The following is a 113,400-nucleotide window of genomic DNA, read 5'->3' as shown; positions in this document are numbered from 1 at the left end:
AAAGGGTTGACATGTAGTGATCTCATGTTGCATATGACCTTTGGGGTCAGCATCAGATTTACACGTTCACATACTGTATTTTATTGTTCCTTTATTTAAGTTCAGTACAGATTAACCCTTAGATACATAAGTGGGTCCAAAAAGTCACAGGGAGGTTGTTTTCAAGTAATATTTTTGTAATGAAATTATTATTTAACATTCCAGGTATTCCTCAAAAAACATGTTATTGACATCTTGCCATTTAATTTTTTAACCTACCTTTTATAGATTTTTTAAAAATTTTTAGTTTTTGTATTAATACCCCAAGATTCCATGGATGTGTCAGAAATGTTCCGCAAATGGCTCACTCACTCACTCACTCACTTATTCTAGTGCTGTTTTATACTAAATATTATATATTATATACTATATACTATATATACTTTGCTTTTCAAATTTTCAAAATCTATATATATAAAAAAAACATTTTAACATTCCTAAAAATGCTAAAAATAAATAAATAAAAAAATGAAAATATTTAAAACAAGAAATCATTCTTTTGTGGAGTAAAATATAATACAAATGATTATATTTAACATGACAAAATGACAGAAGTGGCATAAAAACACACTGATTTTAACAGGGGAAATGCATTTTTGACCCATTTATGGAAGAGTAGAGGGTTCAGTCACTTGTGCATCTAATGTAAATGGACTGCACTTATGTAGCACATTTTCTACACCAGGGGTGTCAAACTCATTTTAGTTCAGGGGCCACATACAGCCCAAAATGTCCTGAAGTGGGCCGGATCATTAAAATAATAACATAAGAATATATAAATAATATCAATTCCAAAATTTGTATGTCTAACTTCTATGTTTTAGAGTGGAAAAAAGTAAAATTATTTTATCAAAATGTTTACATCTACAAACTATCCTTTAAAAAAATGTGGAAAAACATGAATCATGAACAAAATGAAATTTATTAAGAAAAAAAAGTGCAATTTTAACAATTTATGCCTTTATTTGGCCTCAGCTTCTCATTTTCACATGTTCATTACAACGTACAGATCACAGTGGATCTACAAATACACAAAACATTTAATAACAGGCAGAATATTGGTACAATTACACTTAATTCTCTTAAGACATTTCAGATTGTTCATATTTGTTCAGGTTTTTCACATTTTTTGTAAAAGGCTAGTCTGTAAATATGAAATTTTTTTGTGTAATTTTACTTTTTTTTTTTTTTACAATAAAAAAAGAGAAAAACTTGTGGTTTTCATTATTTATAGTTTATTATGATAGTATTTTACTGGTCTGACCCACTGTAGATTGAACTGACCTATAATTATTTTAACATCCTTGATTATGAATTTCTTCAGTGTAAGTTTTTTATTTCACTAATTCATCCCAGGGGCCAGATTGGACCCTTTGGCAGGCCGGTTTTGGCCTCCGAGCCACATGTTTGACACCCCTGTTCTACACCTTCATAGTGCCCAAAGCACTTTACAAAGCCTCACATTCACCCATTCACGCACACACTCATACACCAGTGGGCGGCTACTGCTACTGCTGGGTTCAGTGTCTTGCCCAAGGACACTTCGACATGTAGACAGTCGGAGCCAGGATTCAACAACCCGCTCTACCACCTGAAACACAGCCGCTCCATAAGGATGGGGTTAAAGAACAAATTTTATTTACAAAATACAAGCCTGTAGCCCTTATTGTGATGCTCATATAAAAGGTCATATGGGTTGATTTACAAGTTATTTCAGCTAAGATTTGCTTAGAGGTCTTATTTATGTCTTTGTGCATAAGAAATCAATATAAGTGAATCCCCAAAAGAACTTTGTGTTGGTAAATGCAACTTATGCAAATTTACAGGATTTCAGTTCTGTTGCAACATGTTGATGCTCATATGAACTATGTTTTCAGGTCAAAAATGTCCAATTTCATCACAATTAATGCTATATTTTCATGTCGCAAATGGACAAGTTATATTTTAACTGAATTTACCTGAAAAACAAATATTTTATTCTTTTAGATTCCCCAATTTTTCATACAAGATTATGTACTACACATCACGTTTTATTTTTACAGGTTGCAATATGGAGTATGGTGCTGATCCATCCTGCTTATGTTACGGCAATACATACATTAAGAATGTCACACGTTACTTTTTAAATCAACAGTTTTCTAATAATAAGCATTTTTATAAAGAAATAATTCTATATTGTTATTTACTCTTTAGTATGATGATAAACTATACAATAAATAATTATGATCCTAGTTTTTTCACAGGGATCATTTGTGGAAACGGTGACATGGCTGCCGAGCATCAGTATGATGGGATCCGTAACAACCATGTCACATCCGTCCACTGACACATTTAGTGTTTTTGTGTCAGCTGAGATTGTTTTAGATCCACAATACTAACATTTATGAATAAGAGGAGAATTAGCAATAGTAAGTATATAAGTTTATTACTAATAAAGTACTGGTACTGACCAGAGCATCATGGGTAATGTCACGTCCGTCCACCAGCAAAAGTTTTCACATACACGTGCTATTCAAAATCCACTATTTCTGAAAATAGAGCTTCCACTGTCAAATAATATCAGTAGTCTGTGCACAAATGGATTAGCATTATTTCAACACAGTTCCATGCATTTCTTACAACTTTTTTTCTGACAAAAACGGCCACTCATTTGACCCCGTAAGTAAATTTTACCCGACTTGGTGTTTAATCTAACATGGAAGCAATTTATGTGATATGATGTTACCACAAAACTAACATAATAATCAAAGCAAAATCAAAGTAATTCCAAGTCTATGATAGTTCTTATAATAAAGTGAATTATATGATCTGAGATGTATTACCTGGGTTTAAATTTTGTTGCAGATCGGGGCAAATAATATCAGTAGTCTGTGCACAAATGTATTAGCATTATTTCAACACAGTTCTATGCATTTCTTACAACTTTTTTTTTTTTTGACAAAAATGGCCACTCATTTGACCCCCTAAGTAAATTTTAGCCGATTTAAGAATTCCATAAACTAGTCAATGAGTCACAAGCACACTTAACAGCATACTCTTTTCATACTGATAAACTCAATTCTTTACGCTGCTCACTTCTTTGTCTGAGTATCACATTTCTAATTTTGTCTATGGCCTGATTTCTCTAACCATTGTTTAATATTACTTGACTGGCAGACGGTCGTGTCGGTTTCATAATTTGACACCCTTTATTTGCTTGTGCACAGACATCCTAGACACAGACACTGGTCCAGGAGGTGAGCCCTGGTGGCTTCCACTGCAGAAAGCAACTGCCATCATCCCTGGAAAACACACACACGCACACACACACACACACACACATACAAACACGCACACACACACAGAGGCATCAGAGCCGTTGCATAACCAAACTTATTCAGCAGCTAGTATTAGAAGTCTTACATGCAAAGGGTATCGAGAAAACGGAAAAAGAGAAGAACTACCCTGCTAAGTTTGCACAGAGGTGGGGCTGAAGATAATCAGATAATGGAAGAACAGCTGAGCAGGCGTTCTCATCACCAGAGTGTGTAAGATGAGTAGTATGAGCATGATAGTCTTTCTGACGTGCTACATGAAATGAGAAGTAAAACAAATGAAGTTTAGTGTTTGCATTGTAGTCATTCAGTGGGATTATTTAGATCTGAAAAGGACAATCGTGGAGAACTTAAAATGATGAGATGAAGGACATTCAGTTGTCGTTCTGCTCAAAGTAAAACAGAAAATACAATTAAACCATAAAGACTCAAACAGCCACTGGCGACCAAGATGTCAAACCTGTCGATCCACTAATCCTATTGATACACGTAAATAATTGGTGTAAAATACAGTTTGTCATCTTTTCATGGTCATCAGATATGACCTATTTGGACGTTCAGAGGCTCTGTAGTTACCGTGGAAACACCGTCATCTTCAACAACATTGATTCACCAGTAAAACCCATGGAGTTGGATCAATGACAGTGGATGGACACACTGGGTTTATTTTCAGTTGATGTATTTTACTGGAAAAAGTCGCTTTTTCCTCAGTTTTCTCTGTTTTGATACAATAACCTTTGAATTTACTCTGAGCTTTTATGAACATCTACACGATCAGTGAATTACATATAGGAAAATACATGATTTAAACTCAGAATAAAGAGGATAATATTACAACAAATGGTGATAAACAACTTAAAGAAGTGTATGACTTTCATCACAATTTTTTTTCCAATTTGTAAAACCCCAGTGATATCCTAATTATCACTAATCCATCATAAGCACAGTCCACTTGTTTACATAACAAAGGTTTTGTTTTGTTTGTTAGCTAGAATACACACTTTGTCTTTTAATTCTACTTTCTTTTTAATCTGACTTATTTTTAGCTATTTACAATCTGTATTTATTTATTGTTGATGTGGTATGACTGTTTCTGTGGAGCGGTGACTGTTAGCAGTTAATGTAAACAAGCAGACTGTTTGTGATGAAGTCATTTTTGAAGATGTTCATTGAGAGGGAAGTGATTCAGGTACGTAAGCATGTAAAGACTAATGGATTAGTAATAATTACACTAGGGTTTAACATTAAAAAAAAAAAAAATTGTGATAAAAGTCATACGCTTCTTTAAGAAAGGTTAAATAAAGAAAAATTCATTTGGGAACCGACAAAAAAGTTGCACTGGATCTTTATGGGTTAAATAAGTAATTTTTTGACTTTGTTTTGTTTTATTTTGTTTCTTTGCATTTCCAAAATAAATAAATAATTCCATCACGCATCAGGTGGTATCAAATGATTGTATATTATGAACTACCCAGAAAGAAAGTCACACTGAGATGAAGTGTAGGGCTTCTGAAGGATTTAATATACACTGTATTACATACAGATTTTACATTTTATTCATGAAATGGTAAAGTGATGATATAAATGATCACATTAACATTATTTTTCATTGTGAACAGACATACAGGGGTTGGACAAAATAATGGAAACACCTTCACTTCAAGATGATAATGCCCCAATCCATACAGCTAGAATTGTTGAAGAATGGCATGAGGAACATTCTAATGAAGTTGAGCATCTCGTATGGCCGGCACAGTCCCCAGACCTCAACATTATTGAGCATTTATGGTCAGTTTTAGAGATTCAAGTAAGACGTGGATTTCCACCGCCATCGTCTCTAAAAGAGTTGGAGGGTATTCTAACTGAAGAATGGCTTAAAATTCCTTTGGAAACAATTCACAAGTTGTATGAATCAATACCTCGGAGAATTGAGGCTGTAATTGCCGCAAAAGGCGGACCTACACCATATTAAATTATATTTTGTTGATTTTTTAAGGTGTTTCCATTATTTTGTCCAACCCCTGTATCAAGTAGTGTTAAGACAATAATGGTTATTATGTATATATAAAAAAAACTTGGTTAAACATTTTAAAACCATTTTACATGAAATAAACTGTAAAAAAAAAATAAGAGTACAAACTCTCTGGAGTGCATCCGTCTGCCAAGGCCCCAATCTCACACTGTCAGAAAAAGGAATCTGTACTAAAATTTAAAGGGTTTGTCCTTGACCTACACATTTCTCTAAGTTTATTTAAGAAGTGCATGATCCTGCCGACAGACACACAGCTGAATAATGGGCAAGCTATTTATTTGTGGAAATAACATTGCTATAAAAAGCTACTTAAAAAACCCTGAAAAATCAACCCAAAACACTCCAGTTTTGTTGTAAAATGATCATGAACGACATCCGTTCAGCAGCTTTTGCAGACGCTGCTCCGTGGAAAGTGTAGGCACATTTGTCGATTAAAAAACTGAATGATGTTAAAACTCTGTTGATATGGGCTGTTTTTTCCAAGTAGAAGAGTATGCTATTTACAAAATGATGAAAGAGGACCAAGGTTAACAGAAATAATGTTACCATCAATCTGAAATGTGATTTTTCCAAAGACCAAGGCTATTCATTTTCTATTATTAATTTTGGACAGAGAATTTAGGTTAGTTATGAATATCTAGTGTATGCAGACATTGCCTAATAATATATCCCAATGATTTTAACAAACAGCTTTTATCTACAGCACAAGTAATATCACTATTGTCATAGGTTTTTGTTACTTTGCACCATTGCTATTTTATGTCATCACCACTGGTCCATGTACGACAGCAGTATCATGTTGAATCATATCAAACACAACAGCCTGGATTTGCATTTCAAATACCTTTGAAATCTATAGAAGAACAGTGGTGAAGAAGACCTGCCTCTGTGTAAACCCAACACCAAACCTACACATCACAGTGCTGGTGCTGTTCCTTTAAATCCGTCCTCTTCTTGTGCTTTCATTTGCCAAAGTGCCAAGTGCCAAAACCACGCTTAATGCTCTAACTCTCCTTAATCTGATGGTGCTCGTGAACTTCTGAGCTCTGCATTTAGGCACGTGGCTTCTGCTGTTTATTTGCTGGACTCTTTGAGCAGCCCAAGTTTCCTGAGTGCCTCTTTTCGATCCGCTCCCATCCCTGGAACCACCATCACTGTATATCCCACTGAGTTGGAGGGTTTAGGGGGAACGGGCTGAGCTGTAGTCGCCGCTTTCCCAGGCTTTTCTGTTGTCATGACATGCTGCGGTTCAGAGCAGGATCCACCATTTCTGTGGCTGTCCACTGTAGCAGAGTGCTCCAGAACAGCTGTCTTTAGTCTGTTCATGTGTGCAGGATGGGAGGCAGCCTGTTGGTCATGCCTGGAGTAGTGGTGGAAGCTGGCGCTGCTCTGCAGAGTCCTCGTCTTGGGCTCCGTGGACACTTGAGAATGACAAAAAGACGGACTCCTTGATGGATTAACATTAAATGGAGCTTTGACATGTTTCTTAGCCACTGGGTCTGAAGAGGTGTGTGATTTAGGGGGTGACCGCTGGACTTCTGCCTCTTTGACGAGGCCCAGCTTCTGCAAAGCTTCCTGTCGAACGACCTCGGACTCTGTTACACGCCTCACGCTGAATGAACAATCTGAATTTATGCCCGCTCCATTTTGTGTTTTAACAGATATATTTGCAGGAATCCTTTTGGGTTTGGGGGGCACTGCTGGAGGACCTGTCTTGGGCTTGAAAGCCTCTGAATGGAATCTGTCAGACCTTGACAGATTTCCAAGGTTTGGTTGAGTTTCCTCCGTTATGGCTGGAGGGTGCCGATCTATAGTATGATCAACTGTGGGACATAAAGGGGTCTTCTTTGTGGATGCACTCCTCCGAAGATGAACAAGTGCATCATAGGACAGAGGTCCTCTGGGCCCCTCAGCTGGTCTAACTGACTGGTCCCTTGGTTTGGTAGGAGGAGGTATCACAACATCAACCTCTAAAGGTGCTTGGGGAACACCAGGTTTCTGGTTTTGCTGGAAACAAGCTTTGGTACCCGAGGGGGTTAACTTTTGTTTGGAGCTGTGTGGAGGGAGGTCAGATTTAGCTGGGACTGCAGAACACAGGGAGGTGCTTGCTACAACAAAAGGTGTAGGAACCAGGTAGCTGTGCCCAAGTTTTGTGTTTATATTTTTCTTTGGAGGTTCTGTAGGGGCATCTTTCGGTGAGCCTGAAAGACACACACCCAAATGGTTTCATTATTGATACAGTCAGTGTCTGTATTTTACTGACTCACTGCTGTACAGTTAATTCTGCATCTGTTCCTAAAGATTAACTCACTGTTGAGTGTGCTTCTGCTCATGGAGGCTGACAGGTCGGCCACTTTGTCTGCTACGCTGCCAGAGCTGGGCAGTTGGTCAGGTTCATCATTGGACAGTCCACTGTCCTCTTCAGTCTCTAAAGACTCAATAGTCTCCTCCAAAAACATGAGACAAGCCTTCTCTTCAGCAGAAAGGTGCTCCAGACTGTCATCACTCTGTAATACACAAGCAGACCTTTGGATGAAAACTACATTTAAGGGTTTCATTTCATCCTACACCTGACTGAGAGCACACATTAGTTAAGATATTTCATAACACTTTTAAAATGACACAAAACTATTAAACTCCACTGTTTTATCTGGCTCAATTCTTCTGCTCTAAAGTACAACATCTTAAACTTCTTTAATGAATTAAATAGTGAAACTTTCCCATTTGAGAGGGTAATGCCAATACTTACAAAGCCAGAATTGGCACTGACAACACTGTCGCAGCTTCCAGCGCTGTCCATGCCAGTCATTGTGTCCAGTCCAGTGCCACCTGGCCAGGTATCGCTTTTGGGCATCTTAGTGCCCTACTTATGCTGGGATAGCAGATTGTTGTGTCTTACTCTGCAAGAAAAAGGATAAATATATGGTGGTGGGGTTTAAATTTGTCATAACAATCCTCTATAATAGATAACTATAGATAACTATAGATAGATAACTTTCAAACCCAACGTCATTTAAGGACAAAATGGGTAGAGTTTCTCATTTTAATCACATTGTCAGTCCTTGTGTTTTTTGTTATTTTATTTTAACTGCAGTCATATTTTTAGATGGTTCAATAAACAGGGAGCATTTAGTTTTCATCTGCCTCTGTACATACAGTATTAAAACCACACTTTTCATTGTTGTTTGCACAGAAAACGTAGTGGTACTAGCTCACAACAGTTTTTTGTTACCTTATAATAATTAGCAATATGTTACTGCCACACACCAGTAATCCATTTACAAATAACTGATACACAACAAGTATGCATGAGAAACACTTTTGTGTGGCCCAACATATCTAAAAACTAAAGCAATTCAGATTTTGACAAGGAGAAAAGGGTAAACTGGCAGATATTCTTGAGCACCACAGGGCTTCAACAGCTGAGGCTGATCTGTGTTCACGATTAGCTCTGGATTAAACATAAACAGTGTTAAACAGACAGAGCACAAAGTTACATCAGCGTGGTGCGGAAGTTAAAATTTGATATGAGCTGAAGCAGTGACTAGGCCTCTGCTGAGTGAGTTAATTCCCCATAATAAATATACAAAAACTGAATTATAACTAAATCTAAATCATGAAAGACCAGACAGAAAGAGGAGGTTGGGGTGTTTGAGGAAGCGAGGTAGAATGAGTAAGATCAGAGTGTAATATGACAAGATGTAAAAGTCACAAAACTGCAGCTTGTTCATTAACAAATGCATGACATCACTGCTTTGCCTGAACTAATATTAAAATTCACCACACATAGCCTTTCCCTACGTTTCTATTTTTTCCTCATATATGTCTAAATATCCTCTCAGCATACAGCACAACCTCCTCTTTCATACCCTGTTCCTGTGTTCAGCTTCCTGATGACTAGTTGTAGTTGCAGTCAAGCTAGTAGTGAATGACAGGGTATCACTGCCGAGTGTGTTTCTGACAGATATCTAACTAGTCCTCTTACTGCATGTGACTCGGATTACAGCCCACATGCCACTCCTAATCTGCCTGAACCAGATCAGTTTCACTAGGGAGTGAATGGCAGCATATATGATCTCCTGAAATATATGGTTGGATATTCGATATCCAGTTTGACCATGCTGTTTTACGTTAGTAGTACTATGAAACTCAAATAATTTTTATGCAGTGGATAACAGCATGAGTTAAGAAAATGTCAGTCAGGATTAGGTACTGGTTATTTCCTAGGGATGCTGAAGGTTTTGGACCCTGACGGTGTCTTCCTCTTGTACATTTACTTCACATAAGTTTTAAGATCTATGCTGTAAAAACAAATAAGATGCTTACATTATGCATTACATTACATACATTTAATTTTCTCACTGCAGGTGTATAAATGTTGAAAAATGAGCTGAAACTGTAGTACAATAGAACCCCTGTCTGATCCTAGTGGAAAGAAATTTACTCTGGGATAAGTTTCAACACCTGAGAGGGATGGGCTGCAATACAGGCCAAGGGTAGCAGAAAAGCTCTCGTGTGCACTGGTCATGCTTTTCCATGTAATTTCATCCTTGTAAAAATTTAAAGCCAATATTCCTAGACCAGTTTGTGAATGTCTTGCTGTTCATCTCTCTGGTTGCAGGCGGGTCAGGGTACGAACCCAAACAGTGGAAATGCAGATAACGTTTATTACTTCTAAACATGGCACAATATCTGATGATCGTATGCAAATACAGCAAAAGAAGCTGTTTGAAAAGTCACTGCAGAGCCTACATTAGTCATTTACATATTGATACAGAGTACGTGAAGAGTATGTATCCAAACCTCTGGTATCATCTGTGGCAATCACCCCTAAAGTTCAGTGAGAGTACATCTGTATCTATGATATTAAATAATAAAATGATCCGCCTATTGATACACCTATCAGCACGGTAGCAATACTGATGGAAACCAGCATGAAGGTGTTGAATTTGAATGAGGGCAATAACTTCAAGTGCCCTTTGAGATTCAATGGAACAATGCTCTCTGTTCCAGTATTACGGGTTCAGTTGTGTTTTGACTGCGGCAATAAAACCAAGATTTTATTATCATTAACCCATAAAGGAGTTATGCAACTGGGTCAAATCGTCACTATTCATTTTTCAGCTTTATTTTAACCTTCACCACGTGGCCTTCAACTTTCTTAGTTCAAGTTCATTGTGTGCTAATAGAAAAACTGGACCTGATACTGTCTGTAAAATATAGAAACCGTGCTAAGCTTGCACATGTCTGCAAATAACAAGTTATAGGCTACAAAGGTTGGGTAAATATTACACAGATGCCACTTTATTTTTGCTATTCAATAAGAGTCATTAATTACAGACTCAACGCTAATGGAAAAACAAGCTAGCAGCCAATAAACAAACAAAACATTAGCAAAATACAAACATTCATACAAATGAATTAAAATCCCGTCAAAACACGCGTGAAACTAAACCCTTCTAATACTCGCTGTACAGGTGTGAATAAGTGGATATGAAGTAGATTTGACCATAAAATGTCATAGTTTGTAAGTAGACGGTGGACTACATACCGGTTTTAATCCTGGTCCTCCTCTCGTGCACCTTCTGCTCCTCGAGCTCCTATGAAAGTCGCGACTCGCGCTCAGCTGCACTGTCCAGGATACCTGCACGAGGACTTTGTGCCTAAGCTCTCAGCCAATCAGAGCGTGGTATTGTCCTTAGGACGCGCGAGCCCTTAGGGTCGTTTCAGTAAGTCATGCAGTATTACGATTACCTAATGCAGTATAACATTAGATGGATTATAATAATAATAATAATAATAATAATAATAATAATAATAATAATAATAATAATAATAATAATCGATTCTCTGATGTGGAAGAAATATGTAACTTTTGTCATTCTTACTCTGAAACTACTCTACACTTATTCTTTTTATGTAAACATTCTTCTAATTTCTGGTCCAAAATTGAGAAATATATCATATCTAAAAGTAATAATAAGATAACTATAACATCCCAAAATGTAATTACATATTTTACACATGATATTCACAATTTAGAATTTGTTGTAAATTTGTTCATCTTATTTGGAAAATTTCATATATATATATATATATATATATATATATATATATATATATATATATATATATATATATATATATATATATATATATAAAACAAATATACTAAAACACACCCAAATTTTTAAATCTTCCTATTGGAATTTGAAAATTATATTAAATCTTTAGAATTGATCTATTAAAAAAAAAAAAAAAAAAAAAAAAAAGCTCTAACACCTTGGCTATTTATAAACAATTCTTTAATACTGACTGAACTCTCTGTTGCATTTATTTATTTGTATTTGTCAGATTTGTTATTTTTATTTATTCCCTTTTTATACTATTATTTGTATATTTTACTTTGTATCTTTAAATCTATGCATTATTTTCTTAAACTTATATGTTCAAAAGCTTTTTCCCTTTTGACATCTTGTTGTTTGCTCAATTTTTGTACTGTATACTCAATGTTTTCAATAAAATTAAATAATAATAATAATAATAATAATAATAATAATAATAATAATAATAATAATAATATAATAATGATAATAGATAAAGCACACAATTATGTCTTTATTAAATTGTCAAATTATAGTTAATTACTTGCATTCCTAATCAGAAAAATGTGTTTTATAGGTTGAATATTATCCTGGATTAATTTCAGAGCAAATTACAAACAGAAACATAGAGAAAACTAAAGAGTTGCACTAAAGTACTTCATGATGATGGATGGTACAAATAAGGGAAAAGTGGTTAAATAAATTTGTTTAGTACTGTAAAAAGACTAGTTTACATAAATCTCAGCAGTAAAACTACTTAACTTATCTTAGATGCTTTGAAATGTGACCAAATGAAAGATGGCCTTTATCACACTTTAAGTGTTAAGTACAGAGGTATAACAAATCAGTTATAAACAAATCATGCTGAAGCAGTTTTATCTTTACAAAGTCTTATCATTACATAAGAAAAATAATAAGCTTATCAATTATATTAATACTTTCCCTTGACGAGTGGACTTGAACTCTATAAAAGTACAATGGTTTGCTCATTTTTTAATCTTTAACATGGACGTGTTAGTAGTGACAGCAAGTCAAACACTAAGAGAGCAACTCTTAGATCCTATTAAGTAACAGTAGATGCTCCTTAAAATAACATGTAGGTAGTGTAATCCTTTGACAATACCAAGGGATCAGACGGTAGTGTAGTCTCAGGTTTACTTCAGGGGTCAGGAATTGTTCATCGGAGTTTGTTTTCTTATGTTAAAGAGATGATGGTGATTGTGTAAAGGAATAACATGTTCAAATATTTGTCACATTTAACATGTACCACTGTCAAGTGTCTTGAACATGCCTTTAAATCTATAACTTCTATTTTGGTTTGTATTTTATCACAAAAAAAATGTAGATAAGCGAAAGTATTTATCATCCCTCTCTTTTCATAAACTGCTGGTTGTAAACAAAAGTACAAGGTAAGTGCTATAATAACTGGACATAAAACATGTGTCATCGCTAACAAGATGAGGGGTAAGATGAAATAAATATGGACAGAATGAGTCAAAGACAATAACACTGGCTATAACTTTTAATTGTGACACGACACTGAAAAAATCAAGTAAATCCAGTTAATCTGTAGTGCTTTGTGTGCAACATTCATTGTTATTGTCCTTGAAGAGTCATGAGAACTTGGTTAATACAAAATACAACAAAGCCATTTCACTTTAATGTAAGCTGAAATAATCCATAATCACTGTTGAAATAAACTACCTAAAGAACCAGATGAGGAAAAGTTAGAGTAAAAAAAAAAAAAAATTCACATTCAAACTCTTAAAAAAAAAACAAAAAAAAAAAAAAAAAAAAAAAACAAAAAAAAAAAAAAAAACAACATTGTAATTTGACTTTCTATTAACCCCGGCACTATCACACAATCCCCAGTCAGCTTTTGGCAACAACTCAGTAACACTGCAGACCTGTCAAATAGAATTATGAATTCTGCACGTGGTGAGGCAACAATGTACTGAGCTTAAAAAATAATAATAACTCCATAAATATAACCAGCCTCCAATTAAACACATTTGAGCTGAGGTTGAACATAAATAGGTTCATGCTGCATCCTTGCAAGAGATTTTAAAGTAATAAGCAAAGAGATGTGTGTGTTTAGCTAAAATATGAGAACATGCTCCTGTTGTTTAAAACATACAATACAAACAACATGCAATACATAATAAACCAGAATGGAAAACTAGGCACTTTTCTCATAGTGACTAGTTTTACTCTTCTGAAAATGTGACATGAAAAATTAAGAGTGAGAATGTTAATATTGATATCCAACGCAATACATATTGACTGTACTTGACCAGTAATGCATCAGTGATTTCTCTTATACAGCATATCTTGCACTCATTTGTTTTAGGTTTAACCACTCTCACATACAGTGCTTACGTTGTTACACTTCAAGTGTTTCCTCAGTAGAAAACAAAATGACCTGTCGTACCTATGAAGAAAAAAAAAAAGCTACAGATTATGTAAAATGATTTCAGCACCATTGATTTTAAAAAGTTTGTCTTATTTTAAACCAGCGCATTGATAAACTATGTTGTGAGAAACAAAAGGAAGTCTCACATAAATAATTAAGCTGTTAATGGATCACAATTTGCATGATGAGATTGTATGTAAAAATGTATAACTTCAATCTTCACAATTTCAACAGCCAGGAAATTCAGACAGATGTCTCAAGTATCACACTGATGATCCCAGTTTGGTTTGCCTCAACTTAAACTAACTATGCAGAGCAATTATGAAGTCAAAACTTAACCACTTGATCGAATTTTCTAAAATACTGTCAGTCAAAAATAAAAAAACATGCTACATAACTAACATCATTAATAACAGTCAAACTTGTGCTGACATTAAGACAACAGTGAAGAGGATCATATCATAGCTCAAACAATTCATTTTTAACAAATGTCCAATTTTTAAAAAACATACGAAAAATATTTGAAAAAGTTATTCAAATTGGCGCTTTTTTACCCACACTGATATATTTTTGTCACTATTTGTTTTGTTTGAGTGAAGTGCAACCCAACAGTGACAATCTTAACGGATTAAAACAAACCTTAAGAACTGCTTTGATATATATGATCCAATTAAGCAGTGTTTAAACCATCTAACAGACTAAAATGATGGTCAGATGACATCAGAGTACTGCAGAAGTGCTTCTGAAACTGAGATTAGTTTTAAAGTAATACTGAACAAGTTAGAGGCTGAACACCATGCCTGCAGATTCTCCATAGATGTCACTGGACAATGTGAGGTAGAGGATCACACAAGCAGACACACAGACAGAGTTGCCACATGTGGGACACAGGGTTAGTGGTGGTTGTATTTGGGAGAAAAGACAACTTAAGTTTCACACTTCACCAAAATTGGTGTGGCCCGTCTCCTTGGCATGCTCACGAGCTTCCTTTTGTCCCACCAGGCCTGTCTGACACACCATGCAGCGCAATGCAAAGCGGTTAACGTCTGTGAACTGCCGTTTGCGTCGAGCCTCGTCTGCCAACTCGAGGGCTTGAGCAAGGATTACATCTTCTGCAGTAGAGAAGATAGTTTGGGGTGGGGCGTCAGAGCCGGGCATTTCTTTCTGCAGGGGGTCGTAGTGGATGCCGTCGTAGATGAGTAGCACGCGTTTGTGGTACCCAGCATCCTCCCCAAATCGATCCACTCGCACTGTCTGAGTGTCCACCACACAGATCTCACACTGATAAAACTTGGACAGGATTGACACCTCAATGGCTCCTCCCCATGTGTCATCGCGTCTTATCCAAGAGCAGTACTCATCATTGGTCTTTCCCAGCACTGCCTCAGAGTACGCGGCAGGGTCACTTGACACGATCTGGGCAATGAGGCCTCGCATCTCAGAGGCACAACCAGGGTCGTATACACCCCCTTCAACCACATAATAGACACTGGTGAAGAGGCAGGAGTTATCAGCTGGAACCACTCGACGTGTCAGTACAGGTGAGACTTCAAGGCGCGGCACTTTATTCACAGTGGAATGATCCTGAGGTTTTGGCTTGTTCTTTTCTTCCTCCACAATGAGTGTGTCACCTATAGAGGATGACAAACCAGAGACACAGCAACAAGTTAAGTCTGATCCGACTTCAATGAAGAAAAAACATACTGGGTGTCATTTGCCAATTACTATTTTATTTTTTTGATTTAGTTTAATCCAAGTATGAAAATAACATAAATAAGACATGTATAAAGTCTTTTGCCATATTCATATGCCATAGTGGACGGGATCTGAGAGACAGTGTTCAGATTTCTTTGGTGTTTTTTCTTTGGTGTATAAAATTGCATATACTTTAGAGCAATTTGGAGTGAGAGACAGCTTCAGTGAATCATTGTTTTTTGACATCAAAGGGGAAAAAATATATTGACATTGTAAGTCAAGAGGTTTCTTATAAATGTGTACTCATTTCCCATCATTAAGCTCTTGATTTCATTAGGGATGATGATAGAGCACTGAGATGTTCTTAGAAATTAAACAGCAACTTGTCCTTCCAGAAGCACTGTCCCACTGACTGTTTTCATGTGAACTTGTTTGTCAATAGGACAACAAAAAGTGTTGTAATTTATAGTAAAATTAAATTAATTAACTGAAGAGTTTAAGAGCTGTAAATTTAGTCCTGAGTGAGATATCTGTTGTTTGATGACATACCTGATTTAATGGGGTAATCCTTGAGGTGAGCATCTCCATTTCGAAGATCAAGGCTAGATGGAGGGTATCCAACCATAATTTTCTGCACATCACAGGGGATACCAGTCAGCTCCTCCACCTTGCTCTTCAGCTCTTGCACACAGGACTGGTGAGTCAAGCCTTGCATTATGTGGCTCCCATTTTTGGTCTTACAGCGTAGCCGCAACATCCTGCCTAGAAAATTATGCCGAAATTAAATCAAAACTTAATATGTAATTTTTGTAAGTGATGGTAAATTTAAAATGTCATTTAATAATAAAATCAATGGCAGCACTGACTCTGAAGTCAACTTCACTGTGTGATATTGAGTAATACCAAGAGGTGATGTTGAAAACACAATACCACTGACTATGCATGATGGTGGAGTTGATAAAAAGCAAAAAGAAGTTGGACTCTTTTTTTAAAAAAACAAAAAAACAAAACATTGTTCGTTCTACTTCACAGAAAACTGTAAAGACTTGAATGTGGTAAATTTAAGTAAAATGTTAAATAAACATAGATACGTAATATCTAAATGTCTGCTGAAATGTAGCAATGATTTTCAAGTTTCTTTGGTCTTTTTATTTTCCATTATGTCATGATCAATTCTAAATCTCCAAGGTAAATATACTGAGAATAAATAAAAATAAATATGTCTGAGGCAGATATCTGTAACCCCATGCAAGAAAATCAAACTGTGTACCAGACTTTCATTCATAACGTTGTCTGGAAACTACTGATAGAAAGAATGATCTTTTGTTTGTAGTATGAAAAGACTACAAGAATCAATCCAGTTGTTATTTACAGCCTACCTACTGTTGTACTAAAGATACCTCATCCATTTCTAATTGGCATTATTGAACTGGTTGCTCAGTGTTAGCTAACTTAAGATAGCCTGAAACTTAGTGGTGATGACATAAGTACACACGGTATAGTACTGATTAATCACTGAAATCTCGAATATTCCCGTCGTGATGGTACCAACACCAATACCAGAGGAGACAGACATAACAATTAGACTGCTGATGCACAGCAGTACAAACACCTGACGGCGACAATTCTTTGTTTTATCTCCTTTGTTCTGACATTTACCGCTGAGGAGTTAACATTAGCTAACAACTGCCTTTCGGACAGCAGGCTTAGCTTGTCTTAGTCTTTACTAAGTAAGGAAACATTACAGTATTAGCGTTATCTGTGTCACTTAATTAGATAAGTATTAGAGGTTGTTGACACGTATCTGATAAATGTATGAAACAAACCTATCTGCTGTGGCTAACTGGCAAATGATCCTTGCTTTGCTAACGCTACAGTGTATATCATTTGCTAACAGTAGCAGGCTAACAAAACAATTAACTTGGCAAAAACTGAACGGTTGAACCCTGCGGCAGGCGATCGTTTTCACATTTCAGTGTATTTCCAAATGTACACATAACAGTTTACGTTAAATGACAAGAAGCTGAGCTATTTTTGTTTTCCTACCTGCCGTTGACTGCAGCCCTGCCTCAAACAATAAACATCCAGTGAGAGACTTGTGTGTAAAACGTCACTGTACGTTTTGACTTACGTCATGACGTAACGTCTGAGACCTTAGCCGTAAATTTTCTAGCAGAAAACTACTAGTGTGTGCAGACAAGGGGACAAGGACAAGGGCAGGAGGAAGTATTCTACGGAAGAGGATTAGGGCCACAGAAAAAAACAAAACAAAACAAAACAAAAAACAAAACAAAACAAAACAAAAAACAAACAAACAAACAAACAAAAAACTATCTATCTATCTATCTATCTATCTATCTATCTATCTATCTATCTATCTATCTATCTATCTATCTATCTATCTATCTATCTATCTATCTATCTATCTATCTATCTATCTATCTATCTATCTATCTATATGTATATATATAAAATTAAAAAAGGTCCAAACATTTTTTTAAAAATTGTTATTCTGAGAAAAAAAAAAGTCAGAATTATGAGATTAATCATGCATGAATTACGCGAACCTTTGCAAATATTTTTTTTCTTGACTGTTTTTATTCCTCCTTACATATGAAAAACAAAAAATGTGAACAATTTTTTTTTCATGGAGTTACAAAAATGTCCATGCATTTACTTTTTGAAGTAAAGAAACGTGTGTTTAAAACCCAATATCAGAAAGTACGGAACAGGATTAGGGCCACTGGGAAAAAATACAATAAACTAAGGTCCAGTATGTATTTCTTCTTCTTATTATTATTATTATAAGAAAAAAAAAGTCAGAATTCTGAGATCAATGTCAGAATTCTCAGAATAAAGACAGAATTTGGAGAAAAAAGTTAGAATTCTGAGATTAACGTCAAAATTCTGAGTTTAAAGTCAGAATTCTAAGATCAATGTCAGAATTCTGAGTTTAAAGTCAGAATTCTGAGTTTAAAGTTTAAAGAATTCTGAGGAAAAAAAGTAAGAATTCTGAGTTTAAAGTCAGAATTCTGGGTTTAAAGTCCAGTGGCCCTCATCCTGTTCCGTAAGAAAATAATATGAAAACAATGAAGTAAAAACATTTTTAATGCTGCAAATCTGATGTTTTCTCACATTTTAACATATTCTAGTCCTAGTTATTACTCACGCCATGGAAATAAGATGCAAAAAAACCCCTTTGTGTCTAACAAATAACAGGTGATTTACACTCAAACATGTTAGTGCAAATCAGGTTTATGAAGAACAGCAAAGTGACGGTAATGGTCTGAATATCAGTGAATGGGATGGTGCATAAACAGCCACTGTGTTGGCTGATATGGAACTAAACCAACAAAACCCATGAATATACAAGAGAACAGCTGGAGAAGAACTGTCCACTGTTAACCACTATGCATGAAAGGGTTAAAGTCAGAATTATGGAGAAAAAACAAACAAACAAACAAACAAACAAACAAACAAACAGAAGAATTCTGAGATATGTTTAGAATTCTGAGGAAAAAAGTCAAAATTCTGAGAAAAAAGTCAAAATTCTGAGATTTTTTCTGACATTCAAGTAGAGTGTCACTTTTGCTTTGTCATGCAGGAAGAGTACAGCAGACTGACAAAATAATGGATTTAGGTGACTTTTTACGCATCCGAGGGGTTCCAGAGGAAACCATTCAGTTGTGCAAAAGGAAACAGATATCAGTGTTTTTTCTTCAAATTTACGTACACAAGTTTCAAAACATAACATTTACTCACCTTTTGCTCATCTAATAGTGAAATAGCTTCCTCCAGAACCCCTCACATGCATGAAAAGTCAACTAAACTCATCATTATGTCAGTCTGCTGTACTTCTCCTGCGTGCCATAAAGCGAAAGTGATAATCTCACTGAATGTCAGAAAAAAATATTCGAAATTCTGAGAAAAAAAAAAAAATGGAATTCTGACTTTTTTCTCAGAATAATGATTTTTTAAGAAGTATTGGACCTTACTTTTTCTGTTTTTTTCCCCAGTGGCCCTAATCCTCTTCTGTAGTATTCAAATCTTTTACTATTGAAAAATACTAACACTACACAGTGATATAATAGAAATAGTCTAAATCAGGGGTGCCAAACTCATTTTAGTTCAGGGGCCACATCCAGCCTAATATGAAATAAAGAGGGCTGGACCAGTAAAGTAATATAAACAATAGGATAAGAACTTTTGAGTGAAAAAAGCAAATTCCGTAAAATAAATAATACACTTAAATATGCTTAAATATCCTATAATACACGCAAAAATACACTTAATTATGCTCAAAAATCCTACAATACATGCAAAAATACACTTACATATGCTTAAATATCCTACAATACACACAAAAATACACTTAAAATTCCGTAATTAAAATGTTTACATCTACGAATTGTACGTGAACATGAACAAATATGAACAACCTGAAAATTCTTTAGTAAAATAAGTGCAATGTTAACAATATTATGCCTTAGTTTATCATTTATATGCATGAATCACAACTTAGAGGTCCCAGTGGACCTACAAATACACCAAACATTAAATAACAAGGAGAATATTATTAAAATTCCATATACTTCTGTTAAGACATTTCAGATATTCACATTTTTTTTTTGTAAAAGACTAGTCTGTAAATGTGAACATTTTTGTGTAATTTTACATTTTTTAGACTAAATCAAAGAGACAAATTTGCAGTTTTCATTATTTATAGTTTATTATGTTAGTATTTTACTGTTCTGATCCACTTTAGAATTAATTGACCTAAAATTATTTTAACATCCTTGATTGTTAATATTTTCAGTGTAATTTTTGTATTTCACAAATTCATCCCATGGGCCAGATTGAACCCTTTGGCGGGCCGGATTTGGCCCCCGGGCTGCACGTTTGACACCCCTGGTCCAAATACTCTGAAAGTTCTGCATAATCAAGTAAAAAAGTTCTATAAACAAAATTATGTGTGAAAAAAGTAGTCATTATGTGGTAAAATTATCTGTTTTACTGTTACTATATTTTCAGATTCATATAACTGTGACATTAGTAGGTATGCTGCACTTTACTGCCAAATTAATTGTAACAAGAATTCATTTGAACTGCTTTACTGCCTCATGTAAAGTGATGCATCAACAATGAAACACTTCTGTTCATTCAGGTCTTTAATAATAGTTGGAACATTCTAACATTAAATAATAGACAATGAATGCAACAACATAAGATTTAAAACAAAGATCTGTCTTCATCTGAACTATTCACACACATTGCAATCGTTCATGTGAAAAGAAGAAAAGTCATTTTAATTGTCTGCTAAAAGGCACCATGGGCTGCTTTAACAGGACTACTTCATCTTCTTCAGACATTACTTCATCATACAGGAAACCTCTATCTATTATTTAAACTTGAGTCTGAAATGACAGGTTTAAGTTGACTGTCTGGAGAAAAGACACATTTGCATGAAATGATTAATACAAATGTTTGGCCAGTATCACGATATGAACAAACATATTAAAAAATAGCTTCACCATGTAACATTACTTTTTCACAATTTTTATACTCAATGTAGATCAAAAGATGAATATTGATATGATTTAAACAGTGCAAGTTTACTAAGAAATGGGTCTGGAAAGCAGGTTGTGATGAAAAGTGGGTAATCTCTTGTTTATGTAGTAAAACTGGTAAAAAAATACGTGTGCTTCTGAGCTGCATAGTAAGTGGAAGTAATTTAATATAGATTCTTCATTCCTTCAATCCTTTTATATTCCTTCAAATGTTAACCCTTTCAGTACCAGAAAAACAAAACAAGGGCTGAAGAGGATAAATGATAAGCCTCACAACTATAAACTGAATGTATGTAGATTAAAGTAGATGCAAGGATTTGTAATACAAAAATATTTGTACAGTCTTAGGTATAATATGTCATTCAGAAATCTTGATTTCTATTCTGATAATGCATAACTTGTGCATATTACATTCCACTGAACAGAAGGACCTACTTCTATCAGGATAGCTGAAGTTCAGTAAGGCATTGTAGGATTTACTATGAGGACTAGTTTTCAGTTCTGAAATGCAAGACACACATGCAAGAAGTGTTTGTGAAACTAATGATAAGGCTTCCAGTCCAAGCCTCAGCATGCAGTCCAAAGACAGAGAGAAAAACAGAATGAAATAGTTGACCTTGTGACCACACTGACTCATTTTCAAGAGACGCATTTCTTCATCTTATTCCTGCATTTATCTGAACACTGTTTTACATTAACGTCGTTTAACCCTCCAGTATCCCGCCCAGCAAGGCCCTTACTAAGCACCAAGTGTACCTTTTTGGCACACTTGTGGAATATTGTCAAAAAAATTTTCATACAGTTTATTTTTAATTCTTTTACACTTTTTTCTATTTCATCAACTTGAGCCGTAAATAAAAATACAAAATACTCAATAAATGTCACATTTTTTAATTCTTTAAATGCCGTGTTTGTAATGTAAACAAACTATTTTTTTGGATGCAAAAACAAAAAAAAAAAACCAAAAAAAATTTTTTCAATATACTACATAAAAAGTGGAATGCATATTATTTGATTTTTGCAGCCTGGCATATGTCAATGATTAACTCCAACATTGGTTAATTTGCATTATTATTTTTGCCACTAGGTCAAATGTTCAAAAATACTAGCATCTATGTCCTTGATTTATTTATTTATTTTTTGTAAAAATGTGATTTGTGAACCTTTGAAGGACTCAAAAAACAAAACAAAAAAATAAAAAAACCCCAAAAAACTAGCATCTGTCACCAAGTGTGCCAAAAATGCACACCTATAAATCAAACTATTAAATATTATATATTGATTTATTTTTCTGCTCTAATTTGATTTTATTTTTGTAAATCAAGGTCAGCCCTAATCATACAGATCAAATGGAAGAAATAGTGCGTTTTAGGCACAATTGGGAGATAGATGCTAGTCTTGTAATTTTCTTTTGTTTACAATGTGCACATTTTAGTGGGTGGCCAGAATTTTAAAGATCATGCAAAAACGAGCAACTTTTGAATTCTAACCTTATTTAAATTGTGAAAAATAATATGAAGTTTTTTAACAGGAAGTGCAAAATGTGCCTAAAAGGCGCAGCTGGATACCAGAGGGTTAAAAAATGTGGGTAAAAACAAGATATTTATTCTTTGATTGATGAGTGGAGTTATAGACGTCTATAGGAGCTTTTGCTCCTATAGCGGCTCGAAGAAACAGGCTTTCATCTTCACTCAGAAGCGGACACAGCCACTAGTTTCTTCTGGGCTGTCAAAGTCGATTCCTTCGCACAGGGACTCCTTGAAGAAAAAGAAAATGTCACTGACATTCACAAATTAATGCCTAACAGATGCAAATCCTATCTGAGGATATTAATATGTTTCCAGGAGGCCCAGGAGTCTTAAGTCCTTACTTGAAAATTCAGGTCATCATGTGAACTGTGGTAATACAACCAGATAATGCAAGACTGTTTTTTTTTTACCATAACCTCAAAAAGTGTTTAATTATTAATCACAGTCTGATAATATGTATGACTGGTTCCAAATAGTTAGTACAGTTTGTTTTATGGAGCAACATATCTGTTTATGACATCAGTGGAGTTTCATAAGTTAATATAAGTACAGTACCTAATCACTTACAACACAGGTGTCAAACATGCGGCCTGGGGGCCAAAACTGGCCCACCAAAGGTTCCAATCCGGCCCGTGGGATGAATTTACAAAGTGCAAATTAGGGCATCAAACTCAAAAATAATATCATAATAACCTATAAATAATGACAACACCATTTTTTTCTCTTTGACTTAGTGCAAAAAACACTAAATTATGAAAATGTTTCCATTAACAAACTATCTTTTAACAATAAAATGGGAATAAACTGAACAAATATGAACAACCTGAAATGTCTAAAGAAAATTAAGTGCAATTTTAACAATTTTCTGCCTGTTACTAAAAAAATTGTGCCTTTGTAGATCGGATCTGTAATGCATGTGTATAAATGATAAGTTGAGGCACAATATTGATAAAATTGTACATATTTTTCTTAACTAATTTAATTTTTTTCAGGTTATTCACATCCTTTTTGTTTGGATAGTCTGTAAATGTAAATATTGACATAATTGAATGTCATTTTTTGCACTAAAACAATTTGGGGTTGTCATTATTTATTGCCTATCATGCTATTATTTTACTGGTCCGGCCCACTTCAGATTAAATAGGGCTGAATGTGGCCTCCGGAAGAAAATGAGTTTGACACCCCTGACTTACAGTATGTTTTTTAATTAAATTTGTTGTTTCTCTGTGTGTAGTAAACGCTATAAACACCAATAAATAAAGTGTTGTACTGATGTGACTGATTTTATTGCTTCACCTTTTTATTAGGCTACCAGAGAATTTGATAAGGCTGCTCACATGAATGAAGGCCGATGGCAGTTTTCACTCTAATTTCAAAGTGCAAAGGTATTGAACGTTTGGAAAAACTCAAAGACAGAAAACCATAAACATACACAAACTGTGATAACATATTGACATGGGTTATGATGACATGAACTGAATAATGGGAAAGAAAATGAAGGGTTGGCCACAAAATACTCACAGACAACTGCTTCCTATCCGAGGCTGTAAGACAGGTTTGGAGAGAAGTGGACAAAGAGAGAAATAGATAGATAGAAACATGGAGCTGAAGCAAGGCCAACAAATACACAACACATACAAATATGAATATGCATTTTCAAATATGTAATAATAAATAATAATAATAATTGAATGTTTGTGTGTTAAAAACCACTTATATAATGTGCACTAGGTTCGCAGATTTCAACAATATGTATTTAATCAGTGGTTCCCGACCTTTTTTGACTGTGTACCCCTTTACTGATCTGCTTTATTCTGCTCACGTGGACTATGAACTAGGGATACAAATTATCAATTAATCCATCAATCATTAGTTGGTTGACCTTATCAATTGATTAACGATTAATTGGTAAGCAGCGATTTTCCTGAGAACCTGAATTTCTCTTTTGACAGGGTCTATAACACAGGTGTCAAACATGCGGCCCAGGGGCCAAATTCGGCCCGCCAAAGGGTCCTTGGGATGAATTTGTGAAATGCAAAATTACGCTAAGACATTAGTAATCCTTTTAGTTCAGGTTCCACATTCAGACCAATTCAATCTCAAGTGGGCAGGACCAGTAAAATACTATCATAACATATAAATAATGACAACTCCAAATTTTTGTCTTTGTAAATGTAAATATTTTCATGTATTTACACTAAAACAAAGTATAATTTCAAAAAAGATGTGAATAACCTGAACAAATATGAACAACCTGAAATGTCTTAAGAGAAGTAAGTACAATTTTAACAAGATTCTGCTTGTTATTAAATGTTTTGTGTGTTTGTAGATCCACTGTGATCTGTAAGTTATAATGTATATATGCAAACGATAAACTGAGGTATCATATTGTTAAAATTACACCTATTTTTTCAGTTTGTTCATGTTATTCACATCTTTTAAAAGGATAGTTTGTAGATGTGAACCTTTTCATATTGTAAATTTACTTTTTTCACTCTAAAACAGAGAAAAGTTTGGAGTTGATATTATTTATATATTATTATGTTATTATTTTACTGGTTCGGCCCACTGCAGATCAAATGTAGCTGAATGTGGCCTCTGAACTAACATGAGTTTGACACCCCTGGTCTATAAGAATAAAAGCTAAATATTGTTTTGTTTCATTAAAAAACCATGTCATATTCCATAATGATTGATTTATTGTACCATTGGGGATACAGTACAGGCAATGACATTTATTTAGGAAAATTAAATAAGCTCTACAGTGAAATTAAACAAAATAAATGGATCTGAAGAGGGGCATAGTTTGAATTCTTGTTTGTTCAGTATTAGTCAGCCTTGTAAATCCAAGATGGACTGACTGTACATATCCTGACCAAGGAAAATAAAATTCTCACTTTGTGCAATAATCTACACCTGGCTTTTCTGCCTCCGTCCATAATAATATACATTATATATAGACTAGAGTTGCAACCGATTAATCGATTAGGTGCTTGAAGCCAATGCAAAAATTCCCGATTCGATTAATCGACTCGAATTGATTGAAGGGAGATATTCTATTGCAGTTTTCCTGAATTGAAGCTTCTTTGTGCGTCACAATAAGCGTCCGTGTAAAACACAACAGTGGAACCAATGTTTAACAGCAGAGAAATGAAGGAAACAAAGCTTTGATTCAGGAGAATTGTGGTTGAATGATTTTTTTGGATCACTTTGTGTCGATTAATCGGTTGCAGCTCTAATATAGACTGAATGTTAGAGCCCGACCGATATGGGATTTTTGGGGCCGATGCCGATACCGATATTGGGGGCTAAAAAAAGCCGATATCCGATGTATCGGCCGATATCCGATATTGGCTGATAACCGATATTTTGGCCGATATATGAAATGAGAACACTGATCTACACAGGATATAATAATCATATATTAGATAATTGTGGACAGGTGGATTAACAGTTGCATAAATCTTTGTTTATCTCACAAATATAATTTACACAACTTTCAAATGCAAACTATGCAATCACAAAAATAATTAGAGCAAAAAATATTACTTACCAAACAATTATGTTTTCACTCGCAAATTTTGATGTGTCTGCCTCACGGCACTACAACTTCTTATGTGGACTAAGGACTAAACTGAGCATGTGCAGAGTGAATTAGGTGAGTCCTAAGTTGTTCCTGATTGGAGCAATAGCAAGAGTTACAACTGACCCTAGTCTCCCCTACACTATTAACACCCAGGCCTGCTGGCAGAATGAAACTGTGAGGTAGACAGGAAGTGCACGGACATGGGTGTGTGTGGGGGAGTGAATACTTCATAAGAAGGGGGGGGGGGGCGGCGGTTAGCGGTCCATCCTTGTCAGAGCGCGCGGTAGCGGTCTGTGATTTTCGCCGGGGGGGGGCAGTCCATCCTTGTCAGAGCGTGCAAGTGGGGGGGGGGGGGGGGGGTAATAGCGTCATTGTCCGAGCAGGAGTGAAAGTGAAACTAACTCGCTTTAAAGTTCCTCTTATTCTCCGGGCAGCACACACACACACAGGAGCAGCGAGTGACAGAATCTCCGCGCAGCAAAAAGAAAGTTAATACAGAGAACCCTCACAGTTCGCGGTCTCAGCAATCGCGGTCTCAGTACATCGCGGATTTTTCAAAAATATTCCCACTCGTACTCCTGCTCGGTCATCTCCTCCTCCTACAGCCTGTACGCCTCCGCCAGCCTCTCAGAGGAGAGGAGACGATCCGTCTCCTCTGCCCATGTTAATAGCTGACGAGGAGGCGTCCTCAGGAGAGCAGTAAAGCTCTCCCTCAGCACCTGTGCAGGTATCACATTCCATACTTCACACCTGCACAGGCAATCCATCATCTTCATTACCATCGATCATCAAGAATCATCGTCATCATCGTCATCATCGTCATCATCAAGATCTTCGTCAGCCACGCACAGAGGAGAGATCGTCAAAGTGAGTGTACATTCCGTAGATTTTGCGTACGTGTGTAGATGTACATGTATTGTGTGGTACTCCACATCGCGGTTTTTCACCATTCGCCGGGGGGTCACAGCCCCCCTTAACCGCGAAGTGTGAGGGTTCACTGTATATCGGCTACATTTTGGCCGATGTTGATTCATTGGTGATACGCTATAATCGGCCCGATTAATCGGCCGGTCGATTAATCGGTCGGGCTCTACTAAATGTTGTCTAAAATTAATGTTTATTTGCAACATAGTATTGCAAACTATTACATGATCAAAAACAAATTAATTTTAGCAAACAAACAAAAAATAAAGTCTCAGTTTTGAATGTCTGGGGTCGCCAGAAATTTGTGATGTTAAAATGGGGTCACGAGCCAAAAAAGGTTGGGAACCACTGCCCTAGTTACAGCAAAGCATCCTCTGGGATACACATACACCGGTTGCAAATTATTGGATGAAATTGATATTCTGATATCTCGGATGTTTGGGTGTCTTTACAGTGCCTAAAATGTGAACTCATATAGAGCTTTCCTCAGCAGTGAGAAGGCATGCTGCATATTCAAGCTGGACACAGCCTCGAGGTGAAGCAGAGGACATGCAAAACAAACATGTACGTGTGAAAACAGACAGCCGCAACCTCAAAAAAGGTGGAAGCAACAATCCCTCCAAAAACCAAAACATGCCCTGAGAGAGAGAGAGAGTGACAGAGAGATGGATTCCATGTAGATAATATTCAACACAGACACTTCAATCATCGAGAGGATCCAAAACTGAGGCGAGTGAATGCCAAACACAGGGGGACAACTGGGGTGGGAGGTGACGGATTACAGTTGATTATGACTGATTCAGAGGGGGAGCCTGCAACTCTGTCACTAACTTGGCTTTGCCGTCCCTCTGGCATCAGAGCCGACGGGGTGGGGGCGAGCGGCAGCCAGGGCTGGTTGCCAGCGCTGTAGAGCCTGGGACGCTTGACCTGGTCGTGACTGGACAAGGGAGTGTAACTATTCCGCCGCAGTATGAGAGCAGACTCCTTCGGGATTTTACCCTGGTAGGAAATGAAATACCGCAAGTGTTAAGGAAAAAAAGATCCCCCAGCAACAAACAACAACACCCGGGACACCAAACCAGACACAGCCAAGAAAACCAGCGCTCTCCTCTTCCACATTGATCCACAGCAACAATTACAAGTACAAGACCTGAAGCCTTTTTAAGTCACAACCTCGTTATTTCACAGCACAACACAAAGCATTAATGTCCAGCAACAGTACAACCCTCATGACAGGACAGACAAACTAGCACCAGCTTCCATCAACACAGAAAAAACCTTATACACTATAGATGCAATGTGCTATATTTTGTGAGGAGATACAGTTTCAAGTTATTGATTAGTTTGAGTGAATATCAAATGAAGCTAATTGTGCTGTGATGCTCAAACCGTGTATTATTAATAGCATTTATCCTCTATCATCCTCCTGTGACCCAGCAATACATTTTAGGCCTCTGTAGGGGACAAGACTTTCACAGCTTTTCTTTAAAAAAACAAAACAAAACAAAAAAAACGCTGTCCACTGCAAAGGACATTCCATAGAAAACAAACCTAAAAAATTTAACTGAACAAACTGTTGGATCATGTGTGGAAGTAAATCTGTCTCATCAGATTTTGAATTATAGAAGCTATTGAATTTCTAGCACTGAGTTTTTTTGCACTGAAATTAAGTATCTGAATTTTTTTTGCACTGACATTAAGTACCTGAAATTTTTTTTGCACTGAAATTAAGTATCGGAATTTTTTTTTGCACTGAAATTAAGTATCTGAAATTTCTTTTTTTTGCACTGAAATTAAGTATCTGAATTTTTTTGCACTGAAATTAAGTATCAGAATTTTTTTTGCACTGAAATTAAGTATCGGAATTTTTTTTGCACTGAAATTAAGTATCTGAATTTTTTTTTGCATTGAAATTAAGTATCTGAATTTTTTAGCTCTGAAATTAAGTATCTGAATTATTTTTGCACTGAAATTAAGTATCTGAATTTTTTTTGCACTGAAATTAAGTATCTGAATTTTTTTTGCACTGAGATTAAGTATCTGAATTTTTTTTGCACTGAAATTAAGTATCTGAATTTTTTTTGCACTGAAATTAAGTATCTGAATTTTTTTTGCACTGAGATTAAGTACCTGGATTTTTTAAATTTTTTTTTGTACTGAAATTAAGTATCTGATTTTTTTTGCACGGAAATTAAGCATCTGAATTTTTTTTGCACTGAAATTAAGTATCTGGATTTTTTTTGCACTGAAATTAAGTATGTGAATTTTTTTTTTTTGCACTGAAATTAAGTATCTGAATTTTTTCATTGAAATTAAGTATCTGAAAATTTTTTTTGCACTGAAATTAAGTACCTGAATTTTATTTTTGCACTGAAATTAAGTATCTGAATTTTTTTGTTTTTGCACTGAAATTAAGTATCTGAATTTTTTTTGCACAGAAATTAAGTATCTGAATTTTTTTTATTTTATTTTTTATTTTATTTTTTAAATTTTTTAAATTTTACTATGTTCATAAATTTAGAATTAAAAAAATTCAGATGCAAAAAATTGAAAAGCAAAAAATTCAGATGCAAAAAATTCAGATCACACATCCGCGCTGACCGTCTTCCTGCATCAGCGTCACATGACCAACTAAATGTAACTCGACTGGCTGGCTATCGGTTCGACTTGAGATAGAATCGATTGCTTATCCTTGGTGTTCCAGATGTGTAATCTGAATTTTTTGCGTCTGAATTTTTTTAAATTCTAAATTTATGAACAGTTGAATTCAGACACAAAAAAATTCAGATACCTAATTTCAGTGCAACACAACTCAGTGCAAGAAATTCAGTGGCTTTTATAATTCAAAATCTGATGAGACAGATTTACTTGCATAATCATGATGTTTCCAATCAATGCAATTATTTAATGTAAAAAAGACAAAACTTTTACTCACTGGGTCTCAGGAGGTTATCATACTAAACAGAAAATTACCTATTTTCTAATTTATGGTTAGCTATATTCACATGTGGTGCTAAATTTTCCTTGTACAATGACAATGTGGTTATTTACATATTTATTATTATTATTTTAATATTGCAATTGATATCACTATTTATACTGGGCTGCTTGATCTAAGCTTATTTTAGTTTATCTGCAAGCCCATGGGCTGAGAAGCTCTTGTATATCTGGTGCAACCATACACGGCACAATGTGTCCTAGAACCTTTTTTGGGTTTTCTAACATCCATTGTTGTACCGAAGATTTTGGGAGCTCTTCCAGCATCCGTGGTCTGATCTGGCAATAAATGTGCTAACGGGAAATACGATGCAAAAACAAACAAACATGGCGGCTTCCGGGGTTCAGCTAGAAAAACTGGTCTATATACACAGTTTTGGGAAGGTTACTTTAAAATCTAATTAAAAATGCCATAAGGAATGTCACTATTTAAATTACCTCAAAGTTACGGTGGCCGACAAGGGCCAAACATATTGCAACGGCCCGACGCGTCTCAGTTAAGAGAAAACAGCTACAAGTACAGAAACTATGCAAATACACAAACTCAGACACAAGTCTATACGACGCTTCTGTCTCGTCCTTCGAAGAGAGCGGACGTGTTTTTCTGAGCTCTGCTATCTGCTGCTTTTTTTCCTGCCTCCCCCACTCTGCTTGGCAGTGGCGATTTCTCATAGACTGCAAGGGAAGCCCGGCTTCCCCTAAAATTACGAAAATTAAATGGTTAAATATGTACGGTTGTGTTGACATTTTATTGACTACAAATGCGTTAGAACACGTTCAACTCAAAGATGAGTTTGTTCAGAATCAGCTTTATCACAAACCAATGGACTCGATGTTGTTCACTTCTCCTCCATTCCCGTTGCGCTGTTTTCTCCTCCATCTCTGCTCAGTGCATTTGTCCGTAGACTGTGTCCGTCTCTGGGCTTCAATGGGACTGAGTGGAACAGTTTTTTTCATTGCATCAAAACTGGACGGTAATTGGATAAATGCCACGATGCTGTCCCGCCCCCAGACGCCGGGCGTCTCTGGGGGTGAATGGAGCTGTGGGCGGAGCTCGGCTGGGCTGGATGCCAGAATCCCACGTGCTGATTGGAGGATCGGTCGAAAGGCTGAATCCCGTTTGATTGACAGCTAGTTTCAGATCTGCTCCTTCACTGACACAGTTCAGTTTAATACCGCCGCACACTCTGCTGTGAAATCAAGAGAGAAACCACTACGAAATTACTCGTTCATTTCTTGCACTGTAAATAAAACACACTCATTGGACTTCCTTGTTTCAATTTAACATAATTTCAGTGTTTTCTTGTTTCAGTTACATAATTTAATCATTTCTTGTTCGAGTTTACTATCATTTTGTAGATAGTTAAATCAATCAAACTGTCGGCTAGGTTGGAGTGAAAGGAGCGTCTCTAGTTTAAAAAGGCTGAAGTCTTACACCCACAACACACTGGGCCAAGGCAATCTAAGCAGCCTAGGTCTGCTGGACATTGAGAGGACACTGGTCCAGTCACTGGGAAAGATGCCTACTTGGTACAATAAGGTCACTGAGCATTTTCTTAATTCTTTTTTTTTTTTTTTTATGTAAACTGACAATGAGCTTCCCCTGTCTGAAAGACGAGCAGCCGCCACTGCTGCTTGGCCTTGCAGTGTCTTGTCTGACTCACTTAACTTTTGAATCCTCTGCTTGTTGAGCTCTTAAACAGCAAATATGGAATTGATCAGCTGGTCACTCAGCGCAATTGACACGATTTTTTCATCAAGGAGGGATAGTCCTGGGGAGCCCGCCTGCCCTGATGGAACAGTTGCAGCCGGATACGCCCGGGATGCTTGGGACAAGTGGAGGGTGGTCTGTCTGTCTGCCCTGTCGGTGGAGGACATCAAGGATATTTACCTATTTGGATTTATGATAGTGGGACACCTTCTGATTGGTCTTGGAATGGCCCTGATCTATCGCAAAATCAGCAAGACAGCAGCATGCAAAGAGACCCCGCTGCTGTCGGTGGAAATTGAGAAGCACTTCGGAGCAGTGAGTGATAATGTGAAGGAATTACAACGGGCGGTGATGCAGTCGGGGGAGAGTGTGCGAGACCTGGCTGAACAGGCTGCGGACTTGCATAAGAAGTTGGATTACATCACAGGTCAGTCTGCAGAGTAATTGAGAGCAACCATGGAGGGGCTCCGTCAATCTGCTGGACTAAAAGAAAAGATCGAGGGATTGTGCAGGGACCTTACTGGTCGAAGCTGCTAAGGAATGCTGAGGCCAGGAATAACAAAATTAAGTTATACTAAATTAATGCAGTAATCAAGTTTCCCCCAAGGCCTAAATTGAGAGCTGAGGAAGCAGCAGATTCTTCTTAAATCTTCTTCCCCTGCAGTCAAAACATCTTCTATGGCCAGGACAACAGTAGGGCTGGACTGATAAGAACTGATAAGAACTGATAAGAACTGAACTGAACTGAAAGGACAGAGTAACCCACTGAAGTCTCTTTATCTTCGCACACACATTCCACAATTATTACACAGTTCAAGCATATTCCCTACCCCCATTGTTTTTCACGTCTGCTGTCTGCCTAATGTTCACGCTGTCCCTCAATTCCCTTCAAATACATGAAAAAATTCCAGCATGTGTCCATGTGTACTGTGTGAAAACTGTATGATGTCTTATATTTGTGCTTTGCGTTATCTTCTGTTCTTCACTGCAATTTTCGAAGAAAGGGTTTTGTGGTAGCGCTCCAGTTGTACTCTGTACTGGGAGCAGTGGCCCGATGTCCCTAATCATCAAACTCAATTTCGTTTGATGTACTCTGTACTGTCAAATGACAATAAAGGTAATTCTGATTCTGATAAAAAGAGGAACGTGGTGCAAATGCAAGAAACAAAAACACATGCATAATCATCAAGTGCTCTGCAAATAGAGAAACAATGCAAAGCACAAAACAATTCAAACCAAGAAAACATCTGCAAACGAAAAACGCTGCATAACCAGTCAGTACAACGGAAGTGCTCCGAACCTGTAGGGGGCGCTGTCAGCAGAACAGCTTAATGCAGAGACACACAGGATGGAGAGAGAGACGGAGAACAGCTGACTGACAGGGTTTCAAACTACAGTGGGAACAAATTGAAGTTATGGAGTAGCGGTAATGTGACTTTTATTTCATTCTATTTAACATTAGTCTGTTGTCTATAAATGCTGCCCCCTGCAGGTTTGGAGCTCTTCCGCTGTAGTGACTGGTTATGCAGTGTTTTTCGTTTGCAGATGTTTACTTGGTTTGAATCGTTTCTTTATTTGCAGAGCATTTTATGATTATGCATTTGTTTTTGTTTCTTGCAGCACATTTTTTCATTTGCACCATGGTTCCTCGTTTTGTACCTCATTTACACTTGTGTTTGAGTTTGTGAATTTGCATTGTTTCAGTACTTGCAGCTGTTTTCTCTAACTGAGACGCACTGGGCCGTTGAAATGTGTTTGGCCCTTGTCGGCCACCGTACAAAGTTTTATAAGTTCATCCATTTGATTACGGAGTAAATGATTTAGAAACTGGTAATAAAACTGAAAAATCCTGAAAATACAGCATGGTAAACATCACAACAGTCCTCAAAATTCTTCAATATACCTCGAAGAACTTTCTTAGCTTCCAAACCTTGTCCTAAGGGGTTTGTTAACCTTTACGGTCCTGAAATCCGCTGAAAGACAGCATTGATGGTGAAACAATCCAAAACAACAGAAGCAATCTTATATTCTACACATTAGCAGGAATATATTCAGAATTCAGATATAATCCCTTTGTGATCACCACCATTTTACATTACATTTCCCAGTCACTGTAATGGATTTACTTTGTAACTTTCATTGCATAACACCATTATTCCCCACTTATAACATAAGTGCTGGAAATGATTAGCTCAGCCAAGCAAGATAGTGTGATTAGCCATGCCCTGCATTAAGGCAAAACATCTCATAACCATTTACTTAACACTCAGCTGGTTACAGCTCAGGCCAGGCTTAATAATCAGGGTTAAAGGTAAAAAGGCACATAACAAAATGGGGATATTAGGAAAGGATTCATGAAAGCAAAGCATCACATACAGGGAATGAAGAGTGATTGCGTTGCATTTGCACTGAACTAGCAGACACGACAAACAGGAGCCCACAGGACTTTGGATTAGACAGTGATTAGCTCCGAATAATTACAACATAAGTGAACAAACAAAGAAGAATCATTTTGTGTATCTAATCACATTTTAGACTTTGATTCAAATGTGCTTCTCTAGTGGATTCAGAGGGACTTACAAGAGGCCGGTCACGATGTGTGTTCACTGCCTCCACATTAAGATAAAACATTTCCACTTTGCAACCTAGAAGACAAAAAAAATAGGACATGATTGCATAATATGTGCATCCTACGACCTGTGGTGGAAACTTCAGTTGTTGGCCTGATCACAATCAAGGGTACCAGAAAGGGTGCACATATAGATAAAAAATACTAATGCTCTATCAAAAAATCAGACAGGCCCTTTTATTTGTCTGATATTTCTCTTTTAAAGTCCAAAATATTTTTGAATTATGGTGTCTACAAAAAATTTCGCAGGCTTGCCCCTGTCAAATCAGAAATTATTGGGTGTACGGACACTACAGCCTAATAGCCTCCATATTTAACCCTTTCATGTATGAATTATAAGAACCTTAGTCAATATTTTTTTCTTGAGTGTTTTTATTCCTCTTTAGGCATGAAAAAAGCAATGCAATTGAAATTTTTTTTTTATGAACCTATTTTTCATGGAGTTACAAAAATGTCCACTCAGCTGGAGACCATGCATTTAATTTTTGAAGCAAAGAAACTTGCATTTTAAACTCATCATCAGAAAGTGTGAAATACTGTGTAAAAACTATGAAATAAAAACATTTTTAATAAGCGCTAATCATATGTTTTCTCACATTTTTTTCATACTCTAATACTAGTTATTACTCATTTCGTGAAGATAATATCCTCCTGAGACCCAGGAAATTGACAATTTTAGCTTGTTTTACATTAAAAAATTGTCTTGATTGGAAACTGCATAATGCAACAGTTTTTTCAGATACATTTTAAAAATAATTTTTATTTATTGATATTTTATATGGAAAGTCCTTTGCAATGGACAGTATTTTTTTAAGTTAAACTGTCAAACTTTTGTCCCCTACAGAGGACAAAATGCATTGCTGGGTCTCAGGAGGATATGCAAAAAAAAAAAAAAAAGTTTTTGTTTCAGAAAACTGTTAATTACAGTCTAATAACAATTAGCAATTGATTTACACTAAAACATATTACTGCAGATAAGGTTTATCAAGAACAGCAAAGTTACAATAATTGTATGAATTGCAGTGTTTGGGATGATGCATAAGCTCCACTGTGTTGGCTGATATGGAACTAAAACAACAAACCCCATGAATAAACAATAGTAGAAGAACTGTCCATTGTTGTGACCACTATGCATGAAAGGGTTAATGCCTACAAAGATATACAAATGTTTCAGCACTCAGGATAATCATGCATTGTTTATTGCATAGATGTAGTGTCCAAAGCATGCGTGCTGAAAAATTCCAAATATTAACAGAAACAAAAAAATTAGACCCACATTTTTTGATATGGTGTACGGACACTACTTGGTGTACGGACTCTACAAGATAGGAATGGAAATCTGGCTTATCACATGGTCGCATCTCTGTCAGATCTGTAACTAAGTCTTCCTGGTACAGGAGTAAATAAACATTTGTGAACAAGTTATAAAAATATATATGTATAAGGCACATACGCCATATTATTAATGGAAGTATATTGGTGTTCGGACACTACATGAATTTTGGTGAACAACGCACCATTGAAAACATGCGGTTCGACGTAAACATCCGTTTGCCACATTGTTACCAAATTTTTTGCAGCCAGGGAGCAGACCAAAATCTGTCCAGTTGTGCATATTTAGTCATAATAATACTTAAATAACAGGTTCCCATTCTATTATCACAATTAAAGGGCTGTAAAAGAAGGGTTTTCAGAACAAAATGGTTGATCGTCTTAATACTGAAAATAAGAATTGATAACACTGGTCAACAACAAATTTATTGTTTAAGTTTTTTGAGCTGATTTAGGATCATTTTGGTGTGCTGAATCCAAAAGTCAGATTAATTTTGCTCAATCAGGTCAGCTTTCTGAACTATGCTACATATTGGCTTTTTAACATTTTTGCTTACATTTATGGGCATTTTCACATCATATGATACAAAATTCTTTCATATTTCTTGCAATAAACGAGTTCTGAAGATTTTACTTTTCCCAATTTATGATAAATGTTTTTTTTAATATTACAGGTGAATGAAATGGCTTTGACTAGAAGATCTTACAAAAATAAGCCTGACGTATTCTACTACATCTGCAGTGAATACACCATTGTACCTAACAGGAATCCTGTTAGAAAATGAATTTTTTTCTCTTAAAACCTATTTTGGGTGAGAACTATATAAAAAATCAACTGATAAAGTCACAAAAATGTAATCAATTTTGTGAGAAGATCAAATTTTTCAAAATCAAATTAGCAAAAAACCCTGACCTGATTGAGAAAAACAGATGTCATTTTTGGATTTAGCGGTGCAAAATGGTCCTAATTCAGCTGAAAAAACCTAGACAACTTGCAAAAAACATTTTTTGTAACCCAGTGTAATCAAACAGCTGTTCAACAAAAATGATCAATAAATGAAAAGCAATGTGAGGTGTGTATTTTGTAATAAAAAAGACACAGGAGTTGAGTAGTAATTATTTATTGTGTTACAAAACATTATGTGCACTAATTTTGCTCTCTTATAACATAAAATTGGTCACATGTTTTCACATTCATTGGGTTGCCATTTTATCAATTTTTATCCTATTTTCTTCAAATTTGGAAGATTGCAAGATCTAGTAATAAGATGGCCAAAGAAACATTTTGGGAATGGTTTTGGGGGTATCTTTTTGCAATATTGATTAATAACTGATGCAAATATACTTGTGCACCTTGATTGTGATCAGGCCGTTATGTGTGCGGTCCTACCATATGCAACAGGAGTGAGCTTGAGCACTGTGTGGAGCGGACATTTCATGTACGGCAGATCTTCTGCAGGAGGAATGAAAACAGAATCCAATACATCATAATCTGTTTGTGTGATCAGCATGTTCACTGTGTGTTTACATTCGTGTTCATCTGACCTGCACTCTTGTCCAGGAAGTAGGCGAGTAGACAACGCATCACGGCCTGGTGACAGATGACCAACACGTTACCCTGTCGCTCAAGCTCCATGATGACCGGCTCCAACCGCTGAACAAGATCCTGGTAGGACTAAAGAGCCAGAGGAGACAAAGGGGTGAACTGATCCAACTAATATCAAACCGAAACACCATGGGAAGGATGCTTCTAGGACCCAAAAAAAGAGTTAGTTTGAGGTGCTCTTTGGAAAACAGGATAATAAAGTAGATGGGTGCTTCTATGAAACTGGTCCTAAAAACAGGACATGGGGCTAAAAATTTAAACCAGATGTAGACTAATGTTATGAAGCAAGTTTGGAAGCACTTTGGGTCTATTTTAAAAAATAATTACTAACTGAGATAAAAGAGAAACAATTTTTCAGATAAAACACATTTTTATATAATTTTACATTATATTTAATACATAAATTTGTATATAACATGGTCAAAAGGACACGAAAATTACGTGCCGCTATTTTTTTTTTAAATACCTCTTTATTCGCTCACAGGTACATTTTGGGAATTAAACTAATAATGCAAGGCAGAGTGTCTCACAAAAATGGCCACTGTTGCAAAATCATTTGCAATTTATATGCGTATAACTGGGCAGGTTCTGTATGTAACGCAAGTGGACATGATGGGCCACACACAAAACCTGGAATGAGGCTGAGATTTGTGAAACACCTGCATGTCTGGATTAGAAAAACCGCTAGGATCATCAAATTTAACACAGTGTCTTTATTTATAGTGCTATATAAGACCATTTCAAGCAACATTTTCACGATAAAATGCACTGACACCTTGGTACTTTTTCATGTCCCAATTTTGGTCCTATTTTTGGACCCAATATTTTATTAAAAATTCATGAATTTTGGGATGGCTCAGAGCAAGAGGATAATTTTTTTTTGCATTTATCTGAGGTTATCATTTGGTACATCCTGGGGGGAAAACTGTCTAAATTTCTGCTTTATTATTGGGTCTAAAAAGCTGGAAAAGTGCCAGGTACTAAAATATACCCAGTTTCATAGAAGCACCCAAATGACAAACAGGACGAAAACTCCAAGGCACTCTCTTTAAGCATTAAAATGCCTTTATTCTCATGGTATGGTCATATATATATAGACCTTAAAAAACACTTCAACGAGTTTCGGCTTCAAGCCTTCGTCAGGAAGTCAAATAAAAGTTGACTTCCTGATGAAGGCTTGAAGCCGAAATGCGTTGAAGTGTTTTTTAAGGTCTATATATGCATACATTTTAATGCTCAACCCTTTCATGCATGGTGTCCATATTTGTGGACACATAGTTTAAGCTCACTTTGCAGAGGGTTATAAGGCAGTCTTCTCCAAACCACATGGGGGCAGTCTCTATAGATTCTATGCAATACAATGAAAAAAGTCTCATCTTAGTTTTAGAATTTTGACTGCTCTGTGATCTCATAAAGTTAACCTCCTAAGACCCAGCTATGGGTTTTCTGTCCCATGTTTGTGGACAAGAGTTTCACAGCTTTATAAAAAAAAAAAAAAAAACTAAAAACAAAAACCTGTCTACTGCAAAGGACATTCCATAAAAATAATAATAAAAAAAAAAGCATCTAAAAAAATGTTGCATCATGATGTTTCCAAAATGGACAATTATTTAAAGAAAAAAAGCCAAAACCTGTACTTTCCTGGGTCTCAGGAAGCCAAATATCTTCTGAATAAAAGCATATTTTTAAAAGAAAATTCAAAATGCATTTCAACTGTAGCCTAATTTTGAGTAATAAAATCAATCTAAAAAAAAATCTAGATACCTTTTTTCATAATTCATGCATGAAAGGGTTAAAGAGAGTGCCGTGGAGTTTTCTTCCTGTTCGTCATCTAATATCAAACTGACTTGGCAGATTTCAGTTCGTGAACATTAATAGAATAGAATAGAATAGATCTTTATTGTCACTGTCACAGGAACAATGAAAATCAGTTTAGCAGCTCAGTTCAATTTAGCAGCAAAACACTCAGTGCAAAAGGGACCGTATAAGAAAAATTAAATAAAATAAAACATATCACAGAGTATTAAAGAAGTCGGACTGTGCAAAGGCGTCACAATAAAATATTAATATAGATGTGCTACTAAAGAAAAGCTAGAACTCCTGAGATGAACAAAATATACAGAAAAAATATATAAACGCTAACTCTATACTACAGATGAGAGGTATGTAAAACTAATAGGATATATACAGATAGTAGTTAGGTGCATGTGTTGTGGCTATAAGCATTAAATATTTGTGATGGGGGCAGTCGGATGGCTCACCTCTCCTCCTGGGTAGCGATAGTGGTACTTGTCCTGGTCCCTCAAAGCGAACTCCTCTGGGAATGTCTTCTGGATCATCTCATAGGTCATCTCTTCACACACACCCTAGAAAATGAAAACACAAATATTAAAAAAAAAAAAAAAGAAGAAAATGAAAACACACCATTTGTCAAACACCAGGTTAGTTTTTCCCCCACAAAGTTCCTGAACGTCTCGGGTTTACATGACACTAACATGTACTTAGAGTGAAAACATGTTGTTACATCACAGCTCAGGCTTAAACCTAAAATATTCTCTCTTTTCTTCAAGTCTTCACAAATAAAACCTGCTCCAATAAAGGTTTCTCCCCTGAAACACAAATCAAAGTTTTCAGACTCACCCAGACTCTTTCTGCTAACAGTACATCTGTTACATCCTTATACAGGATGGTAAAAACAAAAGGGAAACACATTTTCAATCACACATCAAACACATTTTGTCCTCCTCTGGTCTACACAGAGTGGGTGAAAAGTAACTAGGGCATTAGAAATTGCTTATAGAATTTTTGGTATCACTGAAGTCATGGCAAAAACATTTTTTAAACAGACAACACTAATGGGGATTTCTTATTTCCTTCTTGTCTTATTTCTTATTTTTTCATTGTCTTATTTCCTTATTTCTTATTTCCTTAATGTCTTATTTCCTTATTATCTTATTTCTTATTTTCGTATTGTCTTATTTCTTATTTTCTTACTGTCTTATTTTCTTATTTCCTTATTTTCTTATTGTCATATTTCTTATTTCCTTATTGTCTTATTTCGTATTTTATTATTGTCTTATTTCTTATTTTATTATTGTCTTGCTTCTTATTTCCTGATCGTCTTATGTCTTATTTCCTTATTGTCTTATTTTTTTATCTCCTTATTGTTTTATTTCTTATTTCCTTATTGTCTTATTTCTTATTTCCTTATTGTTTTATTTCTTATTTCCTTATTGTCTTATTTCTTATTTCCTTATTGTTTTATTTCTTATTTCCTTATTGTCTTATTTCCTTATTGTTTTATTTCTTATTTCCTTATTGTCTTACTTCTTATTTCCTTATCGTCTTATTTCTTATTTCCTTATTGTCTTATTTTTTATCTCCTTATTGTTTTATTTCTTATTTCCTTATTGTGTTATTTCTTATTTCCTTATTGTGTTATTTCTTATTTCCTTATTGTTTTATTTCTTTTTTCCTTATTGTTTTATTTTTTATTTCCTTATTGTCTTATTTCCTCATTTCTTAAAAGGTAGCTCCTTCCATCCCTGGCTGTTTGAGGAAACTGGTTGACGCCACTGGTGCTTACACTGAAATATGAAGATTTACTTTCATTTTCCCATGTAATAAAGAACATGCATCATTAGTTTCAGTACATTTGTAATAGGAATATGGATTTTATTACCACTTTTTAATGCTTAGTCACTTTTCCCCCACCCTGTATAACTGATGGTAATATGCCTGAATGCAACTGTGCACAAGGGAATTACTTTATACACTGTACTTACTCTTTATGAGGAATCATGTTCATAATGTTGTCCTTATCCTACACAGAAGAAATCCTTCTGCTCCTGTCCTCATTACATTTCATTTTGAGTCTGAGTCTATTTTAAAACTGAAGCGTTTGACATTTATGTCAGGTGTTCTGTGGTTCCCATCCCTTATCTCAACTAAAAAAAATACAAGTTCAAGGATAAAGATCATTCCCTGGATATAGCAGAAACAGTAATAAAATGATTAAGCATTGACTTTATAGTTTCTATTCAACACTTAAAAACAGAGATGTTGTTGATGTTTTTGTGGTGACATCTGAATATTTTTTTCTCTAGGATTTAACCTGTCCTAAGCAATTTATCAAATTTATTATAATATTATCCTCTGCATTTTGCATTTTCAGTGAAAATCTGGTATTTTCCTGTATTTAATTTATTGGCAATGTAAATATTCGTACAAGTTTAGAGTAAATTAAAAAATTATATAAAAACAGAGAAAACCTGAAGAAAAAGTGAACTTCTTTTTTTTTTTTTTTTTTTTTCAAAATATGTCATTAACTGAGCACATCAACATTCATTTACAACCTCTGTCATTTATCAACATCTGCTAAGAAATGGATATTTTATTTTTTATTTGAGTATTATTGTTATGAAACAGATAATTTATTTTAGTTTTCGATATGTGTATTATTGTCATGAAATGGACAGAGTTTATTTTTGTTTTTAATATCTGTATTATTACTGCTACGAAAGGGACAGACTTTATTTTGATGTGAAATGCATTTGCAAAATGGACAGAGTCTATCCTTGGTATATATAGCATGTTTGTGTTTTGTGCTTCGTCAGAATTTAATCTGATATGTGGAGGATTTTTGAGGTACTTATGGGATCTGACATAGGCATTTAGAATAGGTAGAAGGATGGGGTAAGGGGGCGGGAGATTATAAGTTAAACTTCATCCCATTCCTTTTCAAATATTTTCCTTTCTTTTTATATAAATCTTTTTGCAGTTTGGTTTTAATGTTATATTCGAAATAAACAAACGTGGGTTGTACTGTTGAATCAACGCTGCAGAAGATGACAGTGTTTCCATGTTCACTGCAGAGCCTCTGAACATCCAAATGTAAAAACGATGAAAAGATAATTTTATCTGAATTATTAAAATATATTGATAAGATTATTGGTACATACAGTAGGTTATTTAACATTTTAGATCAGTAGATGCTTTTGTCTCCTGAGGCTGTTTAGGTCAGTTAACATTAACATCCTTTATTGTATACTGTAGGTGGCTCCTGTTTTCTAAGTGGTTAAAAAAATTGCTTTTACAAGTCAGTTAAAACACGCTTAACTGTAAACTACAAAAATGCTTTTAGTGCAGTTTTCCCATACACACATTATTTTTATTTTTAATTTCTAATTTTTTTCCCCTGTTTGGCGTGCTATATATACTTGTGTACTCTCTAATAATATTAACTAGAAGCACTCGGAGAGCGCAGACCTTCGCCAAGGCTGATCAGTGGCCCCCCCCGTGGGCCCCCCCACCCCCGATCACCACCAAAATGTAATCATTTCTTCCTTATCCCATTTCCAACAAACCCTGAAAATTTCATCCAAATCTGTCCATAACTTTTTGAATTATGTCGCACACTAACGATCAGTGCCCCCCCCCCCCCCCCCCCCCCGTGGGCCCCCCCACCCCCGATCACCACCAAAATGTAATCATTTCTTCCTTATCCCATTTCCAACAAACCCTGAAAATTTCATCCAAATCTGTCCATAACTTTTTGAATTATGTCGCACACTAACGATCAGTGCCCCCCCCCCGTGGGCCCCCCCAACCCCCGATCACCACCAAAATGTAATCATTTCTTCCTTATCCCATTTCCAACAAACCCTGAAAATTTCATCCAAATCTGTCCTTAACTTTTTGAGTTATGTTGCACACTAACGGACAGACAAACAAACAAACCCTGGCAAAAACATAACCTCCATAACACCACATGTCCATGTCTTGAATGTAGGATGCAATTGTGAATAAGTAGATTTGTCGACTATCAGGCTAAAAAATTTTTTCTTTGCTTTTATTATTTTATTTCATTACCTCCGCCAAGGTTATGTTTTTGCCGGCGTTGATCTGTCTGTCTGTCTGTCTGTGTGCAAGATAAGTCAAAAAGTTATGGATGGATTTGGATGAAAATTTCAGGAAATGTTGATACTGGCACAAGGAACAAATGATTACATTTTGGTGGTGATTGGGGGAGGGGGGGCACTGATCTGCCTTGGTGGAGGTCTGCGCTCTACGAGTGCTTTTCTGGTTTTTATTTAATTTAAATTACCTCTGCCAAGGAGGTTATGTTTTCATCAGGGATTGTCTGTTTGTTTGTCTGTTAGCAAGAAAACTCAAAAAGTTGTGGACAGATTTTGATGAAATTTTCAGGAAATGTTGATACTGGCACAAGGAATAAATTATAAAATTTTGGTGGTGATCAGGTGTGTGTGTGTGTGTGTGTGTGTGTGTGTGGGGGGGGGGGGCTGATCTGCCTTGGCGGATGAGTACTTTGCTATTTTTTATTACTATCATCAAACATGTCATGTAGCACCAGGGTGGGAAGAATGGGACATGCTTAATACCTCTGAAATTGAAAATTCAAATGTTCAATGTAACTTAAATCTGCACCAAAAATGATAAATATGTAAAAAAAAAAAAAAAAAAAAAAAAGTCAGCTCATCTAGGCGTTGGAGAGTGTTACTGACAGCATCGATCTCGTTGAGTATCTTCCACTGTTCATAAGGAACACCGAGCTCCTCCGCTGTCTGGATGGTCCTCCTCAGCTGACTCGTCCACACCTTCAGATCTGACAGGTTGTGCTCCTCGATGAAATCCCGCAGGGCGTGGGAGAACTGGGATGTGACAGAGATAGACTTTCATCATATTTCATTGTATTCCTGCATCATTCTGGGTTATCCTTAGTGGAAGGAGAATAAAATGAAGGGATTACGAGTGTAAATGTCATGACTGCTGTGTTCATGAAGAGCCCTTTCACTGCTGAGAGAAAGGCTTCTACCATAATTACATTTTAAAGACTCTGGATCTGCACTTCATGAAATGTGGATTAAGAAAGTGATTGTACCTGTTTTCCTCTGGGAGAAAGTTCTGAGTCTCCTCCGATCCTGCCCTCCATATTGTGGCTGCTCTCTCCGTGCCGACACAAGTAGATGGAGTGAGAGTGCACGTGGATGTTCATGAGGTAGTAGACGATCTTACTCTGGATGTAGTCCTGCACCCGGTTGACCAAAAAGCGCCGGCCCACATTCATCACTTTGATAAAAGAGAGGTCCCTGCAGGTGGCAACGAGTTTAGTTTAGCTTAGTTTAGTTTAGTTTAGTTAATTACCTCCGCCAAGGAGGTTATGTTTTTGCCAGGGTTTGTTTGTTTGTTTGTTTGTTTGTTTGTTTGTTTGTTACCTCCGCCAAGGAACAGTGGAGGTTATGTTTTCATCGGGGTTTGTTTGTTTGTTTGTTGGTTAGTTAGCAAGATAACTCAAAAAGTTCTGGATGGATTTTCATGAAATTTTTCAGGAAATGTTGATCCTGGCACAAGGAACAAATGATTAAATTTTGGTGTTGATGGGGGGGGCAGATCTGCCTTGGTGGAGGTCTGCTCTCTCCGAGTGCTTTTCTAGTTTGTCTTTTTGTTTGTTTGTTAGCAAGATAACTCAAAAAGTTATGGACGGATTTTCATGAAATTTTCTGGAAATGTTGATACTGGCACAAGGAAGACATGATTAAATTTTGGTGGTGATTGGGGGGGGGCAGATCTGCCTTGGCGGAGATCTGTGCTCTCCGAGTGGTTTTCTAGTTTCACGTATGCAACAAAACAAAGTAATCATAATCCTACTCAGTCCCTATAAATGAAACAGATTATAACAAAACAAAACAAACTAGAAAAGCACTCAGAGAGCGCAGATCTCTGCCAAGGCAGATCTGCCCGCCGCCCCCATCACCACCAAAATTTAATCATTTGTTCCTCGTGCCAGTATCAACATTTCCTGAAAAATTTCATGAAAATCCATCCATAACTTTTTGAGTTATCTTGCTAACAAACAAACAAACAAGCAAGCAAACAAACAAACAAACAAACAAACCCTGGCAAAAACTCCTTCTTGGCGGAGGTAACAAAAAACAAAAACGTATACGTATACATGAAAACAAAATATGACTTCATTTGCATATTCAAAAAGGGGTGGGAGGAATTATAACTTATTGAATCCCACCCCCTCTCCACACAACACTCTATTGTTTAGATTCCTATCAGCATAATGCAGTGGTTCCCAACCTGTTTTGGCTCGTTACCCCATTTTAACATCACAAATTTCTGGCGACCCCAGACATGTAATAATATGCTCTACTATGTTGCAAAATAAACGTTAATTTTAGATGACATTTCATCTATATAATGTATATTATTATGGACGGAGGCAGAAAAGCCAGGTGTAGATTACTGTACAAAGCAAGAATTTTATTTTCCTTGGTCAGGATATGTACAGTCTTGGATTTACAAGGCTGACAATTAATACTGAACAAACAAGAACTCAAACTATGAATTATGAAAGAGCTGCAGCATCTGAAACTGACCACAATGAACATTTGACATATAAACAGAACCACAGTGCTGCAGTTTCAGCTTCACAGTTTGTCATGTCTGTTATGTATTGGGATTGTGTCTGTCAGCTCACCACACATTTTTTATTAGTAATTTTTTTTTTTTTGATCAATTACTAGAAATTTCAGGTGACCACATTGGAATTCCAGGTGACCCCAGGTGGGATCCCGACCCCAAGGCTGAAAATCTCTAGCATAATGTATGAAAAATCCCTTGGATCAGTTAACCTCACTTATCATCTTCACATACGACAAGGTTGAAACTTTGAGTATCATTATTGTGACATTATTGTGAAAAAAATATTGTGGAATGCATACCTTTCATGCAGTGTCTTGTGTTGAATTTATTGGAAAAATTGTGTAGTTTCAGAATATAACATCAAAAAATGTGTATCACTTGTCCTTGTGTGACTTTTTGCATGATGTTTGCTGAAAAGAGGGCAAAAATGACCGTTTTTCAGTGACAAATAATTTGAAAACCCATATTAATCCTGCTGCTGCTTGCAAATTTTCATTGAACTTGCTTACCTTTAACCTCAGAAGAAGAGCTTATGGTATGCCCTTTCGAATGAGTATCAGTTTCAGTGATTTCAGTTCAAAGTCAATGACGTCATATCAGCCAGTTCCTCAGAAGACGTCCTGTGACAATTTTGTTTGGATTTTTTGGCTTCTAGGTAAGAATTTAACTTGTAATTCTTTATGTAGAGTTGATATTATCATAAATCTGTATGTATTATACACCATTCTCTTTCTTTTTCTGTTGTGAATAAAGCATTACCCAACAATTAAGCATATTCTAATATTAGATAAGTCAAATCCTTACTTTTACTAACCCTACCCCCATCAGTTTTTAGTTTGTGAAAAAAATACATACCATTGTCTGAAAAAAAAAAAAAAAAAACTTGCATTCACTCCATTTTCAATATCTAGCTTCCAAAATTTAATCAGTTATGCCCACCTACATGGGCTACAATTAATTTATATTATTTAGGCCCATTCACTTTCCTAAAGTGAGATCAAGTTTTTTTTTTTACAAACAAATTTTCATATTCGTTTTTGAAACTGCCCACCGATTTGTTAGATTTTGACTTGCCCTGTCAATGATGAAGCCAATTAAACCAGAGATTTTACATAAATTATTTCAGATTCAGATTCCTGAGAAAAATTGACCCTAAACTGATATATTTTCAGTTCATAACCAAGAACTTGAATTTTTGCCCTTAATGTCACTAACATGCAACTCAAACCTTGAACCTTGTCATACATACATACACATGCATACATACACACCTCTACTGACATACCAGAAAAGTAAAAAATAAATAAATATAATAATAATACAAATAAATAAATAAATACATCCATACAAACAAACAAATAAAAACAAAAAACCAACCCAGTAGCTATGTGTTCATCCTCAAATACCTTCTTCAGTTTTATACTGTGTATACAGGGTGGGGAAGCAAAATTTACAATATTTTGAGGCAGGGATTCAAAGACAGTGTATGACCAATTAGTTTATTGAAAGTCATGAGAATTTATTTGCCACAGGAAAATGTACATAATAGAAAATGTTTTTATTCTATGTGTCCTCCTTCTTTCTCAATAACTGCCTTCACACGCTTCCTGAAACTTGCGCAAGTGTTCCTCAAATATTGGGGTGACAACTTCTCCCATTCTTCTTTAATAGTATCTTCCAGACTTTCTCGTAATAGTTTTTCTCATAGTCATTCTCTTCTTTCCATTATAAACAGTCTTTATGGACACTCCAACTATTTTTGAAATCTCCTTTGGTGTGACGAGTGCATTCAGCAAATCACACACTCTTCGACGTTTGCTTTCCTGATTACTCATATGGGCAAAAGTTTCTGAAAAGGTATGGATAATAGTGTTAGGTATGATTATGACATCAATATATGTTTGGTTTCAAAACAATTGACGTAGTGCCTGCTGAGAAAAACAACTAAATGTTCATTGTAAATTTTGCTTCCCCACCCTGTAGACTGTCCCTTTACACCTCTTTTTCAATTGGCTGATATCTGGACATTCTTTGAGTCCCACCTTCGACCTGTTCCATAATTTTATTCCACAAATTGAAACACAAAAACTTCTCCTTGTCATTCTCACTTTTAATGTTTAGAAATTATGTTGTCCTCTTAACTCATAACCCCCCTCCCTTTCTATGAACAGTTTTTGAATATGAATGAGTGAGGTGCACCTGAATGACTGTAGGCTGACTCCACCTAGTGTTTAGTTTATGAACTGCAGCTATAATCCCACAGAATGTGATGGAGTTGAGGCCAGTTCGTCAAAAGTAATCTAAGCGGATTACAGCCACTGGAGTTGGATCAAATCTTAAAAAGTAACTCCTCAAAAGAAATACAAAGAATTCTACGAGTGGATTACATCACAGTCAAAGCTTTTGGCAGGATTGGGTTAAATGCAATAAATAAAAAAAAAGGATTACTTTAATAACAGCAGCTGGGTAGATTTGAGGAAGAAAATATAATAAAAAGTGTTCACTTGTCCTCATAAAATAATCCCTTAAACAGCTGTCATTATGAAACTAAAACAACACATTAACTGTTATTTACCATTGTGTGTACGTGTCTATAGCATTTAGTTTGTGAATATTGATTTTATGGTTTGTTTGTATAGTCGCGGAAAAAATTATTAGACCACCCTTGTTTTCTTAATTTTTTCATTCATTTTAATGCCTGGTACAACTAAAGGTATATTTGGTTTTTGTTTAAAGTGTTTTTATTACATATTAAGTCATCCAGAAAAGCATAATGCAGTTATCGTTTTTTTTTTTTTTTTTTAATATACTCAAACCCATGAACATTCCCACCCTGTTGCACCATAAAAAAGATCATAATTAACAATAATAAATAAATAAATAAATAATAAGGAACACAGATACTAGTCACAGACTTGTATTAATAAGACTTCTCTGGAATAAGTGAGGGATCTACCTCTTTTATGTGATTCAGAACAGGTTGCCAGGTACTGAAAAACTTTTTGGCACACCCTCTTATAGAATATCTAATTTTTTCCAATGTTAAATGATGTAAAAAAAAAAATCCAGAAACCAAGATTTAAATGTTGGAGGTTGTTTAAGTAGTATTAGTCTATGAGCTAGAAGAGTGGCGAAGGCAATCAGATTTTTAAATTTTTGATTAAAATGAAAAGAATGTGATGCGATGCCAAATATTAAATGTACCTTTGTTTGGAAAAATATAATGATAACAACAAAAATAGCTCATAAGAATTTAATTTCAGAGCTGATATCTATCCATTTTCCATGTTTTCTTGATAATAACCAAAATCACAGCAGTTCTCACATCAATAGCTATAGCATTGTACTGACAAAAACAGTGCTTTTAGACATTCCATGTTTTCTTTTCTGTCTGTTTTAGTCACATGATACACACAGGAGTTAGCACTTGATTGCATAACCATTGTTTTTGATTTAATTATTATTAATTTTCATTTATTGTTATTATTATTATTATTATTATTATTATTATTATTATTATTATTATTATTATTATTAATTTATTATTATTAATCTATTATGAATTTACTATTTTGATTTAGTTATATAGGTATGAGAAGCTCTAGATCTGAATAAAAACGGTGATAAATGGGTGCTTCTATGAAACTGGGTACATTTGGTACCTGGCACTTTTCCAGTTTTTTAGACCCAATAATAAAAGAGAAATTTAGACATATTTCCCTCCAGGATGTACCTAATGATGACCTCAGATAAATGCAAAAAAATTATATTGTTGCTCTGAGCCATCCCAAAATTAACACATTTTTAATAAAATATTGGGGCCAAAAATAGGACCAAAATTGGGACATGAAATACTACTTAGGTGTCAATGCGTTTGATCTGAAAACTTGGTTTGAAATGGTCTTATATAGTGATATAAATAAAGACACTGTGCTTAATTTGATGATCCTAGTGGTTTTTCTAATCCAGACATGTGGGTTTTTCATGAATCTCAGTGTCATTCCAGGTTTTGTATGTAACCCATCGTGTCCACTTGCGTTACATACAGAACCTGCCCAGTTAAACCCATATAAATCACAATTGATTTTGCAACAGTGGTCATTTTTATGAAACACTCTTCCTTGTATAATTAGTTTGATTCTAAAAATGTACCTGTGAGAGAATAAAGATATATTAAAAAAAAAGTAGCATGTCATTTTCGTGTCCTTTTGACCATGTTACATGCAGATTTTTGTATTAAATATGATGTAAAATAATATAAAAATGTCTTATCTGAAAAATAGTTCCTCTTTTATCTCATTAAGTATTTATTTTTTAAAATAGACCCAAAGTGCTTCCAAACTTGCTTCATAACATCAGGCTACATGTGGTTTGAATTTTTAGCCCATGTCCCGTTTTTAGGTCCAGTTTCATAGAAGCACCCAAATACGAGTCTGTTTAAAGAGAGAAACAGTAAAATTTGTTCAGCTCTTACTTGTCGTAGTCATCAGGGTCTAGCGGCTGGTAAGTGACCTTGTAGCACTCAATTCGTTTGAGGAAGTCATCCATCACTCTCTCTCTGTGCCTTTCGGGGTAATCTGGACTCGACACTTTCACTTCCTGTTACAGGTATTCAACACATCCAGACAATGTGAGCCAGCAGAGTTCTTACATAACACCAAACACAACCTGAATATTAATGGCTTATGGGTTTGACCTAGACCTGGAGTCACAGACAAACTTTAATGTCTCCTGTGTGACGTAAGATCATACCAGAATATTAGCAGCGATGACCTCTGGGTCGTCACACACTGACTCCACAAAGAACACCTGTTAGACAGAGGGCAACTGGGTTAGAGGATTTACACACAGACTCAAGTATTTTTCCAACGATAAATAAAATATGTCCCACCAAAATTAACACTGAAGCTACAGCTACACTGCAAAAAAATCAAAATGTTACCAAGCGTATTTTTCTGATTTCTAGTCAAAATATGTAATCACACTTAGAATAAGAAATAATCACCTAAAGAGTAACTTTTATGTGAGATATAAGAATTTATTTTTAGACAATAGATCTGGAAAATCTTATTTCAAAAAATCTTACACAGATCATTTTCACTCGTTCCATTGGCAGATTTTTTGCTTAATTCATGCAAAACTTAAATCAAGTTAAACTAAAGAAACCAAAAAGTAACTGAATATAAAAGCTGCGTTACTCTGGTGTCATTAAACAGTTATGTTACTTTTTAAGTGTAACTAGTAATTTTAACAGTAAACTTTCTACACTGGAAAAAAAAAATCAAAATCTTACCAAGCCTATTTTTCTCATTTCTAGTCAAAATATGTAATCACACTTAGAATAAGAAATAATCACTTAAAGAGTAACTTTTATGTGAGATATAAGAACTTATTTTTAGACAATAGATCTGGAAAATCTTATTTCAAGAAATCTTACCAAGATAATTTTCACTCATTCCACTGGCAGATTTTTTGCTTAATTCATGCAAAACTTAATTCAAGTTAAACTAAAGAAACCAAAAAGTAACTGAATATAAAAGCTGCGTTACTCTGGTGTCATTAAACAGTTATGTTACTTTTTAAGTGTAACTAGTAATTTTAACAGTAAACGTTCTACACTGGAAAAAAATCAAAATCTTACCAAGTGTATTTTTCTCATTTCTAGTCAAAATATCTCATCACACTTAAAATAAGACATAATCACCTAAAGAGTAACTTTTCAGTACGATATAAGAACTGATTTTTAGACAACAGATCTGGAAAATCTTATTTCAAGAAATCTTATCAAGATATTTTGTTTGTTTATAGATAATGTTATATTGATAAATATGCTGTAATTATTGAAGAAAATTGTTGAATTGTTGAGTGTGTTTGCATGACTGTATTGCCATGATCATATTGTTGTGTATAATTCAATTACTGCATTATGTATTTGTTGTATTTGAATGCTAAAATTAGGAAAAATGTATTGTTTGATTGTTTATTTAGTTATTGATAAAGGTGTAAAAACACTTGAGTGGTAGGATTAAATAAGTCCATACTTCCTCCTACTCCTTTTCGACCGTGCAAAATTCAGACTTGCACATACTTGAAGATAGATTCTGTTCATTTAAATGTTATTTTGTTTTTGTCTTAATTTGCTTCATTTTGTTTCTCTGCATATTCTAAATAACTAAATAAATAAATACATTTCACTTGTCCCATTGGCAGATTTTTTTTGCTTAATTCAAGATTTTTTTGCTTAATTTAAGCAAAACATCTGCAAATGGAACAAGTGAAAATTATCTTGGTAAGATTTCTTGAAATAAGATTTTCAAGATCTATTGTCTAAAAATAAGTTCTTATATCGCACATAAAAGTTACTCTTTAGGTGATTATGTCTTATTTTAAGTGTGATTACATATTTTGACTAGAAATGAGAAAAATACACTTGGTAAGCTTTAGATTTTTTGCAGTGTAATGATCATTACATCACTGATTATTTTCTATTCTATGTGTATTATAAATGTCTGAGCCTGCGAAAATGAAAATTACATTAAAGGACATAATAAAAACATATTCTAAATAGAACAGAATAGTGTAGATCTTTATTGTCGCTGTCACAGGAACAATGAAAATCAGTTTAGCAGCTCTGTTCTGTTTAGCAGTAAAATACTATATAAAAATATCACACAGATACTGAAAAATGTAGACATGTACAAAAAGCTACAGAATAAAATATTAAATATACATATGCCACTAAAGTACTACTAAAACTACTGAAATGTACAAAAGCTAACTTTATACTACAAATGACAAATATGTACAACAAATAAGGATATATACAGCCAATATATGATATATACAAAATAATATAGTATATTGTAGTATAGTAAATACAACTATAAAATACAGGGGTTGGACAAAATAATGGAAACACCTTCACCTCAAGATGATAATGCCCCAATCCATACAGCTAGAATTGTTAAAGAATGGTATGAGGAACATTCTAATGAAGCTGAGCATCTCGTATGGCCGGCACAGTCCCCAGACCTCAACATTATTGAGCATTTATGGTCAGTTTTAGAGATTCAAGTAAGACGTCGATTTCCACCGCTATCGTCTCTAAAAGAGTTGGAGGGTATTCTAACTGAAGAATGGCTTAAAATTCCTTTGGAAACAATTCACAAGTTGTATGAATCAATACCTCGGAGAACTGAGGCTGTAATTGCCGCAAAAGGCGGACCTACACCATATTAAATTATATTTTGTTGATGTTTTAAGGTGTTTCCATTATTTTGTCCAACCCCTGTATACTGTTTCATACCTTAAAAGCATTTTCTTTCACAAAGGCTTGAATAAGGTCTCGTCGTTCTCTTGTTGTGTTTGTTGCATCAAAAACCTCACAAAGCACACACAAAGGAGCAAAATATTTACATTTATGCATTTGGCAGACGCTTTTTTCCAAAGCGACTTAAAGGGGAAAACCAAAATAAAAATAAATAAATAAAATAAAATAAAATACAAGAATAGATTAAAGACATAAAGCAGCTGTACAGTTAAAAACAGTGTCATACAGATGATTAAAAAACAAAAAGTATGGAGTGATAATGTTGGGAACTGAGAATAGTTTAAGATAAACTTATGATGACAGAATTACAGAATTAGAGAATAGATGAGGGTACTCACTGCAATTTGGCCCCCCTCCACTGTCAGGTATGACTTTACGTCCTGCAGAGCCACCAGAGCACACTGCCTGAAAGAGACGGAGCACAAGTGACAACAATGAGCGAGGCCACATGTATGTGTCTGAAATAACACTGGTAAATGTGAAATGTAAAGAATGTGGACCATGTCAAATACGAGCGGTGTTGAACTGATTTCTGAGGCTTTTTTCAGTTTGATTTTGCATATTTGAAACCAGCATCTGTGAAGTCTGGATGAACTTAACAGTGCTGCATATTAGCTTCACATGTTTATAGCTGTACTTTTTATTGTCTTGTATTTCTTTCTTTCTTTTTTTATTTTATTTTTTTTAAGAAAACGAGTTGAATCATCTTGCTGTTAAAAGATTAGTTAAAAAAATAAACTGATATTGTTCATTAGTGTGTTATCCTCCAGAAACCCAGGAAAGTAAATGTTTTGGCTTTTTTTTTTTTACATTAGATAATTGTCTTTATTGGAAAAAGCATAATACAACAGTTTTTCAGGTACAATTTTTATTTTTATTTTATTTTTATGGAATATCCTTTGCAGTGGACAGAATTTTTTTTTTTTTCTAAGTAAAGCTGTGAAACTCTTGTCCCCTACAGAGGACAAAAATGTGTTGCTGGGTCTCAGGAGGTTATAACAACAACAACAACAACAACAACAACAACATAATAATAATAATAATAATATTAATAATAATAATAATAATAATATTTTCTTCATTGTATTGTAAAACATCAATATGTTTCTTTACCTATCTTTGATTACTCGTGATCTTATTCTAGTTGCATTTCTACTTCTCTAAAATGATCCTTACTACTGCGTTTGTGTCACTTAAGTAAATTATATTTATAGAGCACTTTTCACGACAGGGAGTCACAAAGTGATTTACAGAGCAAATACGATTAAAAATACAATTTAAAAATGCAATTAAAATACAGTTAACCCTCCAGTATCCGGGTGCGCCTTTTAGGCACCCTTTGCACTTCGTTTTAAAAAACTTCATATTATTTTTCACAATTTAAATAAGGTTAGAATTCAAAAGTTGTTCATTTTTGCATGATCTTTAAAATTCTGGCCATCAACTAAAATGTGCACATTGTAAACAAAAGAAAATTACAAGACTAGCATCTGTCTCCCAAGTGTGCCTAAAATGCACTATTTCTTCCATTTGATATGTATGATTAGGGCTGACCTTGATTTACAAAACTAAAATCAAATTAGAGCAGAAAAATAAATCAATATATAATATTTACAAATTTTTATTTATGGGTGTGCATTTTACGCACACTTGGTGACAGATGTTAGTATTTTTGAACATTTGACCTATCGTTAAAAATGATAAATCAAATTAACCAATGTTGGAATTAATCATTGACATATGCCAGGCTGCAAAACTCAAATAATATGTAATCCACTTTTTATGTAGTATATTGAAAAAATAATAATTTTTTATGTTTTTTGCATCCAAAAAATGGTTTGTTTACATTACAAACACGGCATTTAAAGGGTTAAAAAATGTGACAATTATTGAGTATTTGGTATTTTTATTTATGGCTCAAGTTAATGAAATAGAAAAAAGTGTAAAAGAATTAAAAACAAACTGTATGAACATTTTTTTGACATTATTCCACAAGTGTGCCAAAAAGACACACTTGGTGCTTAGTAAGGGCCTTGCTGGACGGGATACTGGAGGGTTCAAATACAATTAAACTGCGATAAATACATTAAGTGCAATCAGTGTAGCGGCCCTAAATCAGTTGGATTTAATATGCCTGCTTGAACAGGAGTGTCTTAAGATGTTTTTTAAAAGTCTCAACAGCATCCATGGACCGTAGGTACAGAGGGAGATCATTCCAGATACCATATTTTTCGTGCACCTTTTCAAGTTCATTCTTATTATATGCATACTTTTTTTGCACTACTGTTAACTCCACAGGTCACTTTCACTATTGTACTTTACAGTATTAGAGCTGCTGTATGTTTTAATATACACTGATATTGACCTATTAACAAAACAAAACAAAACAAAATAAAATGCAACAAAATTTTGTTTCTGTGTACACTTGTTCTATACTGAATGACAATAAAGCCTCTCAAAGTCTATATGTAGTGTATATTTAGAGGTACAAGAAATTTAAAGCTGATTTTTATTTGTAACATTGTTCACTATGGAATATGTCCATGTCACACCTTAACAAAAATTGAAGAAGCTAAATTTTCCCCTGAATATATTTATATATTTTTTATTAGACCTTAATTTAATCAGATAGAATTCCATTGAGATCAAAATCTCTTTTACAAGCGTGGCCTGGCCAAGAGGTCAGCAGCACACGCCATGAAAGAAAACAGGTTTTACAGACAGCTACAAAACAAACAGAAATAATATTGTGATAACAGAGAAGTTAGACAGTTTTTTAAAGTGCAGAGGGTGCGTTCAGAAATTCTACGATATATAGAAACCTTTTCAAACGCACATAGAGAAGTTGGATGTCACCCATATTGATGTTTAGTAGACCGACCCTTTATTAGAGAAAATTTAGGACTCATAGGGATCACTTTTGCTCTATTTGCATGTATAATTGAAAAATGTATCTCCCTTCTCTTTTACAATGTATACAATACACGTGGTTGTATGCAGAATGCTAAATGTTACAGTGATTTTTTTTTTTTTTTTTTACATTTTTTTAACCCTTTCATGCATTAATTGTGAGAACCTTAGTCAAGATTGTTTTCTTCAGTGTTTTTTTTCCTCCTTAGGCATGAAAAAAACAATGCGATCCAATTTTTTTTTCTGTGGAGTTGCAAAAATATCCATGCATTTATTTTTTGAAGTAAAGAAACATATGTTTAAAACCCCATATCAGAGAGGGATATGAAAACAATGAAATAAAAACATGTTTAATGCTGCTAATCTGATGTCTTCTCACATTTTAACATATTCTAATGCTATTAATTTCTCACTTCATCGAGATAATGTGCAAAAAACCCCTTCTTGTCTAACAAATAACAATTGATTTACACTCAAACATGTTAGTGCAGATCAAGTTCATCAAGGACAGCAAAATTACAGTAATTGTATGAATGTCAGGATATGAGATGATGCGTAAGTGTCCACTGTGTTGGCTGATATGAAACTAAAACAACTAAACCCATTAATATACAAGAGAACAGCTGGAGAAGAACTGTCCACTGGAGTGACTTGTGCATGAAAGGGTTAAAAATTAAATAAATTTTATTTTACTTTAATTTTTTATTTATTTATTTTTTGTTAGGGGTGGGGCTCTGTTGGAACATGGGTGGGAAGCGTTCTTGTTTGTATTAATTCATGTCTGTAACACAATGTCTGTAGAGTCTCTGCATAAATAACAATAAAAAAGACTTTGTGTAAAAAAAAAAAAAGTGCAATTGATAAAGTGCACAAATTTAGTTGAGGTCACAGCAATTTAAAACCTGCAAAACTCAACATAAAAATCTGTGGTTAAAATAATGTCATGGTTAATTCTGTCTATCCACACCCCTATGAATGTGTAATATGCTGTGACTGTGTTTGTGTGAGCTGCACTCCTGTCCCTGAAGTAAACCAGTCGACATCTCATCAGTCTGGTGAAGGATGCTGCCCTGTCTCTCCAACTCAATCAAAACAGGCTTCAACATCTGAGCCCGTTTCCATCTCATCTCTTTGGTAAAATATCACATAGCGCCAAATGTAATTTTTCCTACTGAGATAACCAGCTGCTCCTTCAGAAAAGGAAAAGGCTCTTTGATATATTTCGATTACACTGAACAGCTATTCCAGGTCGCAGAGCGGTGCAGCACACTCTGCTATAAAAGTAACAGCTGCGGCGTGTTTAATATCTGGGTCAGGTTTCAGTACTGGGACGCTGTCATGAGCCTATCACGATTTCATGACATTCATTCACTACAAACCTCGTTTCAATTACTACCACTGGGTCAGACCGTGGAGCTCGGATTTTCACTAAATCTGAAGGAGTAACAATAAGGATATGGCGTTGGCTCTTATGTGTGGATATGTGTATTAACCCTCAGATATTCCATCCACCAAGACCCTTACTAAGCACCCAGTGTGCCTTTTTGGCACACTTGTGGAATAATGTCAAAAAATTTTTCATACAGTTTGTTTTTAATTCTTTTACACTTTTTTCTATTTCATCAACTTGAGCCGCAAATAAAAAATACCAAATACTCAATAGTTGTCACATTTTTTAACCCTTTAAATGCCGTGTTTGTAATGTAAACAAACCATTTTTTGGATGCAAAAAACACAAAAACTTTTTTTTTTTTTCAATACACTACATAAAATGCGGATCACATATTATTTGATTTTTGCAGCCTGGCATATGTCAGTGATTAACTCCAACATTGGTTAATTTGCATTATTATTTTTGGCGTTAGGTCAAATGTTCAAAAATACTAGCATCTGTCACCAAGTGTGCGTAAAATGCACACCTATAAATCAAACTATTCAATATTATATACTGATTTTTTTTTCTGCTCTAATTTGATTTTATTTTTGTACATCAAGGTCAGCCCTAATCATACATATCAAATAATCATTCCTTTTAGATTGTTTTAACCCTTTAAACGGTCTCTTTTCATCATGATGTCACTAAATTTTTTGATGCAAAAAACACAAAATATGTTTTTTTTTTTTTCAAAATGCTACATAAAAATTGGATTACATGTTATTTGATTTTTGCAGCCTGGCATATGTCAATGATTAACAGCAACATTAACAACGTTACTAAATTAATTTAGACCCTCACCTCTCAAATGAAGCCAAGATATCAGAGAAAGCATGATTTATGCCTTAATGGCTTTCAGATCAAAAACAGTGGTTATAATGGAAGAAATAGTGCGTTTTAGGCACACTTGGGAGACAGATGCTAGTCTTGTAATTTTCTTTTGTTTACAATGTGCAAATTTCACTTGGTGGCCAGAATTTTAAAGATCATGCACAAATGAATAACTTTTGAATTCTAACCTTTTTTAAATTGATAAAACTAATATGAAGTTTTTTAACACAAAGTGCAAAGTGTGCCTAAAAAGCGCACCTGGATACCAGAGGGTTAAGTACAGGTCAGTGCTTAAGGTGTGTTTAAGGTGGTGTAAACACTGCGCAGACCTGAGCTGAATATCAATTGTTGGCCAAAAAAACAGCTTAGTCACTGATGCAGCAGAGGAGGTTGCAAAATACCAAACAGACCCACATCGACCAGCAGTAATATGATACTCAGAGAGCGGGGATGCTCAGCTTCCCTTATTATTAGTTAAACTGTTCCTATAAATACATCATGAGCTTAGAACTTACTTCCTTATTTTCATGGCTTCCTCATTGTCGTGACGAAAGAAGTCATAGGATTTATAAGACCTTACAGCCTCTCTGCGGTACACGCCCAAGTTAAACACTGCAAAATCAACAAATCGGATTAAGAATCTAATATGACTGTGCAGTAGGCAGCTGCCCAGTCAACAATAAACAGCAATAAAATACATTACATGTCAGCTCTTTCTAAACAGTGGCCACCATACACTGAATTATATAGAATATATGATATGACAGGTGGGGGTTGGTTATTTAACCCTATAACACCAGACGTATCATATTTGATACATGAGTTTTGAACCCCTCTTCATGATCAGTGTGATATTTTCTTTCTTGAAAAACCTGATGTATACAATTAGATACATGCAACACATGGATAATCCACCAGGGGGGAGGAATTTGTTCACCAGAGGCCTTTCCAGTGACACTACAACACAGGTGTCAAACATGCGGCCCAGGGGCCAAATCTGGCCTGCCAAAGGTTCCATTTCAGGCCCGCAGGATGAAAGTGCAAAAATTAACACAATAATGACAACTACAAATTTTCTTTGTGAAAAATCATGTGGAAAAAATTGAATTGCACTGTGAAAATATTTACATTTACAAAACTATTTTTTCACAATAAAATGCAAATAAATACATAAATAAAAACAAAGATGAACAATCCGAAATGTGCAATTTTAACAATATTCCGCCTGTTACTAAATGTTTTGTGCATTTATGGATCCACTGTGATCTGTAATTGTGTTAATAAAAGATGTAATATTGTAGAAATTGTTCAAATTTTTAGTTCCAAACTTCAAAATTTTAACAATATTCTGCCTGTTACCAAATGTTTATGTAGCATTGTGTGTAATGTACATGTATAAATAATAAGTCCAGGCATAACATTGTTCAAATTGCACTAATTTTTCAAATGAAATCGCTGTTTTTTCAGGTTATTCACATCTTTTTTGTCAAATGTAAATATTTTCATAATTTAATTTTTTTTTTTTTTTGTACTAAAACCAAAAGAAAAACTTGGATTTGTCATTATTTATAGGTTATTAAGTCATTATTTTACTGGTCTGGCTCGCTTGAGATCAAATTGGGCTGAATATGACCCCTGAACCAAACTCAGTTTTGACACCCCTGCACTACAAGACTGTCATTAATGAGGAAGAAGGAAGAACTTTGCCAATTTTGAGAAGAAATTACCAATTTGTTAGACATGTTTGTGTTATATTATGTTTTTGTTTGTTCAAAAATAATAATATTTGAGCATTGAGACCCAACGTATCAAATATGACACAAAATTGAAAATCATACAGGGAAATTGACATTTGGAAAAAAAAAAATGTTTTGGGTTGTTCAGAAGGACCAATAAAGGCTCCAGTTTCAAAGAACTGGAATTTCTGTCAGTGATTTAATGGTTCAGGCTTTACAGGGTTAATAAAACCCCTGAAAAAATCCGAAACATGGAAATCATACATTTTAACATCTGACTGATTAATTTTATATTCTAAGCATTTTGCAATTGGAGGTGGACCAACATGAAGCAAATACAACAAACTACAGAAATCTTAGGTTGGGTTGAATTCTTCAGTGATGCATTTACATACAACTAGCTATTCATCCTGGACGGCAGTTACTGCAGTTCTTTACATAATAAAGACAAACTGAAAAACATATGGGGCTTCGTACCTTTGGTTGGGACTCCTATCCAGTTGAGGTAACGTGTGAGCTTCTTTGACATGTAGGTCTTCCCTCTTGCCGGCAGGCCGATCATCACAATCATTGTTGGAGAGTTTGTCATGTAGGACGCCCACGCTACACATTAAACAGACATTCACTGTCATTCACATACTGAACAGCCTCAGACTGTTAGATTAATATCTGTCTGCCTCTCAAATGTGAATTACCTGGATTAGAAAACTAAGAACAACATGTGTAAAGAAAAGTACAGTGAAGGTGCCTTTGGTGTCCGCCCCAGCAGAATCTAACTGTCACTATGAACACAATGCAAAATAAGGAAACTCTGGGGTTTTATTATAAATGGGCAAACACTTACACATATATCAGTACAGATTTAAACCTCTTGAAATGTGATTTTATTATTTTATACAATTTTCTTCAAGGGATTGTACTTGATTTGTGCATGTCCTTCACACTGCCCTTCTGTGAAAATTATTTTGTGTCTTTATTATGCAAGCAAAGGGAAAAAAGGCAAACAAAAAATACAGTTTAGAAAAAAAAAAAAAAAAGACTTGAAAACAAAAATGAAGGTTTCAAAATTTTTAAGCTTAAAAAAATCGATTGCGTTCTCATTTTCTTTCATTTCAAATCTGAAACTTCTGCCTGCAGGGCAAAATTTTTGTCATTTTAAAAGTTTTTCATTTGCAAAAGATTTAGAGGTGCAAAACCTTTGTACTTGCAAACAAAACTTTTAAAATGACAAAAAATTTTGGCCTGCAAGCAGAAGTTTCAGATTTGAAATGAAAGAATTTGAGAACACAATCGATTATGTTAAGCTTAAAATTTTTGAAACCTTCATTTTTGTTTTCAAATCTTGAATTTTATAGACATAATAAAGACAAAATAATCTTCATACCCTTCTAACTGAATTGAACTGAGTTTGATAAGTGTTAATGATAAGTGTAAATGAAAAAAATGTAAATACTTTTTATATTTTGTCATTACACTAGAGTTTTTTGAGAAAACAAGTCATGTTGATAATTTCTATCTTATTTTCATAATAATATTTAACATTCTGCACGTGCCCTTGAAAGTGCTGTGCACCCCATCACTTTGGAAAAATCAACCTTTTCATAATCTGGTTGATGACATCATCATCATTTTGAGCGTCTTCATTAGAGGTGGAAACATAGTCTATGAGAGCATTTAGTATTTACATTTACATTTAAAAATTTTCATCAATTTGTGTTTGTACTTAGATGTGGTTGAGCTTAGCATGTTCACCCTGTCACCACAAAATATTGTTCGACATAAAATTTTTCAGAAATTAGAAATATATTTGTTGAACATGACACAGTCCTCTTCAAAGATGACCTACTTTGGCAACTCAAGGTCCAACATGTGGTCATTAAATGCTAACTTTAGCCAAAACTGTCCACCCTGTCACTTATTTTTACATGTATTTGTTGGTGACAGGGTGGACATATGTTTCATATTTTGTTGTCTGTTTGTACTTTGTCTGCTTGCAAAAAAATTATTAAAAATATGTTTTTTGTGACAGCATGCTAGATTTCAAAAAATATATCCAAGGCACACTGTAGGATTTGAGTAAAAATAAAATGCCTTTATTAATTCATGGCAGTCTTTAAAACACAGCCAACGCGCTGCGACCTCTGGTCTTCATCAGGGCTTTTTTCACTAGTGAGTTGCACACCTTCATACAATCACTTTAATGACCTGAAGGAGGAAGGTGTGAGGAGGAAAAAAAAACCAAAAGATGCATACAGACATACATATACATACGCACACACATACACATATATACACACACACACACAAAATATACATATATATATATAATAATAATAAAAAAAGAAGAATTAAAAAGAAGAATAAAAAGAAAAAAATGAAAAAGGAGAAAAAATATATATAATAAAATAAAAATAAAATAAATAAAAATAAATTATTTTATTTTATATATATTTTTGTATTTTTTTTCTCTTTTTAATTTTTAAAAAAAAATTTTATTCTTTGTTTTTTTTTAAATTATATATATATATATATATGTGTGTGTGTGTGTGTGTGTGTGTGTGTGTATATGTGTGTGTGTGTGTATATATATATATGTGTATGTATGTGCGTATGTATACAGGGTGGGGAAGCAAAATGTACAATATTTTGAGGCAGGGATTGAAAGACAGTGTATGACCAATTAGTTTATTGAAAGTCATGAGAATTTATTTGCCACAAGAAAATGTACATAATAGAAAATGTTTTTATTCTATGTGTCCTCCTTCTTTCTCAATAACTGCCTTCACACGCTTCCTGAAACTTGCGCAAGTGTTCCTCAAATATTCGGGCGACAACTTCTCCCATTCTTCTTTAATAGTATCTTCCGGACTTTCTCGTAATAGTTTTGCTCATAGTCATTCTTTTCTTTCCATTATAAACAGTCTTTATGGACACTCCAACTATTTTTGAAATCTCCTTTGGTGTGACGAGTGCATTCAGCAAATCACACACTCTTTGACGTTTGCTTTCCTGATTACTCATATGGGCAAAAGTTTCTGAAAAGGTATGGATAATAGTGTTAGGTATGATTATGACATCAATATATGTTTGGTTTCAAAACAATTGACGTAGTACCTGCTGAGAAAAAAACAACTAAATGTTCATTGTAAATTTTGCTTCCCCACCCTGTATGTATGTCTGTATGCATGGTTTTTTTTTTGTTTTTTTTTCCTCCTCACACCTCCCTCCTTCAGGTCATTAAAGTGATTGTATGAAGGTGTGCAACTCACTAGTGAAAAAAGCCCTGATGATGAAGACCACAGATCACAACACGTTGGCTGTATTTTAAAGACTGCCATGAATTAATAAAGGCATTTTATTTTTACACAAATCCTACAGTGTGCCTTGGATATATTTTTTGAAATCTAGCATGCTAATGCGGATTTTTTTGACTCTAAATAACCAGACACACCACAAGTTTCCAAAGAACACCTGTGGATAATTACCAAGAAGAAGACCCAGCAGCACTTCCACTTTGTTGGATTAATGTTTTTTGTGACATTTTGAAGTCTGAAAGGCACTTTATAAGTAAGTAAGTAAGTAAGTAAATTTTATTTATAGAGCACTTTTCACAGACAGAGTCACAAAGTGCTTTATCAATTCAAATCAGAATCAAATTAAGTTTACAGAGACCCAACAGAATCCTTCAGGAGGAAACACTTGTGATTGGTGACAGTGGCGAGGAAAAACTTCCCTTTAACAGCAGAAACCTGGAGCAGACCCAGACTCCTGAAGGATGGCTGTCTGCCTTGACCAGTTGGGGTTAAAGAGAGCGAGAGAGAGTAAAGGAGGAGAAAAGAGAGAGCGATAGAGATATAGAGAGACTGGGGGAGGGGGGGTCACATGGAGTACTTTATGATGAATACATAGTGTAGTCAGTCTGTGGTGGTCCTGGGTCAGATGGGAGACTAAAAAGCCTTTTTGAACAGGAGGGTTTTGAGGTGTTTCTTAAAGCTCTCTACAGAGTCCATGGACCGTAGGTGTAGAGGCAGGTCATTCCATAGACGTGGTGCCACAGCTTTAAAAGACCTGTCACCGCGTGTGCTAAAACAGGTGCGTGGAACCATCAGCAGGTGCTGTCCTGAAGACCTCAGGCTACGAGTCGAGCTGTAGGGCTGGATCAGGGAAGCAATGTATGCAGGGGCCTGGCCATGTAGGGCCCGGAAAGTTAGCACAAGAATTTTGAAATGTGCTATAGTGATCCTGACCCTAATACTTATTGTACAATCTAAGTGGCAAATCAAGGCTGTGTAAAAAAACAACACAAAATACAGAATCTAAAGTAAATGTTATACCCATCTTTGCACAATTCATATAATATAATAACCAGGTCTTGTGGATGGAATAATTATCTTTGCAATACAAATCTAATCTGTGGACTGGGATCTAGAGAGACACCCTGGGAGAGAAAAGCAATTTTGTGATGGACAGTAGAGGAGCCAAAGGTGTCAGGCCGTGTATTTTTATATCACTGATTAAAATGTCCATCATTTTTGTCCTATGACCGTCCCAGGGATTCCTTTCTCCTGAGATAGGCTGTCTTTTTTAGATTGTGGAATAAATTAATGAGATGCATTGTCACAGGCAAGTGACTTAGGAACAATTTGTCACATTAGTCCAGACTCTAATGTTACATGTGCACCTGCAGACTGTCCGAGCGGCTGGTGAAATCTAATATATGGGAGCTTTTACTTACAGCACTTCTTTTCATTCATTCTCAGGTCTGTTTTCTTGGTTTCTGCTGAGTTTGCAGAGCCGGTGTCTCTCTGGTTATTTGACATGTTTGGAGTGTTGTTTGAGCTCAGTTCAGAAGCAGTAGTTTCTCACAGGGACATGGTCCAAGTTGGTCTGAAACAGAGAAAGTGAGCACATGATTTATGTTTTTGCTCAACCCTTTCATGCATGAATTGTGAGAACCTTAAGCAAGATTTTTTTCCCTCACTGTAAAAAAAATCCTGTTGTTTTTACAGGAAAAAAACTGGCAGCTGTGGTTGCCAGAACAATACCGTAAAAAACACATCCAACTGTAAACACTTTTATGGAGTAACATGTAGATTTAACATTTTAAACATGTAGATTTAACTGGTAAATAGACTGCACTTATTTAGCGAATTTTATCCACCCTCATGGTGCCCAAAGCGCTTTCCAAAGTCACCAGGCCATGGACATATGGAAAGTTGGAGCCAGGATTCGAACTACCAACCCTTTGGTTATTGGACGAGCTGCTCTACCAACTCTACCGACCCATTCATTTACAAATTTAAAATGTTACAGTATAAATGTTTCCTTTTTTTTTTTTAATAACTTTTTCATTTAAAATAAATAAATAAATAAATAAGCAAATAGGCCATTATTTCAACGTTACGGTCTTGCAACTTAAACAGCACCACATCGTATTTCAATTTACAGTTTCATTTTCTAAAAATAGAAATACATAATTTCTACATACAAATCTGGTTTTGTTCACATACTCTTCCGGTAAAAACTACAGCTCTATTTGATTTAATCCTTAACATAAAAATCTTTTCAAATAAACAACTTTGCATTGTATTGTCACTTACAGTTTTTTTATGTGGCAATTTTACAACTTTTTGGTGTTAATTCTACAGTCATTTTTTTTACAGTGCTGAGCTGTTTTATTCCTCTTTAGGCATGAAAAAAAACAATGCAATTATTATTTTTTTTTATGAAGCTATATTTCTTGGACTTGCAAAAATGTACGCAAAGCTGGACACCATGACATAACACTGCCAAGTAGATTGGCAATAGAGCACGAGTAAAAAAAATAATGTTGCCGTAACTTGATAAAATAAGTTTGAGCAGTATCTTTTTTAGTTCTCTTAAGTAATATTTTTGAAGTCCTCATTACTTGACACAGCAAGTTGAGTCAACCAATTGCAAGTTGTATCAGTTATGTACTCCATGTTGAGCCAACTTGATTCACAGTTGTAAGAACTCGATAAAATAAATTCAACCAACATCTCTTAAAGTTATCTCAAATAATATTTTCAAATTCAACTTACTTGATACAGGAAGTTGAGTCAACAGACTGCATGTTGCATCAACTTGTGTTTTAAAGTGGAATAAACTTGACACTACAAGTTGACTGAAATTAACTCAGTCACAGCAACAAGATGACTTCATGTAGTTAAGTTCAGTCAACTTGTCTTTTTTTTTTTTTTTTTTTTTTTTTTTTTTTACAGTGCATGAGTTTAATTTTTGATGCAAAGAAACATGTATTTACTGATATACTGTGTAAAAACTATGAAATACCAACATTTTAATGCTGCTAATCTGATGTTTTCTCACATTTTAAAATACTCTAATACTAGTCATTACTCACCTCATGGAGATAATATGCAAAAAACAAAACAAAACAAAAAAAACCTTTCTGTTGTTAACCCTCCAGTATCTCATCCAGCAAGGCCCTTACTAAGCACCAAGTGTGTCTTTTTTTGCACACTTGTGGAATAATGTCAAAAAAAAATTTCATACAGTTTGTTTTTAATTCATTTACAATTTTTTCTATTTCATCAACTTTAGCCATAAATAAAAATACCAAATACTCAATAATTTCTACATTTTTTAACCCTTTAAATCCCGTGGTTGTAATGTAAACAAACCTTCTTTTTTTTTGGATGCAAAAAACAAAAAAAAAAACAAAACAAAAATTTCAATATACTACATAAAAATCGGATCACATATTATTTGATTTTTTTCATCCTGGCATATGTTAATGATTAACTCCAACTGTCCACTGTAGTGACCACTATGCAAGAAAGGGTTAAAGGCAGAACAGAATATTACAAACAAAGCTACACTGTAAAAAACAAACAAACAAACAAACAAACAAAAACGGTATTATTGCGAAAAAATACTGTTAAATAACAGAAAACAACCATCTCATAAAAATACGGTAATTTTCCGTAATTAAAATACAGTTTTTTGCCCTAACTTTACAAAAGATTTTGGATTTTATTTTATTTTTTTTACTTTTTAATATTTAATAAAGAATATTTACATGTATTAACACAATCATATATATATATATATATATATATATATATATATATATATATATATATATATATATATATATATATATATATGTGTGTGTGTGTACATATAATTTTCAATGAAACTAAGTTGTACAATCCACTGATAAAAACTGTATTTGGACAGTTTATCAGTGCTTATACATGTTATACATTCACAAAAATACATTTATTCAACATTTTTGTTGTGAAACCTCCTGTAATAACACAAGATATTTGTCAATGAACAAACAAGTCTTGTTAAACTGACAGAACAAATACTTCTTTAACAGTTAATTGTCAGTAAATTTATCTTGTTTTATTATTATTATTATTTTCTTTTATTTTATTTTTTTACAGTATTAAACTTTAAATTAACAGTTTAATCTCATAAATAGAAAAGAAATATTTGTGAAATTATGATACATTTGTAAATGTATTTTAACTGTATCTTTCTGTGAAAAAAGAAAAAAAATTCTTTCAAAAAATTGAAATTTTTTGGTTATTCACAGTTACAGTTTTTTCTTGTTGTTTTACATTTGACATGTAAAATCACAGTCTATTTTTGTTATTTCATGGATATTTTCCTGTATCTTAAAAATATAGGAAAAATCTGCAAAATAAACAGTAAAAATTCTGTTAAATTACAGATTTTTTTTTTTTTTTTAATACAGTGTATGTCTTTTCTGAAAATGCGTTATAGATATGGCATTGTATCCTTTGCAACATTGAGACTGCATTATTAGTGGAGCAAAGAAGAAAGGATGAGGTAAAAAGGCGCTGCCACATCATCTGTCCACTGGAGAAAAAAAACGCAGCGTGAGCTTTACGCAGCGTATTTTCACAGCATATGATTATGAGCGTCGGTTTTCCCTCTCCAACTGGGGTGACTGGGTTCATGCGGCACTAAAATCTGAGACGGAGATTTGTAACATCATCCTCTGCAAGCACACACACGACTTACATCATTTACATGGGGTTTTTATTACCTGGTCGCTGAGCCCTGAACGCGTCCTGTGCGCACCTGGGGTCCGGTGCAGGTACGGGGATGAGCCGGACAGTGTGCGTCCGCCGCCGCGTCCACCGGAGCCAGTCTGCCCGGCCTGTCCTTGGTGCTGGAGTGCCTCGGCCGGCTGGTGTCCTTCCAAACTGGAGGTGTGCCGCTACGTCATGTTCTCTCCTTTTACCGTAATGTTGATAATAGAACTGCGGCAGTGAACGTCGACGCACGGCAGAAACAGAGAATGTCATGGAAACAGAAGTGAAAGAGTCTGAGAGCAACAGAGAACTCATACAAGGACATAAACCCCCTTTAAACCGTGGATAATAATGTTCAAAAACTACAAATTAGGACTCAGGATTTGTTCCTTTTTTTATACCACTAATGAGATTCAGTGACTGTTACCATGGCAACAGAGGTCTTACTTCTAAGTTAGGATTGGGGTGGTGGAGATCTAATATAAGTGATATAAAATCAAATCTATGCCCCACCTATACTGTGCAGGAAAAGGCTTTAGATCTGGACTCTTATGCAGAACTAATAAATATAAAATTCTAAAAGTCCTTATTAACCCTTTCATGCATGAATTATGCAGTGGCGGCACCAAGGGGGGGCATGGGGGGGGGGCAAATGCCCCCTAGTCACAACCTTTGCCCCCCCAGTTGCCCCCCCACCCAGATTTGGGCAAATCTTTGGGAAAATTCGGGCAACAAAGAAATATGAAAAATCTGTCAATGAAAGTGTACATAACACATTTTGATCCACTTATAATCCAAGCAGGCAGACATGCTGAGGTGGTTTCTGATGAATAATATAGTTCTAGGTTCATAATGATACGTGTGCCTTCAGTTCTGGAATGGATGAACACCTCTGCTTGTACTGCATTCATCTTTCTTCTCCATAAGAAATGTAAAGCAAACAATTAGCACGAGTAGCATAAGGACTAGTTTTTTATGTTTTGAACCCAACTATTAATTACAAATAGTTTTGTTAACTGTTCAGGTCTGTTTTATCACTCAATTTAAATTTCTGCTAGAAGATTATAGCGGTCGGTATGAAAGTGTACCTGAGCCTACAGATGTTGTCAGTGATTATATACATACGTTTTGTTTGAGTAGTTGGTTAGGCTATTAGTTTTATTTTGTTTTCAACATTTATTCACTTGCATACATTGGCATTGCTGTTTGTTTGCTGCATGTTTTTCTGATGTGTTTAGAGAAATATGTGAAAGTAGATTGTACCTATTAAATAATCAGAACAGAAAGTCTGAGTTGTTCATGCTGTAGTTTTTAACAAATACCTTGAATACATTAAGTATTACCTGATTTTACCTAAAATTGCCCTCTATATAAAGTGTAACGGATAGGCTATACATTATATATATATAGCAGCCGCTAAAGTGCAAAGCTTTATGGGGCGACATGGTGGTGCAGTGGTTAGCACTCGTGTGTCGTGGGTTCGATTCCAACACCAGTCGACGGGGGGTGGGACCTTTCTGTGTGGAGTTTGCATGTTCTCCCCATGTCTGCGTAGGTTCTCTCCGGGTACTCCGGCTTCCTCCCACCATCCAAACACATGCACTAATAGGTTAATCAGTTAATCTAAATTGCCCATAGGTGTGAATGTGAGAGTGATTGTTTGTCTCTATATGTTCAGCCCTGCGAAGAACTGGCGACTTGTCCAGGGTGTACCCCGCCTTTGCCCCTATGTAGCTGGGATAGGCTCCAAGCGACCCCCGTGACCCTAGTGAGGATAAAGCGGGTTCAGAAAATGAATGAATAAAGCGCAAAGCATTAATTTCGTGCTATGTGCAAAATTTTTTTGTCCACCCCACCAACATTTTCTTTGCCCTCCAGTTGCCCCCCCACTTTTAAAATCCTGGTGCCGTCACTGGAATTATGAGAATCTTAGTCGAGATTTTTTTTCCTGAGTGTTTTTATTCCTCTTTAGGCATGAACAAACAATGCAATTGAATTTTTTTAATAACCCTGTTTTTTTATGAATTACCCAAAAAATTGCATTTGAACATTTTTTTTCTTTAAGTAAATTTTTTTTTTTTTTTTTTTTTTTAACCCTTTCATGCATAGCGGTCACTACAGTGGACAGCTGATATCTTGTATATTCATAGATTTTGTTGTTTTAGTTCCATATCAGTGAACACAGTGGACACTCACTGCAAAAATCTAAATCTGACCAAGTGTTATTTGTCTCATTTCTAGTCCAAATATCTTATCACACTTAAAATAAGACAGAATCACCTAAAGAGGAACTGTACACTGCGATAGAAGAACTGATTTATAGACGATAGATCTGCAAAATCTGATTTACACTAATTTGAACAAGATCATTTTCACTTGTTCCAATGGCAGATTTTTTTTGCTTGAATTCAACAAAAAATGTTGTCCCACCCACCCCATCCATAATGTCACTCTTCCTCTGAGTGTCATGAAAACCAGTGTATTTCTTCAGACAGAGCACAGTCAGAGGCCTAACAAAACAGAAGCCAGCATTTATAGATGAAAAACCTTTTATTCACCTCTATCAAACATCCTCTTTAAGCATAACTATACTGCCTTTGCATAGTTATTTATTTCACAATGGTCCTCAATACAAAAGACAGATAGTGGTCAAAGTGTCATATTTTTTAAAGTACCATTCAGGTTTAAGCACTTAAAACAGAACCCCAAATAAATAAAGCCCACTTGCAATCAGAAACTTTCCTCCTTAAATAATACAAAAGGTTGAAATCAGAGGGAAACCCAGGGATAACTGATTTAATACAGCTGGCACCTATTTTGATTTACTGGTTTATGATACAAAAGAGCACAGGTGTCAAACATGCGGCCCGGGGGCCAAAACCGGCCCGCCAAAGGGTCCAGTCCGGCCCTTGGGATGAATTTGTGAAATGCAAAAATTACACTAAACTATTAACAATCCTTTTAGTTCAGGTTCCACATTCAGACCAATTCAATCTCCAGTGGGCGGGACCAGTAAAATACAATCATAATAACATATAAATAATGACAACTGCAAATGTCTCTCTTTGTAAATGTAAATATTTTCATGTATTTACACTAAAACAAAGTATAATTTCGCAAAAAATGTGAATAACCTGAACAACCTGAAATTTCTTAAGAGAAATAAGTGTATTTTTAACAATATTCTTCCTGTTATTAAATATTTTGTGTGTTTGCAAGTTATAATGTACATGTGTAAATGATAAACTGAGGCAGAAAACTGTTAAAATTACACTTATTTTTTCAGTTTGTTCATGTTATTCACATCTTTTGAAAGGATAGTTTGTAGATGGAAACCTTTTCATAATGTAAATGTACTCTTTTCGCTCTAAAACATAGAGAAAAGTTTGGAGTTGATATTATTTATATATTATTATGTTATTATTTTACTGGCTCGGCCCACTTCAGATTAAATTTAGGTGAATGTGGCCCCTGAACTCAAATGAGTTTGACACCCCTGCAATAGAGCATTTTTAACACTTCCTTGTACTATAGCTGATGAAAACAATCATCAGTGAATTTGACTAGAATGATTTATCATCTGTCTCGAAAATATTTACATTCCACTTTGTGTTCGCACATCTGTACAATACACATTTAGAGAAGGGGGGATGGGGGGGGTGTCACAGAGACCTGGAATGCCCCCAGACCTTAACCTACTGCTATGTTTAGCCGTATACCGAGGAACATTCAAGGGTCAGAGTTAGGCACTGGGTTAGTGCCACGGCTGATGGAAACTGCACCAGCTGAGCAGCTCAGTAATGGTGTGTGAGTGACGGTCGGAGCATCCCAGACTCGTGACTGATCGAGTTCCAACAGGAGTTTCAGTTGAAAGGCACAGACAATGAATATACTGTCAGTAGGTTTGCACACTTTTGTAGATGAGACGTTCTGCAGCAGACTGAGGGAGTTTCTTCTCTCCAGTGTCCGACTGTTAGTGGTTTGACGTTTTCACATTAAGGCTTGATTTTCCAAAGCTGGGAATTAAGAAGAAAAGAAGATTACAGTGGAAAATAGAAATAAATTAAGTTTGTTTTACAAGATTCACAGACACACTTTTAGAAAGATTATTGTGATGATTAGGTCAGTGTCGCACTGAAAAAAATCTAAATCAAGATTGATCTGCTCATTGACTACCGGGCAATATTCAAGAAATGTTTTGTGAAAGAGAGGGAGGCTATGATTTATAGGGAAAATTAAATTTAAAGATTCATAAAGTACGCACTACATTAAAACGTTTCTGTATCACCATTTGTGGAGTAAAACTGTGGAACAAATTGTGTGTGGAGATAAAACAAATATCAAACATAATTCAGTTTAAAAAAAGATATAAAGAATTGATTCTTGAGAGGTACAGTATTTAATAATGACAATGAGGCTTGTTTGTTTATGAATGATAAATACTGACTGATAAATCTGCTGGAATTATTGAAGAGAATGTTTGATTTGTTGAGTCTGTTTGCATGACTGTACTGACATGAACATACTGTTGTGGATAATTCAGTTACTGCATTATGGATTGTTGTGGTTCGATGCTAAAATTAGGGAAATAGTATAGGCTGATTGTTGTATAAAGTTAATGATAAAGGTGTAAAAGCACTGAGGGGTAGGATTAAATAAGTTTGTACTTCTTCCTACTCCTTTTCGACCGTGCAAAATTTAGACTTGTATGTGCTTGAAGATAGATTCTGTCCATTTAAATGTTATTTTTTTTTTGTCTTCATTTGCTTTGTTTTGTCTTATTTTCTTTGCATGTTCAAAATGAAAAAAATAAAATAAAATAAAATAAAATAAAATAAAATTGATGATTGAATGAATAAATTAGTTTGGTATTCAATAAATGTTTCACTCACTGACATGTATAAGATGAAACAAGCAAATGTTCTTTGTTTTTGCCCCCAAAAAACCCATGTTTAATTGAATCTATTATCGAAATAGGTCACCTAATTGCTTAATTGTTGCGGCTTTAGTGGTAAAATAAGTATGTTTTTGGCTGATTTACATATTTTCTGTTTTAACCCATAAAAACCCAAAGCTACTTTTGTGGTAATTTGCAAATACATTTTTCTCTATAATTACCCTTTCTTAAGTGATTTATCACCATTTATTGCAATGTTATCCTCTTTTTTTTGCATTTGTACAGTAAAAATCTGGCATTTTTCTATATTTAATTCACTGATCATGTAGATGTTCATAAAATCTCAGAATAAATTCAAACATTATTATATCACACTGCAAAAATCAAAATCTTACCAAGTGTATTTTTCTCATTTCTAGTCAAAACATCTCATCACACTTACCAAGATAATTTTCACTTGTTCCATTGGCAGATTTTTTAGCTTAATTCAAGATTTTTTTGCTTAATTCAAGCAAAAAAAAAAAAAATCGACCAATGGAACAAGTGAAAATTATCTTGGTAAGATTTCTTGCAATAAGATTTTCAAGATCTAGGTCCAATCCCAATTCACCCCTTAGCCCCTCCCCTTTAACCCTACACCTTGGCTCTTGAACTTGACACTAGGGATGTAACGATTACCGGTATAACGATAAACCGTGGTAAAATTCCCGACGGATAGTATTACCGTTTAAATTCTAATTATCATGATAACCGTGTTTGATTACTTGATCACTTTGAAAGAGAGAGAGAGAGAGAGAGAGAGGGAGAGAGAGAGAGAGGAGAGAGGAGGAGAGAGAGAGAGAGAGAGAGAGAGAGAGAGAGAGAGAGAGAGAGAGAGAGAGAGAGAGAGAGAGAGAGAGAGAGGAGAGAGAGAGAGAGAGAGAGAGAGAGAGAGAGAGAGACCCTAAAACAACTCAAACTTGATACGGAAAATGGTCAAACAATGGCTATAAGGTGCCATCTTTAGTGCACATTTGTATGTTTGAGGTTTACATGTTAATATTTGAATGTTTCTGTCAATAGAAAGTACATTGTGCCTGTTATTTGATTTTTTTAGTTTTTTTTTTTCAAAATACAACTTGGTTAAATTATTTCAGTGTGTGTATTAGTACTTTCTGAACATTTTGAGCACATTTCAGCAATACCTTGATAATAATGATGACCGTGATAATTTGGGTCACAATAACCATGATATGAAATTTTCATATCGTTACATCCCTACTTGACACTACCCATTGAAACGGAGCTGCAAGAGGTGGGGGTTGAAACATTCTCCTATGAAATGAGACAACCCTTCGCGACCTGTTACGTCATCAGCAGTCACACTGGTCTACAAGGAAAATGCTTCCAGAATAAAAGTAATGAAAGTTTACCACATGAGAGTCACTGATAAAGAAAAATCAAGTAAAAAATGCCGGTTGGCTAAACTTTCCAAGATACAGCCTTGGGTCAAAATGTGAAATTCAAGAATTGAGAGAATGGGTTTGACTCAAAAGGAATATTTGTCTCAGAGCTACAAGATCTACTTCAAAACACTGCCTGCACATTAGAATACATTCACTTTACAGGTTCTATTTAGTGGAAGATTTCTAAAACTATTATATAGATGTACATAAACCAATATATACAGTCTCCTCTCGTTATACCGCCAACTTCCGTTCACGGCCAAATTGGCGGTATAACGAAAATGGCGTTACAACGGGTTGCGTCCATAATGTGCATGTCTTTACTATATGATGTCTATGCTGCCTCCGTTAACCCGTTCTAATTGCGTTTCTAAATAAATCTTGATTCTGTTATGTTGTAAGGGATCATTTAAAGTGGGGAAACATTTTAAGCATTACTATACCGTGTCGGGAAATGACACCCCATTATCTCGAGGCTTTGGCTTAATCCCACGTCCTCTTCCCGACATCCTGACCTACTGAGTGTTCTGCGATAAATGAACGGTGGCCGTTCCGTAGACCTACTCGTAGCTTGTCACGATCAGCGTCTGGCGCGTTTGTTTCAGTGCATTGTTAAAATTTATGTGTACTCGATGGCAATCACGCTGGCGGTATAACGGTCGGGAAATCAATGGTATAAGTGTTGTTTGTGCATGGAACTGGGCTGGCGGATGGCGATAGGCGGAAATGGCGGTATAACGGCGGGCGGTTTAACGAGAGTAGACTGTATGTGTAATAACACTTAATCATATACCTTGAAAACATCAGCAAACCGGCACTTTTGTCATTAATTTTTCAATTAATCTTATTAAAATACGTAACATTCAGCACATTTAATCTCTGAAGCACATAATTTCTAAAAAATTGTAGACCAGTGTCATCAATGCCGCTATTAAGAGATGCGAAAACTTTGTTTCTGAAAGTATTCCCCATGCTGTCAGTAACTGTAACCATCTCTGTTCCATGGGCTTTGGTCATCTTTTTGCGTCTACCAACTATAAACCGCAAAAATGCGATCTATAACACATTGAAGTGGCATTAAACGGTCGCTCAAATGATTAATATCTTTACGAAGAAAATACGTACATTTGTGTGTTTCTTTCATCACTTTTTGGCTGTGTTTACCTCCATCTTGCCAATGATTCAAACAGAATTTTTGGAAATTTCTCCCACCCCTCTGTTTATAGTGTGGTCCTGGAAAATTTCCGTTTCGAGGGCTATACATCCCTCCACCTTCGCCCTTCCCCTCTGTCTGATTGAGAATCGGAACAACACTACCCCTTCACGTATACGCACAAAACGAAGGGGTAGGGGTAAGGGGTGAATTGGGATTCAGCCCTATTGTCTAAAAATAAGTTCTTATATCTCACTGAAAAGTTACTCTTTAGGTGATTATGTCTTATTTTAAGTGTGATGAGATATTTTGACTGGAAATGAGAAAAATACACTTGGTAAGATTTTGATTTTTTCCAGTGTAGAAAGTTTACTGTTAAAATTACTAGTTACACTTAAAGAGTAATATAACTGTTTAATGACACCAGAGTAACACAACTTTTATAGTCGATTACTTTTTGGTTTCTTTAGTTTGACAAATGTTTTTTTTAAGTGGGAAATAAAGCCTAAATGTCTAAAAATATACTTGTGTAAAGTAATGATAGTGGTCTTGATCTGATTTCAGAAGGAAATATTCTTGGATTTTTAGCAGTGCAAAGCATTCTAATGAAGTGCGTTGAATTGATTTGAATCCCTCCTGCTCACTGATGCCCTGCCTAGTCAGTCTTAACTTAACTTTTGAGTGTTAACTGTCAATATTTTTTAAAACTTTTTAAAAATTGGAAAACATACAAAAACTGAGAGAAAGGCACCTGTAAAGAACACATGTGAAATTTGAAAAGAACTGGGTGAATAGTGTCTGAGAAATTAGTTGGGCAAATTTTCTAAGTTGAAATTTTCAAAAATTTGTAATTAAAAAATCGAAAAATTGAAATTCAGCCATCATCTCTACTAGTGGAAAAGAACACGTCTAAAACTGCAAAAGAATTGGATGATTAGTGTCTTAGAAATGGGATGGACAAAAATCTGTGACAGATGGAAGGATGGGTGAAATTCCAGGTATATCTACATGGCGGGGGTGTAATTAACAATTTCAACAGTGATACTTGGAATAGGAGCCAGTGCTTGATACACACAACAAAGTACTTATCACTTCGCCTCTCATTCTTTGTATGAACGGTGCCAGTTTGTCTGGAGAACTGAAGCAATTTTCACAAGATCCCAGCTATCAGTATGAGCACCCAACACTTCAACACCCACAGATATTGTTAAATCTCAAAGTTTAAATATCTCATTTCACTTGCAATAACCGCACCACACCCGTCTATTCAACCTGCTAGACACACCCAACAGCCTGTACAGTATGGCCTTTGTCTCACAAAAGCGTTTCTTCCTTGTGTATATAACAGACAGATTCACTCCATGTTAAAAAACAGAACTCTCTAACACAGTGTTTTTCAACCTTGGGGTCGGGACCCCACGTGGGGTCACCTGGAATTCAAATGGGGTCGCCTGAAATTTCTAGTAGATGATTAAAAAAAAAAAAATTAATAAAAAATATATGGTGAATTGAGAGAGACAATCACAATATACAAAAGACAAACTGTGAGTCTGAAACTGAAGCACTGTGGTTCTGTTTATCTGTCAAATGTTCATTGTGGTCAGTTTCAGATGCTGCAGCTCTTTCATAATTCATAGTTTGAGTTCTTGTTTGTTCAGTATTAATTGTCAGCCTTGTAAATCCAAGCTGGACTGACTGTACATATCCTGACCAAGGAAAATCAAATTATCACTTTGTACTGTAATCTACACCTGGCTTTTCTGCCTCCGTCCACAATAATATAGATTATATAGACTAAATGTCATCTAAAATCAACATTTATTTGCAACATAGTATGGCAAACTATTACATAATCAAAAACAAATTAATTTTAACAAAAAAATGTCTGTTTTGAATGTCTGGGGTTCTCATTTCTTAAAAACCATCATTTTGACTGAGAACATAAAGACCTTGGGGTCAGGACCCTATGTGGGGTCGCCTGAAATTTCTAGTAATTGATAAAAATAAAAATAAACTTACTAATAAAAAATATATGGTGAGTTGAGAGAGCCAATCATAATACATAAAAAGACGTGACAAACTCTGAAGCTGAAACTGAAGCGCCGTGGTACTGTTTATCTTTCAAATGTTCATTGTGGTCGGTTTCAGATGCTGCAGCTCTTTCATAATTCATAGTTTGAGTTCTTGTTTGTTCAGTATTAATTGTCAGCCTTGTAAATCCAAGCTGGACTGACTGTACATATCCTGACCAAGGAAAATCAAATTCTCCCTTTGTTCAGTAATCTACACCTGGCTTTTCTGCCTCCGTCCACAATAATATACATTATATAGACTAAATGTCCTCTGAAATTAACCTGTATTTAAAACATATTATACTAAACTATTACATGATCAAAAAAATTTAATTTTAGCAAAAAAAAAAAAAAAAAATCTCCATTTTGAATGTATGGGGTCGCCAGAAATTTATGATGTTAAAAAGAGGTCATGAGCCAAAATAGGTTGGGAACCACTGCTCTAACATCTTTTATTTATGGTACAATATTTGTTATATCCTCCTGAGATCCAGCAATGCATTTTTGTCCTCTGTAATGGACAAGAGTTTCACAGCTTTACTAAAAAAAAACAGTCCACTGAAAAGGACACTGTATATAAAAAAAAAAAAAGATTAAAAAAATGTATCTCAGTTGGTTTAGTTTTATTTCGAGCACATACAATCATAAGATAATAAAGAACCATACCATGGTCAAACAAAAATTTTCAGAGCTCGAAAAGGAGTGGGAAGAAGTAAAATTTATAGACTCCACCCCCTTTTTACAAACCAATAATTAAATTAATTCCACTTCCTTTGCTTTGTTAACACACTTTTTCTGTATATTTTTACAATAACACAAAACATCCACACAAACCATTCACATACACTTTTTTAGTCACCTCACACACTATCAAATTTGCATAATCAACTGTTTTTAATATAAACTGTAATATTTATATGCACTTTAAATATTTATTTAATTTGTTATTATACTGGATTTATACATCCTTTTAAATGCACAAATTGAAGAAGACATTTTTAAGTGTATCATGCTGTTTTCAATTATGGGGATTATTTAATGTAAAATGTGGAAACTGTTTACTTACTGGGTGTCGGGAGGATATCACTGAATATTAGAGGCAGCATTGATTTTTTTTGTAGTTTCAGTTATTTCATCTGTGTTTCATTCATTCAATAATTTGCTGCAGATAGTGAGATGACTTGATGTATTTTGTTATCTCATGTCATGGAAGATAAAACACACCTTTAACCACTTCTAATTGCTTTTATTAAAGCACCATGTTCTGTGAAATTAATGCCTCCATCTTCAGATTACTTTTATTTATTTATTTATTTTACAACTATTTGAATAAAGTCCTGATCCACATATCTGGGTGCTTCTAGGAAACTGGTCCCTAAAAACTGGGCATGGGGCTAAAAATTCAAACCAGATGTAGACTAATGTTATGAAGCAAGTTTGGAAGCAATTTGGATCTATTTTAAAAATAAATATTTACTGAGATAAAAGAGAAGCTATTTTTTCAGACAAAACACATTTTTCTATTATTTTACATTATATCTAATATAGAAATCCGCATGTAACATGCTCAAAAAGGACACGAAAATTAAGCGTGACTATTTTTTCGAATATCTTTTTTATTCTCGCACAGGTACATTTCGAGAATCGAACTAATTATGCAAGGTAGAGTGTTTCACAAAAATGATCACTGTTGCAAAATCATTAACGATTTATATGTGTTTAACTGGGCAGGTTCTGTATGTAACACAAGTGGACATGATGGGTTACATACAAAACCTGGAATGAGACTGAGATTCATGAAAAACCCACATGTCTGAATAAGAAAAACCACTAGGATCAACAAATTTAACACAGTGTCTTTATTTATAGCGGTATATAAGAACTTTTCAAGCCATGTTTTCAAGATAAAATGCACCGACACCTAGGTAGTTTTTCATGTCCCAATTTTGGTCCTATTTTTGGCCCCAATATTTTATTAAAAATTAATTAATTTTGGGAAGACTCAGAGCAAGAGCATCACTTTTTTATTTGCATTTATCTGAGGTCATCATTAGGTACATCCTGGGGGGAAATATGTCTAAATTTCTCTTTTATTATTAGGTCTAAAAAACTGGAAAAGTGCCAGGTACCAAAATGTACCCAGTTTCATAGAAGCACCCATCTATGTCAGTCCTCCAGTGCAGTTCAGACAGAAACACTTAAACCCTGTACTCACTCTGATGTTGAAGCCCAGCAGGTCGCTGACCACAGCAGACACAGCGGACAGGATGACCACTCGGGTGATGTTGTAGATCAGAGGGTTCACAGTCAGACCCAGCAGTCTGAACGGAGTATCCAGCTCCTGATGGAGGAAAAACAGAATACACTGGTGTTTGAGCTGACACGAAGAAACATCGCAGTTTTTTTGAAACTGCAGGTTTTGTACTTGAACTGCTTGATGAAATGAACTCTCCTTTGAACCATTATCCAGTAAAGTGATGAATCAGAGACCCTAAAAGCCACTATTTACAACTCAGTGAAAAGACAGACACTTTTTCTCCATTTTACCAAAGTTTTCACAGCGCACTGAATCTACAGGTCTAACACCACCCAATGGAAACTCTATGGATCAATTGATATTTTGACACTTAAAACATTTGAAACACAGTGGCTAGAGATCATAAGAGAAGTCTACACCATGGAGAAACTAAACTATTGGCTTAGAATGAGAGACAGTGTCTTTGTGACTAAGTGGGAGAAATGGACTCAGTATGACACAGTGAATGGTGCTTAAGGGTTGACAGACTCGACTGTATGTACCTTATTTTGATGATAGATATCGGTAACCATGACTATTATTTCTTCTGTTTCTGTTTCTTTACTTAACACATCTGTTTTATTTCTCTAACTCTACAATGGAATACGTAGTTTGAATATGTATCTCTTTGTTAAAAAGTGAAAAATCTCAATAAAAATGTGAGTATCAAAAAAACCCAAACATTTGAAACATTTGATATTGGGTCAAAACACAGTAATGTCCCACCAGAGAGCGAATTTTAATTGATTGCCATTCCAATATTTATTTCAATATAACGTAGCTCCTTGTTTTGGTCCAACTAAAGCAAAAATGAATTTAAAAGTAAAAATAGGACCAATAGCCCTGTAACTTACCAGCCAAATGAAAAGCTTTGGGAAATGTATCCAGATGCCATTTATTATCACCCAGTTATGTGTATTTATTCTATTACAGAAATATCCCATGTTTTGGTCATATCAGATCTGTAAAAAATTCAAATTCCAACTTGATATCATTGATACTTACTGATTTATTGTATCGATCCACTTCCTATCTGTTATAATGGGGAAATTTTTCAAAGTCGCACCAAATCCAGAATCAGATCCGGATCAAAATAATTGCAATACCTTGTGTTGACATCATCATAAAGAAGCTGTATACCAAGTTTGAAGTCAATCAGAACTGGAGTTTGGGAGAAAAAGACGACTGAAATTTTTTCCCCATAAGAGCCCATGTTAAATTTTGCATAAGTTCCCGGATCCAGAAGAAGATCCTGATCAGCATGTGGCCATTATGTTTTGGTCATCTCCCCATCAGGGCTGGACTGTAGAAATTTCTACTCGATATCATTTATATTTTTACTTAGTTATTGCAGCGATCCATTTCCTATCTCTTATAATGGGGAAATTTTTCAAAGTCGCACCAAATCCAGAATCAGATCCGGATCCAAATAATTTCACTAACTTTTGTTGACATCATCATCAAGAAGCTGTATGCCAAGTTTGAAATCAATCGGCATTGTAGTTTTGGAGAAGACGACGATTGACATTTTTGTAATGGACAACAGACGACGACAGACGCCACTTGATGACAATAGCTTACAGCCTGTCGGCCGGTAAGCTAAAGATGTGGGTCATTTAGCAACACTAATCTGTCAAATTGTCTCTAAAATGTCCCATCAGACAGATTTTGAATACCGTGTTTTGACCCCATTTAAAACTATATCCTGACTTCTAAGTTCATTTTTCATACACCTGACACCTGTTTGACACCCGAGCACAAATTGCAATTAGGTTTTAAAGCCCAGCCGTTGACACATACATTATGATTCTGACCATGAATACAGGGTTCCTACGCATTTGAAATGTCAAAATTCCATACTTTTTCCAGATTCTAATTTCAAGATGTCTCTTGGCAAAAAAAAATTCCAACCAGTCTTAATATTTGGGATTTATGAGGCAGTCGTCAGATAATTTCCATCTACCCATTATGAGTTCTACCAACACTCACACAAGGCATGTTGAATAGGTCGCCCACGAACAGTGTGTGGACATCACCTGTCCGTCAAAGCAGCACTGAAACTTGACGACACCTGGGCGGGACTTAAAATGGGTTGGAGGAGGATAAGAGCAGAAGGCGGGGCATTCAACTTGTCAATCTGCCCAGATGTTTTCTGGGACGCGTAGCTGACTGTATGTGCTCTCACACAAATATTTTAACTGCATTAGCGAGGGCCTTAAAAAAAACAGATCGATCCATTTCTTTTTTTTAGATATTCATAATTTTATATACTACCACTGCTGCACTTTATACTCTGCTGTTGTCACTTTATCATGGCTATACCCACTTCACTTAACAAAGTTTACAATAATGCACAGTGCACTTTACGACTGCTGCTACCGCTAGTGTTGGTCTTAGGTGCTTACTTTTATTTATTTAGTTAGGCTACTCATTTACATTTAGAGTTGTTAGTTTGCTTAGTTTTTTAGATTTGCTTATGTATATTTATTTAGACTCCTTTTTAGATTTTTTTTAGACTTGTTGCAGTTTGTTAGATATGCTTAGTTATATTTATATAGGCTCCTTATTTAAAGTTAAATTGTTACAGTTCTTTTGCTTAGATTGTATCTGGTTGGCGAAGGGGTACCTGCAAAGTAAGAATTTCATTGTACGATGTAACTGTAAATATATTCTATTATTCTATTCTATGTTATAGAAAACAGAACAGTGGTAACAGTCTCAGAAACATGAACATTTTTCCATATATTTGTTTCCATTTTTCAAACTTTTCCAGACCTGTAAATTTATACAATCAAATTCCATACTTTTCCATACTTGCGTAGGAACCCTGTGAATAGTATTTACTGTAGCACAGGGGTGTCAAACTCATTTTGGTTCAGGAGCCATATTTAGCCCAATTTGATCTCAAGCGGGCCAGAGCAGTAAAATAATGACTTAATAACCTATAAATAATGACAAATCCTAGTTTTTCATTTTGTTTTAGTATAAAAAAACCCAATTAAATTATGAAAATATTTACATTTTATAAAAAAAGATGTGAATAACCTGAAAAAACAGAAATTTCATTTGAAAAATTAGTGCAATTTAAACAACATTATGCCTCGACTTATTATTTATACATGTACATTACACACAGTGTTACATAAACATTTGGTAACAGGCAGAATATTGTTAAAATTTTGGAGTTTGGAACTAAAATTTGAACAATTTCTACAATATTCCATCTCTTATTATTAACACAACTACAGATCACAGTGGATCCATAAATGCACAAAACATTTAGTAACAGGCAGAATATTGTTAAAATTGCACATTTGGTGTTGTTCATCTTTGTTTTTATTTATGTATTTATTTGTATTTTATTGTGAAAAAATAGTTTTGTAAATGTAAATATTTTCACTGTGTAATGTTATTTTTTTCACTTAAATTTTTTCCACATAATTTTTCCCAAAGAAAATTTGTCGTTATTATTTTTGGGTTATTGTGTTGTTATTTTTACTGGAGATCACATTGGTCTGTATGTGGAACCTGAACCCAAATGATTTGGACAACCTTGACTGTTCAGGCTAATTTTTGCACTTTCATCCTGGGGGCCGGAATGGAACCTGTGGTGGGCCAGGTTTGTGTTTCACACCTGTGCTGGAGCACATAAAACCCAATAAACACTAAAGCCTGGATCATGTTGCAGATGTAGAAGCAGCTCTGTGCACAGTTTAGTCACATGCGATACTACTGCTTTGCTTTTGATGACATTATGTTCACACTGCTCTCAAACACAGCAGGAAACATACAGTCTGGACTGGCCACCTTGAAGAACACTTGTATTTGTTTTTAATATACTTAATATTCTAACACCACCCAATGGAAACTGTATGGATCAGTTAAAACATTTTCACTTGTCTTCAGTTTGTTCCTGGCCCAAAAATGATTGTAAACCCATTAAATGTCTGCTTCATCTGATTTAAATGACTAAAACTGATCATGTGCACTGAGACAATGTTATATTCATTATTCATACCTAAAGTTGCTACTTACCTTCATTAGTTTGGTAGCCAATTTCAAAACATTATTAACAATATTTAGTTCTTCTTTCTTGTTTGGTTTTTTCTCCATCTTTAGATACAAATTGATCTGAAACCAAGAACATTGAATGACAAAATCAGGCTGTTGTAATTAAAGAGAGTGACAACAATATGAATAAATGAGCTGGTGTTGTATTATCACAGCTGTGCTCATAGAAACAGCACATGTGGCTGTTTTATGGCCTCAGGCTCTTACCTGCTCAGTGAGCAGTACTGAGGAGTTGCTGTATTTGCAGTTGGTCTCTGAGCCCAGCGTGGCCAGCCTTAACAGGAAGAGGACAAGCGATGAGCCCCACAGCATCAGCTCCCAGTTTGTCACAGAGTCCAGGAATGTCTTGTGGCTGTGCAGAAGCTGAGGAAGAGCATAAACACCGGTGTTTACACTGGCAGCTTCCAGGACTTTGTTGGTTTGTTGTTGTAAAAATGAAGCGTGGGAAAAAAGAACAGAACAGAACAGAGGATACAAAACAGATTGTTTTTGTTCTGTCTTTATATACTCAGTGCCAATGAAAACGCAACACTTGAATGTGTTTTATTGTTCCTGAGCTGCATCAATATGTTTAAGTTTCACCTGTATAAGATAATCCCAGACAATTTCTTAACAACCTGAGACGGGTTGAGCTATTGTCACGCTTGAATGAACTTGTCTGCATTCATAAGACTTGTTTTTCTCATTGCTCAGCAATGAACTGCTCAACTTAAGGAATTGTGGTCAGTTAAGGAGTGGTCATGTTCTGTATATAAAGGCAAGCTGAAAAGCACCAAAATCATTTGCAATAACTCAGCGATGCCTAGACTGACACGTGACCAAAGATGCCATGCTGTGGGGCTCCCGGAGGCCGGAATCTCTGCTCGGCAGGTGGCGCGCCGTTTTGGATGCAATGTGTCCATCATAGTCAGGATGCAACAGAGGCATGACGAAACTGGCTCAACTGCAGACAGACCTCGCCCTGGACGAGCACGTGTGACCACGCCACAGCATGATCGCTACATTGAGCTGCAGCACCTCCGGGACCGCTTTGTGACTTTTGGTTTTGGGGGTTCTTGAGTTTCTTTCTTTATCCTTATTTTTTGTCAACAAATTTGGATGTGATTTTTTATTTTTACTGTATAGAAATGGTCTATGATTAATTCCAAAGAGCTTATGGAATAAAAATCCTCATCGATTTAAAAAAATATAAGAATCTTCAAGTGTTGCATTTTCATTGGCACTGAGTACATCAATCAATCAAATTTTATTTATATAGCGTCAAATCATAACAAAAGTTATCTCATATGATCTGAAGCCCATAAGGTCACTAATTCTAGTTCATGGAGAGACTTCAGATGGAAAAATGTCTCAAGATTTTTCAGGACCCCGGAGTTAATTTCAAAAATGAACCCTGTGAACCCCAATACCTGTTGGTGACATTGTGGGGTGCATATTCTGGACGTGTCCTAAGATCAGACCTTTCTGGGATGATATATTTGCCGCTGTGAACACAGTTTTCAACCAAACATTTTCCAAAGAATTAAAGTTTTGTTATTTTAGGTGTAATCCCAGAAAGTTTAGAGGGAAATAATCGAAAATACCTTTTGCGAATTTTACTAGCGGCAGATAGTAAATGCATCACTATCAAGTGGTTGACACCTGAACCTCCCACAGATAACATTTGGATTGAGAAAGTGAGGGAAATCTATCAGATGGAGCAAATTACTTATGGACTTAGAGTTCGGGAAGAGATATTTACGAAGAGATGGAGTCTCGTTATTCACCTTTTAATGCAATAAGCATTCAGAAGTGGTCTTGTATATACTTTTTTGTGTCTTTACAGTGTCATTCATGTTTCATTTGTGACGAATTGTAGTCAGTATCTACTGCAGATATCCATTTATTTTTCATATATGCCATATGGGGATGTTTGGTTAGATATGTTTAAGTACGTAAAATGTCTTGTGTATTTGTATGAGCAAAACTAAATAAAAATTAGGTTAAAAAAAAGTTATCTCAAGACACTTTACATTTAGAGCTGGTTGAAACCAGACTCTCAAGCCAATTTACAGAAACCCAACAGAATTCTCCAGGAGCAAACACTTGGAAATGTAGAAATCTTTTATTTGGTGAATGTAAAATTAAAATTTCTTTAATTTACAGATAACATGACACGTATCGTGTAAATGACGCGTACTAAAATATTAAATTCCATATCTCACAGTTCTATCAGCTCATATTTTGACGTGTTCAGATGCTCTGTGTACACGCTGCCGTCAGCCTTTTATTTCGTGCCTGTGCCTGACTCACACTGTTTACACAACTTTATTGCATTAATGTCCTTAGATTAGATGAGATGTGTTCCATCAGATATGACTGACCTGGGCACAGATGATGAATGAAATGGAAAGTGCTAAAAGGAAGATAGTGGAGACAATGACGTCAACGGAGCGCTGTGGCCCTCGTCTCTGCAATGAAAAGGCAAATCACTGGCACGGCACTAGAAGAAGATAATACAGTTTCATGGCTGCTGTCTACTACTGAAACAAGAATACACAGACGTTACAGGATAAAGTGAAAGCAGACGAAAACATACCCTGAGAAAAGAGCGTAATGACAACCACATCTTAATGTTCTGCACTTTCTTCAGCCTGAAATGAGGAATCTCTGACTTCTTTGCTTTACGAGCTGAGGTGAGATGGCTGAAGTACTTGGCAAACAAGAGCCTCTGTGGAGAAAACATGATGAAAAACACAAAACCAAAACAAAGCACAAGATGAGTGGAAAGTATGTCACATGAGCACATCACACCTCAAGCTTGAACCACTTCCCATTTCCATCCAATAATTGCATACCTATATTATTGTGATAAAAAAGGTTCATGTCAGTTGCAAGGTTATAATAGTTTTGGATTTTTACCTCTGCCAGTAGGTATTGTGATCGCTTTGCTTTGTGTGCGTGCATGCATGTTTGTTTGTTTGTTAGCAAGATAACTCAAAAAGTTATGGACAGATTTTCATGAAATTTTCAGAAAATGTTGATACTGGCACAAGGAAGAAATGATTCCATTTTGGTGGTGATCGGGGGGGAGGGACTGATCTACCTTGGCGGAGGTCTGCGCTCTCCGAGTGCTTTTCTTGTTCATTATAGTTTAGTTTTATTTAGTTCTGACTTTTTTTTCTCTAATTCAGTTAGTTCTAATTCCTTTGTAGAGCAGGTTTGCTAGTTTTTATTAGTTTTAATTTTTTTCTAAATGCTTAGTTTTAGTTTAGTTTTAGTTTCGTCATATCTTTTATCTTCTTCGCCGTCGTATTCAAATAAATCCCATACAGGACTCTGCTGCTTTCTCCCAACTTTAGTCTCCATGTTTCCAGGTAGAGTGGGTATGAGAAGACGACTGTAAATGACAAATGACGACAAGTAACGGACCGTGAAGTGTTGTATGGTGCCAGCAGCTAAAATTGCTCGAGCGAAATAAATCAATTTCGTATCAATCCAACATTGACAAAGATGAAAACTAAGGGAATTTTAGCAGTAATTTTTATACGTTTTAGTTAGTTTTGTAAGCACACAATACAGTTTCAGTTTGTTATGGTTTTTTTGTTTTAATCATAGTTTTTATTTATATCAGTTAACGAAAATGTTTTTTCAATTCTAGTCTTCGTCATTTCGTTAGTTTTCGTTAACGATAATAACCTTGGTCAGTTGTTATCAGGGTAAATGTCAAATCAATATTTCTTTTAAACTGTGCTTTAAGCTGATATTTCTTTTTGAGTGAGAGTTGAAGAAATTTATGATTTTAAATGATTATTTATGGTCAGAACATGACAAATACTTCAGGTAGATCATTTAAAATAGTTATATTGATTAAAAAAGTGTAAACACTGAATAAAATTAAGTGTATACAAACTGTGCAGGACACAGTGTTTATAAAAACAGCTTTATTCCTGTCACCGTCACTGAGCTCAAAAAGAAATAGTGACATTGCACTTTATTAACTTATTTTAGTGATTTATTCTATTTCTTTGCTCAATTTATTATTATTGTGACTTCAAATTTTTAAATTTTATGTTCTTGTCCTGGTTTTTATCCCAGACTGTTTTTATCTTCTCTGGGTTCTTATTGTGTTTTATTGCATCTTGTTTTTATTTATTTGATCTTATTTATTTATTTTATTCTTTTACTTATCCATGCTGCTATACTAATGAATGGTGGAACACTGAGCACTTTTTGTCCTGTCTGGAAGCTCGATCAAGTACCTGCCTAACAGGTTCAATGTACGTCTTGCTGTACTGCCAAAAGCAATCACCTTGTCCGTAAAACAAATCTACCCACGGGTACAAATAAAGTAACCTTGAACCTAATTTTGTACGCATTTTATAAGTGTAGATGATAATGTAACCAAAATTAGCCCCAAAAGAGAAAATAAAAATGTTTATTGCAGTGATATTAACCCTTTCATGCATAGTAGTCACTACAGTGGACAGCTATTCTACAGTTGTTCTCTTGTATATTTATGGATTTTGTTGTTTTACTTGCATATCAACCTACACAGTGGACACGTATGCACCATCCCATAATACACTGCAATTCATACCATTACTGTAGCTTTCCTGTTCTTGATAAATCTGATCTGCAGTGACATATTTGAGCATATATCAACTGCTAATTATTATTGGACTGCAATTAATATTTTTTGAAAAGAAAAAGATATTGTTTTTTTGCACATTATCTGAGTGTGTAGTAACTAATATTATAGTATGTTAAAATGTGAGAAAGTGATCAGATTAGCAGCATTAAAAATGCTTTATTTCATAGTTTTCACACAGTTTGTTGCTTCAAAAATGAAATGCATGGTGTCCAGCTAAGTGGACATTTTTGTAACTTCTTGAAAAATAGGTTCATAAAAAAAATAAATCACACTGTTTTTTGTTTTTTTTTGTGCTTTTTTTTGCCTAAAGAGGAATAAAAACACTCAGAAAAAAAAATCTTGATTAAGGTTCTCATAATTCATGCATGAAAGGGTTAAATTATATTATGATATTTGTCATTATGGTTTTGTGGTCCAGCCAATTGTTAGCATAACAATAAAACCCCTGAATTTAATCCTCTGTTAGTATGCAGACATACAACATCGGCAGACTGCCACTAGGGGGCAGACCAACTCACAATGACTGAATAATTGAGATGAAGACAGTAAGAAGGGAGTGTATTCAGCTGAGAGCTCTGTCGTGCACAGGAAAAAACCTCTCATATAGTTTATGATTAAAGTAATCAAAGATTTATTACTGTATGAGAACAAAGGTCCCTTCACATTTTATATTTACAACTATATCAATGATTTCTTTTGTTTTACTTTTTACACTATTACACAGTGTATTTACATTTAAAAAAAATATTCTTGTCCATCTGCATATTTTTGCACATAGATTTTATAACCTGTGTATATATATCGTTCTGTTTTTACTCTTGCATGCCTTTTGTTTTTGCACCATGCGGAGTAGTACCCCAATTTCACTGCACCGTGTACTTATTATGCTCATGCAATGACAATAAAGATTTATCTTATCTCATCTTATATAATGATTTCTTGGTTCATTTTTCATACACCTGACACCTGAGCACAAATAGCAAATGCTTATTTTGCAAATACAGGGTTTCAAAGCCCAGCTGTTAACACATACAGTATAATTCTGACTGTGAATAGTATTTACTGTAGCACATAAAACCCAATGAACACCAAAACCTGGATAATGTTACAGATGTAGAGGCAGCTCTGGGCACAGTGTGTTCAGTCACATGCAATACTACTGCTTCGCTTTTGATGATATTATGTTCACTCTGCTCTCAAACACAGCAGTAAACACACTGTCTGGACTGGCCACCTTGAACAACACTTGTATTTACTACCTCTGCCAAGGAGGTTATGTTTTTGCCGGTGTTGGTTTGTCTGTCTGTCTGTCCGTGTGCAAGATAACTCAAAAAGTTACAGACGGATATGGATGAAAATTTCAGGAAATGTTCATACTGGCACAAGGAACAAATGATTAAATTTTGGTGGTGATCGGGGGGCGGTTTGCACACTGATCTGCCTTGGCGGAGGTCTGCGCTCTCCAAGTGCTTTTCTAGTTTTTAATATTCTGGATTTTATATTTTAGCAAACAAAAAAAGAGGCACAAGCATATTCTCATTTCTTTTTTTCCATACTTTCCTAGATTTGGAAATCACCAAAATCAAGTCTGGTAGAGTTTCATACTGTCTTCCACATACAGTTATTGTAGATCATTCATTTATCAAGACAGCGGTAGGTGTGTTAGAAAATATCGGTTCTGCAATATATCGTGATATTTCATTTCACAATACTGTATCGATATTTTTAGGTATTTATTCAAATGCAGATATGGTGGAGGTACATTTTTGTTTTTTGTTTTTCTGTATTGTTTATATCTTATTTATTATTATTTAACACTGCTTTATTAACTAATGGTCATTTGGAGGATCCTAAAAGCCCCTAATGTGTGAGAGTGGCAGATGTTAGTTCAGTGGTTCCCAACCCTTTTTTTTTTTTTACTCGTGACCCCACTTTAATATCATAAATTTCTGGCGACCCCAGACATTCAAAACAGAGACTTTTTTTGTTGTTGCTACAACCAGTTTTTTTTGATCATGTAATAGTTTGCTATACTATGTTGCAAATAAACGTTAATTTTTGATGACATTTAGTCTATATAATGTATATTATTATGGACAGAGGCAGTAAATCCAGGTGTAGATTACTGCACAAAGTGAGAATTTTATTTTCCTTGATCAGGATATGTACAGTCAGTCCAGCTTGCATTTACAAGGCTGACAATTAATACTGAACAAACAATAATGAATTATGAAAGAGCTGCAGCATCTGAAACCGACCACAATGCACATTTGACAGATAAACAGAACCACAGTGCTTCAGTTTCGGCCTCACAGTTTGTCATGTCTTTTATGGACTGGGATTGTCTCTGTCAACTCACCATATATTTTTCATTCGTAGGTTTATTTTGGGTTTTCTTTAGCAATTACTAGAAATTTCAGGTGACCTCATTTGAATGCCAGGTGACCCCACATGGGGTCCCGACCCCAAGGCTGAAAAACACTGTGTTAGTTCCTTTGGAAACTAAGAGAATTAGAAAAAAATTGTGATATAGCATTAGAGTCTGTTCTGATCAAATAAAAATGTGTTTAGTATTTGTACATATTTGTGGTGTAATTCAATTCTTCCAGGAAATATTCTTTAAAAAAAAAGGAACAAAAAATTGCCTCTTTAACAGTATCATGATATATTGTGATATATCGTATCGTGATCTTAGTATTGTGATTTGTATCGTATCGCCTGATTCTTGCCAATACACACCCATAGACAGGGGTAGTTGTTTGTTTACCTGCTTTACTAGTTTCAGCTTCTTCCTGTAGCCTTCGTCAACTGCCTATAACCTCCTGAGACCCAAGACAGTGAAAGTTTTGGCTTTTTTACTTTAAATATTTGCCCTGATTGGAAACAGCATGATACAACAATTTTTTTCAAATACATTTTTTATTATTTATTTATTTTTATGGAATTTCCTTTTCAGTAGACAGTTTTTTTTTTGTTTTTTTTTTTTTAGTAAAGGTGTGAATCTCTTGTCCCCTACAGAGGACAAAAATACATTGCTGGGTCTCAGGAGGATAAGACATGTCACAGCAACATAATGTGACACTTCTGATGAAAGCCACAGGAAGTTGCTGAAATTAGTAAAGCAGGTAAACAAACAACTAGCCCCGTCTTGATAAATGAATAATCTACAATAATCACCAAAATCAAAAAATTCATGGGAAGGAATACTTCTCGGATCAAAAAAAGAGTTTGTTCGAGGTGCTCTTTGGAAAAAGGGATTCAAAAAGTAGACATCAACTGAAAGAAAAATCCAAAGCACTCTCTTTAAACATTAAAATGCCTTTATTGACATGGCACAGTCATGTAGACTGAATGAAGAGTTGGACTTTTCTGTTTTTCTGTAATGTATTACTTGTTTCTTGTTTTAAAGACTTTACACTGTTTTGATCTTAATTTAACAGGGATATGTAAATTTTGCACTGCTTTTATCCATGTATATTTGTAAATATTTCTATTTGACCTGCAGTGACACCATCTGCTGGCCGTTTACATATGAACACCCTCTGTAGGCCATTACCTTCATGTCCAGTGAGCAAGTCCCTATTGGTCGATCCTACTATATAGGAACCTACAGTTTTCCAGGCTCCTGTTTGACTTCCTGATGAAGGCTTGAAGCCGGAACGTGTTGAAGTGTTTTGAGGGTCTAGATATGACCATGCCATGTCAATAAAGGCATTTTAACCCTTTCATGTACGAATTATGAGAAACTTAATCAAGATTTTTTCCTGAGTGTTTTTATTCCTCTTTAGGCATGAAAAAAACAAGGTGATTGAAAATTTTCAAACGAAAAAAGATTAATAAATAAAATAAATAAATAAAAAATAATATATTAAAAAAATAAAGTTTAAAAAAATAACAAAAAAAAAAACATAATACTAATAATAATGATGATGATGATAATAATAATAATGATGATGATGATAATAATAACAACAACAACAACAACAACAACAACAACAATAATAATAATAATAATAATGAAGAAAATGTTCTTATGAACTTTTTTTTCATGACGTTGCAAAAATGTCCACTTGGACGCCATGTGTTTGATTTTTGAAGCAAAGAAACATGTATTTACTGATAAATTGTGTGAAAACTGGGGGGAAGGGGCTGGTAGTTCAGGGGAGATCTACTCAATGTTACCAATTCATGTCAGAAAAGATATGTAGTGTCTTAAAACTTTAATAAAGATATGTGTAAAAAAAAAAAAAAAAATCCCTGAATATACAAGAGAACAGCTGTAGAATAGCTGTCCACTGTAGTGACCACTATACATGAAAGGGTTAATGTTTAAAGAGAGTGCCTTGCGTTTTTCTTTCAGTCGATAATCACCAAAATCAAATTCCATACTTTGATATACACAGTTGAACGTACGACTCGGGTAGCACTCACCTGTTTATACGTCCTCTCAGCCACACACATCATGAAAAAGAACAGTCCTGTGAGGCAGATTCTTTGCACGGTTGTGATGAAGAAAAATGTGTAGGCCTTGGGATCAGGAGGACCCACTGCTATTTCTACGATCTCCGACATGGACAGGGAGCTGAGGCTCGACATGTGCAGATGCTGCGCCAGACGAAAGGCAAAGGGAAGCAATGCCAAGGTGGCGGTCACAAACCCACCGAACATGAGGTAACCCATACCCTGCTCCACCTGCTTCACCTGTCAGAAAAGACGAACAGCGCACATCTAGTTATTCTGCTGATAACAGACGCACTCTACTGCTCAGATACGTTGATGGTTATATCATCACAAACCACTTATCTACAAGTGGCAGTGAATGACACTTAAATATTCTCTGGAGAGCAAGAACATGACTTCCATTAATGCTATATTCATAAAAACATTCACATACATACAAGACAAGTTAAGGCATGAAAAAGCAAGATACAGTAGATAGAGAAAAACATAGACTGAGGTTATATATGTCAGGGTAGAGACTGCGATCTGGTAGGATCGGCGATTCTACCAGTAGAGACTCCGATCGTAGTCTCTACCAGTAGAAACTCCGATCAGAGTCTCTGACCCTAACCCTAACCCTAACCCGATCGGAGTTTCTAGTGGCAGGATCAGAGTTTCTACCAGTAGAGACTCTGATCGGAGTTTCTACTGGTAGAGACTACGATCGGAGTCTCAACTGGTAGAATTGCCGATCCTACCAGATCGCAGTCTCTACCCTGATATATACATGTAAAAAATCACTTACAACATAGAATACATGCAAATGGAGCTTTGATGGTTTTGTTGAAATTGTGACAAAACACCAAAGCAGAACCATTACAAGAAAAATAGAACCAATGTCCCTGGATCTCACCGACGTGTCCTATCAACAATCAATAACAAGCTGAATTTGTGAGGTTGTCAGGTTCTGGCGCTATGTTCGAAGCCTGTGGTCTGCATGCTGGAGATTAATCTCCCAATAGAAGTGGGTGGTACTTTTACCTGAGGATAACTCAACCAATAAAATGAAAGTCCATATATGACCTCCTATCAGTGCTTAAAAGTAACTATATTGATATCTCTAAATTGCAAAAATCTAAATCTTACCAAGTGTATTTTTCTCATTTCTAGTCAAAAAATCTCATCACACTTAAAATAAGAAATAATCACCTAAAGAGTAAATTTTCAGTGAGATATAAGAACTTATTTTTAGACAACAGATCTGGAAAATCTTATTTCAAGAAATCTTATCAACATAATTTTCACTTGTTCTTTTGGCAGATTTTTTTTTTTGCTTAATTCAAGATTTTTTTGCTTATTTCAAGTAAAAAAAAAACCTGCTGATGGAACAAGTGAAAATGGTCTTGGTAATATTTCTTAATTCAAGATTTTCAAGATCATTTGTCTAAAAAAAAGCTGTTATATCTCACTGAAAAAGTTACTCTTTAGGTGATTATGTCTTATTTTAAGTAAGTCTTAAGTAAAGACTAGAAATGAGAAAAATACACTTGGTAAGATTTAGATTTTTTCCATTTCCACATTATAAACCATTAAAATATGGCCAATTATAAATAAAGGCAAAGTTTTAATATTTCAAAAATTTGTCAAAAATCCAAAAATCTGAATTTCTCAACACAGTTAACAAACTTTGTAGACACTGTCCAAAGGAAGCGACTTATAAAATTTGAAATGAATCCAGCCTGTAGTTTCAGAGAAGAAGTTTGAAGAAATTGCTAACGAAGATGACCATATAGACGGATACAGTGCCTTCACAATAGCTCATGGTCTATCAGCTGGTGAGCTAAAAGCCAACAAGCCGACTCCTTCAACTTTGTCAGTTTGGGTCGCAGTTCCTATGATTACAACGTTTCCTACAGCGCTGCAGAGTCATAACCGAGTAGTGGATGGGGCTGGCTAAGGGAAGATTAACATCTAGATCAAAAATTACATTTAAAATTACCTTTTCAAGACTTATATATTTTGAAAGTACATTACTTCTAGTGTCCAGCACAAGTTCTATTTTTTTTAGAAAAAAATGTTTTAAAAATATTTAGATTGCATTCTATTCAGCATAAATTTATGTTTGCATTCTTTGTCCATCATTGCAATTCAAGCCTAACTTTGATCCTCTTCTGCTGAACGTATATTACACTGATAATAAGTTGTAAGGTCCATTTAAAAACCTTTTGCTACTCTTTACAAATATTTAATGAACTGAGATAAATATATGTTAAAATGTATTAAATTAGTTTATTAAGGTAGTTGATTTTGAAGATATCATATATGCAATGTAATACTAATAAATATGATGAATAAACAATTGAAACTTAATTATTAAACGTAATTATTCTCCTTTGTTCATCCGTTACCGAAACACTTATCAAAACTTGCTATTTTATGCCTTTATACAGTCACGGAAAAAATTATTAGACCACCAAAAGTCATCAAAAACAATTCTTATGCAATCAAGTACTAACTCCTGTGTGTATCATGTGACATGGAATGTCTAAAAGCTCTGTATTTGGCAGTACAATGCCATAGCTATTGATATAAGAACTGAAGTGAATTTGGTTATTATCAAGAAAACATGGAAAATGGCTAGATATCAGCTCTGAAATTAAACTCTTATGAACTATTTTTGTTGTTATCATTACATTTGTCCAAATAAATGTACCTTTAGTTGTACCAGGCATTAAGATGAACAAGAAATTGAATAAAACAAGGGTGGTCTAATAATTTTTTCCGTGACTGTACATGGAAAAAATACAAACTGTTTACTGTTTTGCAAAACAGACTCCCTAGAGGATTGACAGTAAAGATTTTGACAGTTTTATGAAAATTGGAACCGCACTTTAAGACAGGTTTTATAAAATGGTCAAAAACAGATGTTAATTTTCTGTCCATCCGTTACCGAGGGGTTTTAACTATTTTTAAGCCAGAAAATTTGGTTAAGACATTTTTTTTCAATCACACATCTAAAAGTGCTCATTATTCCCTGCAAAATGACGACTCATTCATCTTTCTACCATAAATAGTTGTGAAATGGCAAACAAAAATGTAGTAAGGCTGTCCATCCGTTAGCGCTTGGCCAGCCTCGGATACACTCAACTACTGTTACAGACTCACAGGCCTGTGTGTGGACTGAAATATTTGTGTTTTCTCTGCTCTGGTCTGTTTCTGCTGAGGCAGTTTTTAACAAAATAAAGGACCAACTGCGTACCCGTGTGAGGATGATCCCACTTATCTCCAGTACTGACATGTCCGCTTTCTTACACTCGCCCTGCTCCCATATGATGGCGCTGACACGGTCCTTAGATGGGTGACACGCCTGCAGCCAAGACAGCTGGTTCTGTAAGGAAAACAATAAATACAACCTGCTGAGTCGGAGGTTTCTGTTGTGTGAAAATGCAGTGTGTTCTGCAAGACACTGAGTTCAACAAGTGTTATTTCCTAATAAGTCTGACCACTCATGAGGTTTAACATTACTATATACAATGGTAGACAAAAGTTTTTGGACACCCCATGCATTAGTAATATACTGCATTATGAATCACTGTTAAGTCATTGAACTCTGCCAAATACTGTTCCATTCTCATGACTCACATGCTCCCTTCTGCACATGCCCTGTTCTGTCAAAACTGGATGTTTCAGCACATAATGAAACACATCCAGGGTGTGACAGGCTGAAACTGTCAAGAATTTATTCATTTTTTATTGTTAACAATAAACTAGTGCCGTTAAACGATTAAAAATCTTAATCAGATTAATCACAGTGTTCCTGTGGATGAATTTTGATTAGTCTCAATTAAATATCATTAATTTTTAATCTTTATTAATCGCGTTTCATTTTGCATGAGGAAAGACACTCAAGGAAGAAGGGAATATATATGCACTTATTTGTTGCACTTGTTTCTTTTCATATCCAGCTAATTCTGTAAAACCCTGTGATGCAACCTCGTTGTGATATAGGGCTCTACAAATAAAACTGAATTGAACTCAATATGTTTATTAAACACCTTCATCGGTTTCAACAAAACAAACTGAAACATAACAACTTGAAACAACTGTTTCGTCTTGGGGTTTTTTGTCCTCATCTTTCCATCCAGAGGGTCAACGTGCTGTTTAGCATCTTCCATCTTTATGGGTTGGTTCTGCTGCCTGTGACTAATGGATCAACTGCCCATTTGCTCATACTCTACTTGCACAAAGTGACCCAAATACATTCTGCTGCAGATGGGTTAATTGCGTTAAAATTTTTAATCAGATTAATCATGATGATGGATTAATCTGCGTTAATGCGTTAATTTTGACAGCCCTACAATAAACAAAAAATTCATTTGCATCTGTGTGTGTCTGATGCAGCCTCACCTTTTGAAACACAAAACAGATTATTCTGCAAATATTTCATCATAATATTTGAGACTGTGTAAAATTTTCAGGGTGTCCTAAAACTTTTTTTCCACTACTGTATTAGCTATATAAATGCCAAGTGGGTTCTTAGTAGTGGGTGTTTGACATCATTAATTCAGTATCTGAATAAATATGTAGTTGCTTTTCATTGGGCCATTTATCATCCACAGATAAAACCTCAGTATATATGTATTTTTTTCTTACTCCAGTGATTCCGTGCCTCAGACTGTCATCATCGCTGCTCAGATTGGTCGATTGCTGAAGGCCCATGTTAGCGCTGTACCTCCCATTCCCCTCGCTGTCACTGCTACCAGTGGAGGCGGAGTCAGGTCCTTGAAGAAGCTCCTCCCACATCGTATCGTCAGTGTCTGAGGCAGGACGGGGGCCTACGCTCGGCCTGAGGCGCTCCACCTCACGAGGTTTCACCTTGATAGCAGCCCCACTTCCTTCCTGCTCAAATGATAAAAATGAAGAGTTTTCTACTATGAAATATTCATCTACTATGAAACATTCATAGGCAAAATGTTGTTTTTTTTAAACTGGATGCATATTTTCATGTCACACACCAACATTAAACTTCAGTTTCAGTTACCTGAGGTCTCAGCGTGGGTTTGGAGTAAGACGGTACATTTCTGTTCCTGAGTGAAGACAGTGATGCAGATGTCGGTCGAGTTGCTGTAGTGTGTCTCTCATGATGAGGTAGTGGATGATTTACTTCCAGTGGCTGTACCCCCTCCTCTTCCTCACTAGAGAATTCATCGGAGGCTCCAAACCCTGACTTTATTGTGCTCTGGGAAACCAAAATCAACACACACCGTACACGTTTAGTAATGTTCAAAACATTTGTATTATCTAGTTTCAAAATGTCATGGGAATTTAAGCCTGAAGAAGCCATTTAACATTGTGAGAGTAGATATTTTTCTGGTGGACAGACACATTTCTGTTCATAAAAGTCTAGACTCCGGGGGCCAAAACCAGCCCACCAAAGGATCCAATCTGGCCGAAATTTATGAAATGCAAAAATTACACAAATAATGGGATATGAGATTCAATGTGCTGTGATGTTCTGTATTTGTGTAACTTGTCTGACGGAAATGTAATAGGAAACGACATATACTTAGTTAAGATACTTTTGGTGGCTTGCAAAAAAGCTATTACAAGAAACTGGGGAAGGACAGAAGCACCAACACAAGACCAATGGATTGAAATTATTGATGGAATATATACAATGGAATGGGTGACTCATAAACTGCGACAACAGGAAGCTCAAATGGACAAAAAGTGGAATAAATGGACCATCTACAGAGCGAAGAATGATGGAAAGACTATAGGGCTGTATTGAGGAATGTGTGATGCGACCAAGCAATGCTGTTTTTTTGTTTTGTTTTGTTTTGTCAAAAATGTGTGAAGAATTTCAAAAAAAATGTAAGTGACCAAAAAAAAAAAGAAATGCAAAAATTACACTGAAGATATTAACAATCAAGGATGTTAAAATCATTTTAATTCAGGGGCCAGATACAGACCAATATGATCCCAAGTGGGTCAGACCAGTAATATACTATCATAATAACCAATAAATAACAAAAACTCCAACTTTGTTTTAGTGTAAAAAAGCTAAATAATATGAAAATGTGTACATTCACAAACTATCCTTTCACAAAAAATATGAATAACCTGAACAAACATGAACAACCTAAAATGTCTAAAGAGAAATAAGTGCAATTTTAACAATTTTAATAAATTCTGCCTGTTGCTAAATGTTTTCTGTCTTTGTAGCTTCGCTGTGATCTGCAAGTTGTAATGCAAATGCGGAAATGATAAACTGAGGCAGAATATTATTTTAAAAAAATTGCACGTACTGATGAAAGCACTGGGAGGGAGAACAAGTTATTGCACATTTTTATTTCAATCGAATGTGCAATAACTTGTTCTAACTCCAAGTACTTTCATTATTATTATTTTTCTGATACAGTACTCTATTTTACAAGTGTGTATCTGTATCTGTCTGTGCAATAACTGTTTTTATGTTTTAGCTGTGTTTACGTTTTGTTTCTGTTTTTGTTTATGTCTTTTTTAACTCCGTGACTCAGGGAAATGCACAAGAATTCCAATATACCTATACTGCAATGTATCTGTGCAAATGACAAATAAAGTGTATTTGTATTTTTCTTAAGAAATTTCAGGTTGTTCATGTTATTCCCATTTTTTAAAAAAGGATAGTTTGTACATATAAACATTTTCATAATTCGGTTTTACTTTTTCACTCTAAAACATGAAGAAAAGTTTGGAGTTGACATTATTTATTGGTTATTACATTATTATTTTACTGGTCTGGTACACTTCAGCTCATATTGGGCTGAACGTGACCCCTGAACTCAAATGAGTTTGACACCCCTGGTGTAAAATAAACCACAAAAGTGGGTACATCTAACTGTCTAACAGTAACAAAATAAGAGACCACATGACAATATTATAAAATTATATAGCCTGATCTTGCATCCCTGCTTGTATAAGGATGTATGAGGAGATAAATTTGTATGACAACCAATAACTTTTTATGTTGTTTCCATCATGTTTCATCTTTTATGACACATCTGTAATGTTGAATCTTTTACACATAGTTTAAAATCACAAATAACTATATGGATTCTTCAAATTTAATCTAAAACCAACAATCAGACCACACAAATTTTAAGGAAATAATAATTAGACAATCATTGATGATGTCCACTTACATGATTATTTTTTTGTGCATTAACATTTTTGCCCATATCATAAAGCACTAGTAGCCAACAGACAAACACTGCTTAACTTGACTGAATGTTTAATAAAGGAAACTATTTTTTTTTACATATGATTATGCAATGTTTAATCCTCTAACCACAGTAACAACCAGGCTGGTTAATGCTGTGCTACATTTAACGGTATTAGAATGACTAGACCAGTGGTTCCACACTTTGCTGGCTCATGACCCCATTTTAACATCATAAATTTCTGGTGACCTCAGACATTCAAAACAGAGAAATTTTTTTGCTAAAATTAATTTATTTTTGATCATGTAATAGTTTGCTATACTGTGTTGCAAATAAATGTTAATTTTAGATGATATTTAGACTATATGATGTATATTATTATGGACGAAGGCAGAAAAGCCAGGTGTAGATTACTGCACAAAGTGAGAATTTTCTTTTCCTTGGTCAGGATATGTACAGTCAGTCCAGCTTGGATTTACAAGGCTGACAATTAATACTGAACAAACAAGAACTCAAACTACGAATTATGAAAGAGCTGCAGAATCTGAAACCGACCACAATGAACATTTGACAGATAAACAGAACCACAGTGCTTCAGTTTCAGCTTCACAGTTTGTCATGTCTTTTATGAATTGGGAATGTCTCTGTCTGTCTCACCCTTAAGTAGCTGGGATAGGCTCCAAGCAACCCCCGTGACCTTAGTGAGGATAAAGCGGGTTCAGATAATGAATGAATGAACTCGCCATATATTTTTTATTAGTAAGTTGTTTTTTCATTTTTTTTGTTCTTATCAATTACTAGAAATTTCAGGTGACCCCATTTGAATTCCAGGTGACCCCACATGGGGTCCCGACCCCAAGGTTGAAAAACACTGGACCAGACAGATCAATCATCAGTGTAACTTTAGGGTTTTCAGCGGCACTCTGTTGCTTGAATGAATGAGTGTAATATTGTTAAATCCGTCCAGCTGTTTAACTGTATCATATATGTACCCTCTTCTCCTCAGTTCTGTACGGTCCCTGGTTTTCTTCATACTGCCAGGGGCTCTGGTGTTCTTCATCCCCACTGTCATTCTTCTCCTCACATTTTTTCAGTCCTCTGCCTTTCCTTGGCCTGAAGGAAACGGAATAGAAACAACACTCAAAGAATGCAGATAAAGCATACACAGTAATACCAACTCAAACCACAGCAAAAATTCTTCTGAGACTGTGTAGGGTGATAAAGGAACAGGTTGATGAGAGGTCTTTGGGTGAATCTGTGTGTGTAATGTGGGAATTTATGCATTGTGCCAAGAGCAGTGTGTGTCAGTACAAACAAATGAGTGCACAATGCCTAACAATGAGAAAAGCACCTCCTTCTGCGTGCAGGGCTGGTGGTGCTGCTGGCAGCTGGACTGCCCGAGGGCCACCGGCTGGACTCAGTCGACACAATTTGGCAATGCACTGTACCCAGCAGCAGCATCAGACACATGGGTCCAAACACCTCGCTGGCACTCGCTCCAGGGACGTCCAAGTACAGCACCACCGCTGCCACTGAGGGGAGCAAAACATTTGGCAACAGCAAACAAAACGGTCTCTCAGGGAAGACATTACAACAGAATTTATGCTTTCTAATGAGGTCTGTCTCTGTTGCTAAGGTGAGAAGGGAAACCCATTCACTGTTCAACACAGCAAAGTGTAAACTGGGAAAAACAGAGGCTCAGTTTAGATATAGGCTATAAAAATGATTTAAAGCTGTGTTATATGGAATGCACTGCTGGCCATAAAGGTGGAGTCATTTTGTTTTCAGACACATTGCTCTTTTCGTTCTTATTTATACACATCACCAGTAACCACCATTGACCTGGTATAAAGATTATAGTTACACTTTATCTTTGTATGCATGTATGTGTACTTGTACGTACGTATGTATGTGTATATGGATGAATGAGTGTGTGTGTGTGTGTGTGAATAGATATACAAATATAAAAGAGTAATGTAAAAGGAAGAGGGACATATATTAGAGCTGCAACCGATTAATCGACTCAAAGTGATCCAAAAAAATCATTCAACCACAATTCTCCAGAATCAAAGCTTTGTTTGCTTCGTTTCTCTGCTGTTAAACATTGGTTCCACTGTTGTGTTTCACACGGACGTTTATTGTGACGCACAAAGAAGCTTCAATTCAGGAAAACTGCAATAGAATATCTCCCTTCAATTAATCGAATCAGGAATTTTTGCATTGGCTTTAAGCACCTAATTGATTAATCGGTTGCAGCTCTAACATAAACATTATTAATGATATTTTAGGGAGAGGGGGAGGGATTAAATAAGTTGCACTTCTTCCCATCCCTTTTCAGGCATGTAAATAGAGCTACTGTACTGTTCTTCTGCCTAAGATTGTTATGATTGTTGATATTTGTATTATTATGCATGTTTTGCTTGTTCACATATATGTTAAATTTCATTGTATGTTCAGAATAAATCACTAAATCCTGAAATCTGTCAGGAATAAATCACATTGCCACAATTATTTCATGAGAAGAGATAAGAATATTTAATTCCAACTAACTGTATTCACTTACATATCCCTTTTGTCAAAAAAGATGTGTTCTGTATGTAAATAGAATTTTGTCAAAGGCATCACATTACCTTCATAAATGTTAGTGTTTAATATTATCCTTTGCATTTCAATGATCCCACTCTACTTCACAGGATCATTAAACTCCATGTTTTGATTGAGATAAATTAGGAATTTCATACTGGATGTTTAAGTAATTTTAAATACACCGGAGGCTTATTACAAGAAAACCTGAACACTATTTGAAATCTTTGAGACAATTATGTAATTCAAGTACAATTTAGTTATTTACAGATCATTTGATTCATAAGTTGATTCAAAGTCCTGTTCTATTTTAGATCAGTCTAAAAGGATATACAGCAGTTGTAGATCTGGTAGATGTCAAGGCCTTTTATACAGCCTTCAGTCAGACAGCACACAGATACTTATTCTATTTTGTAAGTTACTTTTGTAACCATCATAGACTACACGTGTTATTTCTTTTGGCCTGGCTCCATGTACCCTCCATTTGGAAGGATCTTAAAAGGAAACACAAGATTGCTAGAAGCATCACACAAATACATGAGAGGAAATAACTCTTCTTCTTTACTTCCTCTCCAAGTGACATTTTATAATCAACACAACACAGGAAGAAAAAGAGGAAAAATGATAAAATAAAATATCTGTTTGTAACTAATGATCAAAATGCAATCTAGGTCACCTTATGTTACAATAAAATATGGCGAGTTTCATTTATTGGAGAAAGACAGAGGGAATGAAATATAAATTAAAAATGGTGAGCTAACCTTGCATAAAGTAGAGCATGAAGATACATGAAGAGATGGACTTGGAGGTCACCTGGATCCACCACTGGAAGAAGAAGGGGAACAGCAGCACTCTGACTAAACCTTTACGGGTCAGAGCTGTCCAGGGACTCTCTGGTTTGGCTTTGCTGAAGGTTGATCCTGCAAACAGGAATGTAATTATCATTTTTCATTCAATCACTGAACACACTACAACTATTAACAATTAACAAGCATCTGCTACTGTTAACTGTCAAGCAATTAAAACAAAGTGGAAAAAATACATAGTTTAACAGAAATGAGTACAACACAGCATACAAATAAAGGCAGAAAATACCATAGCAGACTAAGACCAGGGCTTATGTAACTTGTGAGTGAATTAAACTGTCATAATAGTACATTAGCTACTTGGGGTGTGTATTGGCAAGAATTTGGCGACATGATACAAATCACAATACTAGGATCACGATACGATATAACACAATATATCATGATACTGTTAAAAAGACAATTTTTTTGTTTGTTTCATTTTAAAAAATGATTATTTCCTGGAAGAATTGAATTACACCAGAAATATATACAAATACTAAACACATTTTTATTTGATCACAACAGGATCTAATGCTATATCACCTAGTTTCCAAAGGAACTAACATCTGCCTCTCAGACAGTAAAAAACGTGCTTTTAGGATGCTTCAAATAACCATTATTTAATAAAACAGTGTTAAATAATAATAAATAAGGTATAAACAATAAAGAAAACCAAACAAAACCAACAAAAATGAGCCTATCTGAGCCCTATCTGCATTTGAATAAATGCCTAAAAATATCAATACAGTACTTTTTAACCCTTTCATACATGAATTATGAGAACCTTAATCAAGATTTTTTCTCCTGAGTGTTTTTATTCCTCTTTAGGCATGAAAAAAACTATGCGATTGAATTTTTGTATGAACCTATTTTTCACGAAGTCCACTCAGCTGGGCACCGTGTGTTTAATTTTTGAAGCAAAGAAACATATATTTAAAATCCATCATCAGAAAGTGATATACTGTGTGAAAACTATGGAAAAAAAAACAATTCTGATACAGCTAATCTGATGTTTTCTCATATTTTAACATACTCTGATACTTATTACTCATTTCATGGAAATAATATGCAAAAAAAAAATTGTTTAAGAAATCTATTAATTATAACAATTAGCAGTTGATTTAAAAAACATGTTAGTGCAGATCAGGTTTATCCAGAACAACAAAGTTACAGTAATGGTCTGAATGTCAGTGTATGGGATGGTGCATGAGCGTCCACTGTGTTGGTTGATACGGAACTACAACAACCAAACCCATGAATATGCAGTTGTGGAAAAAATTATTAGATCACCCTTGTTTTCTTCAATTTCTTGTTCATTTTAATGTCTGGTATAACTAAAGGTACAATTGTTTAGACAAGTACAATGATAACAACAAAAATAGCTCATAAGAGTTTAATTTCAGAGCTGATATTTAGCCATTTTCCATGTTTTCTTGACAATAACCAAAATCACTTCAGTTCTTACATCAATAGCTACGGCATTGTACTGACAAAAACAGTACTTTTAGGCATTCCATGTTTTCTTTTCTGTCTGTTTTAGTCACATGATACACACAGGAGTTTGTACTTGATTGCATAACCATTGTTTTTGATGACTTTGATGGTCCAATAGTTTTTTTCTGTGGCTACACAAGAGAACAGCTGGAGAACAGCTGTCCACTGTAATGACCACTATGCATGAAAGGGTTAACATCGGTACAGTATTGTGAAATGAAATATCGCGATATATTGCAGAACCGATATTTTCTAACACCCCTATTAGCTATATTAGGTGATGTTGTGTGTGCATGAAAGGCAGACAGTGGACAATATTTTTCATGTTTGTGTACATATGCAAATTAACCCATGACAGATGCAGAACTCCCACTCATTCATCCTCACCTCGCACTAAGTCGACATCGATGAGGTCTGGCTTGATGTGACCCGTCTTCTTTGGTTTGCTGTCTAAGCCCTAAGCAGATAACAAGAGTATCTCAATTCAGTAAAAACATACAGCAACGTTACATAACTTTCATTCACAAAGACCCTGTTGTTTTTTCTTACATTTAGATCGGTCTGCTCCAGGGATTTCTCCCAGACTTGTTGATCATAAGCCCCGATCTGCAACAAAATTTAAACCCAGGTAATACATCTCAGCTCATATAATTCACTTTATTATAAGAACTATCATAGACTTGGAATTACTTTGATTTTGCTTTGATTATTATGTTAGAGTTTTGTGGTAACATCATATCACATAAATTACTGCCATGTTAGATTAAATACCAAGTCGGTTAAAATTTACTTAGGGGGTCAAATGAGTGGCCATTTTTGTAAAAAAAAAAAAAAAAAAAGTTGTAAGAAATGCACAGAACTGTGTTGAAATAATGCTAATACATTTGTGCACAGACTACTGATATTATTTGACAGTGGAAGCTCTATTTTCAGAAATATTGGATTTTGAATAGCGCGTGTATGTGAAAACTTTTGCTGGTGGACGAACGTGACATATTACCCATGATGCTTTGGTCAGTACCAGTACTTTATTAGTAATAAACTTATATACTTACTATTGCTAATTCTCCTCTTATTCATAAATGTTAGTATTGTGGATCTAAAACAATAACAGCTGACACAAAAAAAACCAAAATGTGGCAGTGGACGGATGTGACATGGTTGTTACAGATCCCATCATACTGATGCTCGGCAGCCATGTCACCGTTTCCACAAATGATCCCTGTGCAAAAACTAGGATCATAATTATTTATTGTATAGTTTATCATCATACTAAAGAGTAAATAACAATATAGAATTGTTATTTCTTTATAAAAATGCTTATTATTAGAAAACTGTTGATTTAAAAACCGACGTGTGACATTCTTAATGTATGTATTGGCGTCACATAAGCAGGATGGATCAGCACCATACTCCATATTGCAACCTGTAAAAATAAAACATGTGATATGTAGTATATAATCTTGTAAGAAAAATTGGGGAATCTAAAAGAATAGAATATTTGTTTTTCAGGTAAACTCAGTTAAAATATAACTTGGCCATTTGTGACATGAAAATATAGCATTAATTGTGATGAAATTGGACATTTTTGACCTGAAAACATAGTTCATATGACCATCAACATGTTGCAACAGAACTGAAATCCTGTAAATTTGCATAACTTGCATTTACCAACACAAAGTTCTTTTGGGGATTCACTTATATTGATTTCTTATGCACAAAGACAGAAATAAGACCTCTAAGCAAATTTTAGCCGCAGTATATATTATTATCCCTCCGGTACCCAGGTGCGCCTTTTAGGCACACTTTGCATTTCGTTTTAAAAAACGTCATATTATTTTTCACAAGGTTAGAATTCAAAAGTTGTTCATTTTTTGGATGATTTTTTAAATTCTTGCCACCAGCTAAAATTTGCACATTGTAAACAAAAGAAAATTACAAGACTAGCATCTGTCTCCCAAGTGTGCCTAAAATGCACTATTTCTTCCATTTGATGTGTACGATTAGGGCTGACCTTGATTTAGAAAAATAACATCAAATTAGAGCAGAAAAATAAATCAATACATAATATTTAATAGTTTGATTTATAGGTTTATAAGTTGATGAAATAGAAAAAAAAGTGTATAAGAATTAAAAACAAACTGTATGAAATTTTTTTTGACATTATTCCACAAGTGTGTGAAAAAGGCACACCTGGTGCTTAGTAAGGGCCTTGCTGGGCGAGATACCGGAGAATAATAATAATAATAATAATAATAATAATTATTATTATTATTATTACCTCCGCCAAGGAGGTTATGTTTTTGCCAGGGTTTGTTTGTCTGTCTGTCTGTTTGTCTGTCCGTTAGTGTGCAACATAACTCAAAAAGTTATGGACAGATTTTGATGAAATTTTCAGGGTTTGTTGGAAATGGGATAAGGAAGAAATGATTAAATTTTGGTGGTGATCGGGGGTGGGGGGGCCCACGGGGGGGGCGCAGACCAGAAAATTTCATCAAAATCTGTCCATAACTTTTTGAGTTATGTTGCACACTAACGGACAGACAGACAGACAAACAAACCCTGGCAAAAACATAACCTCCTTGGCGTGGGGGGGCCCACGGGGGGGGCCACTGATCAGCCTTGGCGGAGGTCTGCGCTCTCCGAGTGCTTCTAGTTATTATTATTATTAGATAGATAGATAGATAGATAGATAGATAGATAGATAGATAGATAGATAGATAGATAGATAGATAGATAGATAGATTTACTTTATTAATCCCTTAGCGGAAATTCAAAATACAAAATGCGGTCACTGCTCCACAAACACAGCCATACCACATCAACACACAATATAAACAAATCCATAGTATAAGTAGCTGTGAATAACTTAGGTTATTAGATAGATAGATAGGTAGGTAGGTAGGTAGTTAGATAGATAGATAGATAGATAGATAGATAGATAGATAGATAGATAGATAGATAGATAGATAGATAGATAGATAGATTTACTTTATTAATCCCCTAGGGGAAATTCAAAATACAAAATGTGGTCACCGCTCCACAAACACAGTCATACCACATCAACACACAATAAATAAATAAATACATAGTATAAGTAGCTGTAAATAACTTAGATGATGATGATGATGATGATGATTATTATTATTATTATTATTATTATTATATTATTATTATTATTATTATATTATTATTATTATGTGAATGTTGAATTGGTCTTACCTTCTCTTGATACCAGGCTATTCTGGCCATTGTCATGAATACTGAGCCGTGAACTCAGAGTCAGGTCATTTCACAAAGAGGACCAGGATGGAATCCAGATTTATTTAGAAAAAACTGAACAGGGACAGTCACATCGAAACACAGATTAAGCGAAATATTGAGCAATAACATGCCATAAAACAATCTGAGGTTAAGTAAAAGTTCAGATTAAAAGCACGAAACACGCTTTAGTTTAACTACACACCTTTTAAAAAACTAAACACAGTAACATACCTGAAATGTACGTACATGTCAAAACTTGATGTTAGGTAATCATCCCCAAACTGATGCCTGTTTATTCTACTGACGTCTCCAATCTGAGCTAACAGCTACACATCCTGCGCACTTTACCTCAACTGAAACCTTCCCATAAGGTTACAACTTATAAACACTGCATTTATTAGTATTTATTAGCTTATGTATCCATCTGGTCATCGACGTGTCGTTTATTCCAGGTATTCTACACCAACTAACTTCACTTTTGTTTAACATTTGGCTCAATCTTCCACTTCCCTTTTCCGGGGTTTGTTTTGTTTTTCAGTTAAATAAATATTCCCCGATTTTAGTCTGTCAGGATAAAATTCTTTTACTAGCTTTGGATCGAAAGACCTTTTTTTTGGGTATGAACGAGAAAAAATGTAAATATATAGTTTTCTTAATGTTAAAAAAAATATTATACTACATAAATGGGTGATTATTGAGATGAATGCGGGCTAAAGGAATGGACGCGTTGCCTGACAGACCTTACTGAGGACATATAGACACCATTGACATTGTCGGCGTTATTCCTGATATTTCAACCAATCAGAGCGAAGAAAGGAAGAGCAAGAGAATCGATACATTATTGTGAACATGGGTGCACATAATTTTCGTATAAATAGAAATATAAACATAAAAATACATATACTAAACCACACCCAAATTTTAAAATCTTCCTATTGGAATTTGAAAATTATATTAAATCTTTAGAATTTATCTATAATTAAAAAAAAAAAAAAAAAAAAGCTCTGACACCCTGGCTATTTATGAACAGTTCTTTAATATTGTCTGAACTCTCTGTTGCATTTATCTATTTATATTTGTTAGATTTATTATTTTTATTTATTTATTTACTTTTTGATACTATTATTTATATATTATGCTTTGTATCTTTAAATCTATGCATAATTTTCTTAAACTTTTTCCTTTCTGACATCTTGTTATTTGTTCAAATTGTTGTAATGTATACTCAAATGTTTTCAGTAAAGTTGGAAGAAAAAAAAAGGTGCACACAATAATATATAAATATCCATTACTTGTCAGTGTGTCGTATTTAAGATCATGTGTTTATTATACTCTTTTATAATAACATATTACATCAGAGAAGTTGGGAATGTTTGGGATTTTGCCTAAAAAAATCAAATAACGTTTGAGTCAAAAATATGGATGTTAGTTACCTGTTTTAAGTGTTCAAGACATAACATAGCCTGCTGATGACAGTCTTACTATTTATGTTACTACCTAATGTGTTAAGTTAGCCTGCATATGGCTGTATATTTACATACTGCAAGGGATAAATGGTTAGAAAGTCATTTTTTTTCTAAACCACATTGAATTTAACAAATTAAAGCAATATCCAAGCTGAAAAGATTTTATTTCGAATGAGACAGTAAATAATGAGCAAAAGTGAAATATTCCTTACTAATACACCAGTTAACAGATTTTATGTTAGAGGAAAAAGAACATTTTTCCACATAATGATTGGACGCAACTGATGATGTTAAGGCTGTTAGTGATATCTTATATACACTACAAACAAAAAGTTAAGGATATTTTTCATTTTTGAGCTTTTTTTTTTAGTTGGGATTCTTGCACAGCGCTTTTTACTTTTTTGTGTGTGAACTTGAACTGAATTGAAACACGTTTTTTTTTTTTTTTTTTAATGACCAGGCATATTTTTATTTACAAATTGCAAAAGTGACAAAAAAAATAAGACAAACAAGTGTTCAGAGAACACAAACCTCCCTCAAGCACTCCGAACGGTGTGCATGTATTTCTCTTTAAATTAAACAGTTTCAAGGTTGTTCCATACAGCAGAAAAAGTTGAAGCTTGGCACCAGTCATGTGAATGCCAAATTATATGAAATCCCAATCAATATTTGTTGAGTTATAATGAAAAATATGTCGTAAATGGGATTTCCAATGTTAAATTGAAATGTCCACAGAGTCCACATTCCACAGTGGATGTGGACAATTTTGTGCCAGATACAAGATATTGTTATAAGCTACGGGTGGATCAAATTGGAGGCGAATCGGAGTCATTTTGAATTTTTTTTAAATTTTCAAAATTTGCGCAATGATGAGCGATAGGAAAATTTGAGATTTTGTGACCTTGCTGTGACCTTGAACTTTGGCTTACTTGGCCCAAAATTGAATGGGTTGGTCCCAGAGCCTAGGCCTATCTGTGGGTACAATTTGGTAAAGATAGTTGGAATAGTTTTCCTCTAAAGTTGCTAACAAACAAACACACAAACAAACAAACAAACACACAGAGCAAAGTGATCACAATACCTCCTGGCAGTGGTAAAAAAAAAAAAAGAAATATCTTTAACTTTTTGTTTGTAGTGTAGTAGTCAAGTGTATTTCAATCTGGTTGAGTTAATGATATTGTCACTGCAGTTTTTAATTTTTGTCTTTTTAATAAATGTTGTAGTGTCTTACAGATTACCCTTTGAAGACAGAAATACAGTCATTTGTCATTGGACTCTGTAGTTTCTACTGATGGTTGTTCTTGCTCAGCTGCACAAACAATTTTTGCCTTGACCTTCTTGTTGGAGGAGATGATGAAGTATGGGCTGAGAGCGGCATAGCAGGAGGAGAAAAACACCCTCATATCAGCCACAACTGGTGACACCTTAGCCACTGTCAGCATGTAGATCCAGATCACGTTATCTATCCCAAAGAAGACCACATACAGAACCACCAAGGTGACCACAGTTTTGGCAGCCCGGGTTTCTGCTCCTCCACCCTGAGAGCGACGGATATTCCTCACCTGGCGGCTGTGGCGGTGCAGGAGCAAAAGGATATAACCACTGGAGCCCACCATCAGAGCAACAAAGACGAAGTCCCTCGTAGAGACAGCCACACCGTTGATCACATAGGACAGATTGTCTCTGAAGTCCACATGGCAGAAGCCCAGGTTGAGGGTGAAGGCGGGGATGGTGCCGTTTCGAGGAGCCATGGAGAAAAAAGGGGCTGCGATGCAAATGGCCATGTTGAGGAACCATAATCCTGCAAAGGTTGGGAGGACAAGGGAGGGGAGAGCAGGCTTCAGTCTGGACAAACGGGGTCCAGCAGGTGCAATGGTCACTGCCTGAAACACACTTAACATGCAGGTGATGCAAACTGACAAAGCTCGGCCGATGCGGTAGGCGTAAATCACCACCTTACACCCAGCGTCGTTGAGCAGGTCCCTCAGCCCAAACACAGTCATGGTCTGGGGGACGCAGCGGGTCAGCAGCAGCATCAGGTCAGCAAAGGCCAGATGACACAGGATCATGTCCACAGGAAGGAGCTTGGGTTCTGAATAGATGATGTGAGCGTAGGCCATGAGCACCACGGCGTTTCCCAAGATCCCCATACCTGTTTGTAGGAGGAAGGAGACCCCTTTGATGGTCACACACAAATCCATCCAAGCCTAGATTTAGCAAAACACAAAGGAATTTGTCATACAGACTAACTGGATATTCTATCCAATTCCAAAAAAATTCTAAAAAAAAACCTTGGGATGTTGTGTAAAATGTAAATAAAAGCAGAATACAATGATTTGCAAATGTCATCAACAAATACACTGTAAGCCCAGAATTTGTATTTACTAAAATGCTTTAATTACAAAGCACTTAAATGATTTCAGTTTTATGATGTGACTATAAAATCTTAAGTATATTCTACTAATTTGTAGACGTAGTTCAAAGTATGAAAAAGTTTAAGTTGAATGGAATTAAATCACTAAGTTTTAGACATGACCACACCTTTTTATCTTCGCATTGCATTGTGGGTATTGGGCATGTTGTTGAAAATGTGTTATTTTTATGTGCAGGGGTTCAGCGGGGTTGTGGTGTTAGTGTTAATTTGGATTTAATGTGTGTATGGCAGTGTTTATTGGCCTTTTTGTGTTTGTTTTTGTATTTTTGTAGAGCTGCACCATGAGTCAGAGCCATAGGAAGAACAATGGCTTTACTGTTCATCTGTAACTGGTGTAATACCAAGGAAATCTTGATAGCTTGTGAAATTAGAAACACTTTCTGTGCTGGTAAATGACATCGAGTTAACTTATATTCATGCTACAATATAATAAGTTTAACAATTTTTTATCTATTTAGGTCAGGAGTAGGACTTTGAATTTGAGTAACATAGATAAAGTTGTATAATGAATGACAGTGGGGTTGATTTTACAGCAGATTTAAAGTACAAATAACTTGTCTTTTGTTTTCTACTTAATAGTTTAAGTTCAATACTTTTAGCATTAAAGTTGAACCTACTTAAACCAATTGATTAGTCGATCATTACTCAAATCATTTAAGTGCAATCACTTGCCTCAAATTTTTTGAGTAAACTCTACTTATCCGGGCTTACAGTGTAGTTTAATCACAATAAAACATAGAAAACAGTACAAATAAATAAATAAATAAAGAGAGAAAATGTTGCATGATGAAGAAAAAAAGTCATTTGATGGCAGCAACACATCTCCAAAAAGTGGTGTTAAAAAGAAACAACTGGAGGAACATTTTTCAGCTAATTAAGT

The 113,400-nt window shown here is 35.1% G+C and overlaps 5 protein-coding genes across 12 annotated transcripts; all 5 read right to left on the bottom strand.

Annotated features, from left to right (window-relative positions):
* Positions 1-5,435: 5,435 nt before the first annotated feature.
* Positions 5,436-11,049, bottom strand: LOC115419627 (specifically androgen-regulated gene protein). 2 transcript variants are annotated; one of them, XM_030134513.1, is made up of 4 exons: positions 10,937-11,049; positions 8,135-8,285; positions 7,697-7,892; positions 5,436-7,586 (listed from the first exon to the last, which is right to left on the bottom strand). In XM_030134513.1, exons 2-4 carry the CDS (start codon positions 8,237-8,239, stop codon positions 6,460-6,462), a joined length of 1,428 nt encoding a protein of 475 aa, XP_029990373.1. In that variant the 5' UTR covers positions 8,240-8,285; positions 10,937-11,049; the 3' UTR covers positions 5,436-6,459. The 2 variants fall into 2 exon arrangements, with proteins under 2 accessions (XP_029990373.1, XP_029990374.1); XM_030134514.1 differs by lacking the exon at positions 10,937-11,049 and adding an exon at positions 8,725-8,830.
* Positions 11,050-14,447: 3,398 nt separating this feature from the next.
* yod1 (YOD1 deubiquitinase) lies at positions 14,448-17,713 on the bottom strand. 2 transcript variants are annotated; one of them, XM_030134957.1, is made up of 3 exons: positions 17,644-17,713; positions 16,147-16,355; positions 14,448-15,533 (listed from the first exon to the last, which is right to left on the bottom strand). In XM_030134957.1, the coding sequence occupies exons 2-3, from the start codon at positions 16,352-16,354 to the stop codon at positions 14,836-14,838; spliced, it is 906 nt and encodes a 301-aa protein (XP_029990817.1). In that variant the 5' UTR covers position 16,355; positions 17,644-17,713; the 3' UTR covers positions 14,448-14,835. The 2 variants fall into 2 exon arrangements, with proteins under 2 accessions (XP_029990817.1, XP_029990816.1); XM_030134956.1 differs by having other exon boundaries at positions 16,147-16,359; positions 17,644-17,693.
* Positions 17,714-22,783: 5,070 nt separating this feature from the next.
* On the bottom strand, positions 22,784-68,396 carry pfkfb2b (6-phosphofructo-2-kinase/fructose-2,6-biphosphatase 2b). 5 transcript variants are annotated; one of them, XM_030134351.1, is made up of 17 exons: positions 68,234-68,396; positions 64,907-65,058; positions 60,649-60,774; positions 58,951-59,047; positions 53,598-53,664; positions 53,236-53,310; positions 50,682-50,738; positions 50,404-50,528; positions 44,380-44,587; positions 44,003-44,149; positions 39,740-39,844; positions 37,418-37,547; positions 37,263-37,325; positions 34,492-34,556; positions 28,035-28,202; positions 24,215-24,237; positions 22,784-22,921 (listed from the first exon to the last, which is right to left on the bottom strand). In XM_030134351.1, the coding sequence occupies exons 2-17, from the start codon at positions 64,989-64,991 to the stop codon at positions 22,852-22,854; spliced, it is 1,611 nt and encodes a 536-aa protein (XP_029990211.1). In that variant the 5' UTR covers positions 64,992-65,058; positions 68,234-68,396; the 3' UTR covers positions 22,784-22,851. The 5 variants fall into 5 exon arrangements, with proteins under 5 accessions (XP_029990211.1, XP_029990214.1, XP_029990212.1 ...); XM_030134354.1 differs by lacking the exon at positions 28,035-28,202 and having other exon boundaries at positions 68,234-68,395; XM_030134352.1 differs by lacking the exon at positions 24,215-24,237 and having other exon boundaries at positions 22,786-22,921; positions 68,234-68,395.
* Positions 68,397-71,834: 3,438 nt separating this feature from the next.
* phtf1 (putative homeodomain transcription factor 1) lies at positions 71,835-109,134 on the bottom strand. Of its 2 annotated transcripts, none has more exons than XM_030134347.1 (17): positions 108,852-109,134; positions 108,579-108,692; positions 105,906-105,962; positions 105,744-105,813; positions 103,776-103,934; positions 101,783-101,963; positions 101,424-101,544; positions 98,271-98,468; positions 97,883-98,128; positions 96,489-96,617; positions 93,221-93,490; positions 86,735-86,866; positions 86,520-86,606; positions 84,364-84,519; positions 84,121-84,216; positions 80,005-80,130; positions 71,835-72,238 (listed from the first exon to the last, which is right to left on the bottom strand). In XM_030134347.1, exons 2-17 carry the CDS (start codon positions 108,612-108,614, stop codon positions 72,218-72,220), a joined length of 2,085 nt encoding a protein of 694 aa, XP_029990207.1. In that variant the 5' UTR covers positions 108,615-108,692; positions 108,852-109,134; the 3' UTR covers positions 71,835-72,217. The 2 variants fall into 2 exon arrangements, with proteins under 2 accessions (XP_029990207.1, XP_029990208.1); XM_030134348.1 differs by having other exon boundaries at positions 108,867-109,134.
* A 2,211-nt stretch (positions 109,135-111,345) lies between these two features.
* On the bottom strand, positions 111,346-112,287 carry ora1 (olfactory receptor class A related 1). The gene has a single exon (XM_030135167.1). The coding sequence runs from the start codon at positions 112,285-112,287 to the stop codon at positions 111,346-111,348; it is 942 nt and encodes a 313-aa protein (XP_029991027.1).
* Positions 112,288-113,400: the final 1,113 nt, after the last annotated feature.

The sequence above is a fragment of the Sphaeramia orbicularis genome, chromosome 5 (assembly GCF_902148855.1).
Source record: "Sphaeramia orbicularis chromosome 5, fSphaOr1.1, whole genome shotgun sequence".
NCBI classification, from domain to species: Eukaryota; Metazoa; Chordata; class Actinopteri; order Kurtiformes; family Apogonidae; genus Sphaeramia; species Sphaeramia orbicularis.
The sequence above is the reverse complement of the archived record's forward strand: the minus strand, read 5'-3'. Positions and strand labels throughout refer to the sequence as shown.

Coding starts and splice junctions, on each gene's coding strand:
- ora1 (XM_030135167.1), bottom strand. CDS start 112,287: ATGGATTTGTGTGTGACCATCAAAGGGGTCTCCTTCCTCCTACAAACA.
- LOC115419627 (XM_030134513.1), bottom strand. CDS start 8,239: ATGCCCAAAAGCGATACCTGGCCAGGTGGCACTGGACTGGACACAATG. Junction 7,893..8,134: donor TCAGTGCCAATTCTGGCTTT/GTAAGTATTGGC, acceptor TGTGTATTACAG/AGTGATGACAGTCTGGAGCA. Junction 7,587..7,696: donor GAGCAGAAGCACACTCAACA/GTGAGTTAATCT, acceptor TGTGTCTTTCAG/GCTCACCGAAAGATGCCCCT.
- phtf1 (XM_030134347.1), bottom strand. CDS start 108,614: ATGACAATGGCCAGAATAGCCTGGTATCAAGAGAAG. Junction 103,935..105,743: donor CGATGTCGACTTAGTGCGAG/GTGAGGATGAAT, acceptor TCCTGTTTGCAG/GATCAACCTTCAGCAAAGCC. Junction 84,520..86,519: donor CATTCATCATCTGTGCCCAG/GTCAGTCATATC, acceptor GCTCTTCCTCAG/CTTCTGCACAGCCACAAGAC.
- pfkfb2b (XM_030134350.1), bottom strand. CDS start 64,991: ATGTCAAATAACCAGAGAGACACCGGCTCTGCAAACTCAGCAGAAACC. Junction 53,665..58,950: donor GAAGCCATGAAAATAAGGAA/GTAAGTTCTAAG, acceptor CGTCTCTTTCAG/GCAGTGTGCTCTGGTGGCTC. Junction 53,311..53,597: donor TGGAGGGGGGCCAAATTGCA/GTGAGTACCCTC, acceptor GTGCTTTGTGAG/GTTTTTGATGCAACAAACAC.
- yod1 (XM_030134957.1), bottom strand. CDS start 16,354: ATGTTGCGGCTACGCTGTAAGACCAAAAATGGGAGCCACATAATGCAA. Junction 15,534..16,146: donor GGATTACCCCATTAAATCAG/GTATGTCATCAA, acceptor CATCCTCTATAG/GTGACACACTCATTGTGGAG.